At 42.7% G+C, this 120,981-nt stretch overlaps 2 protein-coding genes across 3 annotated transcripts; both read right to left on the bottom strand.

Moving 5' to 3' along the window:
• Positions 1-5,477: 5,477 nt before the first annotated feature.
• LAPTM4B (lysosomal protein transmembrane 4 beta) lies at positions 5,478-52,369 on the bottom strand. The gene is made up of 7 exons (XM_033155624.1): positions 52,224-52,369; positions 29,659-29,770; positions 26,955-27,028; positions 26,360-26,482; positions 20,863-20,961; positions 10,070-10,165; positions 5,478-5,808 (listed from the first exon to the last, which is right to left on the bottom strand). Exons 1-7 carry the CDS (start codon positions 52,323-52,325, stop codon positions 5,734-5,736), a joined length of 681 nt encoding a protein of 226 aa, XP_033011515.1. The 5' UTR covers positions 52,326-52,369; the 3' UTR covers positions 5,478-5,733.
• A 6,508-nt stretch (positions 52,370-58,877) lies between these two features.
• Positions 58,878-80,577, bottom strand: MTDH (metadherin). 2 transcript variants are annotated; one of them, XM_033155623.1, is made up of 13 exons: positions 79,906-80,577; positions 72,086-72,190; positions 70,677-70,761; positions 69,671-69,847; positions 69,357-69,425; positions 68,252-68,470; positions 67,165-67,251; positions 66,621-66,719; positions 63,690-63,817; positions 63,286-63,405; positions 62,836-62,952; positions 61,374-61,530; positions 58,878-60,617 (listed from the first exon to the last, which is right to left on the bottom strand). In XM_033155623.1, the coding sequence occupies exons 1-13, from the start codon at positions 80,344-80,346 to the stop codon at positions 60,547-60,549; spliced, it is 1,875 nt and encodes a 624-aa protein (XP_033011514.1). In that variant the 5' UTR covers positions 80,347-80,577; the 3' UTR covers positions 58,878-60,546. The 2 variants fall into 2 exon arrangements, with proteins under 2 accessions (XP_033011514.1, XP_033011513.1); XM_033155622.1 differs by having other exon boundaries at positions 68,225-68,470; positions 79,906-80,576.
• Between the last annotated feature and the right edge of the window lie 40,404 nt (positions 80,578-120,981).

Genomic DNA, 120,981 nt, shown 5'->3' with positions numbered 1-120,981 from the left:
TCTGCCTTCAATGGCCATATAGGAATTATATGAAAGTGTTATTTTTGCTAGTTAAAAAAAGGCTACTGTAATGCACACACAAATTCATATACATAGAGCCCGTTGCATTTAATTGTGCCTTGATAACTTATACAAAACAAACAGCTGTTTCAGGTAAGTGTCAAGATAAAATGTGTGTTTGCTTGTACTTCCAAGTAGTTTTATATTTCTTGGCTGAGCAACAGTGCTGTCATCCCAGTGATCCAGGATCTTATCCATAAGACAGTACATGGATGCAAAAGGTCACAGGTCTGGCGTCTCCAAATCCAGCTGAATTAATAAAACGAAAAGCTGGCTGGTTTTGCAGAAGCATTTTGGTTGAAATCCAAGGATGTCCAGACAGATGTATCGGAGCCAAAATGCCCTTTGAATGGTGTCAGACGCTATTTTACAGCTTTTAAGATTATGAGTTAAGATGTTGGTAGTGCTTTAATTTTCATTGTTCCTAGCTGAGAAACTCACTTTAAAAACAAGGCAGGAGATTGAATTTTCTAGAAGCAATTGTGCAGTCCATTTGCATGATCTAGTAATATAAAAACCAGTCACTGGACACTTCATTCAGGATTATGCATTGTTAGACACAATTCCCAACTCTTTCCTGACACTTGTTGCTAAACTGATAACCTTGCTAGAATAATCTCAGAGGTCGCAGCCAAGATGCCAGTCTTGCTAAATCTTGGTAACCCACGACCAATTAACAACCTCATCAAAGATGAAATTATGAGCAACTGATATTTTGATTGGCACCAGATCTTTCCAGTTGTCACGCCACTATTTCAACAATTTTTGCATTCGTTTCTCAAAGTAGCTGTCCTTTTCCTAGAAAGTTCATCCAAGGAAGATAATATTTTTGTCAAAGTAGAGCCACTGTCTGTGCATTTGGGTCCAGCAGGAGTCTTCCCAAAGCACTATGTTCCTACTTATGGCATGAGCATAACTCCTCTCAGGCAATGGTGCTTTATTCACCCTCACTCTGCTCCTGAAAAAACACTCCTAGGGGCCAGGTGACCTTTGGAAACAGCATGGATGTGGCTGGGGCGACTGAGCTTTTGTGTACATGCACACTTCTTCAGATACACAGTGTAGAGTTCCATCTTGGCTGCCCCCCCACCCGCGCTGTGTGCCCCGCCCCCAGAACGTGCGTCAGCCCCACCCTAGCCTGCTTCCCACCCCCGGTGCTGGAGCATGAAGCTCCGCCACTGCGGCTACCTACCTGTAACTAGAACTCAGGCCAATGTATCACACATATATATTGGACAGTGACTCCACATATTTCGCCTTCACCTTCTCAAAGGAAGTGTGATCCAGTGAGACTTATCAATGATAATACAAGAGCTCTACAGCTGCTGATATTCTGATAAAACACACACACACACACCCAAGTGAAGCAATGCTGAAATGAAATGCTTGGAAAAAAGCAGTGCCAAAAACAACCTGCACTGAAGTAGGTATATGGACACTTGTATAACACAAGAGTGGAAAAGTACAGTGCAATTCTGGGTTATATAAGCAACAGAAGAATCAAGGGTTATAATAAAGCAGATGGGAAATGTCTGTTCACTTTGGAATGCTTAAATTTGAGTGCAAAGTAAAACATTTGCTATGTGGGATAGGGGATTATTGGTTTTATGTTTTATTTTGTATTCTCATTTTCTATTTTTATGTTGTGAAACGTCTTGTCATCTTCAGATGAAGGTCAGTATACAAATGCAATAAATAATAACCACAAACTGCACACAGCACAGCAGATTAATTATAGGAGTGAAGAATTTGCATTCCTTACCTTTGTTGGTCCTTTTAAAAACAAGCAGCAGCAGGGTCTTAGCTTTTATTGCTGTGTGTATCAAAGAATATGCAGAAATCTGTGCATCAGAACTGTGGGTCAGTGGCCTGATCCATGGCGAGTGTCCTTTTTAACTCACACAACAATGCAGACTATTGTGTCCTGCAAATTAATCTGGCACAGTCCCTAAACTTGTGTTAAGAAACCAACACTTGGATCATCAGCTGAGGCTCCTCTCTCTCTTCGCTGTTAGAGGCAAGGCAGGTGATGACAAAAAAGAACTTGGAAGTACCCTCAACTCTAACTTCCATGCTGAAGTATGAGCTGAGTTGGTTTTCCTCTTCTCTTTTGCAACAGATGGGAAGCGCCCAGAGTACAAAACAGCAGATGAGGCTACGATTTGCATGCAAATAATAAATACAAAATTAGAATCTGGTTTTTTTTTGGGGGGGTGTCTTGTTAGTTGTACAAAGAAAGGGCATACACAGACATGAGGAAATATCCCTTTTTATTAGAGACTGATTTGTTTACACAGAAGATTTGAATGAGAAATATGCACAAGCACTTATTTTCATATGTTCCTTAATATTAAAAAAAAATTAAATAGCTCAACCAAACAAATGCCTAGTATGGTTTCTGGTCCAGGTAAGCCAAAGCTAAAGAAAATACTACAATTTAACCTGTCTACAAAGTTTCCATGTTGCCTTGCAAAGCAAACAAAAACTCAATGCCTACCTACTTAACTCATTGAGAAGGTTACATATCAATGCACTGTTAAGTTTATAAACTTAATTGGATGATATTATTGCCCAGTTGGTAGGTGAGCATAAAGTCACCAATGGTTTGCATAGGGTGTATGGGCACTCGCAGTGGTGACCTGGCCACAGGATTTCCTTTCAGCCATCCGGGGCGAAAGAGAGATGTCACATAGCTTTCAGTGCCTTTACTTTATTCTCTACTTGATCACTTTGCCAATTTGCAGGGCCTTTCAGAGGCTGTGACCGGCCCCATTGCACCATGTGATGTCATGTGTGCGCTGTGTCATGCAGTGTGATGTCATGTGTGTGAGACACACATGATGTCACACACGCGTGCCAGGCACCCCAATGTGGGTTGGAACACCTGTTCAGCAACAAGCTATGAAGAATCTAGGCGATGCCTATGTATGTGCATTTGTGTGTGTGTGTGTGCGCGCACCCCCCCCCCCCCCCCAAGATAAGAACGCTAAAGAACTGCTCTTCTACTTCCTGGCCTATTTCCTTCCGCAACCCACTGGGTTCAATGACACAATCTGCTGTTGAGCTGACTGCACTCTGCACACAACCCAACAGTGTAGTGGCTCCAGTTGAACTACACATGACACTAGTGATGCTTGCTCAACACGACTGCTTTCTTTTTGGACAAAAAACAGCTGAAGGCCCTGACCTGGAATGCGTTCCTCAATAGGGACCCAGTGCAGGCTACCTGTTGGAAACTGCTCCCCACCCAGGTCACACACACCCACACACACCCTCATTATTTGCTTTCCAAAGGTGCTGTTTGGAACAAGCACTACAGAACTTTGGAGGGCAAAAAGTCACCAGGAGAGAAACAATTTTCAGCGAAAAAAGTGGCACAGTTCTGGACTGGGCTGGGAGCATGCTGAGTTGCACTCTTTGAGGCTTCTCTTAAAGGTAAGATTGGCCAGGATAAGCATGCTGGTTTAAAAAACGCAACTAGCATTATTTTGTAGTTTGGTTCCCAGTGACTTAGGATACAAGCCAGGAAGTCCCTGATGTGAGCTTTGACTCTGCTTTGAACAAACTAGCTGGCGATTAGGCAAGCCACTCTTAGCCTCAGCCCACATCTGCAGCATGAAGGTAATAATACTGGTCTACCTTACAGGGCTGTTGTAAGGTTAGGAGATAACAAGTGTGCAGTGCTTTGAACCTAAAGCACTTATAGAAATGCTAATAATTCACAGTAATACTTAACAGGGCACTAACAAATGAATCTCACTAGAATGTTTGTAAATGCAAACAAGAGGACCAAATATTCTCACACTTAAGCAGATAGCTAGAAATACATATATCTGATGGGCACAGAGTGTTGTGCCCAAAGATACAACTGGGAGAAATAATTTATCCCAACTGGTGTGTTCCTTAGCATATGGTCCCCAAAGTGCTATATTTACAAGCGGACTCCCATGGGAAAAGGTTCACATTTTGGATACTCAAAGAGGTATTAATTGTTTACCAGACCCAACGACTCAAAAGAATGTACGGCATAACCTTAAATCAAACTGCACACAATCCATACAAAGTTTAGAATTTTAAAATCACCACTGCTTTCAATGGGAGGTTTATGCACTTGCTTGTCTTCCACTGAAATGAAAGAAATTTCAAAGTGGTTTCTTCCCATTGTTTGCAATTGTCTGATGGGATTACATCAACAGGCAAAATAAATTATCATAAGAACAGAAGGAATCACTTGGCCAAAGGCTGAAACACAGAATTTCCATAATAAATCTAATCTGGATTAGAGACTATGCCCTTTTTTCCACTTGCACATTAATTTGCCATAGATGTGACTGGGTTCAACATCTTGATACAATGTGGTGCCCTGCAACTCTATCATGTATCCAACTCTGCTTCCTATGATTAATCTTAGGGTCACAGATTAAAGTAGTAGGAAATGCATTTGCCAATCCATGTCATGTGTCAGAAATGTGTGTTTTTCATCTCTCTCTTTTACACATACATACAGACCCCTATTTTAATGTGTATCTATATAGAGAGAGAGAGGTACTCCTTACAAGCATCCTGAGGGAACAGGCCTAGAGTGGGTGGGGCACTGGTGTTAACATTAGATTTCCGGTTACAGAAAATAGTTGCAGTATCAACAGAGATGTGGGTAGTATTTGCAATGCCTTGAAAAAGCCACATCTGTGCAACTTCAAGGTCCCCAGACCAGGCCACTTAGGGATCCAGATTTGGAGTTGACTTGAAAAGGGGGAGCTTTGGTCTGGAGAACCACATTAAGACAACTGGCAAGAGAAAGGGCAAATGGCCAGTGGTCTCACTTACAACTGAACTGGCCAATTCTAGGGCAGGGGGGTAGTAGGTCAAAGTGCTTGCAAGAGCCAAAATTTATGTAGTAAAAAGTTCAATCTAATCTTGATGCCCAGAGCTCCTACAATACACACATTCGCCCTCTGCATTAGCCCACATTTCTGAGCAATCAGCCAGTCAGAAAGCTCCTTTGCGCTTAGAGCACAATTCAAAGTGATCTTTTCCTTTTTATTAATAGCTGAGCTAGACCTTTATAAAAGGAATTGTGTTTTCAACCACAGCTCTGCTGTAGAATGATGAAAATTTGTTTCTTCAAACCTCAGCATAGCTATCCACTTTGTTAAATTTTGAGCTTTGAAGACACAAGCTTTCGCTACCACAGCTGAGAAGTCTGCTTAAAAAGGTCCCAAATAGTCCGGATGAAATAAATATAAGCTCAATTGTTCAGGGTATCTTCTGTTTTGTTTTATGATTGTGGATTAAAGGACAATGTCACAACCTGAGGCATGATTCGGAAATTAAGAAGACAACAGAAACAAAACTCCACACTCTACAGTTTATACCCCTATAGATTTTCTAGATTTGCAGGAGAAGATGTGAAAAACCCCCCAAACAAACATACATTGCAACGATTATCAATTTAGCTAATCAAAATGGTTCTCGAGCCAGTTCAATGCTGCTTTAGGCAAATAGGTTTTTCTTTTGAATAATCTACAGCAAAATAGCAATAAAGACAACCTGGGAGATGATACACCTGTCCTGAAAAATGAAAGAATCTATTGCTCAGGTGTCGTGAAAAGTAAAGCTATTTGTTCTTTAGGTACATTTCACGCACACACACTCGCTCGCACACACGGCTCCTCATGCAGACACATAAGGGGGTGGGGGGTCTTTGGCAGCGCCATTTGCAGGATCATCATAGGGCGGAAGCAGCACCTGGGGAGGAGCAAAAAGGAAAGGGTCAGTTTTGAAAATGTAAAAATCCACAAAGACTCATGCGAATCCATTACCAAGTTTTCTGCCTCTCAGCCTCAGAACGTTTCCGAGCACAATTCAAAGTGCTGGTGCTGACCTTTAAAGCCCTCAACGGCCTAGGTCCTGTATACCTGAAGGAGCGTCTCCACCTCCATTGTTCAGCCCAGACACTGAGGTTCAGCTCCGAGGGCCTTCTGGCCCTCACTGCGAGAATTGAGCTTACCGGGAACCAGGCAGAGGGCCTTCTCAGCAGTGGTGCCCGCCCTGTGGAACACCCTGCCACCAGATATCAAGGAAATAAACAACTATCTGACTTTTAGTAGACATCTGAAGGCAGCCCTGTTTAGGGAAGTTTTTAATGTTTGGTGTTTTATCATGTTTTTAATATTATAATATTATTTTATTATTATTATTATTATTATTATTATTATTATTATTATTATTATTATTATATCACCTACGTCACAGAGTTGTTGTGAGTTTGAAATGGGGAGGAGGAGAACCATGTATACCACCTTGAGCTCCTTGGAAGAAAAAAGGTGGTATATAAAAGTAATATAAATAAATACATTTGTATCCCATTTTTGTTCCTTCAAGGGGCTGAGGGGTTGGTACATGGTACTGCCCCAGTTTTTATTCCTAGCAACTCTATAATTTGGCTGGACAGTGAATTGGGTAAACAATCTTACACTACTCACACAAGGTTGTCAACTTCAGGCAGTTTCTAACCCTCCCACTCAGCAGTCCCGTAAAACACACCCAACTACGTTCAGCAGGTTGCTCCAAGCTTTCTGAGGGCTGTCGGGGGCAGGGAAATGGAAATATTGGTTGTGTAAGCTGCCATCTGTTGTCGGCTAGAACCCAGGCAGTACACAAATGGTCTGGAAATGGCACCCAGTATGGGCCAGAGTCTGCTGCTGAATCCTCACTCTTCATAGCTAGGGAGGCGAGGAGGCAAGGAAAAGAGCAAGATAATGAAAACAGAAGTATAAGGAAGAGGCGTCAGAGGCCAAGTGCAGTTGTGGATTTGAGCTGATGCACTGTAAACATTTCTGACATGGAACCGAAAGCTGATCTACAGCATCAGGCTGGAACATCCCCAAGTGTTAACTGTTTTTCCTTCTGCCACACCTTTGTTCATGGTGGCTGATGTGGAGCAATTCCAGAATCAGTGCTACTAAGGCTGGACTTGTGCTCAACACCTCTAAAGATTAGCAACTCCAAACTTCAAATTCAACAAGGAGAGAGCAGCACACATGCAACATGTTGCAGACATATTGGGTTTAAAGAAAACTGCACTTAAAAAAATAAATAAATCAGACATTTGCTTCTCAGTCCTCTTGTTGTTTTGTCTCAGGAGACATTCCTTCCACACCAGCACAGCTGTGAAGAGCTAGCAGCAGCAGCAAACCTTTGTTTCCTTCAGCCAAACATTGTAATGGAGCAAATAGTCAAGAGCTTAGGAGAAACATGAGAGGGCAGGTCATTAAGCTGACCACCTGCTTCACTTTAGGTTCCCTCCCCCCCAGCCCTATTGTGGTCCTGTATCTGCGGCTACACAAACATATTAAAAGACCACCCAGGGACAGCAACAGATTAGTGCAGATTGATGGGGCTGCTGCATCATGCACAGGGAGGTATGAGGCTCTGCCTGTCCAGTCAAATTAAATGCAAGTGGAATGGGAAACAAAAACAAGTATGGAAAAAGGCAAGCATGCCCCTTCCATTTGTCATTTTAATTATTTGACATGTTAGTGAGTTATTACAAAACAGCCTCTTAGTAGCTTACAAAAAAAGGTTAAAAGGCAAAAAGGCAAAACGTTAAAAATACATTTCAATGAAACCATTCCATTAACCATGAACCCATTTTAAAGTGCAGGTTTTGACCTATAAAGCCTTGCGTGGCTCAGGAAGAGAAGAAGAGTTTGGATTTGATATCCCACTTTATCACTACCCGAAGGAGTCTCAAAGCGGTTAACACTCTTCTTTCCCTTCCTTTCCCACAACAAACACTCTGTGAGGTGAGTGGGGCTGAGAGACTTCAGAGAAGTGTGACTAGCCCAAGGTCACCCAGCAGCTGCATGTGGAGGAGCGGAGATGCGAACCCGGTTCACCAGATTACGAGTCTACCGCTATTAACCACTACACCACACTGGCTCAGGACCCCAATGAGATCACCTCCCTCCATGTGAACCAATCTGGATCCTGCGTTCAGCATCCAAAGCCCTTCTTCATGTGCCCCTTCCAAGGGAGGTGTGGTGAATGGCGACATGAGAACCGGCCTTTTCAGTGGTGGCTCCTTGCTTAAGGAATGCTCTAGTGATGGCTGGCACCATCACTATCTACTTTTAGGCACCAAGCAAACATTTCTTTCTTTCTTTATCTAGGGCTCTGGCCCTTACTTTGGAGGGTTCTATGTATCTATGGCCTCTTTCAGTGGTCAGAATGCGTTAGACCTGTCTTTTAGATGTACAAATGTGTTTTTTTAGGTTTTTATTCTATTTCGGTTTTACACCAGCTTCAAACTTTGTACTATTTTGTACATAATACTTTGGGTTAGGTATTGCAAATAAAAATGATTAAAAAGTGCAAATAAAACCACCCCGGTGGAAAAATAATAAAAAACTTCAGAAGCAAGAGAACTGCTTGCCCCCAGAACTGCTTGTGATCATTGGCAATGGCAGGCACTAGCCCCCACAGTGGACCCGTGAACATACCACTACTCTGAGAAGGACTCCATACCTTGTATTATTCGTTCTACCACTTGGGGAGAACCATGTCCTGCATCTGCATTAACATTGTTGTTCTTAGAATACAAGCACGCTACTCTGGTTTTTACAAACCAGAACGTGGTTTGGAGATTCTGTCTGAAGCACACAGGCCATGTGCCGCTTTGTTTAAGCTTTCCTTAATGCATTATCATCTGTCAAGAAGTAGACTCCAGAGTGCCTCCCTCTTCGCCTGGGCAGGAAGCAACCTAAATGTTTATCTATGAGCATTTCCATTAGAAACCACCCTGGAGTGATTACAGATGGAAGCTGGACCGCCCTGAGATAATTTATAACCTCAAATTCACTGCGCTGCCAAAACATTCTTAAGCACACATTTGTACATTTTCCATGTGCACGGGTATTTGGCTCCCCAATTACAGAAGTCCTCTATGATTTTTAGGAAAATAAAAGGGCTCCCTCTTTAGGCAAACAGCATACGTTTAGCAGATACAGTTGCATAAAATATATACTGTGCTGCAGCGAGATCATCTGGCACTCATTAAGATAATATATCCAAGAAAATGGCTGATAGCTCCTCATCTGCAGCAGAGATTGTGAGGAAGAACCTTGGATTCTTCCAACACATTTTTGTGGACCATTAGAAAGCAGCTCTATTGCTGAAATGACATTAAAATGTTCCAGAATAGGATGCATCAGTGTTTGGGGTAGGGACTTGTCACTGTGACAAATTCTCTTCCCCCAGGCCTTCCTAGATTCCAGGGACAACAGAATGTTTAAGGAAGGAAGAGAACTTGGAGCAGGCAGAGAATCAAGAACTGTTTGAAAGCTGTCTTGTTTTCCACAAAACAACATGGATAGCACAGGCACAGGTCTGTGTCTGGTGGGTGTAAAAGAATGCAAACTAAGTGGAGTTATGCATCAGTTTTGTGCCTGCGCACTTTGTTCTCATGCTGCCCCCTCCCTTTTTATCACGCTGCAATTCAACACCTCCAGGGTTAATTTAACCATTGTTTCCTATTGTGCCTGAACCTGCTGAACTCTCACATGCCCCAGCAAATGGTGTTCCAAATCAAGCATATTGCCTCTGAGCCATGAGAGGAGGCTCCATTTAACCACAGTTGATGAATTACTCTAATCTCTTTTGCAAAAAGACTGATTTGGCTGACAGCCTTTCATTACTAAGCTGCAATTTGCATGAGAGGGAACCATGCTTGCCTATCCTGTTTGTGTGAATCAGCTCTGGAAAGCAGCAGTTTACAATGTGGCTAAGCAAGACATTACACCAATGCACTGGTGGGGCATTTGGTCTGGAGGATATTACAGTATCTGTACTAGGTGCTACCATCATCCAGAGTGCATCAGAAATGGGGGCTCCCCAAAAGTAACTGGAAACAGAAGTCAACAGCAATGGGCTAGACAAGAAAGCGGTTTCATACCTACATTGCACACCCAAAGGCCGTCCGAGCCCCATTTAATTTTGACATCCTTACCGCTGTGTCATTAGTAGTAATGTAGACCAGGACATCCGAGTTGTTTCTGTTGTTAATGTATCGATAACAGTTCCATACGCAGCTGATCAGGTAAGCCTGAGCGAGGGAGAAGAGGCAGAGAAAGAAGATGTGTTGAATTTGTAACAGATTTTCTTTACCACACATTCTTTATTGCAACATGCTACGTGATGATTAAGAAGTTGATCTTTTTTTGGTCGTCTGTCCAAGTAATAACATTAGCTGGTTGTAGCAAAAAACCAAAACAGGTGAGCATTTTGGTACCATAAAGCTGAGTTAACAACGGTGAGTCCAAATTGACTGCAGGCAACCAGGCAGAGAAGTTGTCAGCTGGAAGAGTCCTGGAGTTTCTATTAGTGGATATATATATTTTTACCTCTTGGTAGCCCATGGATGTCATGGAGCATGACTATTTTGATGCGCCCCTTCCCTAGGACCCCAATGCACTGTTGTTCAAGTCATTGACAGGCATGTTTGGCAAATGCATTGTGAAGGCAAGGCTTCCTCAACAGGAGAAAAAAGCTGTAGTAAGTCCTTTTTTGAAGATGTCAACAGGGAGGCTTCTAAAAATTTCTGTGGATTTATTCCACCTGTATAGACTTATTGCACAGCTGCTTTAAATGCTTTAAAAGACTTAACAGATGTTGGTATGGGTGTGATATCTGGAGAACTCCCAAGTGAAGTACGATGCCTCAGAGGGATTTTTGGCCTCTGAGAGATGAAGGAGAATCTCTATGAAGCAGTGCAACTCAAAACATGGACTCCTGAAATACTTCATTGCACCTCAGCTATCCTGACGTAAATAAAATGCTGCCGACAAGTATCTCATTAAAGCAAAAGTCATGTCTCTAAACATACCAGGGAGCGGGTGATGGGGGGAGGGACAACAAGCACAAGACTGGGGAGAACTCCATTATGACAGGATGGCTTGCTATCTACCGGTATATGGAAGATTTTACCTGGAAAGCAAATCCCTTTTAGCTATTCCTCCCCAAACAAGGTGAATAGCACAAAATCCTCTGGACTTATTTTGCCTACAATTTGGCAGGCTTCATCCACCCTAGAAAATTTGCCTGCAAATTTTACCCACTCCCATGAAAAGAAAAAGTTATAGATGTGGTTTTTTTATTATTTAATGCCAGAGGGTACTGGAAACCCAAAGCTTGCCATGGTTTATGCCCATAATGCTAAACCATAGTTTAGCATCGCATCTGAACTGGCTCCATATATATTATCTGAGTTTGCCACAAGGAGTACATTCAACAGGGAGGTATAAGATACACAGGCTTTCAAACAGATTCATAATTTAGATGTACGCTTCAGTGGGTATATATGCATGGCTGCTTCTAGTTTCCCATGAATAAATGAAAGTAATTCCAAGAGATCGCAGGTTCTGACTCCAAATAATAGTATTTCAAGCTGTTAAGTGGACAATGGTTCCTCCTCATGCTTTGCGCCTTCTTATGTTGAAAATGCTTCTATGTAGAAAAAGAGAAAAGACCCTGTGTCTAGATCTATATCTTTTTACTGCCATGCTGCTTGGTCTCTGGCTGTTTGTTTCTTTATACTGATTTTATTGTTTATGGCTCTTAACTCTGGAAGTTGCTCTAAGTACCGTCATAGGGATTGAAGTGCAGAGTATTAAATATTAAAATAAAATGAATGAAAAGTACATAATTGCTGCATGTGAAATAAGCATACATAGCAATTAATTGCAATTGGGTTCTTCTAAGGCTTCCTTCCCTTTAGCAACATCTGTCATTCTAAGCATGAGTGGTAAACATTTGGCATCAACCTCTGTGGTTTTTATCCCTGCTCATCCATGAATAAACTCACTTTGTGACCCTCAGGCAAATTGCTGACTCTCAGCTTTAATTTGTGGCATGCAAAAATAATTGGCTGCTTTTATATTTCACAGTGTTCAAGGGAGGCTGAGCGATCTAGATTGTAGAACACTTTGTACTTTATATGGCTGATATTCAGTTTTTAATAAAGCTTTTCTATAGTGCTTTCATAAGAACATAACCCCACAATGTTGTAAACAATCCATATGGGGGCGTTTGCCACATTTCTCCATCTCATCGATCATTCTGGTTGCCCTTCTCTGAACCTTTTTCAGCTCTACAGTATCCTTTTTTTCCTGCCAACCTAGCAGTTCAAAAGCACGTCAAAGTGCAAGCAGATAAATAGGTACCGCTCCGGCGGGAAGGTAAACGGCGTTTCCGTGTGCTGCTCTGGTTTTCCAGAAGCGGCTTAGTCATGCTGGCCACATGACCTGGAAGCTGTACGCCGGCTCCCTTGGCCAATAAAACGAGATGAGCGCTGCAACCCCAGAGTCGTCTGCGACTGGACCTAATGGTCAGGGGTCCCTTTACCTCTAACCAGAACTGTACACAGGATTCTAAGTGTGTTCTTACCATAGATCTGTATAACTGCAAGTGAAAATTCACTCCCTTATTTTTGGATAGGAAAGGTATGCACTGCAAAATAGGTCAGTGACTCAGCCTAATGGTTTTTCAGCAGAATAAAAGGCTTTTCGGGACAAATCATCAGGAAATTTGCTGGGACAAAATGAGTTTCCATTGCAAGGGCTCGGCATATGCCTGTGTGTGTCCAATACACTTGGCTAGCATACTGGTTTGTGGGCTTAGCTGCAAGCACTGGTAGGTGGAACAATAGTGACTCTGGCAGCAAACGTTTAAAAATGTTTGCAGAACAGTGAGAAGCCTAGGTTGCTGTGATTTTAACATAACAGTTGTAATTTTGTTCTAATACATTGGCTCAGGAGCAGCTTAAGCTTAGCATTCCTGCATTTTTTGGTTATGGCCTACATTTGGACTTCCTTGGGGAAAAGGTAAAGGGATATGGATCTGGACTCTCTGAACTCTGCATTTTCTGGTTTTGTAACATTTTAAAGCTCAATCTACTTTAGCCTTTGCCTTCGAGAGCTTGGCGTAAACAGAGCAATCCTATGTATGTCTTTGTCTACTCAAAAGTAAGCCTCACTTAGTTCAATGGGACTTACATAGAAGCAAGTGTGTATAGGATTAGAGCCAAAAACTAGGGTTGTGCAAGATTGGTTTGGACCCTGATTGGGTGCTTCAGAAAACAGATTGCCTCAGTCGGACTCCGTTCAAGCCTGCTTCATGTTTAACCCCCAACCCCATTCACCGCAGGGATTTCTGATTTCAAGCCAGCAAGATTATGTTGGAAGTTGGGAAACTCCAGTTGGTTAACAAACCATGGTTAGTGATCAAGCCAGGTTTATAAATCATGGTTTGATTCTGGCTTCGTTTAAACGAAATAGAAAGCCTTGCTAACAACAAGGCCAGTGGAAGTGATGATATTCCAGCTGAACTATTTAAAATTTTAAAAGAGGATGCTGTTAAGGTGCTGCACTCAATATGCCATCAAGTTTGGAAAACTCAGCAGTGGCCAGAGGATTGGAGAAGATCAGTCTACATCCCAATCCCAAAGAAGGGCAGTGCCAAAGAATGCTCCAACTACCGCACAATTGCACTCATTTCACACGCTAGCAAGGTTATGCTTAAAATTCTACAAGGCAGGCTTAAGCAGTATGTGGACCGAGAACTCCCAGAAGTGCAAGCTGGATTTCGAAGGGGCAGAGGAACCAGAGACCAAATTGCAAACATGCGCTGGATTATGGAGAAAGCCAGAGAGTTCCAGAAAAACATCTACTTCTGCTTCATTGATTATGCAAAAGCATTTGACTGTGTCGACCACAGCAAACTATGGCAAGTTCTTAAAGAAATGGGAGTGCCGGATCACCTCATTTGCCTCCTGAGAAATCTCTATGTGGGACAAGAAGCTACAGTTAGAACTGGATCTGGAACAACTGATTGGTTCAAAATTGGGAAAGGAGTACGACAAGGCTGTATATTGTCTCCCTGCTTATTTAACTTATATGCAGAATTCATCATGCGAAAGGCTGGACTGGATGAATCCCCAACCGGAATTAAGATTGCCGGAAAAAATATCAACAACCTCAGATATGCTGATGATACTACCTTGATGGCAGAAAGTGAGGAAGAATTAAAGAACCTTTTAATGAGGGTGAAAGAGGAGAGCGCAAAATGTGGTCTGAAGCTCAACATCAAAAAAACTAAGATCATGGCCACTGGTCCCATCACCTCCTGGCAAATAGAAGGGGAAGAAATGGAGGCAGTGAGAGATTTCACTTTCTTGGGTTCCATGATCACTGCAGATGGTGACAGCAGTCACGAAATTAGAAGACGCCTGCTTCTTGGGAGAAAAGCAATGACAAACCTAGACAGCATCTTAAAAAGCAAAGACATCACCTTGCCGACAAAGGTCCGTATAGTTAAAGCTATGGTTTTCCCAGTAGTAATGTACGGAAGTGAGAGCTGGACCATAAAGAAGGCTGATCGCCGTAGAATTGATGCTTTTGAATTATGGTGCTGGAGGAGACTCTTGAGAGTCCCATGGACTGCAAGAAGATCAAACTTATCCATCCTTAAAGAAATCAGCCCTGAGTGCTCACAGGAAGGACAGATCCTGAAGTTGAGGCTCCAGTACTTTGGCCACCTCATGAGAAGAGAAGAATCCCTAGAAAAGACCCTGATGCTGGGAAAGATGGAGGGCACAAGGAGAAGGGGACGACAGAAGATGAGATGGTTGGACAGTGTTCTCGAAGCTACTAACATGAGTTTGGCCAAACTGCGAGAGGCAGTGAAGGATAGGCGTGCCTGGCGTGCTCTGGTCCATGGGGTCACGAAGAGTCGGACACGACTGAACGACTGAACAACAACAAAACGAAATAGCCTTGGTTTAAATTTACTAAAGTTCTCTGTGGGTGTAATGATCGCATATAATGGGGAACCCTGGTTAGTTTAAAATTGAAAGCAACAGATTTTGATCGCTTTCTCTTCAGTGCGTCTGAGAAGGAGTGGGAGGTGTACAAATATGAGGCTTACTGCAGTTTATTCATGCAATACGAACATTTAATTTAGTGCCGCCTCTGAACCGGCCATCTGTATAATGTGGGAAATTGATTCATCATCAAAGAGGGATCGCGTTGCACTCGGGCCCTTAGAGCACCCCCCACCTGCTGGAGTCAGCAGGGCCATGCCCTGCTCTACTCCGGTTGGTCGTTCCCCAGTTGCTTAGGCTCTAAAGCCAATCGCCTGGCTTGGGGGGCGGCTGGGGAACAATATATAACCCTACATGTCGTTTGCCAGTCCTCTTTGCCTTCGCGCAGCGGATCCCCTGCCCACCCTCCCTTTATTTAGGTCCGTCTGGCCTTGCTATGGACTTTGTTGATCGCCTGTTTTTTAATGGGGGCGTGGCAGGAATTTTTCCATCTGGTGAATTGGCAGGGCCATTTGGTTTTCGCCTATATGGGAATCCGATATAGTCTGGTGATTCCAGTGCCTAAGCCAATACCACTCACATTCTGTATTCAATAAAGTTGAGGCCTAAATTTTGCCCAATAACTTAAACTAAAATCCTGTGTCACTGTGTCTCATTTCTTGGGGGTGCTTGGGGGTCTCGAAGCGCAAATGAACCTATTAGTGCTACATAAATTAAGAACATGATATTTCAACATCATCAGGTCCTTGGGCCCTTTTAATATTTTAAATAAATGAATAGAGCATGCCTTCACTGTCTATACATTGCATTTTAAACAGAACTTGTACACTCTCTTCTAAGGACGTAAGGCAAAAACCCTGGAATAAAGTTAAAGAGCGGCATAATTTAACTCCCTATTATTTAGTTCAATTTTAGTTCAACTTTTCCCAGTTGTAAAATGACCGTAACCTTATATACTATGATGAGTATAAATTAATTGGTCATACTTTGTTTCAAATGCTTCTGTGTTTTTGAGAGTAAATGCAGGGGGGGGGGGGACAACTTCATCTTGGTTTAAGCAAATGCAATATGTTCAAAGTTTTTTCCCCCTTTCCAAAAAAAGAATACAGCAGAAGAAAGTAGAAATGGCCAAACATAAAACACTCTCTATGTACAGGAAACCACAAAGCAGTGCTCTGCTGCCTGCCAAAGATTAATAGGATCCAGTGGTTTGGTTTTTACAAGGCTTTAAAGGGCTACTAACACAGAGTGGGCTTCATTTGTTGGCTCATAAACAATGACAAATTTAAAATGAATCTTTAATAAAAGTAAGACAGACATACACTTCAAACAGAATAGCTGCTCCTTGCCCCCTTTCCCCCCTGAAGGGCACGTGTGAATCTTCCCACTGCTTGGCAGAACTTTTACTAATTCAAAACAAATTTTCAATATACAGGCCTTGTGAAATTTGCTGACAGCAGAGAAATATTGGGTGGGATTGGGAGGAAGGAAAATTCATACAAGCAAGTATAAGAAGGGACAGGGTAAGTGGCTTAAAAATAGCATTGCTGAGAAAATGAGTTGAGGCTTATACTTTCCCCACAAATGGTACTGGGTCAGCAATGCAATATGGTTACAAAGAAACATAATCCTATTCCAGAGTGCATTTAGCAGAAGCATAGCCAAAACTCGGAAATAATATTATTTTCCTCTAGCTGGACAAATTTTCAGATCCAAAAGTATATTGTAGAAGAGCAATCATAACTTTTGAGTTTGGGATTTAAATTGTGTAAGTAAATAAAAGCAATCGTTTATACTGGAGAGAAGATAACAGTGGCAGGATAGAGGAAAAATTTTAAAAGCCAACAAGTCTTCAAAGATCTGAAATATTGTGTATAACCAGAAAGGAAAATGCTTGTTGTTTACCCTAAAAGAAAAGGATGGGGCAAGGGGGAAAATATACTGAATAAAAAATATTTAGAACTTCCTACAACTAACATATCAGTCATGGAACTTGTTGGTCTACCAAAGTTGGAAATATTTGTTGGCAGAGACTATTAAAAAGAAGCTAGCCAGAACACTTGTCATCTTCTAGGTCTGAAGAGTTATGTATTCTGGCAAGGGTTTCCAAAGATTGTTTAATTTTTGACTGACCAAGCTGAACACAGTCCTGTAGCTACTGATCAATATTTTCCAACACTACCATATTAAAAGGACATTAAATGCATCCATAGAATATCTCATCATTAATGCCTTGAAAACGTAGCATTTTCACCGTGTGGTAATGAGAGTTGCACCAGGATTTAAAACAGGGGTCAGCAAACTTTTTCAGCAGGGGGCCGGTTCACTGTCCTTGTGGGGGGCCGGACTATATTTTGAAAAAAAATATGAACGAATTCCTATGCCCCACAAACAACCCAGAGATGCATTTTAAATAAAAGCACACATTCTACTCATGTAAAAACACCAGGCAGGCCCCACACATACCCCAGAGATGCATTTTAAATAAAAGGACACATTCTACTCATGTAAAAACACGCTGATTTCTGGACCGTCCACAGGCCGCATTTAGAAGGCGATTAGGCAGCATCCGGCCCCCGGGCCTTAGTTTGGGGACCCCTGATTTAAAATAAAGAGAAGATTCAGTAGTTATTGGAAACTAAAATATCATCCCCGGACTTAGGTCAGGAATCACCATCACCTGGTGGTACCCTTGAGGTCTCACCTGTGACCTAATGAGATTGTGTGGGCGGTTACATTTTTCTCCTTTGAAAAGTACAGGGCTTTTCCCCCCAGCTGGAACTCACTGGAACTCAGTTCCGGCACCTCTCGGGTGGGCGCCATTGCCATTACAAGAGAAACAAGGAAGATATTCTTGGTGAGTCCCATCACCTCTCTTTCTAGAAAAATAGCACTGGAAAAGTACATAGAGCTGAAGGAGGAAGTTGGAAGAGTGACTTCCTCTTTCAGCTCTTTGTGCTTTTCAAGGCTCAGACTAATTCTTATTTGAACAGACTTTTATCCAGATTGCTTGTAAAAGTAAAGTGTGTGCATGCATGTTTTCTCTCTTTCTGCGTCTCAGGGAAGCGTGCTGATCCATTGGGTGCGGGAAAGATTAAAGCCATGGCATTTGCTAAAACATTCAAATCTGCCCACAGACCTACAAACCATCGGTGACAGCTGACGTAAGCTAAAGGCAAAGTCAGTGATAATTCAGATATACATGGAATGCATAGTCATAATAAGAAATGGGAGATAACCACCAAAAATTCAAACAAAATGGAAGGCAAGAGAATGGTCTAGATGCAAAGCAGAACGGGGCTGATCAAGGCCATGACAAAATTCTTTACTCTGCATTGTCTTTGCAGTGTTTCAGGATAGAAGTAAAATTTCATTCCATTTTGTTTGAAAATAATATCTTGCTCCATTTATAAAGTTGAGTGTTCTGGCTCCAGATGATCCATTCCAGACTGACAGTACAAGAAAAAGGTATAAAAAAATTAAGAACATATGTTCTAGAAAATAAACTAAAAGATTTTATTTTAGGATGCTTTTGGGGATTGTGGTAGAAGATGTGTTTGAAGAACTGCAGGCAACATTTAGCTGCTCCAATTATGTCTAGATACAGATAATATTTTACAGAACGCTGGGTGATTTGAAAGAGTGGGTCATTGCTTGTGGTGTAAACAATCATACCACTTTTGCCTCTGGTTAACATAGTTGGCAAATAGAAGGGGAAGAAATGGAGACAGTGAGAGATTTCACTTTCTTGGGTTCCATGATCACTGCAGATGGTGACAGCAGTCACGAAATTAGAAGACGCCTGCTTCTTGGGAGAAAAGCAATGACAAACCTAGACAGCATCTTAAAAAGCAAAGACATCACCTTGCCGACAAAGGTCCGTATAGTTAAAGCTAAGGTTTTCCCAGTAGTAATGTACGGAAGTGAGAGCTGGACCATAAAGAAGGCTGATCGCCGAAGAATTGATGCTTTTGAATTATGGTGCTGGAGGAGACTCTTGAGAGTCCCATGGACTGCAAGAAGATCAAACCTATCCATTCTCAAAGAAATCAGCCCTGAGTGCTCACTAGAAGGACAGATCCTGAAGTTGAGGCTCCAGTACTTTGGCCACCTCATGAGAAGAGAAGACTCCCTAGAAAAGACCCTGATGTTGGGAAAGATGGAGGGCACAAGGAGAAGGGGACGACAGAGGATGAGATGGTTGGACAGTGTTCTCGAAGCGACTGGCATGAGCTTGGCCAAACTGCGAGAGGCAGTGAAGGATAGGCGTGCCTGGCGTGCTCTGGTCCATGGGGTCATGAAGAGTCGGACACGACTGAACGACTGAACGACAACAACAACAACATAGTTGGAAGGTATTTTTTAAAATCCAACCCTGCAAAACCTGTTAGGGGCAACAATGTGACAAAAGTGTGTTTTCACAATGAGAAGGGAAGCTGCTTTCAAATCGCCTTCAACTCTCTTTGAAATTAAAAAGCTGAATAACTTTCCAGCAGAAATAAAGTTGTGGCCTATACTTCTGCCATTCTGTCCATTTTCGAGATACCTGTCCTTTGCTTCTATCCCCAATGATTATGTCAGACTGCCTCTGCTACTTGACAGGTGCTGTTATTAGGAATAGGGAATGAAATGCAGTACCATTTCATTTCATTTCCTGGAAATGTTGCTATCTGCTTCTGCTATATCTATCAATGGTGGATGACATGCTGCACTTGATTATGAATTTCATTTCATTATACAGATTCCATAAATCTGCAGAGCACATTTATGGTTTATGCAAAACACAAGGAATGCAAATGAGAATACCAGAAGCTAATTGAACTTATGCATCAAGTTTGTACCTCTCACTTAGCAAGTCAAAGGAACAAAAAATGATACAGCCATTATAATGGACATATAGGCTAATGTCCACCTTCACAATTAAAAAATAACAGCCTTGGCCTTGCTTTCTCCATTTTTGCCCATTGAAGGGTTTTCCATTTCCAAATAACAAAAGGGTAGTCCAATAAATGAGATAATCTTGACCTACTTTCAGCCTGAACAGCAAAACCTGTTATGACAGAAAACTTTTATTTAAGCCAGTTAATGTTCTTGAAGTAAATGGGACCAAAAATCCAACCATACAAGCTTAGCTAACTTGTGCATCACAGCTGGTGGCTCATTCCAGCAAATCCACAGGGCAACCACACATTTAACCATTATATTTCTACAACAACCATTGGGAATGTGGGGCTAAGGAACAGCAGCTTCTCACACTCTTGGTTGCTGCTTATCAGACTCTCGCTAGAGCAGTCAATCAAGATTTAGACAAAAGGCAATCATTTGCCTCTGTTGCATGCTCGCTGCAGGTAGTCATGGGTCATATTTCAAAATGAGAACATGCTCTTCTGCTTCCTGAATATTCCTCTACAATGCTTTGCTTGGAACAGCTATTTCATGGATCCGATCCAAAAAGCAGCATGGGAACTTCTGCATAGGCACGGAATTTTAGAACAGGGATAGGGAAACTGTGGTCCTCCAGATGTTGCTGGACTCCCATCATCCCTGACCATTGTCGTTGCTGCCTGGGGCTGATGAGAGTTGGGAGTCCAAAAGGTCCCCCCCCCCACTGCTATAGAACATCTCAACTCTGTAAGCATCTGCATAGCTACCCCTGAAGCTCATGGATGCTTCAAAATAATTTCCCATAAAAGTGCAGGGAGAAAAGACCCAAAAGGAAGACACACTGCCAACTTCAGTTCTCAGGAAATGTGAGGTTCTCTATTTCTTGAGCCAGCCCCTCTGGTAGTAGCTACGGTGTTTTCTAAGTCACTGTCTCTGTGACCCCTGCTTTTTTCAGTCTTCCTGGGTTCACAACTACTGCTGTGCAGGGAGATAAATGATAATGCATTCCAACAACTTTGTTTCTATAGATACATGCTTACCTTAAAAGCCAAGGTGATACTTATAAAAAGCAGAATAATCACAATTAGGCATGTGGGATTGACAGACATAATATCTTCCTTGTAGGGAAAATTACCAGGCTGCAGAAAAAGAAGAAGAAAAATTAGTAATAATAATCCTGCACCTCCCTTGTTAGAGAATACTTTACATGACAATATAAGGCTGTTATTTATTTATTGGTAGCCTGTTGGTCAACACATGGCATTCTTAGGCAGCTGTGAGAGCACCAGTGGGGCCTACCATTAAGGTTTTCCCTGTGCCTTGAAATAATGTCTGGGGCTAGGGGTTGGGGACATGGAAAAACTTCTCCCCAGAGTTTCTGAAGCTATTGTTAATTCTTTGGTATTATTGCCAAATTCAGGCTGAATCAAGACAAATATATACTTCTGTTTGCATTAATTTCTTTCTTTTTTTGCCAGCTGCTGGCAAGAAGTTTTCTTCTTCTTGAATTTCATTGAAGTGTTCCAATGGTTTCATCTCACCAGATGGCGTGTAACAGATTGGAGATAAATGTTACACAACTCTGCTCTCGGCTTCTTTCTTAAAAAAAAAAACCAAATACATCTTATTCTTGTTCTGATCTAGTATTTTGATCACTTCTGGCTTTGCCTCTGCAGAAGGAAAATTATCCGAAAGCCTTACACACCAAAACATAATGTCACTTGCCTGTCACACCCTAAGCAACCTTTTCATCTGTTTGTTAACATACTCCATTTTTACTAAGACACTGGATGTGACTATACTGGGACAGCCTGAGTTAAGGATGTGCAAAGATTAAGTCTGCCACCTCTCATGCTAAGGTTGAAAGATGCACAAGCACAGTATCAGAAGGGGTCCCCACCACCCCAATTTCTAATGAGGGCTAATGCCACAATAACCATACATTACTCAGAAATAAGACCCACTGAATTCCGCGGGGACTGCTCCCTAATAAGTGTGTTCAAGATTGCAGCCTGAATTGGTTGATCTTTAAAGGTGCAGCACAGGACTGTTAACAAGGGCTGGATGTACACATAGCAAAGAAGCGTTTCGGTTTAACGCATTGCAAACTTTGTATGAGAAATCGGGTTGGCAAAAAATGGAACTCCACAGCGCCATCTGGTGTCACATTGTCAGAATGCATAAATAACACATATACTGTAAAGCACTTTTTCTTTGCCAATGTTGCTGAGTCCAAGGGCTCCCCATAAACATCCAGACCTATGGAAAAAGATTGTTCCCCTCCCAACTTACTCACATCTACACCTTGTTTCCAGAATGTGGGTTAGAAAGAAGGGACTAACTGGACAAGGACCACCTAAGTTCATTGGGGAAAGCAAAATAAGTTGCAACTAAGCTCCTGTTTAACTGGCACCATCACTTTGCCAGCTTAGAAGCAGGTAAAGGATACTGTATTTCACACACAAATGTTGAAGAGTGTTATTTGAATCATGAAAATAGTAAAACCATGTGGAATGATACTGGCAAAAAGTGGATTAACCTTTGACTGCACAGTAAGATCACAGCACAAAGGAATGCAGAATGATTCTTACAAAATGTAGTTGGATCAATGGTAAATCATTTTTTGGGTATCCTTAGTGGGTCAGCAGGGCTTCTATCATCCATGTAGTTCACTAGGAAGCTACTGCCAAGATTTGGCAACATTTATGTTGGAATTTGTGTGTGTTTATGTTGTCCATATACAAAGCAGCACTTGCCCCAAAGTCAGAATTCAAAAAGATGAAGCAATTGAACATCAAGATTGTGCTAAAATATATGACTTGGACAAGAAAAGCAGTAAAGTCTTAATCTATACTGCAGATGAACGGACAAATGATTTGCTGCTGAATATTTGGGCAGTCCAGATGTGTGGCAGGTCCACATGTTAAACACATAAAGAAATATTTACTGATGCAACCATTTACTGGCAGTGCTGTATAGCTAAATGTGGAATTTCTCCAGCTAGGTTACATAAAAGCACCGCCTTGTTTTGAAGCTGGGAAAACAAATCCAATTGAAAGTTGGACCATGCGTTGAGTTTTGTTTACACCCTGCTGCAAGGAGAAGTACGTGGCTTCAGATGACAGCGATTGGGCAAACTGATGAGTGATCATTACCGCAGTTGTAGTGATCAACAAGGAGATCCACTTGGAAAAGCACTGTGCGGATGGGGCTCATGTCCAAGACCCCATGGTGGTACCCAGAAGGGAATGGAGCAGTGACAGAACTGTAAGGATCCCAAAATTAGAGTATTTGTGTCCCACTTTTCCACCAAAAAAGCTACCAGAGCCAATTAAAACAAGACATTCCCTGCCCACAGGTTTATAATCTAAAAAACATGACACATACCGGTAAGTGAAACAGCCAGGTAAGGAAGAGGAAGAAAACAAACTCAGGTGCCAGTTCTTAAGTAGTGTAGTGCATAATGAGCCCCTGGCATAGAAACAGTTCAGAGGCAGGAAGCATTTGAGGGAGCTGTCTTTTTGGCAAAGCTTACAGAACCATAGAATCATAGAACTGGAAGGGACCTGAGGGTCATCTAGTCCAACCCCCTGCAATGCAGGAATATCAACTAAGCATCCACGACAGGTGGCCATCCAATCTCTAATGATCCCACTGAGGTAGCCTGATGGAATGGCTGCTGCCAGGTGATAGTTGAGGGAGATAAGTTCTGCTTTTTTATGGGCAGGTGCCAGGGCTGACCAGTGAGGACTTTGAGCAAGTTGCCCTCCACAGCTCCCTTCCTGCAGAGAGTCTTGCTCCTTGCCAGCTTGCAGCTCCATGCCCTCCTCCTGGCTTCCACTTGCTTGCTTGCTTGCCAGGCAGACAGCCCACATGCCATCACAACATCTCCTGACCTCCCTTCCTCTAATGTATGTGGTACTTCAGAGTGTAAAATTGCAACAACAAGATTCCTATCCCAATAATCTTAGGGCATGGCAGAATACCTCCTGTATGTTCTAGGTAATGAACATGTATCAACATCAGTCTTGTAAGGAAAGAATAAGAAAGAAGAACTTGGCACAAGCAGGACTTTGACTTGCCATTGTCACCCTGTCATTAGTAAAAGTTCTCTTTGAAGTAACCCAGCACATGCACTTACTATAAACAAAAACAAATGAACAAAAGAGGAGAATGGCCAGGATCCAAGCTCAGCAAAAACCCGAATCTCTTCCAATCCCTGAGGGAGTCGGAGCCATTTCCGCTTTTTAAGAACGCTTGCCACAGGGAAAAATAAAATCTTGAGCGAAGTGTTTTGTAAGTGCTTGCATTCCAGTACAGTATCACATCATTAAGCTCGCTGCTACTATGAATGGGGTGCTTAATATGACGAATCCCAATAGATCCTGTAAGAAAGACCACTGGTTTCTCAAATTTGATGCTTGATGAAGCTATTGCGGTTCATGCAGCCATTAATCTTTATCACAGTCCATATCTCTATTTGATTTGAAATTGTTTTCACATACGAGATTATTTTTAAAGTTAAAACAAAATCGAAAATTCTTTCTAGTAGCACCTTAGAGACCAACTGAGTTTGTTCCTGGTATGAGCTTTCGTGTGCATGCACACTTCTTCAGATACTTCTTCTTTTAAAGTTGTTATTTTTTACTGTGAAACCCATTCTAGATATTTTTATGGGAAGAAATAGAAGAAAATAAATAAATAATAGAATTTAGCACCCCCGTGCCAACGGAGAACGGGGTGGGAATTAAGAAGCAAGAGACATTTCTCTAGAGGGGACAGAAACAGAAATTCTGCTCTGCATTATTTTCCTTCTGCCTTCTATTCCATTATTCTCTGGACCGCTATGAGCTAATTCAGCATTCTTGTGGGTTTAAAACAAACAAGTCCACATATGGTAACCAGGTTGGCAATTAAGGATCAGAGCAAAACTAAATATAAGGGACAAGGAGCAGTGTGCGTTCTGTCTCTTTTAATCCTTCTTCCCCTTCATAATTACATCGGCCTTAAAATGCAGCGCAGCATGCAACATGATTGCACTGTATGTCAGCCTACTTCCAGCGGCCAATGATTTAAAGAGGGGGAAAAGCAGTGCATAGCACAATAGCCTTACATTTCATGTTCTTTTATTTGGACTTTGGCACTTCCAAGTTTTTTTTTTATGCAGTTCTCACAAAATGTACCCAAAGGCATTAAAATGTGTTTTTAAATGGCTTTGAAGATTTTTGTATACAATAAAGCGGCATATAGATTTTATGAAATAAATAAATGTTTTAGGATAAAGCAACATTGTTATAAAATTAATATTTTGTAAAGACCCATGGACATATCTATATGCATAATACATTTGAATGTATAATACCATGATGTGATTTTTAAAAATGTGTAATATAACAATGTGATAATACAGCCCCCCCCCCCCCGGTCAAATGGAGAAGAACCATAAAGGTAGAGCAGGTACTTTGCAAGCAGTAAGATTTCAGTTTCTGTCCCTGGCATCTCCCATCTTAGAGCTGGAAGATGGCTTTGTAGGCTATTGAGTTCAAGCTCCTGCTTAACGCAGGAGCCAAAGATGGAAAAGACTTTTGCTGAGACCCTGGAAAGCCATTGCTAGTCACTGTAGACAGTAGTGGTCTAAACTGACCTGCTTTGACAATTTCTTGTATTCTAATATAGCTCCACCTAGAGCATCTGGGGATTTCAGACCCCCACTGTGAAGTATGAAAAGTGTCTTTGAACAAACATCCAGGCATCATCAAGTTTTTTTAACAATGGCTTGATAGGTCTGAACCTGTGATACTTTTTTGTAATGCCAAGTTCAGAGTCTTTAAGGAGACGGAACAACCTCATGGTCAGCCAAAGGTCCACTGACACTTGCTTGGGTCAATGTCAAAATAACAATAAGAAAAGATACCAGTTTTTATTGATCTCAAGAGTCTCATAAATATTTGAGGCTTTAGCCTCCATTTTGTACTCCTGATCAGACATTTCCAGGGAGGCAAAGACGTTCTCTCCCAGGACTTCTCTTCTGCAAGGAACTCTGCACATGCTCTGAAACCCAGGGCTATGCTCAAGCAGGTAAAATGTAACAAATTAAGACTGACTTTTCTAATGATACCTCATAAGTTTCTTTAAGATTTGGGGTGGTATTCAATGAAGCGCTTCTGCTAGCACAAGGATTTTGGCTGTGCAACAGAACTTTTCCTCCCTCTTCTGTCACCATGTACTTCTGCATGCCCTAGATTTGTTCTGGGGGTTCTCCACACAAGCAGAAGTCCTTGTACTAGCAGAAGCACTTAATTGGATACTGAGTTAGTTAGATACAGACAGACATAAAAGCTTTGGGGCATTTCCACAGGTGAATATTAGAGTTTTTGCAAAAGCCAAAACTATGGCAGATAAGAACCATGATTCATCCAAACCCCCCTTGGGTTGTGACACAAAACTTTTGTTTAGAACAAAGGAACATAATGTGCTGCAAAGCTTTGCCCTTAGTTTCTCAAGGAAAGCAGTGAATAATGGGGAAAAGAGACTTACCAGTTGCTGCAGGTAATCCTGAATTGTGCTTGGGTACACAAGTATGCTAATAGCGACCAAGGTGTTGAGTGCAAAATCAAATATTTGGTAACAGAAGAAAGGGATGATCCAGGCTGCATGTTGCTGTATGTTAAAGAGAGAGAGAGAGAAAGAAAGAAAGAATTCTAACACAGTTTTATTTTACTTTCCTAGAGAGTTCAAAGCTGTTCACAAAAGAACCAAACTATAAGGACAAAGAGATATCACGAAGATAAATATTTCATTATACTTAGATTAAAAGTCAGTCATATCATGACCCCTTCTCCCCAAATGGCATCCCTGTGTTGACATTTCCACATATTTTCTAGCATCTGGAATGCCTTAACAGGCAGATGGCTGCAAATATGAAGGCCCTTCTGGCCCTGCCATGGGAGTTGGGGGAAAGGTGTTTTTTCACATGATGTTGGCCACATGCCCTGTTAAGGCACTGGAAATATGACAGCTTGTTATTTCCCCACAAAGTTATCAGCTGTTTTGTCTACCAGCTTTATTTATTCAATTTTTATGCAGGGATGCTTACGACTGAATGAATAAGGAGCCATAAGCCATGTGTTACCTTATATGCGCCATATGTGGCCATTGCACAGATGAGAATCATGAGAAGAGAAATTGCAGTAGCGATGCACATATCTGAAAGAAACAACCAGTCAGTCTTTGGTATGTGGTGAAATGGTTCAGCTAATTCTAACCCCAAGGCTTTTGAGAGGTGGCAAGGAAACGCTGACAAAATATGCAACACTTGATTTGTAACTAGCAGAAGGAAGCAAAAGATACACAGCTGAAGAACGTGTGCACTATCAGAGGGTGCACAAATCAGATTCCACCCCCCACCCCCCTTTTAAGGAAGACTCACTGGCGTTCAAAAAAGTATGAAAGAACTGGCTCAAGACAAAACTGGATTGCCTTTGGTCTCAGTGTAAGTTGTTATCATGCCTAATAACTTCTCCCTTAGTTTTGATAGTGCCAGGATTCCTCTGATACATGAGCGTCCTCTGCTGGAGGACTTAAAAGTCTAGGATGTGTCTAGCTTTGTGATGATGTGTGCAGCTATTTCAAGATAACTTTGTCCTTGTTTGCTTTTTTTGGGGGGGGGTGTATTTTCTTTTTTTGGTGATGTGCCATGAATGCTGGTGTTCTTGCCTTTTCTTTCAATAGTACTGTTCTTTATGTAAGATTATATGATTTGCCCTAAACAGTTGGCATTCCTCATTTGCTTTCTCTTAAGCAGTCCTTTGCCACATACTTAGTTGAAAGTGAGCTCTGGAATGAGCTGCAGGGGAACATGAATGCTACTCTTTTAAAGTTTATGTATTATTTTCTGAGCTCTGTATGTACATGCAGAAAGATGATTTGGGGGGGGGACCTTATGTCTCAAACTGCATTAAATAAATTGACACTGGACTAGTACTGTGTACCAAGCACCCAGAAGCAAAAATGATATCCCTGCAATACTTTCCAAAGGAACACAGATATGAATAATGTTGTTGGCTACTATCAATGACAAAACAAAAATAAGAGTCATGACCATTTTTTAAAACTGTTTTGATAGGAACACTTCAAAGTTTTCTTTTTGACAGGACATTTTATAAGCCAGTTTTAGGGTGCCTCCATTTTCACCTCCCCACTACTGTAAACAAAAAAAACAAAACAGTTTTAAGTCATTAATAGTATGTATTGCTGATCAATCTTTCAAAAACATGAGCATTCAGGGGAAAGAGGGTAAGTTGTTATATGAAACTATTCAATTAATAAAATATACTTGTGTAATAAAAGTGCCGAATAACTCAACAAGAAAAGCACCACCTATTGTGATAAGACTAATGGTGGAATCTCATAACAATGAGTAAGTCCTATTGATATCTACTTCCAAGTAGACACATATGGGATTGCACAGTAAGAAACTATCTCCTTATTGGTCTACTGACATCAGGCAGGTTCCTTCACTGTGCTCTTTTTGGTGGGTGCTTAAAACAATTTTATTTAGACATGTCTACCCAGATATGTTGAATGTTGAATGTTGATATGTTTCTACTTTTTTAATTGGGTTTTATAAACAAGAATAATGTTATACAAATAAGTATACCAAGTTTTCTCATGTCATTTGTATATTACAAAAATAGCATACCGTAATAAATGTGGAGTAATATCAACAACATATGTTTCATTATTAGTGGTCAATGTATAAGTTATTGGTTCATGAATTGGTTTAAACAAGCAAAGAGGGGGGAAGAGGGGGAGGGGTAATGGTAAGTGGGGTGGGGTGGGGTGGTTATGCTTCTATTCTTCTACTTAGTGTATGTGTGGGGTTTTGTGTCAGCGTTACATGTATGGGTTCTCTTACTATTCTATTGTTGTATTTCCTTGGTGGTGAGAGAGGTTGGGGGTGGCTGAGGGTGTGGTTGGTTGTCTTTGATTGGCTGTAGTGAGAATTGTTTTTGTGTTTGAGCGGGGAGGGGGGGGTATGTATATTTTTGAATCAGGTTAGCCAGATTGATTCATATGCTGTTGGCGGATTCTTGTTGTTGTCTTGTTGGGCTATGTATGTGATCAAGGGGAACCATACCTCAAACCTATAAAGTTGTGCTGACATACAAGTGTTTTATTCTTTTTGTAAACGGCTTTGAAGGTGGTTGTTGTGTTTTTGTTTACAATCAAGTAATGTATACACTTTATAAAATAAAAAAAAATTGAGATGCAAGTTGGTCCTTGGGCTTACAAGCTTAAAGAGAGGATGCGAAAGGAAAAAGGACTAAGGAGGGAGGGCAGAACAACGCCCATGGAATGACCCTGCTTCCTTTCTTTCCCCTAACAGCAGCCTGCTAGAATGGCTTCTTCCATGTGACCACTTGCAAGCAGCAACAGTAGTTCACAAAACAGACTGAAAATTGTTATTCGAAGAATGCCTCCAAAGTAGGATTTGTTCCAAAATGCGTCGAGCCTAATAAAGCATTTAAAAAATGTGTGCACCTGGAGAACTCTTCCCTCAACTGCTATATTAACCTACACTGACTTTCATTGTCAAGGTTATCTCCAGGAATAAAGGCAAGGTAGCCGGTTTCAATAAATCAGCTTCCGTTGCAGTCCTCTCCACAAAACTCATCTTTAATGTCCACTTATTTGTCAAAAGATTTTTTTTTAAAGAAGGCTTTCTTTTTTGTGCAAATTCTAAACCTGGTTCTCAAAGTGCTGTCTTGGCACAATACCAGTTCAATTTAATGGGGATCTGCTTGTAAATTACTAATGAAATGACATATACTTACTGGCATCGTCCATAAATTCAAAGTCACCCCCCAATTCAGCAGTTGTTAAGTGGTACTGGCCAGGGTCTGTCAAGGCGCTCAGTATAATCAGCAGAACCACTGAGTTGATGATCTGGGTAGGGAAAGGAAGTTGGGAAAGTAAAAGGTCAAAAATGAACAAATTCTGATGTTAAGAGTTGTTAGCATTTCATGGAATAGAAAAACAATATTTCATTAAAAGAGCCTGCTGGATCAGGCCGATGGCCCATCTAGTCCAGCATCCTGTTCTCACAGTGGCCAACCAAGTGCTGCTTATGTGAAATACGCAAGCAGGACTCGAACAATATTTTCTATTGTTATACCATGAGAATGATGTTGACAGGTTGACACTTCTCCCTCAGTCTTCTTCCTATACAGCAGGTATGGAAAACTTCTGGTTTTTAATACAGAATACTTTTTGATTTTAATATAGAATATTTATATCTCACAAGCCTTCATAAAATCTAAACAGCTACCAATAATTAAAGCAGTAACTGCATATAAACTCCTGGCTTGACACTCTGTGTTTAGGTGACCTGTGTGTCTCAAGGACCAGACAGAGAAGGCTAGAGGGCCAAACGCAGGTTACCTGCACACCATGAGGGAAGACATGCTAGCAAGGGGCAAACACTGCTTTAATGGTTGGAAGCTGCTTTGATTTTACGAAGGTGGTTGAGGTAGAAATATTCTATATTAAAATCAATAAATATCACATATTAAAAACAACAACAGAGGTGCAGAATCAGCAATATGTTAGTCAGGGATGTAAAGATGGGAAGCATTTCAATCAAAATTTTTGATTTGGAAAATTCTAGGACGCGGGTGACGCTGTGGGTTAAACCACAGAGCCTAGGTTTAATAAAATATACTAGGGCTTGCTGATCAGAAGGTCGGCGGTTTGAATCCCCGCGACAGGGTGAGCTCCCATTGCTCGGTCCCTGCTCCTGCCAACCTAGCAGTTCGAAAGCACGTCAAAGTGCAAGTAGATAAATAGGTACCACTCCGGCAGGAAGGTAAACGGCGTTTCCGTGCGCTGCTCTGTACGCCGGCTCCCTCGGCCAATAAAGCGAGATGAGCGCCGCAACCCCAGAGTTGTCCGCAACTGGACAGACTGGTCAGGGGTCCCTTTACCTTTGGAACATCCTATCGACAACCTCTCTTGGTGTGATAAGTTTTTTTTTTATATACTGAACACTGGGGGAAAATTTAGCACAGCCGTACAAAAGCATCCATCAGCTTCTTTTCCTAATGCTCCCCCCCCACCTCTATATGTGCATATGTATTTTAAAAACAGCCTGCTCCCAACAAGGGCTGCATCTGGCTTTCTTGCTAAACCAGCGATGGGAATCTCAGGGCACTCCAAGCCTATTTGGGGTGGTTGGGACTCTCTCTAGGCCACACTCCCTCCCAAGGCCATGCCCCTCACCAACTTTGCTTTTACACCTGCATTGTGTGTTTTCGCCTGGTGAGAATGTGCCCTCTAACTCTTATCATGATGCTTCTTGCTTTCCTGGTCAGAGAGGAATGTGAAAAGTAAATGGACATTTGTTGTGGTGCAATGGATCAGTGTGTCTGTCTGTTAACCAGGTTGCTGCTGGTTGAAGCCCACCCAGGGCAGGATTCCTGCACTGCAGGAGGTTAGCCAAATGGCCCTCAGACTGAAAAAGGTTCCGCACAGTTTAACACAAGGTGCACAAGCAGAAGGAGAAACATCTTAAGGACTGTTTGCTGCCCTCACCCTGCATGGCAGGATTCGTCTTATGTTCCCCCCACCCCATACATACCCTCACCAGCCATTACACTTGCCATATTGCTAGTCAGAAATAAAAGTCACCTCTAACAATGGGTTATTCATGCTGCCTCAGTAATCCTGTCCATGTGGATTATAAAATCCCTATTTATAGTTTTATTTGGTTCTAGGAATCTAAATGACTGGGAGGAAATAATAATCCTAACTAGGATTCTTGTGAATGTTCCAATTCACAGATTCCTAATCTGAATAATGTTGATGAGCTGGAGTCAATGGGAGCTTGCCCTAAGCTGTTGCTAGGAAACCATACATGGCTGCCTGTGGGAAGAGGCCTAGCGAGACCAATCACAGCTCCTAAATTCATGGCTGCCAGCCAAGGACTGGTTACTGTGGCATCTGACAAACTCAAATCTACACATGAAACCGGCAGAGCCGTTTGCCTGAGCCTGACCCAAATGCTGAACAGCGAGGTGGCAATATCTGAGTTTTAGAGTAAAACAGGCCACTAGGGATGAAGAGGATCGGAACCAGACAAACGTCATTTTAAGCCAGCAGCCACTGTCCCTGAGGCAATAGAGCCACACATTGCTTGCTCTGCTTTTTCAATTGCTACTTCTCCCTTTGGAATGTACTGCTGAGAAACAGCAACAATAGTGGAACAATAGTGGAACAATAGTGTAACAATAGTAACAATAGTGGAACAATAGTGGAAATAAAGAAGTAATACACCACAGAACTGAAGAACATGTGCAAAAAGCCGAATAGTGTGCAAATACCTTGAAACTATGCCAATAAATACGTCAATGCTTTGTAACCAATCAGCATGTAACACAATTTACCCTCCTGTTGGGGCATATCCAAAAATGTCACCCTATTTACACAAGGGCTTCTCCTTATGCATCAGAACTGCCCCCTCCCCCATTATGTATCCTTCAAATCTGTTCTGGGTTTCCCCCCAAGCTTCCTGAGTAGATCTGGCAGACACAGAGGGAGAGGAGAAGATGGGCAATTTTCATTGTGCCAGCATGACAATTTCATCGGATACTACCTCTTCTTTATAGTTACATCCTCATAGCATCATAGATGAAAGGACCACAAGAGTCATTCTAGTCCAACCCCCTGCAATTCAGGAATCTTTTGCCCAATGTGGGGCTCGAACCCTAGACCCTGAGATTAAGAGTTTCATGCTTTACCAACTGAGCTAGAACTAATGAATCCAACAGAACAGGTTAAATAGGTGCTATATTGAGTTTTGTGGCATGTTGAGGCATCTGTGTGCACATACTCCGGTGAACTCATGGATAGGGGACAGAAAGATGCCCTCTCTACAACTGGCTAGTGTCACTGGAACCCAAAGCATGGACCATACAGATTACTAGAATCATCTGTACCACATCCTGAAGAATGCTGTCAAGTGTAGGTGGACTACTTATTACAGTGGTATTTAACTTTCCTACAAATAGGGAGCATTGTTCTCAGAAGCTTATCTTTGAAATGGCCGGCTAGTACTTGCAAATACCGGTAGTTCTGCTAACAGGAATGCATTTGGAAAGGCAAGCAGGAATGCTTACTTGAAAGCAAATGGAAATGCAAGCAAGTTCCTTTCTCTATCACATGATGCAGCTTACTTGGAAATAGTTTGCAGTGTGGTTCTTTGGACATCTGAATCCTACACATGAAAAAAAAAATCTGGAACAAGGAAGGCTGGTTTACCTCTTCATGTTGTGAAAAGAAAATACGCAATGGACTATTGGTACTCAAACATCCTAAATGCTGCATGGGATTCTTTCAGCATTTCATCTAGAAGAATATGTAGGTTTCTGGATGGTGCTAAGACTCAAAATTGCAGTCTCTGGCCAACGTCCATAGTGAAACATCATAGCCTAAGTCAGCACTAGTGATTATAAACAGGAAGTGCCAACAGGAAAAGCAATATTCACAGTCCCAAAGGATTTAAGAAATCAGTAAAGAAAAGATAAATCACAGAAGGGCAGAAATAGCGGAGACAAGCACACAGGCAAACAAGCAGGCAGGCAGACGGTATTAGCACATAATGGATTAAAGGAGGCTGACTGACCCAAAGAATGCTGAGTGTTCTGCCTGCATGCTAGGCAAAATAAGGTGACTTATACTGTGGTTACATAAAGGATAAAGCTTGAGCAAATCACTGAGCATGTAGTTTAGCAATTCCATTTGTCTGCTGCAAAATGCTTAAGTTACAAATCTGTAACTAATAACCGTCTCAGAAGACTCACCAAAGCATGAGATATACAAGATCTGTTATTTCAGATGTGCTGTGTCTAGTTCGGGTGATCAATCACACAGCAAAAGCAGCACTGTTTGACCCACCCTTGGATATGAAGGATTGGATATATACATTTTTACAAATACATACAGTAAATGGTAACAAGCAGAACCCAGCTTGTGTTATGAAAACTTCCCGCGGGGGCAGGTTGAGAGACTGACCCCCAAGGCGGACGAAGCTTCCGTGCCCTCTGGCTTCAGGAGTCCAGGGGCACAAGGGTAATATGCAATTGTTTCCCAGCTTGAAAAACAACACGCATCAGCCAGTAAGGCTAAAACCTACATTATTGTAGATAAAGAGCAGAATGTCTCTGCGTAGCCAGCTCATTATTTCAGAGCTGTCTATTAAAGCGTCTGCATCTCCTGACGCAGAACTGAAAGTAAAGAATACAACAGTAAATTACAATGACATCACATGTGTGGGGGCTGGTATGGCCAGTGTGTTTCACAGGGTGAAACATGACTCTTGGTCAGGTGACCTCGCTGCTGAGGCTCTTCGCAGCTCGGCTTGTACTGATATCACAACATCTTGGTCAGGTGTCTTGACCAGCTCTGTCAACTCCAAACTATGTGCCTCCAACTGCATCCAGCTACAGACATGTATGCAAAGTAACACACATCGCTTCCAACAGGGAACTCGGGTAGCGAGTACCAACAGGACCACTAAGAGACAAACCCTGAGGCTTGAGAAAGTTTGCTTAAAAAACTGCAGAGCAAAAACCAACACTGAAACCTGCCCAATGCGGAATGAGCATACTCAGAAGCCACAGAATGTTTTGAGCACTGTATCAGAAAGCTGAATCAGAAAACTTGGGGGGGTGGGGGGTGGGGATGTAATGAAGTATCATGGAAGAGGGTGGGGCTGACTGGCTGGCATTATGAACAGGAGTATTTCTGTAAAGCGGCAAGGGAACTCTGCAGCTTCCATTTGGTTAAATCAAGGATGGCCAGTTTCTCTATTCTTGAGGGTAGCTTTGGTTTCAAGACTGTACCCCAAGGGCTGGAAGTGTATTTTGCCACAGCACAAGATTCCATTATGAGCAAGACAAGCAGAACCGTCTTCCCCACAGGGCTTAGTGGTGTGTCGCGCCACGGCGCCGGCCTCTCAGGGGCGCCCCAGCAAGTAGGGGAGCTTTGTCAATGGCCTCCCCTTTCCCTGCACGCCCGCCAGCTGTGCCCTGCCAACCATAAGGCTGGCGAGCGTGCAGCTTCCCTCCCAAGCTTCCTCGGGAGGAGAGCGATCCTCACAGAGGCTTGGGAGTGAAGTTGTGCCTCTCCCAAGCCTCTGCAGGAGGAGAGCGCAGCTTCACTCCCAAGCCTCCTTGGGAGGAGAGCGATCCCCGCAGAGGCTTAGGACGGAGCACTGAAGATGTGATAGTATGCTGTTCCAGTTCAGAAAAACGACTCTCTATACATAGTCAGAGAGACGAAAACATTGCTTATTTGGACACACTATTTCCAATTCTTACAGCCTAAAGAACAAGTGAAACGTAGCTTCCTAAAGAAGCGATTAGGAGATGGATATACCAGCCAGGCACATGAACTCACTAGGATCCCACAGGTAAGCATTATTTTGGAATGGAAAAAAGCAGTAGTGCAATGGTAGAGCATTTGTCTTGCATTGCAAAAGGTCCCAGGTTCAATCACTGGCATCTCCAGGTAGAGCTGGAAGAGACTGCTATCAGGAGGTGGACCTGTAAATCAGCAAAAGCATACTGGGAAATGATATATAATGAATTAAAGAAAAAAAATTAAGTGACTTTTAGTTAAAACAAAACAAAACAAAACAAAACAAAACAAAAACCCAGAGGCTTTTCTATTAGGTATAATAGGAGACGAAATCCCAAAAGAGAAAAAGGTCCTATTCATGTATGTGACGACAGCAGCGAGAATTTTATGTGCCCAGGAATAGAAGGAAGAAAGAACCCCAACGAAAGAAGAATGGATAGCGAAATTGATGGACTATGCTAAAATGGTGAAAATTACAGGGAAGATCAGTCACCAAGAAAACAAAAAATTTAAAAAAGAATGGATTAATTTTGTGGAATGCCTCAAGGAGCACTGTAAACACTTAAAAACATTAGCAGGCTTAGAATAGAACCAGTGATATAATTAGGGTAAATTTTGAAACAAGGGAGATGAAAAAATTGGATAATGATATAAAGAAAGTCTCCTGAGAAATCTCTATGTGGGACAAGAAGCTACAGTTAGAACTGGATATGGAACAACTGATTGGTTCAAAATTGGGAAAGGAGTACGACAAGGCTGTATATTGTCTCCCTGCTTATTTAACTTATATGCAGAATTCATCATGCGAAAGGCTGAACTGGATGACTCCCGAGCCGGAATTAAGATTGCAGGAAAAAATATCAACAACCTCAGATATGCTGATGATACTACCTTGATGGCAGAAAGTGAGGAGGAATTAAAGAACCTTTTAATGAGGGTGAAAGAAGAGAGCGCAAAATATGGTCTGAAGCTCAACATCAAAAAAACTAAGATCATGGCCACTGGTCCCATCACCTCCTGGCAAATAGAAGGGGAAGAAATGGAGGCAGTGAGAGATTTCACTTTCTTGGGTTCCATGATCACTGCAGATGGTGACAGCAGTCATGAAATTAGAAGACGCCTGCTTCTTGGGAGAAAAGCAATGACAAACCTAGACAGCATCTTAAAAAGCAAAGACATCACCTTGCCGACAAAGGTCCGTATAGTTAAAGCTATGGTTTTCCCAGTAGTAATGTACGGAAGTGAGAGCTGGACCATAAAGAAGGCTGATCACCGAAGAATTGATGCTTTTGAATTATGGTGCTGGAGGAGACTCTTGAGAGTCCCATGGACTGCAAGAAGATCAAACCTATCCATTCTCAAAGAAATCAGCCCTGAGTGCTCACTAGAAGGACAGATCCTGAAGTTGAGGCTCCAGTACTTTGGCCACCTCATGAGAAGAGAAGACTCCCTAGAAAAGACCCTGATGTTGGGAAAGATGGAGGGCACAAGGAGAAGGGGACGCCAGAGGATGAGATGGTTGGACAGTGTTCTCGAAGCTACTAACATGAGTCTGGCCAAACTGCAAGAGGCAGTGAAGGATAGGCGTGCCTGGCATGCTCTGGTCCATGGGGTCACGAAGAGTCGGACACGACTGAACGACTGAACAACAACATAAAGAGGCAGAAAAGATAGTAGGCAATGATGGGAAACCGGGGAGGCGGGTGGGGGGAAGTCTGGGGGCTGAGAACGCCCAAAAGATAAATGTTTTGTTGTGTTGATACGAATGTAAAAATGTAAGCAAAAAATCCTTAAAATTAGAGAGAGAGAGAGAGAGAGAGAGAGAGCGCGAGAGAGAGCTATCTGGAAAGCCACTGGCAGTCAGTGCAGATAGTACTGAGCCAGATGCACCAATGGCCTGACCTGGTATAAGGCAGCTTCCTATGTGGAACACAAAGAGCTAGGGAGCTTTCCTAGACGTGACTGCAGATTAGAACCACATATGCGTGCCAAAAATACAGTTCCTATTGGCATCTCTCACTCGAGTGACAGGAGTCTCATCAGAGAGCTCTGAAAGGCCAGAACAATGTGGCTTGGTGTTCAATAACTTTGGATTTGGTAAACTTTTTGTTAGAATGCCTCCGTGTCACATTGAATAGCTTGTGAACATGGAAGCTAGTTTGAGATGAGCAGCAGCAGGAATCTGAGATTTACACTGCTACAATTTAAGTTCACCATCCTGGCTGGGAGCTTAATTAAACAAAGTAGGATTTAGCGAATGATATTCAGTGCTTATGTAATCCCCTGGAAAAAAAATTCTGCCAGCAGTACATTGAAGAGATATTTCTCAGTTAACAGTGAAGCCTATCTTCGCATCCATTAATTATACAAAAGGAAACAGCCAGCATGTATGGCAGACGGCACACAGTTGCCTCAAGGTCGCTAATCCCTAAAGCGAAAACTGACAGGTTCTCATCAGGCTTCAAAACAGTCTGCAGAGCTGGTGCATGTGACTTTTCAAAACCATAGTGTCCTTTGCAATTACAATGAAAAGTCCTTATCCCGGGTGCTTTAAAGACACTTAAGAAACTCATTCAATAGGAGCCAGAAATAAAAATAGACGCACATCTCAAAGGCTGTGCCCTGTCCCAGGCACTGCAAATGGTGGTTTATGAATGTTTCAGTTGTAAACAGAAACTGCCCCATAATATCTGTAGGGAAGCATGAAGGGCAAAGGAGGGAGCGCTTGCACGTGCGTTAAGCTGCTTTTAACTCACAAAGCAGGATCAGTTGTGAGGTAACAATTTGCATCCACTCAACAAGTCATCCTTTGCAACAGACCTGATGAAATTCACGGCAGAATCCAGCACCACCACCCAGTGGTGTAGCAAGGTCAGATGGTACCCGGTGCGGAAAATTTCTTGTCACTCCCCCCCTCCATATTGAAATCTAGTTGGACTCCCAAGAGACTGCAATCTACTCGTAGTATAAATGGGTAGATCACTGGCTGTGATCTACCCATTGTCTATGGCAGAAGTTATTGAGCTTTTGGGGGCGGGGGTGAGGGTTGGCCAAAGTTGTTGAGTTTTTGGGGGGATTACAGGGTTTGGGTCCTGAGTTGAGGGAGCTTCTGCTTCTCTCCTTCCCTCCACCCTCCGCTTGTTTGCTTGCCTGCCTCCTTCCCGTCCTCTCCCTGCCTGCCTACATGACTCCTCCAACAGCCTGGGCCTGCGGGGCTGTCAAAACGAAGGGGAAAGGGAGGAACGCCACCGCCAAAGCAGCACAGCTCCCCCCCCCTCCCCAGATGACTCGGGGTAGGTGGAGTCGCAGGTGGGTGGCACACCAAATGTCCCCCCCCCAGAGATGACACCCGAGGCGGTCTGCCCCTACCTTGCTCTGCCCCTGCCACCACCTTCCTATTCATGGAACACAAAGTGGGGGAGACTGTTCCCCTTGTAACAGAAAATCCCAGGTGTGGAACTGCCCAGGCACCTGGCCCTTGGGGATAAGCCCACTGGTTTCTGCAGAGTTAAATAAAAGAAGTCCAGCCACTGGAGCAAGGACAAGACAGGGTTTATTGCGCAATAGGTTACAGTAAAACTGCACACCGAGAGCAGCGTTACAAGAACTTTTAAAACCTCCTACCATATCCCAGAATACAGTTTGGAAACCTCACTACTACATCAGTAAAACATCATCAGTACATCATGAAAGGGGAGGGTTATACATGATTAACATATAGGAAAAACAAGATTAACATATGGGGAAAACAGAGCAATATCAGGGAGATAGCCCTGAGCAAATATGAATGGATGTTAAGTATTGGCAAGGATACCTTGAGCACTTATCTAGGAGAGAATAATGGGATTCCAGTTGAGGGATATTAGCCCAGTGGCTTCCTGGAGCACCCAGAGATTACCTGCTGAGGCATTTCCCTGTGTATGTGGTCTCTTGCCTACTGGATCATGGCAGAGAGATGGGTCCCCTTAAGGGCATCACTCCATGCCCCAAATGAGTTTACTCGGGAGGAGACTTTGCTTAGGTGACCCCCCCCCCATAATTTCCATAACACCCTGGAGGCAATGTAGCATTAGGAGGGGCTGAAGCCTTCCAAACATCCCAGCCTTTGCCATTATCATCATCATCACTACCACCGGGGAGCCTAAAAAATTGTCCTTTAGCTGACAAGCAATAAACATCCAGTTCTAATGTTTAAATGGCTACCCGAGAGTAAAAATGTAAGAGTACAAAGTTGAAGGCCAGACTGTTGCCCTACAGTAAGTTGGGACCTGGAATAAATTACTTGGACTTTTATAAAGATAAGAAGAGACTCTGGTTTAAATGTCTTATGTGTTTATACATAAAAAGGTGAATCAAAGTTTGAAGATGAGAGACAGCTACTAAGGTAGTTATACTCCTTGGTCACCATTTCCCATCAATGCTGCATGCCCAGTATTCCCTAAGACAGTTAACTGCTTTTCCCTCTGACATCCATCTCTTCAACAAGTTTACAAAGCTTTAACATGCTAATCCCAGATTGGCTATCAAAGGAAGATCAGCAGTGACCTTTAGCCATGACCTCTAACCACAAATCACTAGAGTCAAGCAGACATATTGATTCTTCATCAGGAGAAATGGCAGCAGCAATCTTGACTTGATGCAAATTGGGTGAAGGCTGCATCATATCAGCAGCTTTTTCTCATAATCCATTACTGATAATTGTGCACATTCTTGTTGCGAATCAGGCACCCAGCTCAATAATGTTTCCTATGGGAACGTGACTTACTCTCTACGCATGTGTAAAGCTAAGGCGAGGGAATGCCTGTGTAATTTATGGGCCTGTGGACATTACTTTTATGGGTTCCCCAGCAGCTGCTGCCTTGAGCAAGTAAAGTTGCCTTGAACATCACAATGATGTGGTTATGGAAGAAATCCACTACACGTATCATTTTCAGTCAAACACATCTTCCTACTAAGCTCATAAAAATATCATGCACACCACATTCCTCTGCCAACTCTGATCCTAACCCTGACGAAACTTGCATTCCAGCTCTTATAGCAAAGCCCAGACATCTTTATATAATAATTATTAATTGTCCTTCAGTTCACTACAACCATTTTAACAATTACTGGTGATGAAATTCCCAGCTGTCGGTTTCCAAAGTAGAAGGTGTCTGGCTGTAATGCCCTCTGACCTGGAAGTCCTTCTGTGGATGTTGCAGCTAGTTGTGTTCAGTGGTGCAGGAAAGACTGCACACAGTCAAATAACATTCTTTTCTTTTTATTGCTTCATGCATTCCGTAGATGAACCATGACACTTGGCTCACTTTAAAAGACAGTTAGACAATTTCTGGAGGATAAGGCTATTCCTTCCTTCTGAATTGTACAGTATATTGTATTCCAAGTACCTCCATTGATTGACATGAGTGGCAGGACAGGACTGCTGTTGGATAAATCACATTGTTGTGCTTTTGCAAGTATCCCCACCTACGCACATTTACATGGATACCAGCCTCGTTGCTTCCCATGGAACTTACTTCCAGGTTAAAATAAAAACCTCAGCTATGGTTGTACCTTCAGGTTCATTTTGGAGCCTATGCAAACATCTTATCCTTTGGGACTGCAAGCCTTTCTTGGCAGGGTGGGCTGTTATTCAACACAATTGCCAAAGTAAATATTTAATTATTGTTAACATAATCACAAAGAGTTCCCTGATATGCAAAACAAAAACAACCGGTTATGAACAGCATTACGTTCCAGCATTGTGAAAGGATGCTTGACATATTAATTTGTGAATTCAGGCACAAAATTACCCAAATTGTAAAACAAAATGCAACTGTGGTGCTATCATTTGAAAACGGTGTACACATGTTTTGAAACTGCCAGGATTCTCTGCAATGTATATAAATATATAATGATGGGGAAAGCACTGGACCACCATCTCCATACGTCAGGTATGTACACCATTCACAACTCACATTGCTATAAGTGTATCTTGCCATTTCAATTCATCAGTGCATCAATGTTAAGCCTTTACAAATGCGACCTCAGGCATTATACAAACAGAGAGGCATATGGAAATGCAATTTTCTATTTCAGATGCAGAGGAATAACAAACATTTGCCTATTCTTTTTTCTTCTTCACATCTGAAATAAACCAATATTCTATCTCCTGGCCCAGCAGAAGAGGAAGAAGAAGAGTTTGGATTTGATATCCCACTTTATCACTACCCTAAGGAGTCTCAAAGCGGCTAACAATCTCCTTTCCCTTCCTCCCCCACAACAAACACTCTGTGAGGTGAGTGAGGCTGAGAGACTTCAGAGAAAAGTGTGACTAGCCCAAGGTCACCCAACAGCTGCAACAGGAGCAGGGAAGTGAACCCGGTTCATCAGATTACAAGTCCACCGCTCTTAACCACTACAACACAGTAGGTTCAGCTGCCCCAATTTAGTGATAGCTTGTGCATCATCCTGGGAGAGGAAGGTGAGAAAACTGTATCTTGGACACAAGAAGAGTGCGAAAGAACAGGAAGCACCAGGCACTGGAACTATTTGTTCCTTCCTGCCTTCACATCATGCCTGAAGTACAAAGAGCAGAATCTCCCAAATTTAATAGTGTTCAGTTAGAAAGAGAATAGGAGGAGCAATTTATAATGCTAGCTGCAACTTCCTATTGGGAATGAAGTATTTGACAGTAGACTTGGCACCCATTTGCCTAGGAAAAGCAGAGAGGAGAGAAGGAGTGCTTCACAAAACATTGGAAGAGTGGCCTGATTTTGGCGGCAGCAGGGGGTAGGGGTGACAGTAGCACAGAGTAGTTTCTAAAAGCAGACAGGGGAAGGATACTAGCCTAAGCTGGCATAAGTTAAGTCTCAAACATGCAGAAACACACACTATCAAGAACTTCATGTTCAATCTTACTTTCAACCTTGAATTGCTATAAACTGCCCCCTGTCCCCATGCACCAAAATAAAAGGAGTCAAGGTTCCGTGAAATGCAAAACTTTGCAACTTGTTCTGCTCTTGTTCTTACACCCATACGACATCTGACTAAGTGATTGATTTCCTCCACCAGCCCAGCCACATGGACCTTATTGTCTTCCCTTTCAAATTAACCATGAGCAGGAGCAAGCAATGGGAAGGGAGCATGGGACCCTCAGCTGTCAGGAAGTCCAAGACAGTTAACAGAAAAGGGCATATGAGAATCATGTGTGCTTAAGGGCACAACAGAGATTTAACAGTATGGTCTTCAGTACCCTGTTGGAGCACAATAGTCACATGGGGCACAGCTGGGATAGAGGCAAGGACCGAAACTAACTTTTCTGGCAGCGCACTACTGGGAGAACCCAGTGGGTGGCAAGGAAAAGGGCAAACTGCTTTTACTAGAAGTCTGCTTGTATGTAGAAGGCTCCTTTCACCTCCCATGGGTCCATCTTCCCTCATCCCTAAGCCCAAGCATCCTTCTATTGTTTTATCTATTTTTTTTTTTGTATTTCTATCCCACCTTTTATTCCAAGGAGCTCAAGATGGCATGCATCGCTGTCCCCCTCCACTTTTCATCCCCACAACCAAGTTAGTTAGGCTGAGAGAGGCAGGGACTGGCCCAAGGTCACCCGGTGAGCTTCATGGCTAAATGGGAACGGTCTCCCAGGTCCCAGTCCAACCGCTACACCACACAGGCTCTCCTTGACAGAGACTCCCACCCTTGTGAGATTGAGCCAAGGGCCTCATGTGGCTCATGGGTTGCTGGCTGCCCATTTGGCTCCAGGACAGCCTTTGCCCTAGTGTCCTGCAGAAGTTTCAGACTACACCCCTCGTCAGCCCCAGCCAGTATAGGGAAGGGCTATAGCCTAGCGGCAAAGCATCTGCTTTGCATGCAGAAGGTTCCAGCTTCAATCTCTGGCATCTCCAGGTGGGGCTGAGAGAGCCCCCCACCCCATCTGAAACCCTGAGGAGCCACTGTAGAGACTACTGAGTTAGCTGGACCAATGGTCTGACAGAGTTTCCAATGTTTCCAAATGGTCTGGGAGTAGCAATACAACATTTGGAGGTTAGCCAAAGCTGGAGAACTGTGAGGTCCAGAGGAAGCGATCCATTTTTTTAAAGTGCCTGCACACACTAACATTTCAGAATGTGCCTTCATGGCGCAACATTCACCCCAGTCAGAGAAGCACTGAACCCTGTACCCATGATCTTTAAAGGGGGGGCTAGGTTCTTTTGTGAAATAAAACCACCTCTAGAAATTCACTTAATGGAAAAATTTGCCTGGGACAGTTGTTCTGTATGCTGTACATGCAGACAGAGGACAAAGCAGACACTATCCGATTGCTCTCGGAAAGACGATAGCATTTGTTGCTATACAATTGCCGGGACACAGGTCTACAAACTGCAGGTACTGTTGCTGGCCAGGCAGCAATAGTAATGAATGCTTGTTGGTAACAAAGACAGGACCAAGATGGGCACAAGAATTCCACAGTGAGGGTGAACTTTGGCGTCTACCAGGGAGGATACTGGCAAACCTAGCCTAAAGGCACATGATGCAGCAACCTCATTTAAGCTAAGCAGGCTTGGGGCTGTACAGCGTCTGGATGGGAGACTGCCTAGGAAACTTATACCACTGTGAACTCTGCAGAACAACAGTGGGACCTAAATGTGATTCATAAAATAAAGAGAAGGCATAAGCTTTTCTAGTTGAGTGGCCCTAGCCAGGCAGACTGACTACCCCATCTGTTTACTCCACAGCATTCTTTTAAATTCATTGCATTAGCAGTCTCTTCTCCTATCCAGGAGAATCTATATAGGACACCATTCTCAATTTCACAGCTATCCATATTTTGAGCATAACTTTGTAGCAGAAGGGATGGGCCATTACTCACATGCCTTACGTATAGAAAGGGTCAATTTTCAATCCTGGCACCTGCAGGCTGGACTTGGAAGACGTCCGTCAAACAATGGACAACACTGACCTGAATGAACCAATGGTCTGATTTGATATAAGGCACTAAGGCAGCCTCCTAGCCTAATTTGGCTCAGAACTAAATAGATATGTTAAAAGATCTATTGGGGTGTCTTTCTTTAGTGACAAGCGTCTCATCAGAGAACTCTGAAATGCTTGAACAATGTGGCTTGGTACAGTATTCAGTACCCATGGTGATCCATCCTTAGCCCTCCAATTTAATTCCCTTCCTGCCACCACTCCCACTTTTGCAGATTCTAACTGCTAAAACAAACATTTCTCAACAACTGCTGTGTACTGCTACAGAAACAGTGCTCAAAATTTTCTGTGCTGCTATCTGAGATTCTGCAAACATATTCCCACTGCACATACTCACGAAACACCAGTCTAATAAGTGGGATTCAGATATCTCTATTCTGTTACCTAGATCTTGAACAACCCTGATCGGCTTTAGTTAGGCTGTTCTCATAAAAATGATTAATTGAAAGGCCATTTTCATGTAAATATTTTTTTTATAACCCTTCCAAGAGTAAAGACTAGTCTCCTTGAATTAATTTTAGGATGTTTATACATGGAAGTTCTGTGTGTTTGTCTATGCTTTTACATATAACACACTTGCAAGACAAACAATTTTTTTTTACTAAGACACGTTTGCTTTCAGAATAGTTCTAGTTTCTGTCTTGAATAAATATTCACAAGAGATTCATTCCAGACTAAAATATATTCTTGACATGAATCATGCTAAAAGTGCAGTATAATTCTAACCCTAATCTCCCTATTTCATACAAATGTGACCATCACCTCCCTATTTTACATCTCTAATGTTCATTCATAAATATTTGGAAAAGCTTTTTAGAAAGGGGTCTTGAGGCCAGTTGCTCTCAAGCCAGACGTTCCATCTACATTTGCAAGGTTGTAAACTTGTGCCATTCTAGAAAAAGCTTCAGAAAACCTTTTACAACATAAAATTAAGTCTTTACAACTACAACAGAGATGCATTAACAAAATGAAACAGACAGGAGGGGGAAGGAGGGCTCTCTCCCAACCCTATAAATATTCTATACACTATCACATGTGCCTGCCAACGATTTTGTTTAGCTTTCGTATATTAATTGAAAATGCTAAATCAATTTTCCATTCACTTTAAAGTGAATGGGATTCCAACGGTTCTATAGGATTCCGAAAATGTTATTGTTAATTTAGTCTAGCGTATATGTAATTTCCTATTATTTAGTTGGAATGTCTTAAAGTCAATTTCATCTTCAAAATCTATAGTTGCTTACTAAGGCTTAACAAAAAGAAACAAAAAAAAGTTCAATGAGTAAATCCAACTGCAATCTTCAATGATGTCACTGCTGAAATGCAAAGTCCTGAGCAGTCCTGGCTCCAACGCCTGCTTGATCTTCTTCTATACAAGGCAGCAAAGACAATAGTTGGCTTTAACCACGAAGCCCAGGAAAATGCCGTCACTGGCTTCTGGGAAGTAGATTATTCTAAATGCCAACATGGTATGCCAAATCCTAACAGAAACTGGGTCTGTTCCAACTATTTTTTCCTCCCCGTTGTCTTCCAGAATTAAGTAAGTTGCTGCTGGATTTCCAATTCCCATGTGGCATATTGCTCTCAAATGAACCTCAGGCTTTTTTTTCTTTTTCTTTTTTTAAAAAAGTGTATTTCTTGGTAGATATTTTCAGGATTTAAGCAGAAGCTAAAACTACAGGAGAGAGTAATTAAATCTAGTTTAATGTTAATGCAGTAAGTCAGTATTCATTCGAAATCTTATGGTGGATACAGATGCCACTACTGTACTGAAGAATCCATTCTGAATAAGCTTTTGGTGCCATTCACCCAGGCTTTTATTAACTCAGGATGTGTCCCTGCTGTACTTTTTTTTTTTTAAAAAAAAAACCTATTTCGCTGTGTGTGTGCTCTTGCCTGGTTTACTGGCTATTTACTGTATGATTTTACTGGTATTGCTCCCTGCTGTTTATAATGAAAAGTGGGTAAGACATTTTCTAAATAAACAAATGGAGCGTAGGAAGATGTAGCAGATTTCTCCGGACATAAGACCTAATGAGGTGCTACGTATATTTCACATTGCATCCCAAGAATATTGACTTGGTCCTTTCATTATGCGAAGTTAGAGGAGTGCTGCTGAGCATGTCCAAAGTGATTTCCCTTCCGTCCTGCATATCTCCAATCCTATATGTTTCTACTGCCAACAATGCCCCACTGAATCCCATGGGGATTATTCCCTCCCTACCCAGCAACACAATGTGAAGGTTCCCTCCCAGGCTGCTCCCGCCCATTGCCAAATGCCTAAGCGGTTGTTGCCCTTGCTTGCCCCCCACCCCCGGGCATTTTCAGATGTACTGGCTCCGAACATGGGAGGTTCAACTGTGTGGTCATAGCTAAGTCATACCCATACACAGACCTTTCCTCCTCCGTTAATTGCACGGCTGCTGGCTTAGATGGCTTTGAAAGAAGATTAGGCATCTGCCTTGCAATGATCATCTGAGGAAATGACATTAAGATGCAGAACAAGTGGCACTTAGCTATGCTTGTTACATTATTAACAGGCAAACTTCCCTTACTCCTCCTCTTTCTCCCTCCCCAGACTTTCGGAAAGTTGGCTTTGGGGTGCTACTCAAACAAAAGTTAGGATTAGAGTGAGAGTTATTTCTACTGCTTTTTAACATTCCTTTTAAAAAATGAGAATACCAGGCTTTGTACCTGGTACCAACTGTATGAGAAGAATTTGCTCTGCTGATGAGGTATGACTGCTTCTCAGCTGGTCTGGGACGGAAAAGGAGTGGAAAATTGTAGAGTTGGAAGGGGGACCTTGAAGATAGTCCATGGGTAGACAAACTAAGGCCCAGGGGCCAGATCCGGCCCGATCGCCTTCTCAATCTGGCCCACAGACGGTCCGGGAATCAGCGTGTTTTTACATGAGTAGAATGTGTCCTTTTATTTAAAATGCATCTCTGTATTATTTGTGGGGCATAGGAATTCATTCATTATTCCCCCCCCAAAAAAATGTAGTCCAGCCCCCCACAAGGTCTGAGGGACAGTGGACCGGCCCCCTGCTGAAAAAGTTTGTGGACCGCTGCTCTAGTCCAACCCCCCATAAGGCAGGAATATGCAGCTGTCTCATATGGGATCAAACCTGCAACCTTGGTGTTATCAGCACCATGCTCTAACCAACTGAGCTATCCAGGCTAGATCCCTCCCTTTCAAATAGTTTTGGGGAAACCACCTCCATCTTAATTTATACTGTATTGTCATGCAGTTAATCCATGTTCACAGCAGCCTTCTAAAGACAAATGCAAACATGCTGTGGTGTTCAAAACACAAACTTTTAAACATTTAAAAAGCAGTTCTTTTTTTTTTTTTAAAGCACCTCGGATTCGATTCTGCATTTTCTTTACAGTTCATATACTCCATTTTGTACCGCACTTCAAAATACTTTGTGGCCCATCTGTGAAGGAAGCTGCCTGTGGGCTTACAAACAGTGGCAGCCGCAGGGAATTACTGTATCTTATAAAGAATTACGTTGCTAATAATACATCGCTTTAGGGTGTTAGCTCTCCAGAAATAAACTCCTCTTCTGAAAAGCAGCATTAGCTGCTGAAGTCAGCATCCCTCCACAAAAGTAGCATGAACTACAGCGAGAAAGGGCAGAGAGCCAACATAGGAGGCAACGAGCCAGGATAATGGAAGGCAGCATCAGTGTGGAGAGAGAGAGAGAGAGAGAGAGAGAGAGAGAGAGAGAGAGAGGATGGCCAACAGGCAGGGCAGACCTATGCTTCTTTGCTCCAAGTAAGTGTGCATAGCATTGCAGCCTCAGGATCCTGAAGCCAACAGGGCTAACTTCTGAGTATTTTGCAGTATAAGCTACTGTGCAGTTTCCAAAAATAAGGCAGGGTGATGGAACCTGCCACCCATATGGCTTGTTGCTTGGCACTTTCCAAACCACATGGCCAGCATGCTGTAGTATTTAGAGTGTCGGATTAGGACCTGGGAAAGCAGGGTTTGAATCCCCGCCCAGCCATGAAGCTCACTGGGTGACTTTGGGCCAGTCAATGTCTCTCAGCTTAGCCCAACCTCATAGGGTTGTTGTGAGGCTTATATGGGGAGAAGGAAACGCATGAATACTACTTGAGATATTTGTAGGAAAGGTAAGATATTAATAATAATAATAATAATAATAATAATAAAGTGGTGTAGGGAAGGAAGTTTGGTTGGGGGAGGGAATTATAATGAAGTACATGCCACCATTTTTGTGTGCTAAGACCTGAGAAATGGAAAGCAAGTGAAACTGCTTATTATGCACCAATCCTCCCCCCCTGTCCCCAGTCTAGAACATATTGGTATATAGCAGGCATGTTCAACTCACAAGAGACTGCGATCTACTCTCACTATTAAAAAACTGGCAATCTACCCATTTGGGGGTGGGGAGCCTTCACCAAAGTTGTTGAGCGGTTCAACATGCCTGGTACATAGGAATACTATTTTAAAAATTATGGAAAGATAAGAGCTGAAAAACTTTCAATTTTCACTCATTTCCCCTTGGACCTTTATACAGCTTTTGTACCATGATGACCAGAGGTGGGGGAACCTGTGGCTCCAAGATGCTGCTGGCATACAGCTCCTATCACTCCTTCCCATTGGCCACACTGGCTGGGGTTGAGGTAAGCTGTGGTCCAACATCATCTGTGGGACCACAGGATCCCCACTCCTGATCTAGGCACACAACTACAACTAAGTTCTCAAAGGTACACTCAGAATGAATGAACGAACGAACGAACGAATCTTTATTTGTGTCAGCCATCGGCCATAGCAATAAAACAACAATACGATATACAAAGAATAGAAATAAAAAGTTAATTATATAAAAATACATTTTAGGGTTTTGATGTACACTCAGACACTCATTCAGAGGGTATCTGTGTTATTCTTTTATGCACTGAAAATATTTATGCACCACTTTCCCATTAAAATATCCGAAGTGCTTTGCAACAGCTTTAAAAGAAAGCACCGCGCAACAAAACCAAAAGGCAGTCTAAATCCAATACACATTTACCAAGGTGTGAGGCCCATTGACGTCAACAGGGCATGCTTCCAAATGGACATGTATATTGCTATTATTTTTATTACTGTATACCCACGCTTCACCCTAAGGTCCCAGTGTGGGTTACAACATTAAAACACAACATGAAAACAATCTGCAGTTACAGAAATAACATCATTAATATAGCAGGTGTGGGAAACCTGTGGCAACCCCCAAATACTGCTGGACTACACCTCCCATCTGTTGTAAGCATCAGTTACTACAATTTAGTATTTATGTAGCACTTCACGGTACAAAGTGTTTCACAATCTTTATACCAACAACTTTCAAAGCAAACGAGGAACGTGTGTCATTAAAAATCGCCTTTTGGCCAATAGAAAATGGAAATAGGGAGAGACTTGACCAGCTACATCACAGCTTAAACTTGGAACTAGGTGCTACAAAAGGTAGGTTCAACTTCTCCAACTTAGTCCTTGCTGTTAAACTAGACGCAGTACCTCAAAGGCTAATAAATTATGTTCAATATTATTATTTCCAAGGTGCAAAAATTGTTCTCTCTCATCAACTTAATGCTCCTGTTGAGATTACGAGTGCAAAACATTCCACCATTTGGACAGCAAAACATTCCACCATGTTGTGAGATTTTTTTAAAGATACAATTTTTCTGTAAATTTATTTAGAGATGAAACACTCTGACACCAATAAGCCGGGCTTCAGTAGAAAGGACATCCAACACCCCCCACCCCATGAAAAGCAACCACAGATGGCCGGGGGGGGGGGAGGAGGAAGAGGACTCCTTTAACTTTGGTCACATCCACATCACACATTTAAGGCACATGACTTCCCCCAAAGAATTCTGGGAACAGTAGTTTCTTAAGGGTCCTAGGAATTGTAGCTCTATAAGGAGTACAATAGCTCCCACAATTCTTGTGGCAAGCGAGCAAATGTGTGTCGGCTCCCGAAAAATGGCCACCACTGCCTCCCAAACTGCATGCTCCATCTGGGAGGTACAGTGGTACAACTGGGCCTGCCATGCTGGCCACTGGGAGAGCACAGGTGAGCAGTTCTGGGCACCACAGTTCAAGAAGGATACTGACAAGCTGGAACGTGTCCAGAAGAGGGCAACCAAAGTGGTCAAAGGCCTGGAAACAATGCCTTATGAGGAACGGCTTAGGGAGCTGGGTATGTTTAGCCTGGAGAAGAGAAGGTTAAGGGGTGATATGATAGCCATGTTCAAATATATAAAAGGATGTCATATAGAGGAGGGTGAAAGGTTGTTTTCTGCTGCTCCAGAGAAGCGGACACGGGGCAATCGATTCAAACTACAAGAAAGAAGATTCCACCTAAACATTAGGAAGAACTTCCTGACAGTGAGAGCTGTTTGGCAGTGGAATTTGCTACCAAGGAGTGTGGTGGAGTCTCCTTCTTTGGAGGTCTTTAAGCAGAGGCTTGACAGCCATCTGTCAGGAATGCTTTGATGGTGTTTCCTGCTTGGCAGGAGGTTGGACTGGATGGCCCTTGTGGTCTCTTCCAACTCTATGATTCTATGATTCTAAGTGGCAGCAATAGCTGCTGTCTGCCTGCCTCCTCTTCCTTCTTCAGTGCCACAGTGAAGAGAGCAGAGCCCAGCTAGGTTGCTCAAGGATTGTGTGCAAGAAAAAATAAAGACGTTGGCTGATCCTTGTAGGCATGTTCTCTCTGGAAGGTTCCACCAGCCCACTCTCCCAGTAAAGCAGAAGTTCAGACTGGGCCTACAAAGAGGCTGAGCTGGGGAGGGCAAGCAGGTAGAGAGGGAGGTGTCAGTCTGGTATGTAAGGTAGCGTCAGCTTGAAGCCGGTGCTCATCTAATCCCACCTGCTGTGACCGGGCGTGCAAGGGTGTGGGAGGAGCAGTCACTGTCTTTTTGCACTCCTGCCTCCCCGTCTTCCTGTGGATGGCACATAGCCAACAGGATAGAGATTGCTGCGAGAAAAAGTCACTTCTCCCTCAACTGGCTCACCTGTCCACTCCTGGCAGGGCAGGGACAGGGAACCTGGACTCCAACTCCCATTGTGCCTGAGAACTGGCCATCTGGGGCTGATGGGAATTTGACTCCAGCAACATTTAGAGGGCCACAGGTTCTCCATCCTTGCCGTGTGCCCCCCCCCCAAGAGGAAGGGCAGAGGTGAAGAAGACAAGACAGTTCCTTCTGCCCACTCCCCATCCTTTCTCTGGCAGGACGGCAGGTGTAATGGGCACTGCCAGCAAGCGAGGAGTTTTATATTAAAATGGAGAGTTTCATATACTCCTGGAGAAGCCATGCTGGCAACACTGCGTCTCCAGGGTCAGAGGCAGGATGCCTCTGCGTCCCAACTGTACTGTATTCTCCATCGGGGAGAGAGATGTTGCCATCTGCTTGTGTGCATCTGGGTTGATGACCCTGGTGAGAACAGGACGGACAAGATCCTGCAAGGCTCTTTTCAGGTCCCTGTTGCTTTACCCTTTCTCCGGGTGCTGCAGCAGAGAGATTTGGGCTCTGGGCTACTCTGCCAGAGAGAGTGTGTGTGTGCATGTGCGTGTAAAGCACACTGCCCCCCTCGTCCCCCCCGCCCCCTCCCCCCGGGGAGGATTTGCAGCAGGTAGGACCAGGCAGCCTCGACCCCACCTCCCCCAACGCGGTGCCCAGAGGCAGAAGGAGCAGGTGGACTAGCAAGTTGGGACCAGAAGCGGACAGCCCAGTCTTCCTCACTGCTGCTGGCTGGGAGAACCTGAGGGCAGGCAAGCCAGCAAACGCAGCAGCTCCGCAGGGTCCAGTTCTCAGAGGAAAGCAAGCGCTTCTCCACCCACCTGCTACCTCTCGGGTGTGCGAGTTGCGCAGGGTCAGGCCCTTCTCGCAGCCTGGACGCCACCTCGCTCTGCTGCACCCGCTGCGGCCCTAAATCCGGAGCCTAATCGCGGACCCCTTGGATGCCTGCGCCCCGCTCGCCTTCCCTTCCTTACCAGGTACCAGATGCCGAGGATGATCGTCCCGGTGCGGACATGGCAGCACATGCAGCAGCTGTTGGAGTAGAAGCGGGCCCAGGGGGAGCTCATCATCTTCATGGCGCGCTGCCCGTGCGGCCGCTTCGCAGGAGCGCAACAGAAAGAGACGCGCGGCTCTGGTCCCGACGGCAGCTCAGCGGCGAATTTCCCCAGCGCTGCAGAAGCGCCTGGATACCGCCAGGAGGAGGAGGAGGAGGGAGGGGGAACCTCCGTTCCATGGCGTCATCGGGCCTCCCGTACGCCAGCGGGGAGGGGCGGAGCCTTCGAGCCCCGGATTGGGCCGGCGAAGAGCGCGCGCCCGAGGGAGGCCGGGCGGAGGAATGAATGAGAATGCCTGAGTGGGAAGATTCGCACCGCGGCCCATTGACAAAAGAGAGGCGGCGGCGCGCGTTTGTGCTGCAGAGGGAAGTCCATTCCACGCCGCCGCTAAAATTAAAGGGGCTTCCCTAGGAAATTGCGGCGTCTTTGCGTCGCCATCGAAAGAAAGGAAAATTACAGCAGGGACGTGGGCTGGAGGCGCTTCCGCAGGGATGGCCTCGAGCCGGCTGTGGACTTGGTCAAAATTTAAAAGCACCGAGAGAGCACAGAGCCGCTGCAAAGGCGCCCCTATGGAAGCACCTTCCTCGTTCCTCCTTTAAACTGCTAAAAGTAAAATGCGAGGTGAAGGGACCAGGAATAAAGGCTGCGCTCTGTGCGTGTGTGCGTTGAATGCTTTACTGAGGAGGAGAGGTTTGGGGTGTATGTAATAAGTCATCAAAGAAATCACCTCATGTTGTGATCTTCTCTTTCTCTCTCAAGGATGCCGCTCCCTAGACCTGCTGCAGTCTTTCCTTCCCCATACAAAATGCCCGCATGAACAGAGAGCTGTTGTTTTGCACCCCAAACTGAGTTCTCGACCCAAATTACGCACCCCAGTGACAGTACTGCATGCACCAGCACAGACCTTGAGGCCTCAAATCTCAGTGGTGCAGGCCCCTGCCTCTCATGGCGCCCCCTGCAGCACCCCTGAGGCTCTGCGCCTCCCCCAAATACGCCTCTGACTAGCACTGTCTTCGGCTCAAAGGTTCCTATGATTCCCACTCTACACCACCATTGCTTGGAGACCCAGCTCACTCCTATGCATGTACTGTATACTGATCTTGGGACTTATTGCTATTCACGGGACTTGCTGCCAAAGTCAGGAAGCAAAGAATTACAGCCTTTACTAGATAACAGTGAATATCAATAACAGAGTGGCAGAGCATCGCAACCTGCGTACAGAAGGTCAATCCCTAGCACCTTTAGATAGAGCTAGGAGAGCCCACCCGAAGCATGGGACAGCTGGGGCAAGTGAATGTAGACAATACTGAGCTTGGTTGTTGATCAGACCCGGTAGAAGGCAGCTTCCTGTGTCAGGTTTAACCTCCTGGAAGGGACCACGAGGGTAATCTAGTCCAACCCCTTGCAATGCAGGAATCTTTTGCCCAATGTGGGGTTTGAACTCACAAACATGAGATGAAGAGTCTCGTGCTCTGCTGGCTGAGCTTTTGAATCCCAGGTAATCAGATTCAGGGGTGGCCAACTCCCAAGAGACTGCGATCTACTCACAGAGTTAAAAACTGGCAGTGATCTACCCCCTTTTGGGGGGTTCAGGTCAAAGTTGTTTAGTTGAGCTTTTTTTAGGAAGGAGGAAGGCCCATTTTGGGGGGGGGGGGTTGGGTCAAAGTTGTTGAATTTTTTCAGGGAAGAGGTAAAATGTTGAATTTTTTTTTAGGGGAGCCACTGTTGTTCAGCTTCTTTGGGGGGAGCCAATGATCTACCAGAGATCTACCGCAGACGTCCAGTGATCTACCGGTAGATCACGATCTACCTGTTGGACATGCCTGAGATATTTCATTCCCTTATCTCATTTCGCTTGTTGGAGCATAAAAAGACATTCAGTTCCAAAGCTGCCTTTATATTAAAATTTCTAAGCAGTGCTGAAAGATTTTTAACCTTTCATATCTTCTCTGCTCCATCAGGAAGTTCAGACAAGCACACAAGGTCAAACACAGACAGTGGAGCTTCCTGTTCTAAAGCAGGAGAAGATTGAAGTATTTTAATTATTTTGGAGCTTCATAGATTCCTCCCCCCCTTCCTTAAGAGATTGATTGGATTGGTTCAGCTGATTATAGAAGCAGGGGGAGGGAGTTCTTGGCTTCCCTCCACTGTTTGCCAATTCACCTCCTAGGAACTATTCAAGGACCCTTTCAATGGTGGAAGATTGATGGCAGAAATAAAGAGGGATGAAAAATTAGACATTTTAAGATCTATTGCACGCCACTCTATAAATCCTGTTTTAATTACACTGAAATAGAATACAATTTGGCCACTTTTCAAAGTCCATTTGAAACGTGGGCATTGCTTTAATGTGCTCTTTCTAAAGAGGATTACAGCACAGGTCTGCACACTTCTCAAATAGAAGGCCCATTAAGTTAAATTGCGCTTTCTCCCAATTAAGTGTATACTGTAGAGTTGCAGCCTTAGATTACTTATAAGCAGGCATCACAGCTTGTCAAAAATCACATACCTGTGCCTGGAATACTGAGTATTTAGTGCTTCAGGGACTGGAGTCATGCGATATGAGGGCAGAAGATAAGATGCATTTTTTGGACAGCAGTAATGACCATATCTTATACTTTTATTTATAAAAAATAAAAAAATTCCTTCCAGCAGCACCTTAGAGACCAACTAAGTTTGTTCTTGGTTAGTTGGTCTCTAAGGTGCTACTGGAAGGAATTTAATTTTTTATTTTGTTTTGACTATGGCAGACCAACACGGCTACCTACCATACCTGTAACTATATCTTATACTTGTTTAACTCCTGCTTAAGTTCCATGGGGGTTAAGCAAGTCCTAGCTGACTGTTGAGTATGCATGAATAGGAATGAAGCATCCAAGCCACCACAAACCAAGATCAGAGTCATAATAAAGGCTGACTGAGAAACAAGCTCATGGAAGCATCAAACCTGAAAAGGGACTGCAAATCATTACCCACTAATTTAGCCTATATGCTGGGATGCAGCTGAGGTCTGCAATCCTGCACAAATAAGCTGCATATGGGCTGTTAATCAGTTTTCTAATGGTGGCACAAAGCTAAGAGAAAACTCTATAGTATCAGAAGATGGGAGTTTGCAGAGCCACCAGTGAAAAAACCCGACACAGTTGAACAGAAAAATCAAGCTTCTATCTTACTTCTGCGAGTTATTACGGAAATGGTAGATTTTCTCCTTGTCAGGCAGAAACAACTTCCGTTCTCACCATTCTTATTGCAAATGTTGGATTTTAATGGCATGTCTTTAAAAAAAAAATTAATAACAAAATACAAATAGCGAAGAATTTCCCATAAAGGAAAAAGATAGCATTTATATCTGTGTTCCAGTTCAATTAATCGTTGCTACCTACATATAATTTAATGTCTATATACAATGTAACAAACAGAAATAAAAAGAAATGTGAATACTTCCGATTTAAGTCCATAATACTCTTTAATGGTATGTCTTAACACTCTAAAGCAGACTTCCCCAACCTGGTGTGCTCAGGATGTCAGACTGCAATGGGAGTCATCCAACATTCAGAGGGCATCAGGTGGGCAAAGGCTAAGGACAATTGTACCAGAGGCTGATGGGTGGAAAGATCTAGGTTGATGCATAAACAGTTCTAGGTCAAATATGTGGGATTTGCATACCCCCTAGGAACTCCTGTAACATTGACATTATTGGGCTTGTTGTTTAGAGATTGCTTTGTTTTTGCAGTTTGCATATGCAGCCAAGGAAAGCTAGCTGTGTCCACAAGTCACTTTCTTTAATGTTGCGCTTTGGTTTTGAAGGTATTGCACTCTCTTTTAGATGCTTAAATACTGTTGTGTACTTAACAGTAGACATAACATATTTCAAGGACTTCACAAGCATTCAAGCTACTTAGCAACAATATAGCTTTAGTGAGTTTGAACTGGGAGGGGAGGAGATCTGCTCCCCCATATCCTCCAGCGTTTAGCCAGTCTTCTTCCGCTCAGTTATCTCTCCGCAACCTTGGGTAGGAGCTGTGCACCCAGCTTAGTCTTCTCTCTTACTGCAACAGATTTGTTACCAGAGGATGAAATCCCTCCCGTGATGGAGAATCAAACAAATACACTGCAGTCATGTCTGCTGTGTGTTTGTTCCAAGTTAAAGAAAACACATAGCTTTCTAAATGAAGTGTTTCCAACATGCAACCACAGCTATACTTATTTACATAACTGGCTCCATATTCAGATTTCTGCAACATGCAAATAAAATCTTTCCAACCAAGGTCCTAGACGAACTCTGTGCTGCTATCTAGGGACTTGAAATGCCTTCTTCACAGCCTTGCAAAATATCACTGAAGTTGTGATACTGACTTCTAAAAGTCTGTGATTGGCACCTATTTCCTGTTCCTTTCTGCAATTTCTTGTGGGGTTTTTTTTTGGCCACATTATAGGATATACATGTCTATAGCAATTGAAGTAGGGAGTCACACTGACAGCAGTCTTCTGATTCCACATACTCAAAGTGCTTTAAAATATATTTTCAAAGTATTCCACAGAACTGGATTGAGGCCCTACATCAAATGGGCTGGATCAATAGTCACAACGGCCGCCACCCCCCAATTCTTGTTTAAGGTTGTTTTAAACAAAGGAGAACAAAGATAAAAAAATGATAAATTAAAACACAGGTCCTATAATGCAGGTTGGTGTTAAACTCTGGGTCTGAAAGATATGAAGACTACAAAATTAAGGCTGCAATCCTAACCCCACTTACCTGGGAGTAATCCCCATTGAATTCAATAGAAAAAGCAGAGGAATATAGTGTTACCAAAACGGCAAACAGCAACACTAAAAAGGTATTTCTGTGAACAGTTTTGAAAATTAATTTTAATGTATTACATTCTTTAGCAAATAGTTAAATAAGGTCTGTCTACTGTAATTTTTTTGTTTTTTTAAAAACAAAGTTTTCATCCACCTTGAGCCAACTTTGTAACAAACATGTATGAATTCTATACACTTTCCCCAGAAAACCAAACAAAAAGTCAAGAGTAAAGCATGCAATGACTACCCAATTACATATCACATTTTTTTTTGTAAAGTTGTGCATACAAACAATTTCAAAAGTTACAAAACCCACATTAATCTTTAAAAAACATTCCATGCATTTACTAATGAGAATATGTTAGCTATGCTTGTGTTTGCCCCGTAAAAAGGTTATCTGGATGCAGTTGGCCATGAAGGCTATAGTTAGTATCAGTAAAGTGTACATTCCACATTAATACAACTTTGTTTTGAGAGAGAAAAATGTCATTGCCAATTGTACAAAGTAGAAAATTCCCGTCTTTTCATTTTCTGGTTGCTAAATTTTGCTGCCTTGCTGACATTCCTCTACTTAGGCAGGAACATTTAGGTTTTATGGACTCCAGTCTTGTGCTTTTCAAGAACTTCAAGAATGCATTGCTCCAGAAGCTGCAGACCGGGAAATATTTACAATCCCCCATAGATAACTGATTTCAGCTGTAGTTGGAGCAGGTGCACAATACCAAAATTTGAGGGAAAGCCTATAGTTCCATAGTTTAGGATTCCAATGGAGGAGGATAGGAGGAAATCAATAGAAACATCATCCTTCAGTAAAGCTGAAGGCTGCTGTTAGAAACCCATGTCAGTTGAAAAACAATTATAGGACTGGAATGGATGTAAACAGGACATTTTAGGTTACAGTCCTTTGCAGAGGTAAGTGTTCCAGTAATGACAACTGAGAGAAGCAGGCATTGAGAACTTTCAATTTTTACAAGTTCACCCCACATTTATTTCAATCCGATTTCCAAAAACACAAATACTGTACTTTGGGGCAGAGTTTGAAAGCAGCAGTTGGACCAATTAATTCTTAAACATCTCCAGTTCGTAGGGCAACTGTCCACAGCTGCCTGAGCACAAGGGTTCTTTGCAAGGATGCCATGAAATTGCTCAACAGCAGGTTTAGAATTGCAAGTGGCTGATTGTGACCGAAGTTGTGATGCTAGAGAGTACCGTTACACTATCATTTAGTAGCTGGGTCACACTGATTTGTGAGAAGCTCACACAAGCAGCTTTACTGTCAAAACACATTAAAATGCCTCTGACTTTGCATTTGACCTGCAAGCAGATATGTATATAAATCCTTCCTATTCAACAATTCTCCTTAAATAGGAGGGATGGTGGTGAACTCTTGTGAATTAGCAAACATGATTTAATGACTCTACATAATATATGGACACTTACTTAGGCCATTCACAGAAGCAAAGGCATTGCCCGCCACATTTCATGAATACCGGTTACCATTTCTCTACCTTTCACATAAACGGACATTTGATCATGTGTGGAGAGGGGCTGTAACTTTTTTTTAATACTGTCAGTGGATGAAATTGGTTGCACTCCCTGTAGATGTTGATTAAGAATGGAATTTACAACATACATGATTTCACATGTTCAACATTCTTTTAAAAATCATTGTTGAAAATCAATTTTCAACATTTGGTAATTTCCTGGACACTTGTGTCTTCTCAATAAGACAGTCTATGTACTATATACTACTAAATAACACAATCTTACCAATTTGCTCAATTTATTTTAACAAAATTGATTTAGAAATGTCACTGAATTAAACAAAACATCTGAACATGTAAACATCTGTCATGTTCCTGTAACAGGAGTTAATACCTGTGGACATTAGTATTCGTTTATTAGGAACACTATCAATTAATAAGGCTTGTCTTCAATACAACTAAATCCAGTTTGTTCCTTTAATTGTTCTTGCATTGCAAGTTAAAATTTTACCATTTTTTTTTATTTAGACAATGAAACATTATGGGAGTCAGTAAGTACCATCGGTTACAGCTGTTATAATTTCTCTGCCACATGAAAAACCTAAGCCAATCACATCAAATAATCATTGCTTTTCTTTAATAGATGCTCACCACGTTATGTTAATTATGGTCCTTTAAAACACACACAAACATTTTGTAAAGGCTATATACAGTGTACATGGCTGAGCATGCACTATTCATAGATACCTGCCTGCTTGATGTGATGTAATTACACAGTGCCTGAAATGATGCAGCTCAAATCCCATTTTAATCAATAATTCCAAGAGGAAAGTTGGTTTTACAATTGCTATATTTGCATGATTTTTTAAAAAATACAAAACACACTAATCCCATTTAAGAACTCTAGATGCAGATTCTACATAGGTTAAGGCAGTAAAAAAGCACTTCCTGATACAGGTGGTCTCAAGATCAATTAAAGCTGTCTGAAGCCATTATTTCCCTCTTTCATTCTCTATCACATCTCTGAAGAGTTTATGGAAGTTTTCTTTAGAATTACATTTAATAAAAATAAAAATGGGACATGGAAGAGACATGAAATACAACTTCAAAATTAATGTGAATAAAATTTAAAGGGCAACAGCTAACCTATTACCTTAAAAAGGAATAAAACACAAGACCGATTTGGAGCATACAGCCCCTTAAAAATATATTATTTGAGTAATTCAAGTAGAAGACTAATCAGAAGCAACTTCATAAACCACGCTAAAGTTTTGACCCATTTTCTCAGTTTCTTAATTCATAACAGTTTCTGCAAGTTTTGCATTCTTAACCACATTTCTTGTGCTACAAAAATGACTTTACTGAATGGTTCTAGTCATAATTTTTCCACTTATTTTGAAATATTTCCTTTAAGTCAGGGGGACTATTCAAGAGCAAGCATTTATGACTCCAGGCTCTCTGTACTTATAATTAACTTTATAATTAGCACATTCCATTAAGTATTAGAAAGATATGGCAGATTTAACCAGAGTTCTTTGATTTAGGCATTAAGAAATTCAGAATGGACACTACTCAGAGTGACATTAGTTTTACAGATGATTTAGGAAATTTTAAGACCAATCCTTTTTCTCCAATGGACATAAAATAGAGATAATCTGTTGTAAACAGGGCACTGTTGTAAAGACAAGTTGTTTTTTATAATTACTTTCCCCATATGTTGAAATAGAGACTCTTCAATGTGTCTTCCAGTATTGTCATATTTCCTGTTAAATTATGTCACCAACTTATTTTCCTTCTGTTCCTGTTCTTAAAGATGGTTGTGTTCAAAGCAGTTTGTTTTTTTAAAAAAATCTGTTGAAATTTATATAAAATTCTGTACAGGTTCACAAATTATTGCATAAACAGCATAATCTTCACGACAAGTGTTTCTGCAACACACGTCCATCTCAGAAAATTCACGTTTCCCTTCTGGCCTTTTTCTTCTTTTTAATTTGTTTGGGAGATTCCCAGCTCTCTTCAGACTTGGCTACAAGTTTAAGAATAAAGAATATTTACTGTCAATTATATTTATGTACAGTTCATTCATACATTTTTTGAATAATATTTATTAAGTCCCCATGCCACTAATTGTGTATTATAACCAAAATCTTGCGCCCATTTAATCATAACTGTTTTAACCTCTTCATCATACATTTTATTCTACATCATACATTTCATTCTACTGAGTTTGGAGGGCCAAGTTTGCCTATGCCTGATCTAGGTAATGTCATGGCTTGAGAACTGTCTTGGTATGACTTTTGATGTGGTGACATTCAATATGGTATGATTTTCCTACATAAATATAGGAAGTTATCTTACGCTGGGTCAAGCCATTGGTTCATTTAGCCCAGTTCTGTCTACGCTGATTGTAGGGTTTCGGATGGGAAGTTAATTTCCATTCACAAATGTGGTTCATTATAGGCAAAGTGTCACATGCCAATTTCATTTTGTGACATACCGGTGCAGGAAAATAATCAAGAAACAAAGACCCTGAATTTCCCAGCCTCCTGACAGCTCAAACACATAAATCTGAAAATAGCACGTTTTCATAGTGCATACAAATCCCACTGGTTTCAAAAATGGGACAGATGGACACTGAATGTTCAGAATCACGCCTATGAGGGATAAGTATAATCTGCAAAAAGATCTGCTTGGTTGTTATGATACAACCACCATTTGGTTGAATGAAAATAGAATACTTCCCACTGAGTCTAGCTGGCACCTGGAGGAAGAAATTACTTACTCTGTGGCGGAGGCACACTGTTTTGCTTAACATTAGAAATAGGAACTTCTGTCTCCGGTAGCATCTGTGGCACTTGGGAAATTATCTTGTCAGATTCACTCTCTGATACAGTTACAGATGGCTCAGTAGAAACTGCAAATGAGGGAATCTCCTCAGGCTAAAATAAAAACTGCAGATTAGAATACAAACTTTTTGGCAACATTTAATTATGAGTGTTTATAATAGAGGATGTCGAGACATTTGAGTGCATTTTTTAACGTTTCATTTGGACTAAGTGACAAAACAGGAGAATGAGAAGCTATCATTTCCAGATACAATAGTGTAAAACTAGCAAATTACAACTGTGACCTATAACAAGTGTAAATTTCCTTGGATAATGGCCAGAAAAATATTTAAAGAGCTGGGGCTAATTAAATAAAAAAAATTGACAGACACTGAGATACAGCTCTGGGATTTCTGCAGAACTCTTAATATATGCAAGGATGTTCTTTCAGGAAGAATGGCAAAGTAAAAAATGTAAGAACGTAAGACCAGCCCTCTGGGTCGGACCAAAGGCCCATCTAGTCCAAAGATTCTGGGTGGAATTCTGTGCTGCACTATGACAAACAATCCATCTGCACAAACATTGCAACTTGCCAGATGGTCTGATTCCCCCCATCTCCTCTCCCCACAAAGTCTTTTGGGGATTCTCCTTACCCTCTTGGGAGTCTATTTTGGTGGGTGCATGGGGGGGGGGAGGGAAAGCCCCATTGCACAAGCAAAAGTCCTTGTTCAGGGTTTCCACTGACAGGGAATTCCAAACCCCTTTCCCACAGAGGCCAAACAGATGTCTCTGCATATGTATACTTCTTTCTGCTGTATACATGATCTGTGTTCATGGCATGCTGTGGTCTAGACTGATCTATAAGGAGCTCATGTGTAGAAGGGCTCTAAGAAATGGAATAATACTTTTTTGTTTATAAAGTTAAATTATACCCCAGCCTTTAGATCAGGCATCCCCAACCTGTGGTCCTCCAGGTATTTTGGCCTACAACTCCCATGATCCCTAGCTAACAGGACCAGTGGTGGGAATTGTAGTCCAAAACATCTGCAGGGCCGAAGGTTGGGGATGCCTGCTTTAGACCCTCAAAAATATGGGTGCTTTTGTTGATTGTAAGTACTGAAAGTATGCCTAATGAGCACCTAGATCTTTTTATTTATACAGTGGAACCCCGGGTTACGTACGCGATCCATTCCGGGTTGCCGTGCATGATGCGGGCGTGCGTAACTCGAACGCATGTAAAAAACCCCGAAAACCCAGAAGTCACGAGATTTGAGCACTTCTGCACATGCGCGGTGTGCAGAAGCGTTCTGCGCATCCGGCGGCCGCATGCGCTCCGGAAAACACTTCGGGGGGGGGGCAGGAGTGTGTATCCCGAACGTACGCAACACAGAGCGTACGCAACATGAAGTATGACTGTACCTCAGCTTGTTCACTAGTGCTGATGGTCTTTAGAGAGAAAGCTATCTCCTCTTGTTGAACTTTTGAGGTATCTTCTGGAAATTCTTCTCCAGCATGTCTTTCCAGGTCATCAGCATCCTACCAAGAAAAAAACAAACACACAAAGGATACTGAGGAACTTGAACCACTCTTTCTAATCCTGTAAAATCAATTCTGCTACAAGAGCAAATCAGTATAATGAACCAGAATTTAAATACCTAATTCTGTAATCTAAAATAAGTTGCAATGAAACTTTCTCCTCTCTGCTTAAAAGATTGATAAAGCATTTCATGATAGTAATAAATGGGGAAATATTCCAATTTCATTACGTTCTAGCAGTTCCTTTCTATTAGTCAGAACCACCGTCAGGTAAAAAGGCAGAGTATAAATATATCTTTCTATAATAATAGCAATAATAATAATCTGCCTCACCTGTACAGGAGAGCTAGCCTCTTCTCCCTGCTTCTTCTTTTTCTTCTTCTTCTTCTTCGATTTACCACTTGCAGTACTTTGCAGAGTTGGTTCTGCCTTTTCTTTCTCATCATCTGAAGCCTAATATAAAAACAAAAAAGAACAGAGAATGTTTATTAGAGAATGTTTATTAAGCTGCCTCTCCACATAACCATGAAATTAAACAATGTTTGTTTTCCAATCCATTTCAGTTATGTTTTTAACATGGAGAAGCAGGATGCATATTAAATGCATAGAAAAATGGCAAGAAAGCAGCAGTTGTCTATGGTATTAGTCCACCATTTCTTAAAATTTTCTAAAAATTAAGAAGCATTTTTAGGATCAGAGTAATTCCATGTGCTTTCCAACAGATCTCATACCAATACCTTTTGAGCCTCAGATAGCGGTTCCTCAAGCTGTGGAATGCAATGAGTCTTTTCTTCTTCTACCCAGTTTCCCCATTCCTCTGCAGGGGCATTCCAGTCAGAACTGGGATCAGCAGAAGATAGGCCGTCTGTGAATAATGAAGGAACAGGTTTCAAGCAGTATAGCAAAAGTCATGTGACTTGACTCATGTCACACACTAATTATGCCAATTTTTAGAGTGCATAACTTTGCTTTATTGGTCAAATTATTGGTCAAACATCAGTCAATTATTAAAAAAAATATTTACTATATTACTATATTAATATATTAGGCACTGTTATACAGTGGTTCCGCTCCTTCCTCCTGGGCCGTGTTCAGAAAGTGGTGGTGGGGGATGAGTGTTCAGACCCCTGGGCTCTCACTTGTGGGGTGCCTCAGGGTTCTGTCCTCTCCCCCATGCTTTTTAATATCTATATGAAGCCGCTGGGAGAGATCATCAGGGGGTTTGGGCTGGGTGTTCATCAGTATGCGGAGGATACCCAGCTCTACCTCTCTTTCAAATCAGAACCAGTGAAAGCCGTGAAGGTCCTGTGTGAGTGCCTGGAGGCGGTTGGAGGATGGATGGCGGCTAACAGATTGAGGTTGAATCCTGACAAGACAGAAGTACTGTTTTTGGGGGACAGGAGGAGGGCAGGTGTGGAGGATTCCCTGGTCCTGAATGGGGTAACTGTGCCCCTGAAGGACCAGGTGCGCAGCCTGGGAGTCATTTTGGACTCACAGCTGTCCATGGAAGCGCAGGTTAATTCTGTATCCAGGGCAGCTGTCTACCAGCTCCACCTGGTACGCAGGCTGAGACCCTACCTGCCCGCGGACTGTCTCACCAGAGTGGTGCATGCTCTGGTTATCTCCTGCTTGGACTACTGCAATGCGCTCTATGTGGGGCTATCTTTGAAGGTGACCCGGAAACTGCAATTAATCCAGAATGCGGCAGCTAGACTGGTGACTGGGAGTGGCCGCTGGGACCACATAACACCGGTCCTGAGAGATCTGCATTGGCTCCCAGTATGTTTCTGAGCACAATTCAAAGTGTTGGTGCTGACCTTTAAAGCCCTAAACGGCCTCGGTCCTGTATACCTGAAGGAGCGTCACCACCCCCATCATTCAGCCCGGACACTGAGATTCAGCGCCGAGGGCCTTCTGTCGGTTCCCTCACTGCGAGAAGCAAAACTACAGGGAACCAGGCAGAGGGCCTTCTCGGTAGTGGCGCCCGCCCTGTGGAATGCCCTCCCATCACAGGTTAAGGAAATAAACAACTACCTGACATTGAGAAAAAACCTGAAGGCAGCCCTTTTTAGGGAAGTTTTTAATGTGTGATATTTTTGTATTTGATTTCTGTTGGAAGCCGCCCAGAGTGGCTGGGGAAATCCAGCCAGATGGGCGGGGTACAAATAACAATTATTATTATTATTATTATTATTATTATTATTACTACTACTACAGAAAACATACTTTAGCACAACTATTAAACTTGATACTTTGAAAAATATCAGTTAGTTGTTGTGAAACAATGAAGTTACCTTTTTAAACACACATAAATCAAAGTAGCAGCAACTATTAAAAAGCAAAACCCAGTTGTGCTAACCAGGACTATTCTTCCAGCACCAACAGCATCATCTGCCTGGTTACTGTAGAATGCAAGATGGGTAATTCCAGACAGTGACCTTGTCACTGGTCAACTGACTGTGTCTCTGTTCCCAATGGGAGACATTTGTAGTTACAGCAGGTAGCCAGTAGGAGTTTTGCTCCACTAAGATTGCCTCTGACCCCTGTAGAGCTAAGGACTATCAGCCCTCCCTCCAAATACAGTCATACCTTGTTTTGCGACTGGGATCCATTCCAGAGCCCCGGCCGCTAGCCGAAATGGATGCAGGGCAAAGCACCGCGTCTGCGCATGCATGCGGAGCGGTTTGCGCTTCTGCGCATAGCGTGATTTAGCGCGTCTGCGCATGCGGCAAACCCGGAAGTAACCCATTCCAGTACTTCTGGGTTTGCTGTGGACGTTCCCCAGAATGGACGCTAGACAAGGCGGACGTTTGCGGAGGTATTACTGTACCGTTCATGATTTCAAGGACTATTTGACAGAATTTGACTACAATCAAATACACACTCAATTGTCCAGCATGCCAGTGCAACATTAGTGTTGCACTTAACACAACCCTGCAGTTTACCACCAAAATTGGATATATTGTCTGAAGAACCAGTTGTCTAGTCCAATAGGCTAAAGTACTCCTTTCTATATACAGTACACCTATACCAATAAAATGAAGAAACATGGAGGAAGATGGCCATTTCTAAGCAAGGGAACACCAATGGAAACTAGCTTTATCTCTCAATCATGCTTTGTCAGGGCACAAAAATCTACACTATTTAGAAGCAAAATTGCAATCTAATCTGAAAGATGCTCTATTTAAAGTATAAGTCAGTTTGCTTGCACAAATGTCTCAAAAGATCTCTACCACTGAGATAACATAGTTAAATGAACCCCATGGAGGTAGCCATGCAGATAGATGTTAGTCTTCTGCAGCAGGGACAATGAAGAATTTGCAGGACTAATTTATTATTGTAGTGCAAGCTTTCATGGGCCTCTTGCATAGTTTAGCCTTTTGGCCCTTGTTTTATTTTTAAAAAGCATTCCCCCCCTCTTGGGTGTACTTCAACTTACCCACTAAGTAGGCACCTTATGCATTGAATAAATTCAGACTCTGGTCCCCAAAATGCATGTCACAATATATTTCTTAGGTTTTAGGATAGCAAAACCACACTTCGTTGTTAAAAGCATGTGGATAAACACCTGGTCCCATTTGCAGAAGAAGCATGGATTATTAGGAATATGAATATGAATGTAAATATTTCTAGTGTAAGTCATACAAGGTTTTTAAAAATGAACTTACTTAACCCAGACCATTCATCATCAATATGCGCCTGATTACGATTTAAATCCCATTGGAAGTCTGTAGTAGTAGGTTGAGGAACAGATTCACTGCTGGCTCCTGAAAAGACGACAACGCACACACACACACACACGCACACACACACAATCTTTATGGACTATAGCACTGATAGGCATGTTAGTACATATTAAGATATTTCAAATGGAAAAGGGCCTAGTGTTTTGAGAATTCTACATGCAATGGAATAGCTTGCTTCTTTGCTGTCCCTGATATTACCGATTAAACCCAAAGAGAAAAGCTGATTTACATAAGATCAAACATCCTTCCCTCTTCTGAAAATACAGAGAATGAAGTATTTTAGTAGAGTCTGCTAAGCCAATAATGACAGCTGACATTTCTGAAAACCAGCCTCTTAACTACCATATACAGTTTATACATAAAGTTTTTCCAAACTTAGATGCAACAACTCTTTCAATTAACATAGATGACCAGAGGTTTTCAGAAGAGTATAACTTAAGCATGTAGTTCATCTGTAGAATATTACCAGAAACTGGAGGATTTAGCCCCAATGAAGTGAATGAAGTAGAACTCTGTTCAGGAGGATTAATCCTTCCATCCACTCCAGACCAGGCTGTTGAAAAAATACAAAATAACCTATTTTTGCTACTGAAAATTAGGCACACATTCTTAAGACAAGCCTCTTACAAGACTAGCTTTTTCCAATGATTTTAGGGAACAAAATATTCCAGATTCATTGTACAAATACAACAGCTTGTAACATTGTAGCCAAGGATTTGACTCCACCAGGTTTCATTTCATTTTAACAAGTAAAATAAGCTAATGGCCTGGAATTTCACAAGTGTCATAGTTCTTCTAATTCACCTTATTCAAAGACTGCAAAATCATTCTTCTTTTAAGCCTCATGCCTTTATAACCCCCAAACAATGAATTAGGGAACTACTAGATCAATCAGCTACCTGGTGCTGTGCTTCAAACAAGTATTACTGTAAGCTGTGGATAATTAAATCCTAAAATTTTATTTTCAACAGGTGATAGCAAAAAATGATGATTCTTCTTTCAGATAGGCTCTTAATTTTATTAGTAACAATTTGGATTGAATTTTAACTCTTGCTTTTGAGTTTTCAGATTAAAGTTAGGGAAAAGAGAAATACACTCTGGAACTGGAAACAGAAATCCTTCAAACTTTAAATTAAAGAGTATTTTAAACCCTGTCTACACATTTTGACACATCTGCCCTTCCCCCAGAAGCTGAAGGAAGCTGATTATTTATACAGATTATTTCTTAAAGTCCAAGCTGACTGAGAGTTGGAGGAGTAGGGTTCCAATGATACCTTGCATAGATATCTGCTGCTAAGAAGTTAAAATGCTATCCATGTGGCGCTAATCTCCACGTGGACCACAAGTACCGGTAGCTCTTTGTACCTTAACCCATAGCATATAAAAGGAAAGGCTAAAGTTTCCTAATCATTACTCAAAAGAATTTTGTTACAATGAGAGCTGAAAGAAGAATGTTGGGCAGGACGTTAAAGATACATAATGCCATTTCTTAAACAGTTTTTGTTCTTAGAGAAACAAGCACTTACCAATACCAGGGAACAAAGTGCGCTCACCCCAGGTTCTGCCCACCAGGGAAACTCCCCAGTCTTTCCCATTTCCATGATCTCCAGCATCTTTTCCCCAAGCTGATGTCTCATTCTTCCTTTTGCTACCTGAAGATGAAACTGAACTCCACTTCTCCTCACTTGCACCAATCTGAGGGGAAAGCTTTACAGGCTTTTCGTTCCAGTTGCCTCCATTTACTGTGGGGCCTTCACTCAGTCCTGAAGGAGCTTTTTAACACAAACATATACTTAATTGTAACATGTGTTTTAGTTGATACCATGAATGTACCTGATTAAAAAAAAAAAGTCATATTCTGCCAAGGGAAGCTTATAAAAAGACCAAGATTACATTAACATTTCCATTGAACTTTATTGTTGTTTTCTGCTCTTATCTCATTTCTAATCCAGCCCTTTTCTTTTCCCCCACTTCTTGCTCAGCAAAAGCTGGCTAACTTAGCTGAATACCACTCATGTGTTTCTCTGTTCATAGTTGCACACACTATAAGATGGGGAAAGGAAGGGTAGAAAGAAGTGATTTTGCCATAACTATTCAGAGGGCTATATAAAAATGGTGAAATTTAGCCTTCACTAGATCTACAAAAAAAAAAACTTCTCCCTATCTGTACTAATCGTATTGTGAACTCTTGACAATGTGTCTCACAAAACTCAGTTGTATTTAATTCTGAGCAAACGGATGTAAGATCAGGCTGAAAGCCTCACAATCAACACAATCACAACAATTCTGATTACTACCAAACGTGAATTCTCTTCATCTATGTTAAGAGAAATTAATGGCTTATACTAATAATTCAGGTTAGTAAAAAGTAACTGACAGCAGAATTATACAAAAGGAAGAAGCTGAAACTACACAATTTAAGTTAGGGGGAAAAACTGTATAGAATCATAGAATAGAATCATAGAGTTGGAAGAGACCACAAGGGCCATCCAGTCCAACCCCCTGCCAAGCAGGAAACACCATCAAAGCATTCCTGATAATTATGCAATACATTACACCCCACATAACTACACAAAAGCTCTGTGTGAACCGGTGCACAAAATTCTAGACAGTATCACAACTCCAATTAGGTTATTATATGCAGTAAACAGTCCTTACCTTGCTGGAGTGTAATTTCTCCTTTTCCAGATTTAGAATTACTAACTTGAGCATTCAGAACAGGATCACCTGATTAAGAAAAGCTACATTAGTCACTAAATATCCTACTATAATCCTTTTATTTGTGCCAATGGATAGACAATCCTAGGCTCCATGTTTTTTAGTTAACCTTTTAAAAGCGTTAATTAAATCAACAGAGCAGTTTCAATTATTAGAGTGTAATCTGTATTCTTCTCTTGTTCTTGAAGTGTTGCTGCCCTGCCCCCTAAGATGAGAAGTGAAAAACAAAACTAGAACAAGAGTCACATCTCTACCTTTGCTTTTTCTGGTACCAACTGAAAGGGATGTTGCAGATGTTAGCTGTTCAGTGGAGATTGTAACTGAATTTTCCATAGTTGGCAGATTTGATTCTGGCCCAGCATCAGTCAGTACCTTGTCACGTTTACGCTGCTGCCGTTTCTCTCTGTTACTGATTTTTGTTTCCCAAGCGCCTGAAAGAGGTAAAAAAAGCAATTAGTTAAAACAGAGGAAGTAACCTCTTAGTGGTTTTCAAACTGTATTTCACTGAATGTTGGGTGTTCCTCAAGAGCTTGTCAGAGGTTGCTCACCAAATGGCAGACAAACTGATCTGAAAGACAACTTACCCATAATTAAGAACTTCTATTGCCTACCACAGGACCCTGTTTGCTAAATACATATTGAGAGATACCCTCAATATCCAGCTTCACTTCCATATACAGTTATATAGCTTGATGCTCTCTCAAACTGTTCTTTCCCCACTTTCAAATGTCATTATTGCAGGTTCAAACTCTGGCTGTCCTGAAACCTTGTGGGCATTTTTTTTTAATCCCTATGGAGGAAAATCATTCTAATAGTTACACCCAAGTTACTTTTATTGAATTTCCTCCAACTCAAGTGCAGTGATCACTCCCAAACCCCCAAAACACATTCTGAATTGTCCCCAAATGGCTGTTTGCTCCTTCCCAACACTGAAAATACAATGCCAGTTCAAGTCTGATACCTCAGATTATCTGATAAAACCTATAATTTAGGCAGCAATCGTAACACAATTATATTCTACAATCACATGAACTGGCAGCTTGCTGCTCCATATGGATAAATTAACCCATTAAGGCAAAGAGTTCAAACCTATTAACTGATCAAAAACAGGTTTCATTTTAAAGACCATAATAGAATGAACCACATATTTCTTAAAATGTTTTTATTAATAGCACCATTATTGAATTTTTAACTTGTCCTTCCTCCCAAAGGAGCACACAGATTTTTTTTTAATAAAAAAAAAAACATGCTTTTCAGTACCTTCATCAACTTCCTTTCCATCAACACGTGACTGGTCCTGAACTGTTTTAGCATCTCCCTTTGGTTTCTTCTTATTCTTCTTTGACTAAAATAAAAAGTAAATATTTTCTTTGACTAAAATAAAAAGTAAGTATTTTCTATCAATATTAATTTAAGCTACCAAAGTACCTGAAGTTGCACAGTCATGTTACATTTAGTAGTAATCTTTTTGAAATGCACTGCTTCACACTGCAGTACAAACATTTCATAAGGGGTCTAAAAATGCCCCAAAGCAAAAGTATATGTTTTAAAAACTTGAGCTTCACAAAAGCCAATATTGATTAAAATGTATTACTTAAACAGAGATGTAGTCCCATTGAACTTGGTGCATCTCTATTCTAATCAGACAAATTTATGATTGTGCTGAAAGAGTCTATTGTTAACAATAAGCATACCAATGATTATGGTTGACAGTATTGTCCAATATTGAGGTTGCACATGGGAGCTATTTTTTAAAAAATGTATTCCCGTATAAAAACATTGTACAGTGGTGCCCCGCTAGACGAATGCCTCGCTAGACGAAAAACTCGCTAGACGAACGGCATTCGCTAGCGGAAGGCTGCCCCGCAAGACGAAAATGTCAATGGGGCTGCCTCGCAAGACGATTTTTTTTAAGCACGAAAACCTCCGCACTCCATTGCCGCTTCGCTAGACGAAAAATTCGCTCTACGAAGACACTCGTAGAACGAATTATTTTCGTCTAGCAGGGCACCACTGTAGTCACAAAGTAGACTTTATGTCAAACATAAGAAATTAAGATATGAACCAGAGGTTGAGAAATGGACTGCTTCTCTTTTTAATCTACAGTGGTACCTCGTGTTACACACGCTTCAGGTTACATACTCCGCTAACCCAGAAATAACGCTTCAGGTTAAGAACTTTGCTTCAGGATTAGAACAGAAATTGTGCTCTGGCAGCGCAGCAGCAGCGGCAGGTCCCATTAGCTAAAGTGGTGCTTCAGGGTAAGAACAGTTTCAGGTTAAGAACGGACCTCCGGAACGAATTAAGTACATAACCAGAGATACCACTGTAGTAATAATTCCTATACTTTGGTAGAGTCGGTAGAAGGGCAGGTACTTTCTTCTGATGCTACACTGAGTTGCTTTATAAGCTTTCCTGATCAAGGAAGTATGCACCCTTCTCCATGCATGGAAGTCAGGACTTGCTTCTAAGTCAGACTAGGTCTCAGAGGCACAAAGCTCAATGTGATTTTAAAGATTGGACGGTGCAACAAGGCTGGTGGCAAATAGAGATTTTTGGCTGGTTACCAAGACCAGTCAAAATAGCAGAGCCTTTGTCTGAAATTTGCTTCAGACACTATCAATTTATATATATTATCTACAGTTTTCCATCACTTACAAATAACCAACCTTTTCAGCTTTCTTTTCTGCCTCTGACTGCTGTTTGATGTTGTCTCTTCGAACTGCCTGTATTACTTCCTCTTCAGACACTTCATGAGCAGGTTGACCATTAAGCTAGAAATCAGAAAATTGTCACATTAATTTTAGACAGAGTTCACATAACTACATATTGTATTTCAGTTTTTCAGTCTAAATCAGGGGTCAGCAACCTTTTCCAGCCATGGGCCAGTCCACTGTCCCTCAGACCATGCGGTGGTCTGGACTATATTTTTTGGGGGGGGGGGGATGAACGAATTCCTATGCCCCACAAATAACCCAGAGATGCATTTTAAATTAAAGAACACATTCTACTCATGTAAAAACACGCTGATTCCTGGACCGTCCGCGGGCCAGATTGAGAAGGCGATTGGGCCGCATCCGGCCTCCGGGCTTTAGGTTGCCTACCCCTGGTCTAAATGTTTAATTCTACTGAAGTCTGCCAATGTGACATACTTACCTACCCACTACTTGTTTGCTCACTTCTAGTTTAGAATAGAATATTAAAACTTTCACTTAACTATTCACTGCAATTTAATATGACCAAGAAAGTGGTTTAATATAAATTGCTGACAGGGTCAAAGTTACATAACAGAGTCAGAACAAAGGGTTGTATCTGAACAAAGGGTTGTATCTGCAACTGGTTAATGCAAGGATTTCTGCTTTTGAAACAGGAATCCCCCTCTCCTGCCCCTGCAATCTGTTCTAGGGGCTCCCCAGCACAGATTTGGGGAGGGCACAGGGCGTGCATGGAGGAGGAGAGAGGGAAAATCCATTGTGCAAGTGTAAATCCTTGTCCTGATGAGATGAGTTTGTTGGATACTGCCCAAGGTTTTGTAAAAATTCCACCAAATGCACTGTTATGAATGGAAAGCAAAGACAGAAAGACAGAAAAGGGAGCTAGTAGTATTTCCCCAGTATTACTGAAAATATGGGCTAAATTTACAAACAAATTGTGTTAATTGGTATCTCCAAACACTATTCCACCCACAGCTTAATAAAAATGAAAGCACAAGCCAATTTACAAATTGGCAGAGAAAAGGCTTTGAGAAATTCAAAGATTGGATTGTTTATAATCAAGTAAAATCTCTGGATGAGAAGCAAGAATGCATAAAGAATACAGAACTTGCTCTATTTGAGTATTTCCAAATTAGAAATTTTCTAATCAATTGGCTAAGACAATGTGAGATATCTGAACGATTTACTGAATTATTAAACATATGGGATAAAACTGCCTGGGGGACTATGTTTCAAAATGGATACAGGTGATAGGAATATTGATAGGGATATCTATTCCAACTGAAAACTGGAAGTATATCTGGGAAAAAATACAATACAATCATACTGCTTCGTTAACTTTTATAATGCAGAAAAACTCTGGATATTATGGTATTTAACCCATTTAATACCAGTAATTATAGTTGTTAGAATTGTGGTTCAACTAGAGTCAATTTTATACACTGTTGGTAGAAGAACCTTGAAGCTAAGAATATTGGCAAGGAATAATACCCAATGTGAGTTCTACTTTGAAATATATGGTTTGGAAGTACCCCCAAATAATTTTGCTTACATATTTGGAAAGTACCCATGGAGGGGGGAAATTTGTCATGTCATACAATAGTGGCAGCACAGATTCTATATGCAAAGTAAGGTGGAAGGAGAAATTCCTAGTTTGAAGGAATGGTATATCAAATTATGGGGAATAGCTGTTCGAGTAAAATTACTTGTCTATTTGGGTTCACCAAGGGAGAAAGGTAATCAGATCTGAATAGTATTAGGTACAATTCATAGAATTTTGGAATAATAAGCAGCTATTGGGTTAGTTATAACCCTTTCTCAATTTTATGAAATTTGAAATGGATAGTCAAATTTAACGAAGGAGGAAAATTTTCTTATTCTACTCTAATTTGAATCTTGCTTATTTCTACCTTTCCCCCTTAATCTTATTATAATTAAGAGCTAAATTGTCTTCTCAGTATTCTTACCAATGGGGCATATAAATGTACCGGTATATATTACTATTTAATATGATTTATTTAATAAGGATAGATATTTGATTTTAAAATAAAATGAATATTAAGTCTCACTTGTGCACAAAAAGTGGAAAAAGTTAAATGAGTGGCACTGCTTAATTTCCAAGCCTCAAATAATATTGATGTTTCTTTCAATTGCATGTAGTCCAAGGCCACAAAAGCAAATCCTATCCTAACTATTATGCAGTTACAGAACAGTGATATTACAGTACCAAAGCTAAGGAGGTCTGCCTGGTCAAGGACTTTGGAGGGAAGACTCACTGGAAACCTAGAGGTATAATGCCTTCAATTACATGAACCAAAGGCAGAAGAAAAGCGAAATAAGAATGTTGAGTTAAGAATTGGAGGCATCATCTCATCTACAACTAAAATTAGTCTCTGCAATAACAATGGGTATGATCCAGTGAATCTCACTGATTTCAATGGAAAAAGATCCAGGTGGTGCTTAAGCCTTTCACTGAAGCCTTTTGAGAGAGTTGACCTCTGCACTCCCTTCATACTGACTACAACCCCCAAAATGCTTCATGTGCATGCTTCTTTGGCAACTCCACTTTTATGGATCATAATTAAGATGGTTTAAATGGAGGCAAAAGAAGAAAAGAGGCTGTGGGCCAAATGGGACTGTATGAGTACCATGGGCCAATTCTGGCCCACGGACCAGTAGTTCCCTATCCTGCTTTAGAACCCCAAATAAACTGCTGAAAACTGAGAAACTGAAAGAATATGAAATAGCACCTACTCTTCTGCCTCTGAGAGCAGAGAGCTCTAGGATTAAGAGAAAGGGAAGACATTATAATGGCTTAGTTCAGATGAAGGAAAGTAGTTATCAAAAAGGTAGAGTGCACTCAAGTTCATCTCCTATTATCCAAACCATGGTTTGGAGGTTCAGAATGTGACATTTGAATCACCTTCAATTCCCTGTGTGAAGAATTTTCCAGGCAGACATCGCTACAGGATTACTGCAAAACTTCAGATGTTTTGAGACACCACATCCCCTCAAACTAATGCCTACTTTCTGTATCTGACACACAGAGAGTCACAATACACAACAAAACAAAGATAAAGCTCACTAGTAAGGTATCTCCAGTTAAGAGTATTTTGGAGCAACATTTTGCAAATTTACAAAAAAGAAGAACTTTACAATAAACTCTTTAATAGTTAATGTGCATTATTTGACATGCCCTGGAGCCACTTGGATGGCATAGTTTTTATTCATCAAATATTAAGACTTTAAGAGGTAGTAGTGTCATGAAACCAATTTCTAAATATAACTACAGTAGTTTGAGTTCGTGTCAAATTCTCATTTTACAACATGAGCGGCTGGAAAAGGCCGCAGTTGCAGAATACTCCCTTCTACAATTACATCCAATCCTTGATTGAAATGGGGTTAAGAATCTAACCTTTATACATATTATAATATACTCAGCCTTGACACGATTTATCAGGCAAAACACATAGTTTAGTTCAATTTAGCAGATTTTCTGCATCTCTATCCAGAAGCTGGTAATAACAACTGAAACAAATAACCCTATGGAAAGTGATGAAATCCCTCAGCTAGGATAGTCAAAAATATCAAAAAAAGAACATGGCTCAACAACCAGGCTTTGAGAACTTGATCTTCTCTCTTGCACAAAGTACTACAGCAGTAGGGAGAGGAGAAACATCAAGTGATCCAACTATGGCAGCCCAATTCTTGCCTACACCACAGCTTAAAGCAATCACATTATACACTATGGGATTACATCTCCTGTCATAGTCACATGCCTGTCCTGCAGCAAACAATGCTAAAATCTGAGACATAATCATAGAATTGTACAATTGGAACTTGGAAAGGGTCCCAAGGGTAATCTAGTCCAACCCCCTGCAATGCACAGGGTGGGGCAAAATGCCACAAAAAGACTTAGGGAGAACCAAGACTGTGCTGCTGATACAAAAGTGGCCATGGCATGTGGCAGATATTAGGGGAGCTCGAATGCAGGAGAGGGCCTGACTGGAGTTACAAAGTCGTCCCATACTTGAGATGTGATGGCTAAAGAGCTACAGGATTTAGCACAAGGGGAATCTCTGATAGTTGGAAACTAGTTTAAATGATAGCTGTTTAGCCAGTCACTTTAATGATTATTGTATCATTTTAATGGTGTTTTATGTTTTATTGTTATAGCCCTGAGTGGTTTATAAGAAATACTTCAAACTTTCCCTTTCAAAATCTTCTCCACCATGGATGCTAATCAATAAAAGCTTATGACACTGCCACACACATTGCTTATTTGTTGTTAGGGAATAGTAGATATGGATCTTCTCCTCAACCCTAAAATAATCTGGCTTCAGCTGGCCTCAAGACTGAGGGCAGGGAACTTGACAGGCTTTGAGGCAATGGCTCCTCCACAGTTTTCTTAATCAAGTACACTTTATGGTTAGGACAGGACAGGGACAAAGAGCCATGTTGGGATGCTACTAAGCAGGGCCAGCCTGTCAAGCAAAATACCAGGGTTGTTGGCCCACGGAGAAGCCTAAGTATTGGTTCTTGCATTACACATGTTGATTGACTGAGGTGTGCTTGGATATCTAAAACTCCTCCCCTTGCTTTAGTGTGGCACGATAACCTGGATTCTAAACCTGGAATCCTGCCTCCTGTTGTTCCATGCAGCTAGGATTCCTTCAGCAGCCCTTATGTTATTGGCATCTATAACTGGGTGTTGAGGCTGGTGCAAGAGAGAGACAAATACTCCAAGGTATGTCTGATTCCTTTCTGCTGCTTTGGCGTTTTGCAGTGTGTGTGCAAGTCTTAGGAGCTCCTTCTTTTGGCCATGTCATGAGAATGATGTTGTGGCTCTCCAATATTATATGGTTGCTTTATTGGATTTTTTAATATTAATTTGTTACAGCTTAACTAATAAATGAAATTACCAAAACAGATGCACCTTTTTTGCCAGATATTCAAAAGGTAAACGAGGGCATTTACCCGCTGGTGGGATTCAATTCCCATATCATGCTTCTCAACCTCATGTGCTATGCATTGAGTGACTAGAGGTTTCTGCTGTCATTATGTCCAAGGAAGCTTTTTTTTCTTCTCCTCTCAGCAAAAAGTACACAGCTATAGCAGCAAACCAGCCTTTATTTAATTCTTCATTGAAGTGGGGTGTTTTTATAAAACTAGGAAAAAGAGACTCTCCCTTCCTAGAGTTTGAAAAAGAATAAAAGGCAGGGACAGCTACAGCGGAGGGGAAGCCTTCTCTTCTCCTATAACCTTTCTCTTGAGAAGGACTATAAAAGCAAGAATGAAGAAGGAATTTTTCCCTTGCTGGGATACCTGCTGCTGCTTCATTCCTTCCAGTCTGGGGTCTGCTTAAATCTCGAGTAGCTCTCTTTCAACAGCACACAACACTCTAGCTTGAAGTAAGTGACAGTCAGGAGCCAGTTAGCACCACACAGGCATTGAGGGAAATTGAAACTTCACAGCAAAGATATGACTGGCCGTGGGCTTCAGTGAGGAATGCTCTCTTACATGCAAATGACTGTGCCCAGAAGAGTCCTAATTGGTAAAGTATTGCAAATTACAATAAAAGCTGTCTGAATGGAAGATTGTTTAGTCTGGATGCCCCACCACATTATTTTCAATGGGAACTTCTAAATGAGCAAAGGACTTGCCTGAATTAACATGCCTTAATTAACATTAGACTGTGTACATGTGCATGCAGACTGACCAGCAGTATCAGAGGCTGACAATGGATTCCAGAGAATTGAGTGATCAGTTTGTCATAATGACTGATAATTATATGTGTGGGCAGGAGAACAGAGAGAGTGGGTTCTTGGTTTCTTGAGGGCGAGCACACACATCAGACAAAGTTTAAAAACTATCCCAATCTACTTGCATAGGAATTGTGGGCAGAACTTGATAAAATAAAATACTATTTGCCACAAAACTCTAACCATCTTTCGAAATTATCGTTTCAAAACTGGCCCTACTACATTTTAGCCTTTGTGAGATTGCAGTCCCTTGAAAACCTGCTCAAGGGTGGGGCAGTATAAGTTGCGAAGGAGTGATTGGCAAAAACTGGATTCCAGTTCCTTCTGCTCCATGAGTGGAAGGAGCTTTTCTGTTGACAGAGGTCATTACAATCAAACCCATAGGAAAGGTAATAAGATGGTCCAAGGTATTCTGGGCAGTTTACGGCTTTGAAGGCACAAAACAGTTTAAAGACAGCACTGCATAAGGCATATTGCAGTGTGTAGAGTTACCAGTCACAAGCTAGGTCTCCAGAAGGGGGAAAAGCTGAAAAGGATGAACCCTGTCAGATTTCACCTGAGCATCAATACAAAGATGGAATCAGGAACACCCTAAAGCAGCTAAAGTGCTGTTCCAACAGACAGTTCTAGAGAATACGGAATTCACATGTTTTTATGCTAATTACTCCTCAAACTATCAGCCCCACAAATTTTGCTGGACTGACTCCCCCCCCCCCCTATGGACTATTAGCAATTCAATGCACTGCTTTATTAAAGAATCCATCACTACCACACTTTAGAAGTGGGGAGAAATATGGGTGCCATAGTTGAACACTCTGCTTATCTTGCCCTGTTTATTAGATCTGTCAACAGCACCGAATTTAATGTGAACACCATTTTAGCTCATTGAAAACTGTCAATATCATCTTAAAACATTGCCAATGTACCACACACAGAGGCTTCAGCTGATTTCAAGTTTACACAGCATTACTATTTATCTTGCCTAAAATTGTACCACTCTCAACAACAAAAAAGAATGAGATATGACACAATCTAGGATATAGGATGCTATTGAACAGAAACCCTCAGATTTATAGGAGCTAGTTTCAAACTTTTAGACAAGCGTTTTGCACTTGTCTGAAAACAACCTTAAATGCTTAGATGTCACCAAGGGCAGGAAATTTCACCAAGGGCAGGAAATTTCCAGGCCTGTTCACTGCCATGTTATTGTTAATTTGCTTTTTAATATTCAGTCTCCAAATCCAGAATAATCTTCCTTGTCCGTCTACTCCCAAACCACTCAGAAAGAGGGAGAATAGCCACTTTTTAACTACTTTGACCATGAGAGCTGTGTGAATAAAAAAGTGACTATACAACCCATTCTACCAGGTTGATCAAGGCTGAGTCCAATGTATACCTAGGATTAAAACAGATTATTATTAACAGACTTATCTGCACCAAAAGAGATAAAGTTAGAAAGTTTTACTGAAGTCCTAAAGGTCAACTATTCAACACACTGTGTGTAGGGGAAGTCACGTGGATCCTCAAATGAGAAAATCACCCATACTGCAGTACGTATATGTTCACTGGTAAGAAGAGAGCTGGTGCAAACTGTCTTGCAGTCAGCTAGAATCTGTAAATTGACTGTTCATGCTCACAGGTGCTTGTAGACATTACATCCTTGATAAGAAAAACCTCAAGGTGCAAAATTCATGTAAAACTGCAGCTGCAGTTCTCTGCTTCAGACAGTACTTGGAAAAACAGGAAAAAAGAAATGGGGTGGGGGGTGGGGAATGAGGAGAAAAAAGAACATACTGTACTGTATTTAGAAATGCAGCATCAGGTGTAGCATTGGCCACTAGCGCTTTCAATTAAACACATACACGAACGCCGTTTTGATATGCAGAATGCGTGAAGCAGAACCAGAAGCGATATAGTTTTCTTATGGTGTTGGGTCAAGACATTGAAACTCCCTCTATTTCACCGATAGCCAGCCATGCAAATGTTCTCCTTTCCCACCGTGTTTCCACTCACCCTGCCCGTTTTCTCCAGAGGCCTCTTTTTATTCCTCTTCTTCTGCTCGTCTCCCTTCAGCAGCAGCATCGTCCCCTTGTGAGGAGGTCCTCCTCCTCCTCCTGCTGCTGCTGCTGTCAGGCCCCGCGTCGCCGCCACTTCTTCCTCGTCCTCTTCGTCGTCGTCCTCGGCGGTTCTCCTGAGGCGGTTCTTCCTGCGAGCATCCCCCGCTCGGGCGCAGGCCGCGGCCCACAGGAGCGCCAGCAGGAGCAGCACCGCCAGGACGGACGTGGAGAGCAGCACCAGCCAGGTGGGTAGGCGCTGCGGCTCCAGGCCCGGCGGCAGCTCCAGGCCCAGCTCGGTGCGGAGCAGGCCCACGCCGGCCGACAGCGCATCCCGAAGCCGGGCCGACACCTCTTCGGCCTGCTGGGCCACAGCCTCTTGCCAGCTCGGCGAAGCCATGGCTGGAGCAGCGGGGGCCGCGACAAGAGCAGAAACTCGCGTCACGCCGAGCGCATCGCTCACCCTCCGAGGAGAAGCCGAAAGCCCTTCGGGTCTCCCGCCGCCGCCGACCCGAGCCGGAGGAGCGAGAGAGGCGGCGGTTGTGCCGCTGACTGACTTGATTCGGCCAAAGAGCGCAACGTCACCCCTCCGCCGCCGAACGTCGGCGGCTGCGGCGCTCAGGCAGGCGAGCGCGCACGGGGCGGCGGTGACGGAAAGGGGTCACGTGGAGCTCAAGGAGCCGTTGGCTGGGAAGCGCCGCCTGCGCCTGCGCGCTCGCGACCGAGCGTCTACGTGTGCTGGGCGCCCCTCCCACTTGACTGGAGACAAGTCCTTCTTCTCCCATCTGCCCATCCCTTACTGTTGTTACGTAGACGGCGCAAGTGGGCGGATCCTAAGGTGGGCGTCACTCCTGGCGCGGGATTGGGCAGGGAGAGGGACTTGTAAGCAAGTACGGTACTTGTAATCTCGACGTGGCAGTGATTTCCTCGCCGAGGGAGGGGCGGTGGAAGAGGAGGGAGGGGGAGGAGCCGCCGGTGCCGCCCTCGACCTGACTCGTCACAGCTTTGAGGCGAGGGAAGGGGTAGGGGCAGAGCGTGGAGGCTGCTTTTTTTTCAAGCAATTTAATTAATTAATTAATAATAATGATAATAATAATAGATGGAATGGAGTATCCTTGGAAAGGATATGGCTGGCAGCCATGCAGGCAGTAGTAAGACGCAGTGAATTTAGTAGGACTTACTTCTGAGTAAGGGTAAAGGGACCCCTGACCATTAGGTCCAGTCAGGGACGACTGGGGTTGCAGCGCTCATGTTGCTTTACTGGCCGAGGGAGCCGGCGTACAGCTTCTGGGTCATGTGGCTAGCATGACTAAGCTGCTTCTGGCGAACCGGAGCAGTACCTATTTATCTACTTGCACTTGGTGCTTTCAAACTGCTAGGTTGGCAGGAGCAGGGACTGAGCAACGGGAGCTCACCCCATCGTGGGGATTTGAACCGCCGACCTTCTGATCGGCAAGCCCAAGAGGCTCTGTAGTCAGGGTTAAATTGGCTGCAGGGCTGCCATCTCATACACCTGAGAATACGTCTCACTGAACATCTCTTGCTTGCATTACAGGCATGCTTCAGCTTTTTGCAATCTCTCTACTTTGCAGGAAGGTTGGTTGCACTGGGGTTTGTTTTTTTAAGTTACAGCAATTTCAGATATGGTACCCCTCTTAATATATTGCGGTGTTTCTTGAGGCGTGAAAACCTTTCAGAGACATCTCTGCAAGGGCTACAAAATAACTGGGTTTATGTAAATCAGACCTAAATATTTAGGGCTAGACTATTCATGTCCAGATGGGGGCACAGCTGGGCCACCAGCTAAAGTTTATGGACGGCACAGTGCTGTTGAGGCCACCTGAGCTGTAAGTTACAGCAGTGGGTTTCTTGAGGAGTAGTTTTACCACTGCTTCCTTCCACCCCCTCTCGAAAGGAGGTATTAATCCTCTCCATGGCCTAGCCAGCTGTCCCCTCCCTGCTAGTTTTTTATCAGCCAAGAGGGGCAAGTGTCCAAAGTGCAAGTGGTCACCCTGACCAAGCCAAGCACCTTGTCTACACCCTGAAGCCTTGCTAACTGAAACTCATCCAGCATAACAGGATTATGCAGTTATTTGGGCACCTATCAATATTCATCTGCTGTTAACAGTGGAGTCAAGGTCCTGGCGGATACAAGCAGTTTTATCCTCAAAATGCTTTTCAAACAAGTCACAGTGACCTGGAGTTGATTCTGTCACCTCATTCAGGCCAGACTGTAAACAGCCCCACACTACCCAGAAAAGCTCTGCTGGACAGCACAATGAGGGTGCAATGGAGGCAGCACAATATGCCTTCCCGAATTGCTCTTTGGGGACATTCTGCCTGCTCTAGGTAAAGGTAAAGGGACCCTGACCGTTAGGTCCAGTCGCGGATGACTCTGGGGTTGCAGCGTTCATCTCGCTTTACTGGCTGAGGGAGCCGGCGTACAGCTTCTGGGTCATGTGGCCAGCATGACGATAAGCCGCTTCTGACGAACCAGAGCAGCGCACGGAAACGCTGTTCACCTTCCCATCAGAGCGGTACCTATTTATCTACTTGCACTTTGACGTGCTTTCAAACTGTTAGGTTGGCAGGAGCAGGGACTGAGCAACAGGAGCTCACCCCGTCGCAGGGATTCGAACCGCTGACTTTCTGATCGGCAAGCCCTAGGCTCTGTGGTTTAGACCACAGTGCCACCTCCATCCCTTCTGCCTGCTCTAGGAGTGCCCATTTGCTTCCAGTATGCTCTGTTTGTATTTTTGAAAATCAAACAAATCTTACAATAACACCATAAATCTCCAGTGCTCTTTTGTCCAACCTACAACTCTGTCTTCAGATTAAAACTTGCTTACCTCCTGGAGAAGCTGGAAGTGTGGAACAAAGCTTTTATTGGACTCATCCACTGAGGCTGCATTGGCTTGGGAGACAGATTTGAACCCACACCTCTTGCTTTCTGTTGAGGTCACCCTTTTCAGTGTTAAATGGATGTTTCTGCCCTGTATGTCTTCATAGATGGTTGTGATTTAAATTAAAAATGTGGGCCATGGAGAAATGGTAGAGCTGTAGGAAACTTGAATCTCTCTGTGTTTCTGTGCAGAGAGATGAGCTATTATATAGATTTTCATTTTGCGCTCTCTGAATTTCTAGTCTTTAAGACAGGGGGAAATGATTATTCCCATGCGTCTACAATTCTCTCTGTTATTTTGACACAGGTTAATATACGCCAACCCCACCAAAGTAGCATTGCCTGCTTTTTGGCACTTTCCACACACAAATGCTAGGGGAATTGTCTGTGTGCAACATTTGTTTATTCTATCTGAAGCATTTTTTTCCTTCTCTTCAGCAGAAGAAGTTTCCAGCGATCAGAAATAAGGCAGACCCTGCCCTCAGACTTACAATCTAAATTGCACAACACAAAAGCAGAAGAGATTGGGAGGTAAGTGGAAAAAAAGCAAGCATGGGCACTGGATCTTAGTTACAAAGTTATTTTAATGACCTGCTGGAATAGAAAGAGTTCAAGAAGAGGATGAGACAAAAGGTGCTGATCTCTTAGCTGACCCAATGGATGGTCCCGTCTTCCAATCTCTTCTTCAGCCTGATGGAACATCTGCTGCTAGGTGATAGGTGATGGAGGGAGGAACCTGCTGAGTGTGCCCTGCTTCTCCATTCTCACTCTGCTGCCACCCCATAAAAAGGCTGTTGTTGCAAGATAACTGTTGATTAGTGGGAAATGGAGCTGTTGTTGAGGGCTCTATGGGTGTGGCTGTTAATTGTGCCTCATTTTATTTGAAAGTGGTTACTCTTTGAGCATAGCACACTGTCTGGCCTTACACCAAGAAGCAAGGAATGATAGTCATCTTACAAGAAGGGTCAAGCTAGCCAATTCGTAAAAAGAGTTGTTTTTGCTTGACTGTTGTCGCTAGTTCAAATAATGGGAGTATTCATTGTTAAATAAGGTAGTGCATTATAGCCCCATGCACATATCCCACACTGTAGGTAGACTGATAGTTAGAATAACACGTTGAAAGCAAATCATTGGGGACTCATTGTGAGTTTTCTTTCCCATTTCTTCATCATGGTTATAATCCACAAAATCTTCACAAGTATACATCTACAGAAGAATACCATCCTCAGTGAGATCATGACACATGTTCTCAACACTACTTCATAGTTTCAACAGCTCCTGATTTTCCATATGATCGTATTTTAATTCCCTTGTTTCTGAGTTGCTCTTTTCTGCTTTGAAAAATATCTGCACATAACTTTTCTTCTCTGAGCGATTTATCTGGAAGAAATACCGGTACTCCATGAGAAGATTCCATGTGTACTGTATCCTCCAAATGCACACTGAAAGTTCCTACATTTCACTACCAGCTTTTGAAAGAACAAGGTAGCAAACATTTTCAAAGCTCTTTGTCCTTATTTCCCAATATCCTAAAATCCCTCACAGGGCCAGTCTTCAAGGAGCGGCTTGGTCAGGCACCTGCTGTGGGTCACACCTCAGCGGAGGACCCGTTGACAAGAGTCCCCTGGACCTGCACTTTCTCCTCACCTTTTCAGTGTGCCTGTTGAAGGGTCATAGGCTTCAATCTTCTTGGAAAACACCTATAGCTCAGTGATAGAACATCTGCTTTGCATGCAGAAGGTCCCAGGCTCAATCTTTGGTGTCTTCTGTCTGAGATTCCAGAGAACTGTTGCCAGTCAGTGAATTCTGGGTGCTGAGCGTTGTTAGGAGACCCCTATTCCTCTCATGCAGCTACAATTCACCAAGCTCCCTGCGAAGTTGAGTTGATTGTTAAACCAAGGTTAACTCTATGAGGGGAGATTCTTAACAACTCTGACCCTGAACAAACTACAGGTCCCAGTATTCTTTGGAGGAAGCCACGAGTGTTTAAAGTGGTATCGTAGTGCTTTAAATGTACAGGTGAAACTCGGAAAATTAGAATATCGTGGAAAGGTTCATTTCTTTCAGTCATTCAACTTAAAATGTGAAACTAATATATGAGACAGACTCATGACATGCAAAGCGAGGTATGTCAAGCCTTTATTTGTTATAATTGTGATGATTATGGTGTACAGCTGATGAGAACCCCAAATTAACAATTTCAACTTTTTGGTTTTCATCAGCTGTACCCCATAATCATCACAATTATAACAAGCAAAGGCTTGACATATCTCGCTTTGCTTGTCATGAGTCTATCTCATATATTAAACTCCAGTAGCTAATGAAAACAATTGCTTACATAAATGGACTTTTCCATGATATTCGAATTTTTCAAGTTTCACCTGTATGGTATGAATGTGGCCAGTGTAGACAATACTGAGCTAGATGGTCTGCCTCAGTATGAGGCAGCTTCCTATGTTCACTTCTCTCTCATTCTGGCCCAGAGGAAATGTGCAAGTAAACAATTGCAGTGGGGAGCAGCAGCAGCTGCTGCCCAGAGCCATCTTGCTCATTTTCTCTGTCTAGCAAGCAACCAGGGGGCAGCAATGATGAGGCAGAGCAGCAGCAGGCTGAGAGGGGATGGACTTATGAAGGGAGGCCAGCCATTGATGGCGTCATGCTGAAGGGCCCCTCAAAGCCTAGAGCTGGACCTGGGCAACTATCTTGTAAGCTATTCTTCTGACTCCAAGCTTCCTTACAGATATTTGAGTCCAGGGGTCAGGTCACATATGAATTCATGAAGAAGGCCTTCCCTTTCTCCATTCTTGAGCCCCCAACAGGCCTGAACAGTACTAAAGGCTCTTGTTCCAGGTTGGATGGAGCCCTGAACAGGAGCACTCAATAAAATGTTTATACTGCTACTACTTATTATTAAATTAAATTTCTATACCACACTTCATCCGAGGATCACAAGGTGGTTTACAATATAAAAACACAAAAAACACATGCCATAGTAACAAACAAAAGCAATAGAATGGCTACATACAACATACACTTAAAGAAACCTACCACCTCACCCAATCCTAGGAACTGTATTTTAGCCCTTGCGGAGTTGCAACTCCCAGCACACTTAACAAATTACAGTTCCCAGGATTCTTGGGACTGCATACGCTTAAAATGTACTTTGAATGTATGGCGTGTAGAGTGTATTTTAAGCGGTTTATAAATATTGCATTGTAGGTCTCACTTGTAGGATCATAATATATAGATCACAAGGGATTCACCAGATCACATATACTCTACAGTACAAAGATGATTGAGCTGGTCTGTGACCGTAAAAAGAAATTCAATTCAATTCAATACAAAGATGATCATTACCAACAGTTTAGGCTTATTTTTAATATATTAAATTGTTAACTCTCCAGTCGGCATTAGATGTATTTCAGCCATCCAAATTATCTCACTATCATACTGCCATTTTGATATCACCTTGGAAAGATGCTGCCATGGTTTGAACATGTTCTCGGCCGCTATTGTGACTAATGCTTATAAATTAAAGACACGTTTGCCTTGGTGAAAAGGAGGTAGCAAATCTTTTTCAGTGTCAGACATTACAATATGCCTATTATAAACCTCTTCTTAGAAGTGGCATATAATGGACAGTACAATGCATAAGTGGATGATATCCTTCACTGCCTCCTAGCGCAGACACACTTACGTAAATTGACAGACATTCTAGTATATCTGTCATCATGATAGGCCGAGGGCATTGTTTGAAAGTGAAGTGCCATATGATGGCTTCCCCTATGGTATAACGCCAGTTCTAAAAATAAGTTTGCAGAGTGCGATCATGCTTTCTATGTGTGTTTTTTTTTGGGGGGGGGGGAATAAATTGATATAGATGTTTACCCACCGTGAAAATTGGGTGTTATATATGCCTTGCTTGAACATTTATTTTACATATAACATGACTTATTGGTAGCTTCAACACCATATATGTGCAATGTCTCTAATTAGCCATTAAGAAATTCACACTGTTTATGCTAGCTGGTAATTTGCTGCTCTGCTCCATCAGGCAATTTTTAGGTACCGGTAGTATGTCATCTAACATTAGTTGCAGTCTGACCCCGTGCATAATTACAATGTTATGAACGTTGAGCTTCAGTTGAGGGGATCCCAGCTTCTGCGTGTAGGAGTGCTGGATGGTGGGGGTGAGGGGATGAAAAATAATGCTCTGCAAAACTGAATTTATTTGATCTGATTGGAAAGACCGGCTGCGTCAAGCATCTCCAACCCCTAAAATGTGCCAGTTGTATGTATGTATGTGTATGTGTGTATGTGTGTATACACACACACACACACAAATATATAACTGTTTTAAGAAATGGTGCCTGAGTTTGATTTTTCATCTTCTCTCTCTGTCTCTTTTCCTTTGTGTGTTGTATTTGTTTGTTTATTTAGATTGTAAGCTTGTGAGCAGGGACTGTCTTTTTTAAACTGATGATATGCATGTAAGCCACTCTGGAAGTCTTTCTGGCTTTGGGGGATGCAAATGCTTCAAATATGTACATACATACATGAGTGGAACCAACCACACTATATTTCTCGTCTCCCTACGTAAGACTTCAGTTAGCTTTAGCTCCCTGCTGAAGCAGAGGAGGGGAGTCAAGAGGGTGCTGAAGAATCCAGGGAGTCTCCCTCTCGTGCTGGGACAAGCTCTCCTCCCGCCTGGTCTCCAAGAACATGCAGAATAATGAGAGCAGATCAGAGGTATGCCCACACAGTTTGAGACTGCTTGGGAAACATCTGAGAGGAGGAGCCCTAGAAAGGGTGGAAGGCAGGACCTTCAGTCCTGGCAATGGCTCCATAGGGGCAAGACCTATTGGGAAGTGTTGTGAATTGCATGCCAGTTCCTTGAATAGTTAACTTCACTGACAATGGAGCCCTGTGTTTTTCATGTGGACCTGCGTCTGACTCCAGCCCTGACACTCCGCACACAGGCCTGGATGAGAACTGTAGTCCAGCAGCATTTGGAGGGCTATGTGCTTTCCACCTCTGATCTAGGCAAAGTAAGAGTAAATTCCCCCTCCCAGTTGTTGCTTGCATCCCATTGTCCCTGTTGCTGGGGTTTTTTTTACATTTCATCCTCAGTCAATATCTGAAAACCTCTCACACTCCACTTTCCAGACTGTACCTTACTCTTGCCTTGGTGAATTGTCTTCCTCCCCCAAAGGACTGATAGCAAGAGAGAAACATATCCCCTGAAAAAAACGATCCACAAAGCCTGTTCTATTTTTATAGAAAAGGAGGTGCCGGAACTCCCTTGTTCTCTTATAATAGCATCCACCTGAGAGGTGCCGGAATTTAGTTGCAGTGAGTCCCGGCTGAAAACAAGCCCTGGACAAAGCCCCCCTCTTAACAGTGTACCCCAACAAACTCCTCAAGGAATATATAAAAGCCAGTTTAATTCCTGAAGAATTTTAGGAGTGGGAATACTTTGTGGCATTCTGCCTAGTCTTTAACCAAGTGACAGCCTTCCCCTTTGTACCCAAATATTGACAAAGGAGTCATTGTCTTTTGGCAGAAGCCTCCAGGGCAGAAGGCATTTTTTTGTAGCAGTCTTGAGATAAGGGATGAGGCTGGAACAGCTAAAACCAGCCCCTCTGAGAGCCTCTTTGGTGATAAATGAAACCACTATTCCCCCCCCCCAATCATGCAAAAAGGTAAATTTGTGATGGCTTGACTGGATAAGCACTGCAGATATAAATATACATGTGTGATTCAGTGCTAGTTCGTTTACACTATTTCTGCTGCTTCAAAATACATGATTGTCATTTCCTCAGATTGTAAGCTGAAAAATTCTTTTTGAAATAAACAAGAATATTGCTTGCATTTTTTCTTGGGATTGTGATTTGGACAAGCTGGTTGTTTAGCTGGGTTGATAGGGTGGTGTCAGGGCAAGACTTTGGGTCAGAAGTTCAGGGCCCCACTGAGACCCTCCAACTACAACAGGGCAGATTTGCCATATTTTGAAGTAAATTAAGTAATGGACATTACCTCCCCTTTTTGCTGGTAAAATCATTAGGTCCAGAATCAAAGAGTGTGTTTACATTGCATGTCACAGCTCCCCCCCCCCTCTGTTCACATAAACACAGCTACAAGTATTTTGTGTTTGTGTATACATCAGGTTGTGTTGAAGGCACTGGGGAAATATTTGCCATGCAAAGGTGTTCATACCTTGGCTAGAGCCTAACTGGGAATGGCTTAAGGGACTCCCACCATTGTGAAGCTGGTTTGAGAAACAACACATCAAACAGTAGCTTCCTATAACAGAGTACAGGATACATATACATTTTGGATAACATTGTAAGAACACAGATTTAAAACCCTGTACTGTACTAGAAACTGGAACACGAGTGGCGCTGTGGGTTAAACCTTGCTGATCAGAAGGTTGGCAGTTCGAATCCCCGCGATGGGGTGAGCTCCCGTTGCTCGGTCCCAGCTCCTGCCCACCTAGCAGTCCGAAAGCACGTCAAAAGTGCAAGTAGATAAATAGGTACTGCTCTGGCGGGAAGGTAAACGGCGTTTCTGTGCACTGTTCCGGTTCGCCAGAAGCGGCTTTGTCATGCTGGCCACATGACCCGGAAGCTGTACGCGGCTCCCTTGGCCAGTAATGCGAGATGAGCGCCGCAACCCCAGAGTCGGACATGACTGGACCTAATGGTCAGGGATCCTTTAACTTTACTGTACTAGAAACACAATGAATAATACTCAAATATCTAAAGGGCTGCCACATGGAAGATGGAGCAAGCTTGTTTTCTCCTGATCTGGAGGGTAGGACCTAAACCAATGGATTCAAGTTACAAGAAAGGAGATTCTGATTAAACATCACAAAGAACTTTCTGACAATGAGCTGTTTGACTGGGGAATGGACTCCCTCGAAAGGTGGTGGATTCTCCATCGTTTGAGTTTTTTAATGCAGAGGTTGGATGGCCATCTGTCATGGATGCTTTAGTTGAGATTCCCGCATTGCAGGAGGTTGGACTAGATAACCCCCACGGTCCCATCTAACTCTACAATTCTATAATTCTATGAAATGGGAGTGTGAATACAGTCTAAATTTACCTAACTGCATCACTTGATTTGTGCTAAAATGTATGTGGCCAGCAGATGGCAGCTACTGATCATTCAATACACCTCCAAAGGTTTTTCTTGCAATCTCAGAACTGGAAAGACCTGAAACACCAAGAGCTCACTAACTGAGTAACAACACAGCCATATATATATTCCCCATAAATTATAACTGGGATGATGAATGGGACCCCATTTTCTGTGTATGTGAAAAATATTGGATGCATAGTTCCCTGCAGAAGTTTGCTTGATGGAAAAGTTATGCAAACTAATGTGACCTTGCTGTTTCAAAACAGGAGTTCTTTTCTCATTTGGGAAAATGTTCAGAACATCTGCGGGGTTATGTTTCCTGTTTCTCAACCACATGCATTGTGTCTTATAACATGAATGAACCATTTTGAGCTTTCTTCCAGGGTAAAAGAAGTTAACAAGGCCTTCTACCATGGGAAAAGCCTTTATGCAAAACTTGAATAATATATACAAAATATAGAAGGCTGATTGACTTCACCTTTTGCGCACTTGACTCTGTTAATGTCATTCATCCTGGTGCCACAGAACCAAATACAATGGAGGTGAACATAAATCTTGAGATGAATGCAGTGCATCTGCCATTTCACTTTAGAACTTGCTAAATGTTAAAATGTATGCAACTTGAGTCCTGTGGGAGGAAAGCAATTGGAGGATGATTTTGAGGGGGAAAGCAGCCAGAATGGAGTTGAGCATACAACTCCTGTGCTCAAATTTAAAGCCTCTTGAGAATAGTTTTCTTTCTTTTCTTTTTTTAAAAATATCATCTTTATTGTTTTTATATAATACATTGAGAAAAGCTTTCACATTTATCTTTCCTTTCATTTAACATTTTGGCCTTTTAGGGCCGTGACTTCCCTCAAATCCTCCACATGATTTTCTAATATCTATTACTTTATACTATACTTCTTAACTCAATCGTTGCTTTAATTCATCATATCCAACTTAATCACTGTAATTTCATATTTACCTCTTGAGAATAGTTTTAAATCATCATCATCATCATCATCACATTTTTGTGTGCAGACCATTTGCAAAGTTTAAGCTGCAATTGTATACATACCTACCTGGGTGTAAGTTCTAACAAACTCAGTGCAATATACTCAGTATATATGTACTGGACCCAGTGCAAGTGCAAGACATTCTGCCACCGGAAGCAAAGCAGCCATGTGCCATGCCTGTGGACTGACCTCTGTCTAAGTACCCTCCTCTCCAGCAATCAGAGACTATGCCTGTGTGTAGCCAACCTCTCCTCCACCTTTTTCATGCCTCTACTGGTTCTGAGAGACAAGGGATAAGGGGCGCTTATCCCAGCAGGAGGGGGAGACACATGTGACTCTTCACCAGCCTTATTCATCTCTGCCTCTTGGCCTCCCACCTCCCCGGCTTCAGCTTTTGCCTCTGCACTTCTCTCTGCCACAGTCTCCCCCAGCTCACTAAGCCCTGTTACCTCTTCTCCCTCTGACCATTCATCTTTGTCCCACCACCACTCGCCGGCTCTGAGCCTTCTTCCTTTGGTGGTTCCTCCCACCATTCCTCTGTTTTCTACCACCCTATGATATAGACACTCTCAAAGAGCTCTGCAGGAGCACAGCCAGCCTCTTCATACCAGTACCAAGCCAAGCTGCTGCGCTCCAAGAATGCTAAGTGGGAGTGGGGGGTCCGGCTGCAGCTATAGTATGTGTGTTTGTACAGATCTGCAACCTTTTCATCTGGCACCTGAGACAGAGTTCTTGGTGTGGCTAATGCATCTAATTAATGCTAGGATTGCACAGACAATGTACTAGCATGTAATCTTCCCTAGTTTAAAATGGTGTCTGATTGCAGCTCTGTGGATTGTTAAGAAAGGAACCTCATTGGAGCAAGTCAAGTTTTCTTTGCTGAATTTTGTTGTTGTTCTTTTAAATACAGTGGTACCTGAGTTACAAACTCCGCTAACCTGGAAGAGTTACCTCAAGTTGAGAACTTTGCCCCAGGATGAGAACGGAAATTGTGTGCCGGTGGCGCAGCGGCAGCAAGAGGCCCCATCAGTGAAAGCACGCCTCTAGTTAAGAACAGTTTCAGGTTAAGAACGGACCTCCGCAACGAATTAAGTTCGTAACTAGAGGTACCACTGTACTTTGCTTAACCTTTGGACCTGGTATGATCAGCATTTTTTTCTTTCTCTATATGTTCGTTAGCTTTTGCTACAATTAATAAATCAAAATATTGTATAAATAATTGTGTTTTGGTCTTGCTGTTGTATCTGTTTGAATTGCATTTGTTTGGGGAGGGGGGAGAAAGGAAGGGAAAAGGCAGAGGAACACAAATAAATCTTCCTTTCTTGGCACAGAGGTTAATCTGATTTCCTTTTGCACTCGTCTTAATATACACTGTGTCCCTTGAAACATAAATGCCTGCACATCGCTCCAGACAATGAAATAACAACTAAAAAAAGAGATAGAGAGAACTTATTCCCCTTTATGCCTCTCAAACTGAATGTGGTTGGGCACTTTTTGCGTGATCAGTATGTTACATTTATTATTATTACTTATTACATTATTTGCACTAAAAAATTCTTGAAATTATTTGACAAGATAAAATGCAACCAGTAAAAGCAATTGAAAACAACAAACAATACAAAAACACACAAATTGCTCATCCAGTAAAATAGAAATAATGCACTGATACGCACTGATTGGAAGTGATGCTGTGTGACCACCCCTCCTGCCCCAAACCTTTTGCAAGTGCAAATGGTATTGAGAGTGGGATCGCATATGATCTCCCCGAGAGCATCAAGACCATGAATTGCCATGAATGGATAATAAAAAGAATGCCTGGAGGGGTCCTTTATAAGGCAATTTTAGAGATGATTGGTTATTTATGTCTGTTCCGTGTGATTACTGCTGAATTTAACATGGAATCAAAAGAGCAATTGCACATATAACAACAGCATAAAAAACTCTGTATATGTAAAATGTAAAACAATTAAAAACCGTTACATGTATAAAAACAGTTATAACAATTACATCCATAAAAACAATTACATCCATAAAAACTATTTCAGATCAAATTCAGATACAGATTGGAACAAAAGCATCTGCTAACAAAGCTTGATGAAAGAGGAAATTGTTCAAGACACCAAAAAGACAAAAAAAAAAAGAGGAGAGTTTCTGGCTGATATGTAATGGGAGGGAGCTCCAAAGGGTGGATGCCCGATTCTAAATAGGCTTCCCGATAAGATAGTATATGCTGCATGTCCTCTCCTGCAGAGCACAGAGATTGGCTGGGCGTATAACGGATGAGATCATCTGGCATGAGCAACTGTTTAATCCTCTGCATGGCTATTCTGAAGCAAGCCTCACTGAGTTCAAAGGGCCCTACTCCCAGGTAAGTGTGTGCATGACTGCAGCCTCAAATTTCCAGCTTCCTTGAAAAGCAGGTCCTACAGTATTGTCCTTTTCACGTAATTAACAGAGCTAGGAATACACAGTGGTGACTTGTTTCTTGTGGGAAAGCCAGATGTCTTTCTTCAAGTTATCCCTTCTGCTGTGGAGATAACTGCATATTTTCGAGCATCTGCACAGCAAAAGTTTGTCAACGTACGATGCAAATTCCTTCCTCCACAGCTCACACATCAATTGTAATTAGGAGTGCAGTATGGAATGTGGCTGTGTGTTGCAAACATCTGTTACATGTGATGTGACTGGTGATTAGAGGCACACTCACATCTCAACTTATGCCACATTGGGAAGCTGGAAGCTTATTGTATATATTTATACATATTCTAGCTATGTAGGAACTGAGCTCTCCCCCTTGCCTTCACAGGACCACTAAAGTACAGAAGCAAGACTACCCTCGCTCTAGAAGACCTCCACCATTTCATAAACGTTTTTTGTTGTTTTTTTTAGAAAAGTTCAGCAGCGATGTTTTCTGTGCAAGTAGAACAGCCTTTCCAATTGCAAATGACATATTTAGATCCATTCCCCAGGTTTTTTTTTTGTTTTTTTTTAAAAAACAAGTTATTGTTTTATGCTGCATTTTAAGCTGAAACACCGCCCCCCCCCACCAAAGGCAGCTTCAAGTGATATGTCACAATCTACAGGCCATAATCCGTTTTAAACCAGAAAAAACACAAGAGCGGCAAAAATGGGTAAATAACAGCAATAACATCAACGTAGCAATAAACCCAGTAAAAACGTAAAATCACAACAATAACCAAAAGTGAAACAATACTGTTTTTATTATTATTTGTTAAATTTGTATAGCACCCTTCATCTGGAGATCTAAGCAACAAAAAAGTACAATCTATATAAGAAACACGAAATAAGCAATAAATATAAGAACAGAACAAAACCAATAATCCCCCCACACAACACATTTAAAAGGGCATTGGATGTCAATCAGCCAAAGGCCCAGAGCTGTCAACTTTCCCTTTTTTTGCAACGGGAAATGGCGCTGGAATAAGGGAATTTCCTGCAAAAAAAAAAAAAAGGAAAGTCGACAGCTATGGCCAAAGGCATGGTTGAAGAGGAATGTTTTTGCTTGGTGCCTAGAGATAGATAACGAAGGCTCAAGCCGAAGTCCCTGGGGAGAGCATTACACAAGCCGGAAGCTACTGCAGTAAAGGCTAGCGTTCATGTTGCCACCCTCCGGACCTCTCGTGGATGAGGCACAAGAAGAAGGGCCTCAGATGATGATCTCAGTTGGCCAATTAAAACTCATCATCATGAGCAAGAAGCAGTGAACAAGCAAGTTATGAGAGCCCTTCTTTCAAGATCTGCACTGATGCGGCTTGGTAGCTTATCGCAATTGGCACAGAGGTCGCTCAACCTGTTTATTGAGCAACCATCTTAATTTGTTTCCAGGGAGAACAGATGATGTGCATTTCCTCAACACTTTTTTTTTTAACAGCAAAAGTCTGGGGTTTTTTTTTTGAGCAAGTTTGTTTGCTCAAGTGTTTGTTTGTTGACCTGCCTAACGACCCTCAAGACAAGTTGGACTGCCAAAGTGTATCTCAATTTGTAGTGTGAAGGTGGCCTGTTCAGATATTATTATTCCGGCAAGTGCTTATCATTACAGAGGCGGAAACGCTGCTGTGACTTGGTGTCAGAGACAAACAACATTTTGGAGGACTTTTGTGAGATAGGTGCTGGGGAGCAAATCTTTCAGGTCTGCCTGTTAATCTAGGCTGTTCACCCGCTGATGCCTTTTACTGTGGCTGATCATTACAAACTGCCATGCCACTGGCAGCTAAGGAACAAGAATTTTCAATAATCAGAAGCAGTCTGAGTGTCTCAGAGTATAGAGTATCCTTAGCCTGCAGGGTTTTAAGAATTGGTTCCATCCATCATGGGTAAGAATGCTAGTGGCTTAAAGAAGAAGGCTTCCTTATGCTCTGATTAATTTAAAGATTTCCCAACAAGGTTTCTCATTCTGCAGCCTCCCCACCCTCTGGAAATGAGGCATCCTTGGCTGAAAAGCGTCAGAAGCATTTTTCTCACATTCATTTTAGTGATAATTAAATTAAATGATAATTAAATGTAATAGTACCAGTATTATTTTCCTGGAAATTATTATTACAATATTGCATTCCTTACCCACCCTTCACCAATGGATCTACTCTGAGAATGAGTAACATAGGATATGGTCCAGTATTATGAACTACCAAAGACTGAAGGCAATATTCAACAAAGTGTTTCTGCTAACACAAGGATTTCCACTTGTGTAATGGAAATTCTTCTCTCTCCTCTCCCAGTACTCCCAGTCTGCTCTGCAGTGTTGGGGAACCCCTAGAATAGATTTTAGGGGGTACATTGGGGGTGCACAGGTAGAGGAGAAGCAGGGAAAGTTATGCTGTGCAGCCAAAAGTCCTTTCACTATTGGATGCTGAAAGAGTATTTCCATCTTTAAATCTGTCTTTCTTTCTATACCTATGCTATTTGTACTGAATTTTTTGTGTCAATACCCTTCCTCCTCTGTTCTTTTATTAGGATTGAGCTTCCTATAATTTTCCAGCCTGGTTTTGGACTGAGTGAAATGTAAAGAACTGGATAATTTAAGAGGGGGCTTAATAGACCTCAAAGAAATTCCGTAACTAGCATCATACTGAAAACATTTTGATTCCTGGTATAGCAAATATGCTGTGGCATTTGCTCTTCATTAAAAAGCGAATGACCACAGTGCCAGGATGTGGGTAGCCTTTAAAAGCAGTGTGCACATTTATGCCGATGCAGTCTTTTGGGAACTGACTTGCTTTTTATCATAAAAAGTAATGAGGAGTTACTTGAGGGATTCATTCCGAAACTTTAAACTGCATGTAAATTCCTGAGGATCAAATTAACCTGAAGGTAAATAGCACTCTGAATGAGGGTTTCAGTCAAGGCCGACGGAGGCAAAGAGACTCAGCTTAGAGAAACATTTCTGGTGTAGAGATAGACACTTCATTAAGATGCTCAAAGATGCCGTATGTTGTTGATAAAAGGGCATCTTTCATAATTCAATGTTTGGATCCTTCTCAAACGATCAGTTGTCACTTTCCAGATGATTTAGCCAGAAGTTATGGGGTGAAAAAATGGAAATGGGCATTGCTTTGGTGTAGCTTCTAGGACTAAAGATGCATAACCAGATGCATTAGATTTGCACACTGGAAAATTCTGGAAACAAATGACCGTGTTAGGGTGTGCTTTTTTCAGGACCGTTTTGGTCACATAGGCTGCAATCCTTCTCTGCTGGGAGATGATTGCAGAATAACTCCTCATAGGAACTGAGGACAACTCTCTGTGTCATCATTTCAAACCGAGGCCTGGGCTTTCTGTGAGTGGTGTCAGCTAACCCTGTTTTGGAAGGGCTGTGACTCAGTGGCAGAGTAGCTGTTCTGCAGGACCTTCATTGCAGGTTCAATCTGAGACATCTCCAGGCAGGACTGGGAATGCCCCCATCCAGGGCTGTCTTAAGTAAATTCAGTGCCCTGACGCGAAGATCCCTCCGGTGCCCCTCGTGCTCTGCTGGACAGGGCCAGGCGCAGCAGGCAGCCGGAGGGCGCTGCGCGGCGGGCAGGGACGCCGAACTCATGCTCCGCCGGGCAGGGCCAGGTGCGGCGGGCAGCTGGAGGGCGCAGAGGGGCGAGTGGGGACGCTGCCAGCTGTGCTCCGCCTCCGCCTCCACCTGCTTGGCCGAAGCAGCGGCTCGCCGACGGCCTCCCTGTGTCCACAGCCCGAGAAGAGGTGGGCAAGAAAGGCACTGCCAGCGGGGCTGGAGGGCACAGGTGCCCTCCTCAGGCTGTAGCACCGTGGTGCCTCAATGGCTAAGATGTCCCTGCCCCCATCTGAAACTCTGGAGACAACACTGAGCTATCCTTTGTATAAGTTTCGTATGCCCCTGTTTTCCTTCTGAGGTTCTAGAAAGGAGCATACTGCCAGTTGCTTCAGCAAGACTCACAGGTGGGCTCAAGTTAAAGTGAGTAAGTAGCCTCCTTGCATTCCAGCCGCCCAGCACAGAGGCACCCATTGTCATAGAATCATAGAAGTGTAGAGTTGGAAGGGACCCTGAGGACCATCTTAGTCCAGGGGTCAGCAGGGAGCCAGTCCACTGTCCCTCAGACCCTGTGTGGGGCCAGTCCACTGTCCCTCAGACCCTGTGTGGGGCCAGTCCACTGTCCCTCAGACCCTGTGTGGGGCCATACTATATTTTGAAAAAAATAATAAACGAATTCCTATGCCCCACAAATAACCCAGAGATGCATTTTAAATAAAAGGACACATTCTACTCATGTAAAAACACGCTGACTCCCGGACTGTCTGGGGGCCAGACTCAGAAGGCGATTGGGCCAGATCCGGCCCCCGGGCCTTAGTTTGCCTACCCATGTCTTAGTCCAACCCCCTGCAATGCAGCAATACACAGCTGTCCCATATGGGGGATTGAACCTGTAACCTTGGCAAGTATCACACCACGCTCTAACCAACTGAGTTATCCACTTGGATGTCTCCTCCCCGAAGATGGCTGCCACTTGGACATATTGCAAAAGTCTCATCACAGGAAAATATAACTGTAAGAAAGGCTTCAGAAGATAAGCTTGCCACTGGATCATTGCACTTAAGGCGTGAAAAACACGGTTGTGGGTAAATTTGAAAAACACCATGTTAGTCTGAATAGCAGTGAAAAATTGGTTACAGGGAATCCAAGGATGAAGAGGGTATTGTCACAGAGTATCCCTCAGCTACAGGATAAGCCTTGCTTTATCTTGGTTTCTTGTATGTAATAAAAGATGTGTATACATACCAGATAATCAGCCTTGTTGTTCCTGCTATATTTTAGGTGTCCATCCTCCTGTTTGTTTGTTTTACAGAGCCATCACATCTTTACCTGTTCAGTCTTAACTTTTTTATAAAAGGAAACTTGACATGCAAAGCTGCTCCAGGGATTATGTGAATGTGGACTTTTGGACTGAATGTGACAAGGGTGCTTCTGTACACTTCCAGATCTGAAATGGGACTTAAAACCACTTAAAAGTGTTTATTGTTAGCTGGATCAGGCATTCATTTTCTCCTCAGTTCAATTTTGTCTCTCTGCACCTTTCAAAGAGTTGGGTGAATGCATATGGCACGATGGCATCAGTCAGGTTCCTGGAGGGAAGAATGAATGACTCTTCAAAACTTCATTGAGATTGGCCCACGGTTGTTGTCTTTTTCAAGCCATGGAGAACATCTTTGCAACACAGTTCTCAGTGACTAAATTTAGTTACGGTGCTGCTGAGATCTAATATGCTTTAAAATTGAATCAAATGCTACTGTCCATTAGCTATCCCTATCACATCAGTTCAACTATAGAGGCAACTATTACTTAGAAAATTATGAGTGGCTGAAATGTTCTCAGCATAAATGGAACTGGGGCTGGAATTAGAACTGTCTGCTGCCCTTTCTAATAAGATTGTAATTGCACAATCCATTATCTTCTCTGCTTCTGAGGGAGAGGATCCGTATATGACTGGGCACATCATAATGGCTGTGCATTACTTTTAATTAGTGGCCCATTTGTGTCTCACTCACCCTGTACTCATAGTTATTCTCTGAACATAGTTAATTCCCACACCATACCACTGATTTTAAGGTGTAATTACAATGCAGTCATACAGGGCTCTCCACAGCATCCTTTCGCTTTGGAGGTGAAATGGCACCTTCTCTGCCATGAGAAGAGGGAGGGAGGGACCCTTGAAGCCAAGTTTCACTCCTTGATTTTATTATTTGTTTCCTTTTGGTTATCATTCATAAGTATAAGAAGACATCATCATCCCCGAAAGATTGCCATTAGTCCAATGAGCTGAAAAACAGTGATTTTATTGCCTGCATTTCCCACCAAAATGAAGACACAGTGGAACAACTTTTCAAACCTACACTAAAAAAAACTCTTATTCCATTTAGCCATTCAAGACGATGATGGTTATAACAAATGTCTGGGATACGTAACTGATGTAAATATTGAAAAAAAACAATTAAGGACACATTTTTCAATAAATATAGTGGATTTAATAGAACATAGTTCTTTACATTTACATTGCTTATATTAATTTTATGCTTAATTTTGAAATACGGTACTTGTTTCTGGAGACAGTGTATTTTGCAATATGTGTGTGTGTGTGTGTGTGTGTGTGTAAAAATACAATGAAATAAATTATTGCAGTGTTGTTGATTTTAAGAAAGCCTTCATAAATTGTTAAAGAATTCAAGCATTCTGTCTGCTGGAACTTAGCTACCATTCAGTTGTTATTTACTAGCTGTGGGCGCTCACTGAATTAGAATTTTGCTCCTGAAGTGAGATAATAGTTTAAGGGCACAGAGTTCCACTCACATTATGTATTTCCAATTATTGTAATTCTCAATGACTTTTATTCATACTTCGGATTGAATGCAGACTTCCCCTTTCATTTTAATGCTTGGCAAGCAGAAAAAGGGACTTGAAGCAATCTGTACAAATTGTCGCGCCTCAAGCCACATTGTATGCTAATCAGTTTCATTTAGGGAAGACATCTCTTCCTGCAGCTTCTGTGTCAGGGTGCTCTCTGGTTGTCATGGCTGACGGTTCCTGTCAGGAGCTATGATAGTTATCACTGTGTATTGGAGCATCTATGTTACAATGCTAGCGTAGTGGTAGATTAGGAACACAGGACCCTAAGAAAAGTCCTGCAGCACCAGGTCAGTGGCCCATCCCCATACAAGCAGAACCCAAACACAAGAGTGCTGTCTCCTCTTGTGGCTTCCAGCAACTGGTATTCAGAAATGAAGGCCTCACTCAGAGGTGTAGCAAGCCGCTTGGGCACCCGGAGTGGCAAACATGACGTGCACCCAGGGGTGGGGTGTCGTATTGTATGTAGCGACGCCACGCATGTGTGCTAAGTAGCGGGTTGCCGGCGCCGCTGCTCCAGCACCGTACGGACGGTGCTGGGATCCTCTGCTCGTGGCTGCAGCTTTGAACGGAGGATCCTCTACATGCAGCTGCAGCCGCGAGCAGAGGATCTCGGCACCATCCGCACGGCGCTGGAGTGGCGCTGCCGGCAAACAGCATGCCTTGTCACCCCCGGAGACATGGCAACGGGAGCGCTCCGCCCCCCATCGTCCCCAAGTTGCTACGCCCCTGGCCTCACCTATTTTGGTGTGTATGCAGCAGTTGGTTCACCCCAATGAATGACCCATTTGCCCCCTAAATCTGGTACAAAGGTTTGCATTTGCATTTTCCTTGGACGTTGGCCCAAGTAGAAAGCAGTTCCTCAGAGGCAAACACCCAGCTACCCATTTTCAGTTCCATGACTAGTAAGAATTTCATTTCATTTCACTTTTAATTTGTGTCACTTTTCTATATTACTATGCACAAGGCCGTTCACAGCAACAAAATATACAACAGCACATCTTATAATAATCTGATGCAATACAGAAAGTCATAATAAAACATAACTTTAAAAGGGATGGAAGGATCTCCTGATTTCAGTTCTCTCAGCTTTTCATTCTCCAGTCTTAAAGTAAATCCACATTTTCCCAGCAATTTGCATTAAAAAAAAATCCTCATGAAAATCCATCAGGATTATAGTGTGAATTCCTCCTAATAAACACATGTGCAGTTTTGAGTGTGTACCCATTTCAGCAAGCAATTTCCCCATAAGTGATGCATTTTATACGATATTTCTCCCAAATGTATTCATTTTTATGCATACTTTCCCCTAAAATATGATTTTTTTTTAGAATTGCATCACAACATTTGGATAAACGTGAATTTTGGATAGCTGTTGCTTTTGAAAGTGTGAATTTGAGAGATTAGGCTGGATCAATTTTCTCCTCCTTCCATAATGATGGATCAATTTTCTCCTCCATCCATAATGACTGCCCATGTTATGGTCTAATTTGTTTGGCTTTCAAGGAAAAGGGAAGCCTTGTGAGAATTCTCTCTCTCTCCTCTCACCACTGCATGCATAGAAATGAGTACTGTAGTGGCAAGTTCAATAACTGAAGCTAAACATTAAGTGTACAAGGCCATGAGAGGGCACCAGAGTGCACATTATAAGCCTATCACAGAAAGTTACTAAGTGAGTAATGCACCCTGTGTAGTAGGAGTTCATTTCAGGTACCATGATTGGAAGGTCAAATCCCCATCTGGTCAACAATGGCAAAAAAATGTCATTTCAGGTACCAAAATTGGAAGGTCAAATCCCCATCTGGTCAACAATGGCAGATAAATGTGTTCTCAAAGCGACAGGCATGTGCGTCTTTAAAACAGAAGATAAATAGGATTTCTATGTCTTGCAGGTGGACTTGGCCTGGACAAAGCAAAGTAAAAAAATAAGGGGCTGAACTGTATTGAACTAATGTGTCAGTCTTGGGGAATAAAAGATGAACACTGATTTATAGCTTTTATTTTGGAGGGGGGGAATTGGGAGGTGTGAGACCGAAGAGGAACCGGAAACACCCCAGTGTGGTAAAAGAGTGTTCTAAAATGGGCGGCCTCTGGGACACTGAGCAGCTCTTAACTTCATAGTATTCAGATATGGATACTTCGCTACAAAATGAATATTGAGTGAAGCATGAAGGGCATATGAACCAGGATGCAAACAGCTCTGCATGATTGGAAGTGTTTCTATAGCATGCTGGATACTAAGGGTTTGCAAGTTAAGCCTTGTTTCTGAATCTGAGCATATTCAAAATTCTGATCTCTTTCCAAATTGTTCTTTGTACTCTCCACTTCAGTCTGTAATTCAGCTCCTGAGCCACTCTATAGAAAACAAAGCACCGTGTTTACCTATTCACTAATAGGGGGAATCTAAAAATGGCTGTAATTGTCCACTTTTTGCAAAATGGATGAAATTTACATGCATTGGAGTAGATTAAGAGTAGATTAAGCTTGCCAAATTGCAGGCAAATAGATTCAGGGGCTTTTTGTGGGGGAAGTAAAAAGTATTCACTTTCCCCCCATAATTCATATTAGTGCAATACCTTTGACAGTCCAGCTAAAACTCCACAATCTATATTGGCTTCATTTGGGGGTAGGGGTGAGGGTTCTGTCCTTTTTTCTAACCTTTTTGACCAGCCTTCCGCAACCTGACTGCCTCCCAAAGTTTTAGACTACAACTCCCATGAGCCCCAGCCAGCAGAGTTACTAGCTGGGGCTCATGGGAGTTATAGTCCAAAGTATCTGGAGACCACCCAGTTGAGGGAAGACTGTTTTTGACTATTCAATGTATCCAGAGGCGTAGCTAGCCGCTGGGCTGCCGGGGGCGGCAAGCGAAGCGGCACCCATGGGGGCGGGGCGTCGCTCCGTGCGCATGACGTCATGACGCATGCGCACGGAACGATGCCTCCGCCCGGGCCAGTTGGCCTGCCCCTCTCCCGCTGCGCTCCGTGAGTGGAGCCGTCCCGGGGAAAGGAGAGGGGTTGGGCCAGCGAGGGGGGTGTCATTCCCTCGCTGCCCTGCCCCTGTCCTTTCCCCCCGGGCTCTACTCCCTGAGCACAGCGGGCAGGGAGCGGAGCGGCGAAAAAAAGCCGCTGAAAGGGGGAAAGCCCCCTCTTTCAGCGACTTTTCGCCACTGGCTGGAGGCGGGCCGTGCGCTGCTGCTCCCGGGGTGACGGAGGGAGCGGCGGCGCGTGGGAGTGGTGGGAGGGGCCACCGCTTGTCACCGGGTGGGGTGGCCAGTGGCGGGTGGGGTGACAAGCGGCGGCCCCTCCCGCCACTCCCACGTGCCGCCGCTCCCTCCGTCACCCCGGGGGCCAGCAGCGCTGCTCCTCCCGGGGTGACCGGTGGTGCGTGGGGAGTGGCAGGAGGGGCCGCCGCTTGTCACCCCCACGTGCTGCCGTTCGTTCCGTCGCCCCGGGAGCAGCAGCACCGCACACACTGTGCACTGCTGCTCCCACGGCGACGGAGCGAGCGGCGGTGCGTGGGGGTGACAAGCGGCGGCCTCTCCTGCCACTCCCCACGCACCACCGGTCACCCCGGGAGAAGCAGTGCTGCTGCTCCTGGGGTGACGGAGGGAGCGGCGGCGTGTGGGAGTGGCGGGAGGGGCCGCCGCTTGTCACCCCCACCCTCCCCTGTCACTGGGGGCGTACCGCCCCTACCGCCCCTCCCCAGCGACGCCCCTGAGTGTATCTCAATTGGATCTCCATGGTACACTTCCTTGTGAGGGTTATGTCCTGAAAAACTGTACTGTATATAAATAAAAGCAAATCAGACAAAGGGACACATAACCTCAGTAATAAGGGAAGGCTGTAGGGAATAGAATTAAGACGAAGAAGTCATGGGCAAGCCTGAGGATGTGTATACACTAAATCCCTAAAGCATATTTCATACCGTTCAACTTTTTCAAGCCTCAAACCAGGACGTGTGTCTTCCAGGGTGTGCTCCCGGGCAAGTCACATGACCCACGCCTCACTCCCACGCCAAAAAGTGTGGGTTTTTTGGGGGGGGGAGGGCAAGAGCACAGTGCGAGAACACATGAGAGCATGGCACCCAAAATGGCTGCCGCATTCTCATGCGAAAGAAAACAGGATGTCCCATTTTGAGACTTGAAGCACATTCTTTCCCTCAAAGAATTCTGGGCACTATAACTTGTTAAGAGTTGCTTGGAATTGTAACTCTGTGAAGGTTGTAAAAGAATTTTGTGTGTGGGAAGGAATGTGTTTTGAATGTTCTTGAAAGGTATAGTGTGTGCACATGGCTTTACTTTTATTGCAAAATATAACAAATTTCTAGCAACCGGGACATTCCTGCTATATACTTACTCAGATATAAATCCTATAAATTTAAAGAAAGCAAAGTTATGCATAAGTGGACTTTTGTTAGAGATTTAGAAGTCGGAACTTTTGGGACCTCAGCTATGTGCACAGATTTGCAGTTTCCTGTCCTAAGCCCTTGGAATAGGGTGGGCTGGAAATCATGGTTAATCGTTAATAAAATAAATAAATCTTCCTCCCACCATATGCTGAAGTGTCATGTGTATTTATAGCCCTTCATTATTGCTGGTCATCTTTCCTATTTAACTGAGGAGAGAGCTATTCTTCTTCTGGGCTTGGTTAATGAACCAAAGAGGGTAATATCTCATCTGAGGCATGTTTCATTTTGCATTGGGTTAAGTGATCTTATAGTACTAACTTAGAGCCTACAGAGTTAGGCCAGATGATTCATCTGGTGTATAAACGAAGCCTTGCTTCAGAATGCCACAAAATTTATCTCTGCTTTTCATGTCAATCTTTCTTCACTGTAACATCATCAATCAGCCAGATTGCTCTCATATTTCATTATGTTTCCATGGTGATACGTCCTACAAAGTTAAAAATAAAGTCTCTGCTCTGCTGCTGAAATTTGGAGGGTGAAAGACTCTATGATTGCCTAATAGCGGTCGGGATGAGAAAGTGCCGATAGACGGATATGGATATGTAACATTTGTGGAAAAGGCATGTTCGTTTGCTACGTGGATTAGATATTGTACATGAAATGGAGAATTGTACTCCAAAAAGTCTACCTGAAGTTACCAATAAAGCCGTTGGTACCGCTTCATTTCATTTTGTATTGCTTGATCTCTCTTTCTCCTCCATCTGATACAAACCCCTTTCTGGTACATATTCACATGTAGACAAATATTTATACCTGTTCATAACTGGTACTGAGTTGATTTGCTGACCAAGTTGATAAGTGCTTTCCCTTATCAGTGTCCTGCAGCATTTTAATCATTTGCGTCTTACTTTGTTCATCCAGAATTGTAACCCTGATTATTTCAGGGAAATAATAATAAAAAAATCAATCCAAGTAGGCAAGGTTTTAATTTGAAAAAGCATCACTGAAAATAAGAGATGTACATACAAACTAAAGCAAGTGCTGGAACATTTGGGGTTCACTTCCTGATCAGAGGACACACACATGCACACACTTTGTCCAGCGTTTCTAGTTTACAAATATCATGTATGTGTACATTTGAGGATTTACATTTAGAAAATACTTTATAATTCTTGTGTAATTCTTATGCATTCTCAAAACTACTCTGTGTGGTTTACAGAGCACCTGGCACATCATATGCACACACACACACAGAAGTAATATATTTTTATACCACTTTTCAGACAAATAGCGCTCACGCCTGCGTGGCTCCAAAAGGAGGGTTTTTGTGTGTGTGTGTGTTTTGTTTAAAATCACCTTTTCTAAAGAAGACAAAGAACACATTGGGAGTTGGTGTAAAGGCTCCACACATGCGCTAACAGTTGTAGAGAGGTGTCTGAAAGATGACACAGGCAGGCATTGTGACATGCAGGGGCGTTTCTAGCCCCTTGGCTGCCCAGGGAGGGAAGCCAAGAGGCACCCCTGGGGGTGGGGCATCGCGGCGTGTGAGCGTGTCATGACGTCATGATGCACGCATATGCCGCAATGCCCCGCCCCCAGGGGTGCCGGGCGGCAGCTTCGGGAGATTCCCGAAGCTGGCACCCGACGGCAGCACCCCTTCGTTTTTTTAATTATTTTAAAGTCCAGGGGGGTGGGGCCACCGCCCGAAGTGTCACCCCCAGCAGGGCGCTGCCCGGGGCGGCCCGCCCCCCCCCACCCCCTTGCTACGCCCCTGTGCACATGTGTGGGAGAGCCATCTCAGGCAACCTTTCATTGTGGGAGCAACCTTATTTCTAGAGGAGCTCAGAGGGCGCTTGCTACCGTCCATATACGATTTCTTCTTCTGGAGCCTGTGCGTGCTCCTGTCACTAGATAGGTGTGTCCTCTTTCTGTCTGTCTCTCCCTCTTTCATGTCACTCCCCCTCCTCCCGGCTTTGGTGAGTGAGACTTTCCAGAGTGCTCTCCCTGCAGCAGCGTGAGCAGGAAGGCGGCGCGAGATCAGTTGTGTCAAAGGTGCCGCTGCCCCCGCTGCCGCATAGCAGCTCAATACAATACACTTAGGCAGCTTCAGCGGCGGGCACCTGGCACCCCCCAGAATTCAGCACCCCCTGCACCCCCAGGTAAAGACAGCCCTGGCAGCTTTCAATTGGCTGCAGGACCTTTCTGCACTCAATTGGAAGCTGCAGAAGCCGCGGCGGACGTTTGGGTTCCAAAAAACATTCACAAACACGAACACTCACTTCCGGGTTTGCAGTGTTCAAGAGCCAAAACGTCCGAGTACCAAGGCGTTCGACAACCAAGGTACGACTGTATATCATTTGAGGGCCAGACTGATCTTCCCTTGCCAGTAGTCTTACAAATGCACCCCCCCCCCCGGTATCAAAGGGTAAAGGTCAGCCACGGGTTTGAAAATAACTATTTCCCATCAACCCTCACCAGCATGGCCAATGATCAGAGGCAATGGGAGTCCGCCAAGTTCTGGAGGGTGCCAGTTTGAGGAAGGTGGCTGTACGGTACATCGAATTACCGTGACGTGCTGATTTGAGAAAGAGTGCATGAACTAGGTTCTTAGAAGCTGTTTCTTTGACAACCACTGGGAAATGATTCCTCTGCCCTTGACGATGGTGAAAATGTGATTTTCCTCAGAGCTGCCCTCTCAAGCAACTAAAAATGTCACTGAAAGCATCTCATTTTTCTCAGCCATTCTGATAAATTCAAATGCGTCATAGGTGAAAAGGGGAAGAATAGGGATTTTATCTTTCCGCTTTCCAATAAAAAAGCTCATTGTTATAGTAAAGGAAATCTCAAAGTAAGCCTGAGCAAACAAGGCCATCTGTGTGAAACGGGATCAAGACAACATAAATGAGAATCCATTTTCTTTTGTCCATTTTATTCTTAAGGATGGCAGAAGGATGCATTGTCCATAAAAATACAGTTTTGTTTCCATTTGCACTGCTGAAGGAACAGTGACACTTTGTACAGCACAACTGCATTAAGTTGATTTTCCGTGTTGAAATCTTCTATTTCTGTTACTAATTTTACGTAGATTTTCAAGTAGTTTCTTCGAGGTTACGAAGGAATCTGTCAGGAAACCCCCCTCCCCACGGCAGGTAGCACCCCAGGATCTTTTGCAGTACAGGGAACCGCCCCCTTTGTTTACCAGCTCGTCATCCCCCTCCTCAGGAGGAAGCGACCATTCCTCCAGTGGGGAGGGGGAGTTGGAGGCAGGAAGTTGGCACAGGGGCTGTGAAGGGATCGCAGAGCCTGAGCACCAAGGGGAAAGCCCCGAGTTCGCAGACAGGAAAGACGTGGAAGGGGGAGGCGGGGGTTCAGGATCCCGCGCCTCTTTTGCTGGAACAAGAATCAGAAGGGTTCATTCCTGGACTCTGCGGAGGGATGAGATGGACGTTTGAACTTTTGCTCCACTGTAAATATCTGCACAATAAAGAACTTAGTTTTTAGAAGTTCTGCATTCACCTGCTTTCTCATGAGCAACCACTGAACGACCTTACAGAATCTCTCTGTTTTTTCTCCCCACCTCATTTGTTTTTGATGTAGACCAAAGGTGGGAACCTTTAGCCTGTGGGCCAAGCTTGGCCTTCCAGGGGTTCTAGTTTGGTCCTCAAGGCAGTTGTTTAAAAGCCATACCCAGCTTTCAGTCAGTTGACATCACTAGAAAGGACAGGGAGACAGGAGGGTGGGATTCAGTCCTGTGTTCGCTGCATGCACTGGGGGAGGAAAGGGGGTGGGCGGAGCACTCTACCTCCTCACCATAGGGGAGGGGGGTACCATTGTGGCCACCTCCCGACACGTGCCGCACACCCACCCACCGCTCTGGTGCCATGCCCCATGGGTGACACGCCACGCCTCCGGGACATGCACCATGCCCTCACGGGTGGTGTGCCATGCCCCCTGGGACGTGTGCCAGCCATGTCCCCGCCTGCTGTCCGCTCCCAGGTACCAGAGCATGCAACTCCGCCACTGGCTACATGCACCAGTTCTCCACATGGAACCTGCTCACACAGCCAAACTGAACAGGATTTAACCAGAGTGGGGTTTAATTCCTGCTCAGTTTGACTGTAGCCTGAGATAGGGTTGCCATATGTCCCGAATTTCCTGGCACAGCTGGAAATCTGCCATGGGAAATTTTGGCAAATTTTGCCAAAAAAGCTCAACAGCCCTCCAACATTTCTCCAATGAAAATAGGGACGTCTCATTCCATAGTGATAATTTTACTATTATACCCCACACATCTTACTGGGTTGCCCCAGCCATTCTGGGCAGCTTTGAACATATATAAAAACATAATAAAACATTGAACATTTTTAAAAAGCTTGCCTATACAAGATTGCCTTCAGATGGTTCAGGGGTCAGATAACTCCATACCCTTCAATGTTTCTCCAGTGAAAATAGGGACATCCTAAGGAAAAGTGGGACATTCCACAATCAAATCAGAAACCGGGACGGCTTCTCTAAATCAGGGACGTCCCTGGAAAATAGGGACACTTGGGAGGGTCTGAAGCAGTATAGAAATGGGATGAATAATAACAATACTATATGACTCTTTCAGGTGCCTGTTTAAAAACATTTTCATTTAGACAAGCATACCCAAATATGTAGAGTTAACATTTTGTTTATTAGTGTTTATTCATTAAATTTCTATGCCACCCTATCACAGGGCATTTTACAATATAAAAACACAAAAATATATAGCATAGTAACAAGCAAAAACAACACCCCCAGGAATATTATTTTAATCTGTAATTTTACTTTGTATAAATCTCAGAGCCATCACCATCAGTCTCTTCTTTAGGTATGTTTATATTTTATTGTGTTTGGAGGGACTGCCTTTCCCTTTTCCCTTTCCTTTTATTTTTTTAAAAAAATCATTTAATTGCTGCTTTTATTTGAGCAGTTTTCCTCTGGTGTTTCTCCTTCCTTCTTGGGATCCTTCTGCTATCAACAGCAACCAGCATTTCTGACTCACTCCAGAGAAGCAGATGAACTGTAGCCGTTTCCTAAATGCCAAGATGCAAACTCAGTAGTGCATTTCAGATGTAACTTATCAATTATCCTTTCTCCCTTTTGTGAACCCAAGTTGTTTCTCCAATAACCAAATTGCAAGCTTACTTTAAAAAAAGAGAAAAGAGGGATAGATTTGCCTTTCTAGTCAAGAGGCCTATATAGAACAGTAATAAATGAGATGCCATCTGCACTTCTAATTAAAAATCCAATCATATAATGTAATGAGTTTTCTAGGTACAATTAGTGACCGCTGGTGGCATCTTTATGGAAACAGCTTTACAATTATGAGACAAATCCACTCTATTCATGTGTGTGTGTGTTTTTATATAAAAAGAGCCTTTTTAAAAGTTTGTTCTTTTCTGTCTTCTGTAACTGATGAGATATTTGTATCTGGGGTGTTTTTACTCTGAACTATCTGCTCCTATCCTCTGTGAAGGAGGGAGGGTGAGACTGATATGATTGTATGCAAGGGTGTGCCAGCAAGTACAATCCCAAAGGTGTTTTGCTGGTGCAGTCTGCAGCACACAGAGATGTCCACCCCTGACCACATATGATGTTGATCCCAGGGGTTAAATGAACCTGATGCTAATGCTGCCCATTTGGTGGACAAGCGCACACGTCCAGGATTTCTAAAGAGAAGGCAGACACCAGACTACTCCTTAGGGACGTGGGTGGCGTTGTGGTCTAAACCACTGAGCCTCTTGGTCTTGCTGATCAGAAGGTCGGCTGTTCAAATCCCCATGACAGAGTGAGCTCCTGTTGCTCTGTCCTAGCTCCTGCCAACCTAGCAGCCCGAAAGCACGTCAGTGCTAGTAGATAAATAAGTACAGCTGCGGCGGGAAGGTAAACGGTGTTTCCGTGTGCTCTGGTTTCCCTCACAGTGTTCTGTTGCGCCAGAAGCGGTTTAGTCATGCTGGCCACATGACCTGGAAAACTGTCTGTGGACAAATGCCAGTTCCCTCGGCCTGAAAAGCGGGATGACTGCCGCAACCCCATAGTGCCTTTGACTGGACTTAACCGCCCAGGGGTAATTTACTTTTTACCATTACCTTTTTACTCCTTAGAGGTTCCTAACAACTCACAATAGATGAGGCCTAGCTTGCACCAGTCCAAGGAAGGATTTCTGCAGCAGCCCTCTTGACTGCCTCATAAGATTACGCTGTACAACTCATGCACCACTCAGATGGCCTATTGTTTTGTTTTTAAAATATCAGAAAATGAAAAATGAGTTTATAATGGTGGAGGCAGGCAGGCTGTCCACTTCCATTTGATAAGGCCCCATACTAAATCATGAAAATGTCCGCTTCTTTGTCTAGATTGCTTTCCACTGGATCACAGTGGCACATAAACATTCTTCTTGCTGAGAGACCAGCTGAATCACTGGTAGTTATTATCCAGATCACAAGACTTTCTTATTATCTTCACCATACTGTATACAATTAAAGTGGCAAGACTAACATTCAAATAATTTGAAGTTAATATTGCGAAGACTGGGGTTAATCACAAGCAAGGTACAGACATAGATCCCATTAGTCTCCTGTGCTTTTTTTGTGTGTGGTTAAAATCAAAGTAAACAAGATAATATGGGAACCTGGTAACAAGTGCTGTTTGAAGGGTTAGCTACATTATCACAACATATGGAGCAATTCTTTGTCCCTAAATGATCCCTGTTTGAGCTTACCATATCTTGGTAATCATCTTATAAGGAATGGCTTGGCATCGTTCTGTACCATCTTTGCTGCATGGCTATGCTGTTTCTGTCAATGTCCCAGAGACACCTGCCATTTTGCACTTGGATCTTCTCTCATTAGAGAGCATTCTCAGACAGTTTCTTAATCACTGGAAAGACGACATAAAGAACATAAGCACGCTTCCAGACAATTGGTTTTTCCAATTATTTCTCACAACTATGGTCACATGGTGAGTTCTGAAACTACAGCATACAATCCAATTTGCAAAAATACCTCTATGTTCTTTTTGGAAAGCCCCCCCCTCCTCCCCCCAGAAACATGGCAATTGCTGTGAAATATCAATTTGGTGAACCGACTTTTGTGCTGCATGATTTGCTACGCATATTGGAGTTTCTTTTGTTTTTCTACATAAACATACAAAATGAAAATGTATGCATTTGAATTGATCCGGCTAACTTTCTGTAAGATCTCCAAAAAGGTCTTTGGCAATTTGGGAACAGATGTATTTATTGTGGAAAGTTGCAGCAAAAGGGTTTGGGTGTTGTTGTTTTTAAGCATACAATGAACATATCATAATCTTTTGATTAGCAAAATATATTTTCCTGAAATTTTGTTGCATGGCACAACAAAATGAGGCTCTGAATGACACTGAGTGAGAGATTGGTAGGGATGGAAGGATCTGTCAGTTTCTCATTTTTCCAATTTTATATTCAGTTCTCCACATTTCTCAGAAATTTGCACACACACTTATGAAAATTGATCTGGATTTTTGGCCAAATTTATCCCAATAAACACATTTTTTGTAAGCATTTTGACTAATCTACACATAATTTATTTTTTGCAATTGCTCCAATATAATGCATTTTGTATGTTATTTTCACTTATATATTATGCACCCTTCCCCTAATGCATGCAGTTTCTTGAACATCGTTTGGTAGAAGAACCTCATCGCAAAATTCGGATAAGTGTGAATTGGATAGGTAGTACACAAAATAAATAAAGGAGGCATGTCACTAAGTTCATTTAAACTGTTGCCACTCATCCCAGCCAAGATAAGGTAAATTTATTCCATATTTTAATTTTTGTTGTTAATTATTTGATTAGGGGTTTGTAGTTTAGTATTTCTAATTTTGCCAAGTGTTTCTGTACAATCTCGTACACTTCCCTTAAAAAGCTAAGAGTGGTTTATAAGTAGCTCTCAATGCCCCCTCCAAATACTGATCAGGACCATAGGTGACTAGCTTTAACAATGCTACAGCATCAGCTGTTCTCGGAGCACTTGCTGGTATTTTCACAAATTCCTCCATTTACTGGATACATCAGCGAAACAAACTGAAACGAATTTAGCAATCTGATAGCAGGTCCCCACATAATATCCACGTTAGGTGTGAACTAACTTTCCCATGTGGGTTAGATATTATTCAGTCCAATTAGTTGGACCATACCATACATTTAAAGCAAATGACTTCCCCCAAAGAATTATAGGAACTGTAGATTATCTCTCGTGGAGCTACTATTCCCAGCACCTTAACAAATTCTTTGGGAGAAGTCATGTGCTTTAAATGTTTGCTGTGTAAGGTAAAGGTAAAGGATCCCTGGATGGTTAAGTCCAGTCAAAGGCCACTATGGGGTTGCAACGCTCACCTCGCTTCAGGCCGAGGGAGCCGGCGTTTGTCCACAGACAGATTTCTGGGTCATGTGGCGAGCATGACTAAACCACTTCTGGCACAACAGAACACCGTGACAGAAGCCAGAGCACCCAGAAATGCCATTTAGCTTCCTGTTGCAGCGGTACCTATATATCTACTTGCGCTGGTGTGCTTTCGAACGGGGGGGGGGGAGTGTTATCGGGTTGTTGTTTTTATTTTGATGATGCATTTGTGGTTTTATATTTTGATTTTATTCTGTGAACTGCCCTGAGACCTCGATGTATAGGGCGGAATAATAATAATAATAATAATAATAATAATAATAATAATAATAATAAGTTGGCAGAAGCTGGGACAGAGCAATGGGAGCTCACCACCATCACGGGGATTTGAACCACTGACCTTTCGATTGGCGAGCCCAAGAGGCTCAGTGGCTTGAATTCAGAAGAGGCATATAAGTTGCTCTTTTTAAACCTGGGGGGTAGATACTATAGTTCACTTTGAGGTCTTCTCTCTCCTTTTTTTATTAGCTAAGAGGTAAGATAATGCAGAGCTGTCATTCAATGATTTTTCCCTCTCTCCCTTTTCCTTTTAAATCTTCAAAATCTTCAGGCTAAACTTGCACCAGTGAATAGAATACTATAATACAACCTATTTATATGCCTGTCATACAAAGACAAATCTATTCCAAGGGAAATGGATTTGAGCATTTGGAAGGAACGATAAATAGATTGACCAAAGGGGGGGGGGAGATACCAAGTAAGCCTTACCATCCCATGCTAAATAATAATAATAATATGAAAACAATCTTTAAGTGAAACTCTCAGAAATGAAAACTGTAGAGGATCTAATGTAGAAAAATAATTTCTTGGAAATGTCTATAAGGAATTGGTTTAAAATCATGAATAAAACGTCAACTTGCATTTCTAACAAGAATAACTCAAGGGAGATTTATTCTCTTTTGTCAAGATGAATTACGGGTGTATAAATTGCCCTAGATCCTTGTGTAGAAGTGCATTACAGTCTAATTCTCTGAACAGTGCGTATAACTGAATTACAGTCAGGGTGTGTGTGTGTGTGTGTGTATTGTATATAGTGTTGCCATTGTATCTGCCTCATTTTGTTCAAGCCCTCCAGATATGTAACTCTCCTGGTTAGTCACAGAAGTCAGATGACATTATGTTCATAGAACTACTGTAGTGTCAGGTCTCTGTTATTAATTTACCAAATTCTTTGGAGCTCCATTGATGCAACCTCATTGTCTGCAGCCTAAATCTACCAACCTCAGGGCAACCAACTGAAATCAATTGCAACAACGACTCTACTGCAAGCTGCTTCAAGTCTGCAGCTATAGTTCCTAATGGGTTTGAACTGAAAAACTGGAAGTTGGAAAAGCTAAGCCCAATTCTCTGTTCATCAATCTTGCTGGAGTCTGCTACTTTAGTGTGCTCCCTGCAGGGGAACATGCTGTTGAAGAAGACCTCTGCAGGCTTCCACCCAGTGCTCCATCCCTTGACAGCCCTGGATTGCTATGAGTGTCCTGACCTGACCTAGGGCAATTCAGGGCTGTCTAAACCAGATTTGGCCCAAGCCTGAATCCTCCCCAAATAAGATTGAATCTGGTACACAACCCTACTCGTTGCTACTACCATCCTCACCACCATTAATACTAAGGTACCACCCTAGAAGGGCTTTGTGGACTATTGTACATTGCTACTACCATGGAATAAGCAATAAGGTGTGTGTTTACCCAATGTGAACCACACATGTGCTAACAATATGTCCTTGTGCATCATGTTCTGCACAAGTTTTCAACCCTTACACTGAGTCCCCATTTTCACTGTAAAATTGATGTTTTCATCACATAAGTCTTCATAGCTGGTTTTGCTTTGCCCTGAAAACAGTGGGACACATTAGTCATGACCCGTCTCATTGATTTCAATAGGTGCAACAAACTTAGGCATTAACAGTCCAAAATGGAATGGCCCTATTCTGAGACACTATTCTTCCAGTTCTGGGAAACCTTGACAATGGGTGGTGATTGCCATCACGCCCCACTTGTGAGCTTCTCAGGAACATGTGTTTGGCCACATTATTGTATATGCAGTGCTAGACTAGACAGAAACTAGTCAGGCAATTCTAATCTTACACAGAAGCAGAAACTAGCATATTAGTTTGTACAGCTTAATGCTATGAATTGAACATTGATTGTGAGGCAAATGAATTTAGTTCAAGTGTGAAGTTCAAAATAGGCATTTGATTCATTCTGGGGTCTAATAAGCCCCATGATAATAACAATAACTCAATTGTGCAAACAAGTAATTAGAACAAACACTTCCGAGTGCCTTGGTGACCTAGTCACAACCATAAAATATGAGGTGCAAGCTCAAATTATATTAGTTCATTTCAATCTTGCTACTAATTGCAGCTCTTCTTGACATAGACAATTCTACTGTAATTCAGGCCTTTTGTCTTGCAGCCTTACAATAGCTCATAAATTATCTCTTTGAAATTATTTTCACCCGTGCAATTTTAGGTTAATTAGTTGAATTCATGCTTATAATTTGGTAAAGCAAAATATGTTTGACCCAATCTGTTTTGATGCTTTATAAGCCAGAATTTATTTTTAGTTAGATGGCTAAACATATTGAATCCAATGGCATCAGCCTGTATATTCTTCAAGTAAACAAAGTGTATACAGAGTGGGGGGGGGGGAGGGTGGTCAGGAACTGCCAAGACTCAAACTGGGAGCATTTGTGTTTTATGCTGCTGCCTCATGCGGTGGGCCAAAGAATTGCACCTAGTATCTTGTGTCATTATTCCGCTCAGGGACTGCATGGGGTTTGGGGGACTCCGCCTGGCCACGCAATGGTTTGACTTCACCCCAGAGGTGCACTCCATTGTCTCTCCAGAAAGACAGATGCCCAGAACCTTGACTGTTAGTGACTCTGCAGGGTTTCAGGTAGGGAAAGGACCCAGTCCTACTTGCAGACACCAGGGGTTGAACCTGGGACCTTTGACCTTTGACCTTTGACCCTGTGTGCAAAATAAACACTCTACCTCTGAGCCATGGCCCTTCCGCAATAAGTGATGGCAGCAAAATCGGATTCCTGCTTTTATTGGATGTAAGGTCCTTAGAGCATTACCTATATTCAAGGAAAAGGAGTCTGGTTTAACGGGGTTATATGTATGTGATAGCAACATAAGTTTTCTCATGGTTGATTCATATATAACCTGGATTTAGAATCCCTTCTGTCGGGCTCTTTGTTAACAGGGAGCAGCTAACAGCAGATAGAAATTGAGAAAGTAATGACCCTTATTGTTGGCATGAAACTTATCTTTTCTATTATGTTATTTCCTTCGGGGGTGGGGGCTCATTTGGCACCATCATTGCTTGCCTTCAGGTAAGAGGTACAACCCTTGCTTTTTTCAAAGGGGCACTGATAACTAGTGCCTATGTTGTATAATGCTGTTGGGTCTCTGCTGTTGCTATGTTGCAACTTTTTAATGCTTTCCCTTGCCGTTTAAATGTGCATTATGATTTTATTTTTATTGGCTGTTCTGGGGTTCCTTAGGGCTTTAAAAATGCATTTAAGGATATACATATGAGAAAAGAGATAATCATACATAGATAGTATGAAAATACATAAAAAGAACAAACTATTAACCAATAAATATATTAACTACTAACTAAGGCTGCGAATAACATTCGTAGTACTAGCAATATTTTCAAAAAAGCACTCTCCCTCTGATATTTGCTATTGGGAAGCATGCTTAATATCTCTCATCCTGACGTGCTTGCACTTGAAAGAAATTGACTTCCTTCTGGTTTGAAAGGTAGGATATAAACATTCAAAATAGTTTAAATGGTTATTTAGAGGCTTGCCTTTCAAACTACCTGTCCTCAGAGAACAGCTGCAATGCTATACATGCATACCTCAAAACTCCTGCTTCTGAATAAACAAGCATAGGCAAATAAATGTTGCAGAGGAATCTATTAAGTGTTCTGTGGTGTGCCAATGCCTATCAGTGTACATCGTGCACCAACCAGAGTTTGCCATTGTAGGCCATCCCTATATCACCCATTTTCAAACTCTACTCATAGGGTCTGTTTGCTCCTTACTCCTCCCTAGGTGGGTAGAATTTGTGAAATATACTAACTGAAGCCATTGTTCTTCATAGCTTCTTTGTAGAGCAGTACATGCAGGAAGTTACATTTCTATCAGATTGGTGACGAACAATCTTTCCCCAAAGAAGGCTACTGCTATCGACTTCCCCCTGCAATGAACTGCACCAGGGAGTGTTTACATTCTCGATCTATGGATGACAATCACAAAGTCTGGTTGGCGCTCCATGTAGACTTATCAGCGGTGGTGCACCACAGAAGACTTAGCAGAATCCTCTGGGAATTGGGTTTTCTACATTCCTAACTCAGAATTAAGTTAGGAATTTAAGTGCCGTATCTTTTTGCTCAAGCTCTCCCTGACCCATAAGATTGGACCCTGTTTTACATGTTTAAATCCTCTGGATTTCTGTTTCATTAACTTTTATACACTTTTATATGTTTTCATATTGCTGTTTAGTTTGCTTTAGGATGGTGTTTCTGTCTTAATGATATGTTGTTTGCTGCACACCACTTAGGGATGTTTGAAATTTTAAACTGTTCACAATTGCTTTGAAATAAATAAATAAGTTTGGGTACAGTTTATTTTTTTTAAAATTAATCTTAAAGTGATTTCACAATAGAGCAATAAAACGATAGCGTATATATAAAAGCAATTACATATATAGGAAATTGAGACAATTTGCATGAATCCAGTTACTGACTGGGGTGATAAAATTCCACTTTAGAAGGCTTGTTAATGCCAAAAATAGCCTTCTGGTTGGTTTGCAAAGTATAAAAGAAACAGTTTCATAAACATTAAGATATAAAACATCCATAATTAAAACGTGCAATGAAACAATATAATTAAAGCAATGCAGCAACTAACAGGAGACTTGTGTTGAGAGATCAAAGCGATGCCCGTGTAAACAGGCATGTCTTCAAAAGACGATTGGATGCCAATACAGATGGAGGCTGTCACTTGATCACAAGCCAATAATATGGGGGCAGGGGAACTAATGGCAACACCACTCCACCCAGGCCTGGAGATGGTACTGCATTTGTATTGCAATTCTTCCCATCTTCAGGTCAGGTCACAAGGCTTCCACTGGAAGAAAAACGCACGCAGTTCCTGCAAAAATGCTGTTAGCGGACGTACGATTCCAAAAAGATACAGCACAGAGCTTTTGGGCCAGAGATAATGCACATTACATCACCGATTTAAGAAAATGCAATGATAATAATAATAATAATTCGTGTCATTTGCAAGAGGCAAGTAGAAAACCGAAAGAGATTATTCATCGTGAAAGGCCTTTTCCCAACACAGCTCTCGGCATGCAGACAGAATAATCATACGGATTCTAATGGCTCGATACTGGAGAGAGCCATTTAGTACATATTTTATGCCTCTTGCTTCAGTGCCAGATATCTGGTAATGTAACTAAAATGGACTTTTAACTGCCAGCGGAAGATCTCCTTTCAGGACTTTGGTTTCCTTGGGGAGGAAAAGAGAAAGCGTATTCAGTCGCACACAATTAATGTTCTGCTCCCTGGCATTGTAATTCTCTCCCCTTTTCTCGAGTTTAGCGGGGGTCTTCTCGGCAGGATTTACATAGTTTGGTGGTCTTGGGATACTAGATTTAGTGCTTTAATTCTCTTTGTCTGGAAGAATAGATGTGTGAGCTCAAGTGAGAGGGGAAGAAGGCAATGAATAAGAGGGAGTGGGATAAAGAGGACCAGTAAGAAAACAGATGGTGGAGAACAGTCAATGCAATAAAGGGAGAGAGAAGGAACAATGTTACACAATACACACGGTGGTTGTGTGTACAGTGGTGTTTCTTGTCACAGTTTAGATAGTTTATAACACAAGAATATATGCTCACTGTGGGATCTGTAGCTCCAAATGTCTAGAGGGCATCAGGTTGATGAGGGCTGTATTAAGGCCATTTTCATAAGCCATGATACTACTTGGGAGCCCTCAAGACTGGTGTGTGTGGGGGGGTTTATTCTGCAACATGTCACCAATGCAATAATAGTGGATGATTCACACTGGACAGTCCGCACACCGTTCTGCTTTTTCGGTTGTTTTGTGATGCCTCCCAAATACTCTCACATTATTGCAATCTAGAGTGGCACTCCTCACTAGAGGGCAACAAAAGCGGGACAAAAAATAAACTGGAACATTTGTGGTATGAAAAGTTTCAGGATTTCAGTGGGAAGTTACAGGGCATGCACTAATTGGAAAAGAGGCAGCTACAAATGGTATTCAGAGTGTGATTGTGTATGGACTGGCATCTCTCTCTCTCTCTCAGGAGACAATGGAGGGGTGTGCCTTTGGAGGTGAGATCAAGCTGCTGGAATGGTTGCAGCACCAGCTGTGGCTGTACAGATGTGGGAGAGAGATGTTTCGTTGCAGCTGGGGTGGATGAAGGTGTCTGGTTGTGCTGCTGCAGATGCACCATGGTATTTCTTCTCTCCGCGCTCCTCCCAGCATTCATTCCTCCTCTGGTCACTGCTATGGAAACGTGACCTGACTATCTGTCTCCAGGTACTGCGGTTGTCTGCAAGGCATTTCCACATTGCAGTGCTGATGATGCCAGCCCTCATGTCATGTTTGCAGAAATCTTTGCTACACAGAGTTAGTCTGCCAATTGGCCTGGTGCTGGAAGTCAGTTTCCCATAGATCATGTCCTCGGGGACCCTGCCACCTTCCATTCTGTGGACGTAATGAAGCCAGCATAGATGTTGCTGGGATAGAAGTGTGAACAGGCAGGGAATATGGGCTTGGGAGAGCACCAACGGTCATGAATGCACAGTAAAAATGACATCTGGAGACCCTTGGTCATTCAGTGAAACTGAAAGGAACGAATCCTTGATGGGGTAAATGCTTATCCTCACAAATACCCACTGAGACATACTATTTTTAAATCCATGCACAGGGCATGTGTAACATTTTTATATGCAAATGTACCTTTGTGATTATGTATGCTGCTTGTTGAATAGAGAAATATATGGAAGGTTTCTTCTTCTTCCAAAGATGCATCTAGTTATTTATTCATCGCCAAGCTTAAAATTTCCACCGAAAAGCATTCCAAAAGAATGTGCACCCTCCTCTTCTCAGAACACAGGCATTTTTGAATATGAACATGTCTGACTGAATTCAGCTTTGCTTTTTGAGTGTGCACCCAGGGTCTGCAGTGCTCGTTTCATAAACATAGCAGCCTCCAAGAAGAAACAAATGCCTGAAGGATACACTCGATTCTCGAAGACGAGGAAAGCATTTGAAGAAATGACAGTATCTTGCTATTCTTTAAGCACAAATAGGAAGTAAAATAGAATATTCCAGGGGGCTAACCAGAGCAGTCCTATAGTGACGGTGGAGCAGGTCTGAAATGGAGCAAAATGCCACATCCAATGGTCAGTTGACAGCAGTGCCAACTTGGCCCCATGACTGTGGGTGCCCGGGGCCGGGGATGCCATGCAGCGTACATGGCCCTGTCAGTGTCTTCATCCCTCCCATTTCAAGGATCACCTGATCGTGTTGTTTTACTTTCATGTTGTGAGAAAGGAGGGGGCGGAAGCTACTCTTTGAGACTTCCGTCTCTGGTACTGCTGTACTTTTTCTTTGATCTGTCTAGAGACGGGATGGCTGTATGAGAGCTGCTCCTCTCGTACATGTTTGTTATGTTCTTTTATTTGACTTATTAGTAAAAATAAAGTAGGTATGCTACAAAATCTCCAAAGCAGATGTGAGTCCACAGCACCAGGACCTGCTCCTTGGGAATGCTGCGTTGGTGTTCCTGTGTTCCTGTGATCGGAGGGTCGGAGAAGGAGCTCCCATTGCCCAGCCCATGCAGGTGCTAAAGACTTGGGCTGAACATGGGCGTATGGAAAGGCCCTGGCGCCAAAATTTGTGGGTGCCTGGGCCCCTTTATGGGGAATTTTGTGGGTGCTTGGGCACTCAGAGCCCCAGGGAGCCAGCATTTATACCCGTTGCCTCACTGTAGTGAGGGAGGGAGATGGGGAGCAGCTTTATTATTAATTTTCCTTTATCCTTCCCCTTCCTATTGAAGGGAATTTACTACGCCAACTCCAGGGCTGGTTTAAGTCCAGAGCCATTTTGGGGGCATACTGAGAAGAACAAGGAAGCTTGGGATCCTGCACCTGCCATGGCCTGCCCTCACACCTCCCCAACACCCCGTTT

The sequence above is a fragment of the Lacerta agilis genome, chromosome 7 (genome assembly GCF_009819535.1).
Source record: "Lacerta agilis isolate rLacAgi1 chromosome 7, rLacAgi1.pri, whole genome shotgun sequence".
Lineage (NCBI taxonomy): Eukaryota > Metazoa > Chordata > Lepidosauria > Squamata > Lacertidae > Lacerta > Lacerta agilis.
This window is presented reverse-complemented; position numbering and strand designations above follow the sequence as displayed.

Bases quoted from the DNA above. Each gene is read 5' to 3' on its own strand.
- LAPTM4B (XM_033155624.1), bottom strand. From the start codon at position 52,325: ATGAAGATGATGAGCTCCCCCTGGGCCCGCTTCTACTCCAACAGCTGC. The intron at 29,771-52,223 runs GTAAGGAAGGGA...TTCCCTACCCAG, and splicing joins TCCTCGGCATCTGGTACCTG to ATCATCAACTCAGTGGTTCT. The intron at 20,962-26,359 runs GTAAGTCTCTTT...CTTTTTCTGCAG, and splicing joins AGGATTACCTGCAGCAACTG to CCTGGTAATTTTCCCTACAA.
- MTDH (XM_033155622.1), bottom strand. From the start codon at position 80,346: ATGGCTTCGCCGAGCTGGCAAGAGGCTGTGGCCCAGCAGGCCGAAGAG. The intron at 66,720-67,164 runs GTAATATTCTAC...TCGTCTTTTCAG, and splicing joins GCTAAATCCTCCAGTTTCTG to GAGCCAGCAGTGAATCTGTT. The intron at 62,953-63,285 runs GTGAGGCAGATT...TTTTCTTGGTAG, and splicing joins AGGCTAGCTCTCCTGTACAG to GATGCTGATGACCTGGAAAG.